This window comes from Megalops cyprinoides, chromosome 15 (genome assembly GCF_013368585.1).
Source record: "Megalops cyprinoides isolate fMegCyp1 chromosome 15, fMegCyp1.pri, whole genome shotgun sequence".
NCBI lineage: Eukaryota > Metazoa > Chordata > Actinopteri > Elopiformes > Megalopidae > Megalops > Megalops cyprinoides.
This window is the reverse complement of record NC_050597.1, coordinates 19,994,687-20,097,842: the sequence shown is the minus strand read 5'-3', so window position 1 is coordinate 20,097,842 and position 103,156 is coordinate 19,994,687. Positions and strand designations below refer to the sequence as shown.

Sequence of the window (103,156 nt, the reverse complement as noted above, 5' to 3'; positions counted from 1 at the left end):
TCTTCACAGCTTTTTTTTCCTCATTGAAAGAGGGGAGCTGGAGCCTCTTTAAAAAAACAGACCCATTGACTGTGAATGGGGAGTCTAATAAGCCTATTTATAAAGCTAGGGGTGTGCTATGAATGGGGTTCTCTCGCTCATTCTCTCATTCTCTCAGTCTCTCTCTCTATATATATATATATATATATATATATATATATATAGTGTGCTTACATATATATATATACATCAGAGTAAAAGGTGACAGTGTGAGAGAGAAAGAGTGGGGGGGTGGGGATAACGGTAGGTTTTTTTCTGTGCAAATAAAAGAGACAAGGCAGCCTTTCACAGCCCCTCCACCCCCAACCCCCCAACCCCCAGCCGAGTTCTATTTACCTCTCCAGCACTGCAAACCCTCTCCTCCTTTCAGCTCCGCATAGGGGTTTCTGAGAAAAGAGAGAGGTCACACTCACTGCTGCTGCTTTATCTGCTCATCCCTCTCTCTCATATCCCTCCCTCTCCTCATTCCCTTTCTTCTAATATACTCTCCTCTCTCTCCATCCCCCATCTTCGAATTCCCTGTCCTCTCTCCCCTCATCCCTCTCCTCTCATCCTTTCTCTTTCCATGCTCTGTCCTCTTGCTCTCTCTGATCCCCCGTTTCTTCCCATTCCTCTCTCTCCATCGCTCTCTCCCATCTCTCTCTTTTCCCATACCCTCTCCCATTTTTTCCCCATATGTTTCTCTCCCCCCATCCCTCTTTTTCTCTTCTTTATGTCCTTCCCCTTGTTTCCTTTATCAGTACCCAAACAGCAGGCAATGAAATGAAAGAACTGTGCTCTAACCATGAGCTAAAAATGAACCTGTCAAAGATGGCCCAGAGCTGAAAAGCAGGTGCAGATTAAATAAATGCAAGTCAGGATTCAACAAGTAGTTAAGCGGCATTTTTATACTTCTGATGAACTTGGCTGTCACAGTGTGGGCAGAGTGAGCCTGATCACAATCGGAGAAACTCTTCTGTTGTTGTTGTGTTAATGTGCTGTGAGCCAATTAACACCAGGGCGTTAGCTTTCTTTCCACAGGGATGACCTAATTGATTCATATGAGTTGCTCTCCATTTGCTCTCTTTGTCATGGCAACAGCAAAGTTGCATTTCACTTCCAGGGTGCTACCTTTACATTACATTTGCATGCAATACTTTATGTAGCTAAGAGGTATTGTATTACATTTTTCATACAAATACCTCGGTTATGTCTAATTGAGCATTTCTTATAGTAAACTAGTAGTAGAATTATTAGCGGAACCAGTATTGTGCATAGTAATAAATTCATAGTAATAACTGTAGGGGCACTAGTACTGGTGGTGCTGTAATAGTAATAGCAGCAAACGTAATCACATTTGAGTTGAATTAACATAATTAAGGCAACAAGTAGAATGTGAACCAGAGGTTCTGAGAACAAGGGCCCACTCACAACCCTCTCACCGTAATGGACACTGTCAGTAGCCTACATTCAAGACTGGCGCTGGACAGGGCGCATGTGTGCAGGAACATCAAAAAGAATACAAACCTATCTGATTACTCAAGCAAATTTCTCTCTGTCTGCTGCTGCATCCCCAGCCCCCCAATGAGCCCCCTGCCCCCCATGTTTGGCAGAGCTCCTTCACTTCCGCTGTCAATCTTAATAAAAACACGCACGGTGTAGGATGTGGGGAAGTAGCGTGTGCATTAGTACCTGAGACCCGGGAGGTAGAATTACCTCAGCCTGTTCGGCTGCCATGCTGAAGGGGGCATCGCGTGACACCCATCACCCCACACACACAGGCACACACACACACACCCAAACGTCTGCACACACACACACAGAGTTCAAGGTTTTTTTTTACAGGCATGTGTATGAAAAACAGGCAAGCCACCATCTTTGAAAGAAACAAGGAGAAAGGAAATAAAACATAATATCGGGATGCTGGGGGGGGGGGGGGGGGGTGTATACTAGACGGCTGGATCTATTGCACCCTCTCCATCTTCCGGAGGAATTGTTTTCCAAGATATTTTTGTCATGTTACAACTAAAACATCAGATGTCAGTGACTCATTTCCTGCATTAAATATGAAACAAATGCAGGGGTTGGGGTGGAGGGGGTGATGGGGGGGTAGGCGGGGGTGGAGGGGGTGGAGGTGGGGAGGGTTGAGGGAGTAATATATGCCCTGGAGGATAATGGAAACCATATAGCTGCTTTTTCCCACTCAGAGCTAAGCTGCTATGGAGGGCTTGTGTAGAACGGAGGTGTGGTAGAGTCTGGGGGTAAAGACAGGTGGGAGGCTGGAGTTTAGGTGTATCGGATGCAAATATCAGCACAAATTTAAACTACGGAACATCAAAGATGATAGGCTCTGCACCAGATAGCTTCCTCAAAGTATTTTGACTTTTAACTTTCCTTCTCTTAAAAGATATGGAACCGGGTGAGAGGTTTGCACCCCAATGCTGACTTACAACACAAATTTCCATTGTGTTGGGGCTGTCTCCCACCTGCAGTAATAAGTGCCTGCAGTGTAAGGTATTGGTTGGAGAGCCTCTGCAGCACCTTATGCGGCTCCTGCATGACCTCTCCCACCGCCGCGAGGTCCACAGGTGATTGGCAGAGCAGTGTGTTCCTGCCGAGAGATAAACCTTTCAGATTCCTGGAATTTCTACAGCAGCATGCCTGCAAGAGCCTCAGAGAACTGAAATTTAATTTTCATTTGGCCAAGAAAAAGAAACACCAATCTCTATTTCTATTCCAGTAAGAGACCTGGTTATGAGAGGCGTTGCCGCCGTAGGGTGGCGACAGACAGAATGAGTGAAAGAACAAACCGATTCCTCTTAGTGTGACCACAGGTGAAGGTGACTTTCTGAGGCACAGCCAAAGAGCTGTATGTCTCCATTGTAATAAACGCATTATAGAGGGCATAAGATTGTGCATTGGCCTCAATCAGAGCTTTTGCATAAAAAACATTTTACCCGAAGCCAAAGATGTCCAGCTATGACCTCCTGACCAGTGACATCATCACTCATGCTAATCCCTCGGTTTCTGTTCTTTAGCTAAAGAAAAGGAAAATCTCCTTGTCTCCATTTGAAGAAGGGACTGAAAGGGCCTTTTCTCCTGGTGCGTTCTCAGCAGCTGCAGCAGCGGACCACTCTCAGAAAATGAGGCCGTTTTTTTTTCTCTTTACCCTTTTTGTTTCTTTCACAAGGTGCTAATAACTGCCACTGATTGCAAATGGCACCTCCTCTCTCTCTTTCTCTCTCTCTCTGTCTGTCTCTGTCTTTCTCCCCCCTCTCTCGGTGTCTGTCAAACTGCCCCCACGAAATCTTTTAGTGATGGTTCAATTCTCAATAAAGGACACTTTCTGCTCCCTCCCTCTCACTTTGTCAGACTGGAGGAGTCTTTAATTCTTCAGAAGCCATCTCTCTATTTCCCTTTCCCTCTCTCTCATTTTTTCCCCAAAGCTTAAGAACTAATTAGATTTTTTTTTTTGTCTCAAAAATTTTAAAAACGAACTAATTCTTTGCAGCCTTTCAAAACTTTCCATTGCGCCAGTCACAGAAGTTTCACAGATTTTAGCCTTTCACAGTTTTTTTAAACAAACAAAAATACTTAAATAGATACTGTACCTTTTATCAGTATAAATGCACCTCCAAAATTGAACCCCTCAATGGTATCCCGCTCCCTCTCACTCACACATGCGCACACACACGCACACACATGCGTACACACACATACACACAAACGCTCACACACACACACACACACACACACACACACACACACACACACACACGTACACACATGCATACACACACATACACACAAATGCTCACACACACACACACACGTACACACACACACGCACACACACATACACACACATACACATACACAGAGGCCTTGTTCCCCTCATTAGCACACTTCATCTTAATGGCTATAATAAGTAGCTGCTCCTATGTCCACTCTGGTGGAGGGAGTTAGGCATTAACGCTGACATTGCTCTTGTGGACACCCATTCTGTCTGGGTAAGCAGGAACCAGAGTTAAACATTACAATCCAGAGTTCTGCAACTACTTGGAACAAAGCAAACAGTAATCATTAGTTTGGCTAACAGAGTAACAGCAAGCATGGAGGTCATGGACACTGAGCTGTCAACCACAGGGTCTCTGGTTTTAGTCCCGGGTAGGGTACTGTCGCGATGGAGTGTCATGCAGCGCCAGTTTCCTTGTCTCTCTGCAGCACTGGATAGGCTCACAGTACACTGCCTCCATTGTGTTTCAAGTGTGGATAGAAACTCCAAATAAATCACCCGTCGGTAAATGTGCTGCCTGACCTTCGACCTCCTGGCCAAGCAGAGACTTTACCCTATGCCCTGATATCATCATTGTCTCATTAACATTCTCTTCAGTGCCTCTGCCTCTGTCTAAAGCCCGCCCACTTCAAAACCTATAAATCTTTACTCAGAAGTTCCTTTTGTTTCCATCGAGCCTTACCCCACCCACCTTCAAGGCTGTCCTCAAATCTTTCCTTTCACCTTCCTCAGCTTTTAAGCATGCAGAACCTCTACACCTCACACTCAAATGGTAAATGGCAATCTTGAACACATCTGTATGTACATAGCTACATTGCAAAACAGCGTTGTCACACGCAGGGTCCACATCAGCAATCCTCAGGTTCTCTGGCTTCTCACTGCTGTCCACGCTGTTATCAATGTAACTATGCTGTCTCACCAAAGGCTAATAGAGAGTGTTTAAAAATTCTGCAGAAACACCCTTAGCTCTTTGCTAGTTAAGTCTGAATTACGAAAACAGAACATTATAAACCAAAAGACTGCCTCCAGCCGTGAGAAAGAATCTGTTTCACTGAAGATGCACTTCACACAGTTCATTATGTAAGACAGGATTCTTCAGAGGGTTTGTGGTTTGCTGCTTTTATATTTGCCACTAACTTTATTTCTCATTAACTACCTGCAGGCACTGAGGTTAAATGACCAGGGTTATTTAGGCAAGGTGAAAAGATAAGTAACATACCACTTCTCCAAACACATAATTTGACAGGCAAATAAAGGTAATTATTGCAGTAAGGGTTTCCATCAGGTGATCATTGTGCATGCACAAATGTGTGTGTGTGTGTGAGTGAGCTTTGATTTATTCTTCTGTGTGCTTTTGTGTGAGTTTCTGTATACATTTGTCTGCTTTGATATATTAGCAAGCATGTGTGTGTGTGTGTGTGTGTGTGTGTGCGTGTGTGTGTGTGTGCCCATCTGTGCTAAATGGCATGAGCATTGAGGAAAAACACGTGTTTTCTTAAAAGTTTTAAAGGTGAGGAGGGGTTAAATGCTTTGACCGCGGCTGAGAATTGAAAGCCTAATTTGTGCGGAGCTGACGGCTGAGGCGTAACCCTATCCCCCTGGCCCTGAACCCTGCCTCCTATACCTGCCTCTGCATTGCATCTCCCAGCCCTGACACAGGAAGGGGGGGGGGGGGGGGGTGAGGGGACGAAGGGCAAAAACAGAGGAGGAAGGAGGAGATAGAGGAGGTGAGAAGTAGCTACACGTTTCTGCCTCCATGTCACCAAGCAAATTCAAACTTAGGGTAAAGGCCATTAACACTGAATCCATCCGTCAGTCCATCAGATCATGGTCAAGTCAACCTGCCTGTCAGTCATAGAGCAGATACAGCAGGTAGGCAGCAGCCAAAGGCCTATACAGCAGTGGCAAGAGATAGGTTCATGTATGTGCTAAGAGAATTGAACATCAGGGAAAGCTCATATCCTGCATAGTGGCAGCGGGGCTGGCTTATTATTAACAGTGTAAATGTCTCAAGGTCAACTGTGTAACTCACCTTGTCGTTAGATGTTGCTGCTTTCCCCCGACCACCACCATCACCCCCGCCCCCGTACAGAGCAAAAAAAAAATTCAAATCAAAAAAGATGAATTCAACACTGTGAAGCTTGTACAAAAGATCAGAACAATTGCATTGCCCTCATTCCCTGCATAAGGAAGGGAGAGAGGAGAGGGAGAGAAAAAGAGAGGGGGTGAGACAGACAGAGAGTGGGCTTCAGAGAAATGAGACAGAGAGGATTCAGAAGGGAGGACAGAGATGGAGAGCAAGAGACAGTTACAGATAAAAGCTGTGAGAGGAGCCAGAGGTCGAGTCTATGTAGCGCATGTGTGTCTTCAAGTCTTCATTTGGGTGTGAGTGTATGTCTGTATTCATCGGTGCATGCATGTGTGTGTGTATGTGTGTGTGGTTGTTAATGGGTGTAGGTGTTTGTTCATGTGTGTCTGTGTTTGTGGGTGCATGTATTTGTGTGTGGCTTGTATATATCTTGATCCAACCCTGAGACGCCTGTGGGCAGGATGTTGGAGATGTGGAGCTCTGCTTCACGTCAGAACTTGCACACCTCTGCAAGGAAAAACTTTGCTACATTGTTTTCTGTCCTTCCCTGCACTCATTCATTGCTAAATGACTTGATTATGCAATAAGGGCTTTGAAAAGCCATCTCTCAGCACCTCCTGAGCTTCTGTCAACCTGGCCAAAGGATATATTCCATGAAGGACCGCTTTGACTGGAAAAAGTTAGGAGCTAAAGTCCCAACATGCAATGCGGTGCAGATTTAGACATTCTCATCAGCAGTCTTAGAAGATACTTGTGTTGGAGAACAATAAGGAGGAAAATGGAATATAATAATGATATTCAATTACTCCCTGGAGAAGAGAAACCTGAAACCACCCAGAGCAAAATATTTCTGCTCTTTTTTCTCCTCCATGTGAACCACTATATAAAGCAAACATGGTGATTTAGGTATATTAATCATATCTCCTTTCAAAACGGCTCTGTACAAACAAATTAATCACTTTAAGTACTGCAAGCCTCCATTTTCATCAGAGAGGAGCGAAGCTGTCTGGAAAGAATATTCCATCAATCAATGCCTTGTTGCTATGGAGACACACCACATGGCCTACACAGGGAGGCCTCCTGGAAAAATAATACTTCCAGACAATGCCACTTTGGTGAATTCTCTGCTCATTTGAAATCACCATTCATTTACTCCTCATCTGTCTCTGTGGAATGATTGGACGTGAATCTAACACAACTGTCAGCTTGTATTTAAATGTATGCGTTGGATTAGGCGTTGGACGTTGCAGGAGAGATGGAAACCAAGGCAGAGTTCTTAATCAAAGCCAATTAAAGTGTTCTGGAACTTAGCAGGTTTTGAAGGATGGGACGTGATATATCTAGGAGACGTGGAAACGCTGGCTTACACTCATTTAATAGACACTTAAGGTTTTGTTTTCAGGTGTTTCTGGATTCTCTGCACCCCTACTCCCCATCCTGCGTGGGATTTTCTGTCTGATCCAGAAATCCCCTCCATTGTTCATTCTTCCTCTCTCCATTGTTCGTGATCCCGTCTTTCACTCTAACGACTAATAACCAGCCAAATTATTAATGTGCCTACATTCATTCAAGGCATCTTGAATTCACTGCATTTAGAGAACCTCCATCTTGTAAACGGAATGTACAGGGAAATAACTGCCGTGACCTGCTAACATCTAACTTTCAGTTTCTCAGGTAATCATGTGAACATGGTCATGTGACCCATTATTTGGTTTCATTCTGATAGACAGTTTTCGTATTTGATGCCCACATTCCTCACATCTCTCCTGCATGTGCTCAGTTATTTCCTCGAACGCATACACAGACATGCATTGTTAGTTCACTTTCTCACTCACAGGCATATTAAGATAAAAACAGGTGTTTACAGCATGCTCAGATGGGGCTCTGGCCTCAAACTCAGCTGCATTCAAACTGGATCTAAAACAGTTTTCCATATTTGTTCTCTTAAGAATGTCACTTTCCTTGCTCTTTTCCGTACATGATCCATGTACTGAAACCCTGTTTGACACTGTTGCACTTCTTCGTTTGCAAGTCCATGCAGGGAAGAAACCACAGCTGATGTGCACAACAGAGGCAGACAGAGAAAATCTTCGCGCGGACATGTCGTCATGTTCCAAAAATCAAAAGCCTCTTCAATGATTACACAGAATCAGATTCATTTGAACCCGACGTTTTTATGAATTGGATTGATCAATCTGGTAACTGAGTGTTGCATTCTTTACGCCCGGATACAGATTGAAAACCAACAAATGCAGCATCAATTTTTGTGTTTCTGACTCTCCCCACATGATAGGGGGGGATTGGATCGTCCTGCACTACTTTCAGGTTTGGCAGCATTGTATCCTGGGAGTGAGACACTCAAAACACGTTGTAAGCAGTCACAATACCCCCAGATTTGGAACCTCAACATACAAATGTGCATGATACTTCTGTGTGTGTGTGTCTGGGAAGAGGGGAGGTCATAGTCATCCTTACACATTAAAACATCCTCCCACTTGAGAGCAATGGCAGGCCACACGCCACAAACCTCACAGCTGACCACACGCCTTCCTCATGCCCGGGGCAGAGAGCAGCAAGAGAGAGAGGGAGAGGGAGAGGGAGAGCGAGAGAGAGAGAGAGAGAGAGAGAGAGAGAGAGAGAGAGAGAGAGAGAGAGGGAGAGAGGGAGAGAGGGAGAGGGAGAGGGAGAGAGAGAGAGAGAGAGAGAGAGAGAGAGAGAGAGAGAGGGAGAGAGGGAGAGAGGGAGAGGGAGAGGGAGAGAGAGAGAGAGAGAGAGAGAGAGAGAGCAACGTGAAACATCTGTGCATGGTGGACACGCTCGCTCACGCCCTCCCTCTCCACTCTCCCAGTTCCACTCCGGCCCATAGGGGCCCTGCTGGTCTACAACACATGCTGCCTATTAAACCTCTTTCTTTATGTATAGCCTGAACAGCCTATAAGCCTATATGTTACTTTTTTATCATTATTACCATTGAGTTACTTGGCAGTTGCGGTTGTCCAGGACGATTTACAGTACATGGCTTCTTTTTTTTGCATATTGTTTTTGCATATTATCCATTGTCCAGTTAGATATTCCATGTGGAACCCAGCAGAAACCTCTTTATTTACCAATATACTACATTGCTTCTTTTATGACCTGTCACTCTATTGCAGTGTCAGGCTGTACACACAAGAAATAAGAGAAAACTTACCATTAAACTGACATTATCCTCAACCCGTTCTTCACTTTTTAAAAAAAAATTGATAGGTTTATCCAGTTGTAGTATGGACTGTTTGTTCTTTTTTACTTTTTAAACACCAAAGATTCATAAGAAAATTAATTTGACATATTTTGGTTAGAAACGCAATTGCATTAACAAAAAAAAAAATCCACGACCTTTCACGTGCACAATACATACAGGACCTGCTTGGTATCCTTAACAAGGACCCATATAAGGAATTATTTATGTTTAAACACATGTTATTTCTATTATGCTTTTTAAATACAAAATCACAGGATACTTCCATTCCAAAAGAAATATTTGCAATGCCATGTTAAAGCGTAACAAATATTCTTGCCAGATATGTTTTGTTTTTTTTAGTCCATAGTACCAATGGACATGCAGAAGAATAACATAAGTGATATGCCTTTTGGAGACTGTGCAATCTCACATCATGCAAATACTACTAAATACTAATAGTAATAATACTACTACAACTAACTACTAACACTAAGTTTGATTCAGAGAAAACTGAAAGGACACACAAAGGAAATTCAATCACCTCATCTGATCACCACAGGAAAAATAGAGGCGAGGGAGACCAAACTACCCCCCCCCCCCCTTACTCCCTATGGAGGGAGAGCTCGGGTCGGGATGAGAGAGTAACCCCCCCACCCCCCCCCCCCCCAAACCATCCCACCCAGCATGCCCTGTCACTCCCCCAATACGGCAGCGTAATCTACTGTGACAACAAACAACTGGCACAGAGGAGGGGGGTGACCGTGACTCTTCACACCAAACCGAGAGAGACAGGGAGGGTAGGGGGCAGAGAGGAACAGAGGGGGGACAGAGAGGAACAGAGAGGGACAGAGAGGGACAGAGAGGGACAGAGGGGGACAGAGGGGGACGGAGGGGGGACAGCGCAGTAGAGTTTTCTCTCCATTTCAAGTACAAAAAAATGCAAACAAAATGCTAAGACCCAAGCTTCCCCATCAACAAAAGAATATTAAGGTTTAGGATTGGCCTTTTTAAAAATGTATTTCATTTTGAATATGGACCAGCTACATTGTCTTCATCAGTGTATCAGTGAGAGGCCAGGGAAGTATTTCAATGATAAAATGCTCAAGACACTTTCAAAAAATGCCCTGGCCTTCCACATTTTTAAAAAACAGAATATTGGTTGACATGGATGGGAAAAACAGAAGTGCAAATACATACAGCAAAAAATCATTAACTTTAACAACAGTGCAATACATTGCAAAAATGTTACTGTTGTATGTCTCTCTGTGTCTCTCTACTGCCTACATTCTTCCCAGATCATGGCTCTTTTATGTCCCTTTTGGTCCATGCCAAGCAATACACTGTTCAACCAAACCATCAGTCAACGAAACCCAGCAAAACTAAACAGAAAGCACTTTATTTGTCACTGTTAATTATGATTAAGGTGGCCGAGAAATGGTGGCCACTTAGTTATCTAAAGATATTTCAAGGAGTAATCGCCTGTTGGTGGTAGTGCCGAGCAGCGTGCCAAGTGTGACATGCAAGCACCTCTGCATGGGGCTCCGAGCCTCAAAGCTTTAAACAACACAGTGAAAAACATTTTAAGCGCTTTGTGTTGTTATGGTAACCCCTGCTGAGGACGGACTCGAAATGAGACCCTCGGCAGCAATGCCTCAGTTCACAGACGGCACATGTCAGAAACCTTACAGCATGAAAATGAACTGCCTATATTGCACACAGGAGATACATAAGATATGCGACCATTGTTTTCTGTACTTTTTAAAAAAAGGAATAAAAAAAGACAAAAAACAAACTGTTTTTAAAAGTTTTGAGGGTAGGCTGTGTTTAACTCAGTTATGCCAGAAACCCGCCTCTGAAAGAGAGAAGGGAGAATCAAATTCTATGCATATGCCCTGTGTCTGTCTCTTAGATCAATAAATTGCTTGCATTCATATTTCATTGAATTTCGTTTACTGTTCCCAGTGGCACTGCTCTTTTGGCAAGGGTCTGTCTTGTAAATTCTTCTGCAAAACTGGTGTAACCTCTCTTCCCAGTTAAGTATATGTTATTAAATATTTCAACCAAATGTGAAGCCGACTGAAAGCGAGAACTGGAGGTTATCTGGACCTGCAGCCTGACCAATTTGGAGATTATGTGGATTGTGAGACTGATTGAATTTGAAGCTTTTTTTTATTGTGAGGCTTATTGAATTTGATGCTTTTAAACTTTTTGGTCAATTTTAAGGATTTATTGGAGTTAAACAAAAAGAGAAGAACAAAAATGCAAATTGAAATAAAACAAGGAACACAATAAAACAGCAAAACAACATAAAGCTGAGTTAAAAATGAAAGGCATAATTTTCTGTGCCCGTAATATACAGTATATATGTGTAGAAAGACAGAAAGACAGAAAACAGCCTGGGGCTTACGATACTATTGGCCGGGGAGGGTGGGTGGAGGGGCTGTGGTTCCTGCTATCCATTTTAGAGTTGTCAAATATATAATATTTGTTATTGACGGAAATTTTTTTGAAACCATTCGTGGCCTTGGCAGCGTTGTATTTTTTGTGATCATGCCAACACAGCACACTTGTAGAAACCAAGCACATTGAAAAAGAATGAACAAGAGTGAAAGTGAAGGAACCAGAGAGAAGAAAGCGATGAGAACATGCAGCCGGTGAAAGGAGTTGATCAAAGGGTGTGAAAACATGTCGCCCTGCGTGCCGCTTCACTCCACCGTTTCTCTTTGAAATGAAAAGGAGCAAATTGTACACCCAGGGGTCTAAGAGAGAGGGAGGGAGGGAGAGAGAGATGGCAGCCATTTGATATGCAAACACCGCTGCTGTGTTTATTTTTTTCACATTCAACAGTGATAAATCCATTAAGAGGGTAAATAGTGACCAAATCTTTTCACCCCCCAGAAAAAAAAATAAATAAAAAATAAAGGACCTCTGACAACTTTTTCCACAGACGGCCAGAGAGTGTTTTTTTCTACGAGGCGGTGCACGGGAACAGTTTCCCAGTACGGACTTCAGTCATGTGATGAGTTCTTTTTACCCTCTGGTCCTTTAGAATTCCAGGCTTTCAGAAAGTCCTGAGCTCACTAGACCTGCCAAATGAAATATGTATCTGTCCAAATCGCATGACTCGCATTCATCTCGTCGCCGCGCTCTCGGCTGGCGTGCAGTAACGCTCGTCTGGGTCTGACAAAACAGCATTCGCGTAGCGCCGCGTTCAGCCCTCGGTTTGAAAGAGGCCGAGCTTTGCGGGGTGCTGGAACAGGGAGAGAACGGTGGAGCAATGGCTGGCTCTAGCACCGGCACTCTGGGGCCTGCAGGTTGTGGAGTTCGAACGCTGGCTTCTCCCCTGGCCTGGAAAAAAGGCGTGTGCTAAACAAAAGAGGATTTGGATCGATATTTGTGCAATGGGTCCAGCCCCCCGAACCCTCTCTCCCTGTTAAGGGTGTGTGGTTCGCGGCATGTAGTATTTACTGTGCAGAATGCTCTCTCCACAGGGCCTGCACCGTCTGGGTGCCAGGGTTACCAGGTTGGCTGGCCGGTGGGTGAGCTGTTCCTGCCGTGTCCCAGGCTGTCAAGGGATGTGAGGCCATGTGTCCCCACCGAGGGGGAGTCGGGGGGCCCTGATGGGCCCTGTAGCCCGTGACCGGGCAGACTGTCCCCCATCCCATCTCCCCAGACTTCCCCCACCCCCCTCCCACTCCCTTCCTCTCCTCTCATTAAAACATGACAACTATACCATTTTTATACCATTTATACAAATGGTATAAAAATATACCATTTGTACCAACTATACCATTTATCAGATTGCTGTTATATTGTTGATTTAACCAGTGGCATTAGTAGAAGGAATGGTAACAAAGGAGGGAATAGAGTGCATTTAAATATCCAGCTTTTTAGATTTATTTTATCTTGGAGTAGGACTATTGTTGCAGTTTTCTAAAATCTTTATCAATCTGTTTACAGTGGCAACACAAGACTATGTGCAAAACAATCCTATTACAGCAAGAGCCTCTGTTCCCAGAAACCCTGCCTACAGGTCTCTGGAGCAAAGTGTGTATTTGTTCATCATTTCAGACGCACAATGTTTAGGATACCTCGGTGCTCAAATAACAATAAACAAGCATCATTCGCCACCCTACCCCAACTCACAAGCTAATTAAATTCACAGCAAACTCTCTCAACATTTCCTCTGAGGGTTTAGAACTTGAAATCTGGGATGTCTGAATTTGTGAGGAGTTAAGACCTTACAGATTAGCATCGGGAGGGTGTTGGAGAGGGGAACAATGAACGGTGACCCGGTCAGCTCAGCGGTCTCTCAGGAGAGCTCCAGGAATCTGACGATAAGCCCCCCTACCACCACCACCCCTCCCCAGCCTCCAGAAATACACACACACACATACACCACTGCCAAACTTCAAACAGCATGGCCTTAATCGCTCCCTCATTGTAGGGAGGGGGAACACCCTCATACACACCCTACACCCAGCATCAACAGGGGCCTCTGCAGGGTGCACCCCCAATCTTAGACAGTAAGTCTGTACCAGTCCCTCAGAGACGGGCCACAGAGAAAGTTCCCCCCACACTTCGCCTGCACCCCCCCCCCATATGTAGACTCAACAGGAGGGACACAGGGGGACTCACAGGATGGTGTATATCACACTGTGTATGGCCACTTCCTCACTAATGTTTACTCAGAGGTATGAACATCTATCATCAGCAGAGGGTCCAGTAGAAGAGCACTGAATGTACAATGATCTCCATAAGTAGAGCCAAGAAACAAACAGTACTCCATAAGTCTGGGACCATCACATTTGAAATGTTGTTTTCCATAATTAACAATGTCTATGTGGATGTTCAAAAAGGTCAGTTTTGGCAACTTTTATCAGTGAGCATGTGCTTTCAACAACACAAACAACCTCATCCAATTATCAAAAGACATCCATACATTTCCACACCCATAGCGTCGTAAATGCTGACATGGCAAAAGCAGGTACACTTTGCCTGTAAGATACCTTGTGTTTTGGACGCACTGGATTTTGTCCTGATAGCAAAGGTGGCCTGCACCAGCACTGGATGAACGGTACGACTCTGCACCGCGGCCCGATGGGGCCTCTGTCTCCCTGCCTAATCTGTTAATGTATTCCCGGGGTCAGAGTGCTTCCCCCCGAATCAATGGAGGGATTTACTCAGCTCTCCCCGGAATGCGCCCCATCCGCACTCCTCTTGGGGAAAAACATCCACCTCTGTTTTGCCACGCCGTTCAATTTTCCGCAGGATGTAACCGCAAAAAAACAGGAGTTGGGGGGGGGGGGGGCGAGAGGTGCACAGTTCCCGCTCTTTAATGCTCGTGGTGCCCCAGCAGCCCATAAAGAATCCTTTTCCATCTCTCCCTCTCTCTCCCTCTCTTTCTCTCTCATTTTTGGTTGTTGTTGCCAGAGGTCCCTCCTCGTGAAGCAACACTTCCAGACACGGATTCAGCCTGACCGTGTTTGGAGACAAAACTCAGAAATCACTCCAAATCTACAGCGCAATTTGGGCTGTGAAGACTGCTGGCTCAGAGAGGGAGAGTAAATAAAGAATATGGATGGCGGCAGAGAGTTCTACATTGGGTCTCGGGGGCCTACTTTCTGGTGGTGCTGAATAAACACCCCGCCAGAGCCCAAAGCAAAGGGAGACTCCTGCCTGGACAGGAGAAGTCTGTAAGCACTAGTGGCGCAGAGGATGTCAACACGGCGCACAAATGTGTGCATACATGAAAACATGCATGCAAACACGCATACACGCATACACGCATACACACATACACGCATACACACATACACACATACACACATGCACACATACACACATACGAACATCACAAAAGAAGTTCCAGTAGTGCATTGAGCTGTGAAAATATTTATGAGCTTTTGTGAACAAATTCAAACTGTAATTTTTGATCGCCAGTTATGTGTTTGCCTCAGACATTTGCTGACATAAGCAAACAACCCAGAAATTCTAATAGGAAAACTGGAGTGGCCAGCAGACAGATAGTGTGTGTGGCCAAGAAAAGGATGAGGGGAGTGAAATAGCTAGCCATGTGTGTAAGGGGAGAGGCACACAATGTCAGTGTTATGTTTCAGCACATTTTGGTCATTGAAGCTGGCCAGACTCATCCTGCCACGCTTTTTTCCACTGTAAATAATTGTCAATAGAGACTGTTGGTAAAGATTTATTTGATCTACAAAATTCTCATTGACTTACCTTTCAAACACACAGAGAAGAATGTCAGAAATAAAACATGAACACAGTGTGAATAAAAGTTTTACAGAACTGGGAGCCATAAGGCCACGACAGCGCAGGTGAGGTTATCCTGTAAATAGAACATACAGAGCAAGTAAAGGGTGGCGGTTAGAGTTCGTAACGACGGAAAAATGACTCACAGCCCTCTCTCGTTCTGGATTTCAATATGAAATAAAGTTTTTTTCTGTTAAATAAAATCTTTCCATCTCAGCGTTATCAGTGGTGGGGAGGAATGCTCAGACTGATCTCTCTCTCGCTCTCACTTTCTCTCTCTCTCTCTCTCTCTCTCTCTCTCTGTATCAGACACATGTGGAGGATTTACGGGCCTGATACCCTGGTCCTCCGCCACCTTCGTCTGCGGCGAGTCCCTTCAAGGGGGTGGGGGTGGGGGTGCAGCCCGGCACTTCTCGTAAATAACAGCCTGATACAGGAGGACGGCATGACCCAGACACTCAGGCAGCTACACTGTCCTCCACCCAGAGACTCGCAGGATACAAGACTCGTTACCAAGACCCTCCACACATTGTGCAGTCTGGGCTTCACGTGACTGCTGCTGTCCAGCCAGCTCGGGCACGAGACTGCCCCACCCCAAAGACTCCTCCTCCACAGAAACTGCAGTCTTTTCCATCATGGCGGCTGCTCTCTATCCGACGCAACCCCAGACCAACAAAAGGAAGATCACCTCATTAATACTAATACTACACTCCTCCCACTCACACTCTGCATAATAATAAGCCCCTCCCCCTCAAACTGTCCCTCATTCCTGAGACCCCTCCCTTATGGGGATTGGGGTTCCCCCCACCACACAGGCTATTTACATACTACAGAGACAAGTCCATGCATATTGTCATATATTCACACAGTTGTATTAGTTTCTGCAGATTTTTATACTCAATTACCGTTTCCATTTCGATGAGACAGATAACCATACAGATCTTAAAATCTTAAAATCCCTTTACCCGACACACACCCACACACACACACACAAAGTATTACAAAAGCACAGACACATACATCCACACACTCAAACACCATAAACGAATGGACAGACTTTTTGCTGCACTCCGATTCTGTCAAGGGTGAGGGAACGTTCATTAAAACACAGCTGTGCTGGAGGTTCATTCTCATTTATCAACAAAAACAATGATTCATTCCATAGGATAAATATTGTCCATTGTCTGTTGTCTAACTCGTCTTGTTTATTAATGTGTCGAATCCTGGCTCATGCCATAGCGGGGGGCTGGGGGGGGGGGTCAAGTCTGGAGTTATATAAACTGTTGACAGCCAATTTGTTGTGTACTTGAAGTTCACGTACCCCTGTGGAAGATAGGAATTTCAGTTTTGACATTATCTTTTGACATTACTACATGCTCCCATTTCATCTACATGGACATTACTTCTGTATACTGTACAGTTTCTGAGCTTCTCTTGAGCATTTCTTTTTCTCTGTGCTTTTCTCCAGTCCCTCCACTCTCATTCTTTCTCTCCTATCTTTCTCTGTCTGTTCTTTTCCATCATCAGCCCTTTGCCATCTCTCTCTCTCTCTCTCTCTCCGTTTCTTACTAAAACTCGTATCTGTCTCTGTGGGTGTGTATCTATGATGCACCAGCCTAATCTGGTTATCAATGAGGAGATGGTGTTGGGGGTGGGGGCAGGGTTAGGGGACACGGTTGGGGTGGGAGTTCGGGGGGTGGCGAGACAGACTTCACAAAGACTTGATCTCTGCATTCAGCTGCCAGCCTGCTTCCTGTCTGTGGGGCTGACGAGGTCAGCAGTTTGATAAACACATAAAGCTCTGAAATTACAGCATGAAGCCCCCTCACTGCTCCTCTGTGCCCCTGGTCTGCTGGTTCCCACACCCTGCCTGCCTGTCACTCCCAATCCACCCCCCCACCATCCCCCCTCCCGTGTGCAGATGACGGGCCATCAGCATCGGAGACAGGATGGCATCGGGCCCGACAGAGCCCTCCCTCATCCCTGCCTCTGTCTGCCACACACACAAAATCACATCCCTCTCTCCTTCTGCCCAAACGCGGTGAGAAAAATCCTCTCTGAGGATAGACACCAGTCTGGGTGTGTGGTCCACTAGACCACAGCTCCGGGCTGCTGGTTAAGGAGGTGGCCTCCCCAGCTTAAGCCCACAACACAACCGAGGCAGATGCCTGTGTTTATGTCATGCTTACTTACAACTTTGTTCACCTGTAATAAATAACTTACTACAAATATACTACCATGTGTTGTTCAAAGAAGGGTACTTCCCCACAATCACCAAGGGGTATAAATCTCAGCCATGTTCTTCAGCTAGGCTACGGACAGTTACAGACTTTGAGTAGTGTATCTTGTAATGCGCCTGGCCTGTACAGTGTGCATTGGCAAGGCGCACTGTATCTGCCTTGGAGGGGAAGACATCATAGACATCCAGTCAGGTCAGTCCTACACACACAGACATCTCTTTCCATCCCTCCCTCCTCTCTTTTACCAAACCACTCTCTCAGCAGTGAAGCCAAGGGGCATGTCAGAGGTGGGGTTTGGGGGAAAATAAGGAGGAAGAGTACGGGTGGGGTGGGGGGGGGGGTATGAGAGGGGATCAGCCTTGCGTGTCATTCCTCAAAGGGACCCCCTCTGACTGGTGAGGGCTGGGGTCTCTGAGGGGACTAAAGATGTCAGTCACGCAGTCCACTGGCCCTTGTAACACAGATGGAGGAAGCCTCTTAGGATTGGCTGGGACAGGCCTGGGGGGAGCGGGGTCTATGAAATCTTCAAATGCCATAAGAGGTCATTTGGAGTCACTGTGATATCACTTTGGGTCCTGAGAATTGAAGGGAAATATCAAGGCAGATCATATAGCAAGCAGCCATCCTGGGGCTCAGGGCAGAAAACTCAGAGGTGAGAGAATGGCTCTGAAAGAGGTTGAAGCTGTGACACGGCCATAACCATCAAAGTGCCCTTCCTGAAGAGTTGTGAGATTCATGTGAGAGAAAATAAGATCTCAGAGGGACCTGTCCATAGCACAGACTTGGGCCATCCAGGCAAACAAAACTGGCAACGTGACACATTTTCTACCTTAGAAATTCCGGCAGAGACATACAGCATGGGCATTCAGGCATTGAGCTGGGATCTGAGGAGGAACTTGCGCATACACTCTCAATTCATTTAGCAGTTTTTGAATTCCTTCCATACTGGGTTTCCTCCAAGGCCTCCTCATCTGTTGGCATTCACCATGCTGTTAAAATGAGGGTCTCTGCCCACCGGGTGCCCATGGTCACACAGACCACATTTGTTCCCCGAAGAAAACCCCAGAGCAAAATAATACCATCAGAACCAGAACCGTTTCCTTCAGGAAAGAACGCTGCGGATAACGTTCGTTACACCGCTCCTCGTTTCCAGCCCTGGAATGCTCGCCCTCCTCGTAAACGTTAACCAAACATTAAAAGAACATTTGCTCTTCATTTAAGTGGTGCACTTAAACTCTGAGGGTCCAAACCTCACACCACCAGCTCACAAATCCCCAAACTTCCCCCTTCTCTCCGCCGCGGTTCTTTTAGGGCTTGTAAGTGAATTAAAATTGCCTTTAAATTAGCCCAGCACTGGATATGAGGGGAAGAGTATGGCGTTGAGGCCTGGGCTCCACAGTAATTGTTGGGCTTTAACTGTTCTGAGCGCCTGTCCGCCAAACGAAACAAGTGGCCCTGCCAACCCCTCCATGTTTATTTCTCTCAATTTTTCTCTTTTTTCTTCTGGTGACATGAAAAAAGTCATATATACAGAATCTGCATTTAATTTAGTGGGCAGCCCACGAAGGCCTCTTTCTCTGTTTCCCCCTTCTCTATTTTTGCGTGCTCAGCAAGTACTCAGGCCAACACAGGGATTTGTGGCTGGTGTTACTCTATACAGAGAATCAGGAAAATTTCTGATTCTCCTGCCAACAAAATTCTCCATGGCAGAAACCACACACAAACCTGCTCAAATCACTGTTAAACACACAGATTTAGGACTACTAGAATCTTTATTTGATTTATGTAAAACTATCCGATCCACTGTTGCCCCCTGAAAGAACATGCACACAGGGCAGCGCTACCCGAATTACTGGAATCATCGCAATCTCTGTCTTTAAAGAAATACGCATGAACTTGAATTGGACTTTTCCAAAACAACTCCCCCCTCATATTCTTTCCCGGTATACCCTCTTGCACTCTACTTAGAGGCACTCACAGGATAACAGGTACAGGTACTCAAAATGACAGGTAGTCACGGTCATCTCCTTTGTTGATGGCCCACAGCAGTCTTTCTGCACTTTTCTCAAACTGTATGACCTGTGCCACACAGGCTTTACCCTCCCCAAATCTAAGACAAGACCAAAAGCCAGGTAACCCTCCATGAAGATGCTGACAACAGGTCATAACTCTCTCTCCCCGCTGAAGACAAATCGTAACTCCTTTAAAATACATGAGTCACAGAGGAGCACACGACCAAAACAAGGGCAGAATTTTGGGCCCTAGTCTGAGGCCTCCGTTTGGGGATTTGTCAGTGAGTCAGAGGCTTTGATTCAGAGCAACGGTGGAGCTGCGTGACTCACACGCACGTCTTATTTCACAGCCTTTTCGCCACACCAAGACGTGCCATTTGACTCTGGAGAAGCCCGGTTTCTCCTTTCAAAGCCACCGTTCAGCCCTCGGTCCAAGCCCGGCCGCTCCAATTGAGCACTGCAAAGTCCAGGACCAACGGTGTGGGGGGAGTCTGGGTTCTTTGAACAGCTCTGTATGTTTTTAATGTGGTTTGGAAGCAGGACTCTGGGAGAGAAGACAGTTTCTGACACATCCAGTGCTTATGCTCGGTTTGATTTATGGGCCCTGCGGTCAGAGCTCAGACTGGTCCCATCATCCCGGGATCTGAGACTCACAGCAACATGTCATCCATCTCCAGAGCAGCTAGTGATTAGCCAGCTGAACCTAAGACTTTTTATGATCCATTTACCTAAAATATGCCTTTATCCCAAGTGAACATACATAACTTAGATATTCCCTCATTTATTTGTACAGCTAAAAATTTCTGGCAAGTACCTTCTTCAAGGTTGCATTAGCACTTTCAATTCTAGGATTTGAGGCAACGATATTCTGTGTCCAATGCAGCAGATGCATTGTAGCATCACATGCTTCTTGCAAGTTATATGATGTGGACTTTAGCCACGGTGCCAATCAAAAACCTTCTGGCTTCATGTACAAAACATGAAAAGTAACCGAAATTATTTACAACCAAATCCATATGTGCCTCCACCTCTATATTCCGAATGTTTCATACATCAATGCCTGTAGCCTGCTATCAATAGCTTACTATTTCTCAATGTAGTCCCCAACCTGTAAGTACTTTAGATGCCCTGGGGCTCATTGCTAGGTTCTGCAGGAGAGACCACAAGCCTTTCCGGTGCAGGCCCACTGCTGCACCACATGTTGGCTCTGTCCAGTAAAACCTATTTGAGGCCAGGGCCCTGCAGCTTTTCCCGCACTCTTTAAATGACTAACGGTCCCAGAACTCACAAGCGTGGTCAAATTGTCTTGGTCATGGAACAGACCCTAAAAAATATTTGTTGAGTCAGGTGTGGTAGGATCTGCATTGCTATCCATCAGCGTGTAACTCTGGTTCTTCTCACCATCCACAATTTCCCATTAATAAATACGTGAGGTAATGTGAGGGTGGGGGTACACTGTAATGGGCTAGGAGTCTTACCATTTTCCCGGGCTGCAATTGTTTTCAGAACTGGTCAGACTATGGGAGTCACAATTGAATGCAAAGGTTACTTGTTCCTCTTTATCTGCAAGACAGATAAAGACAGATGTTGATTGAATCCGCCCGTTAGACTCTTGTGCCTTGCTTCATAGTGGGGAATGTGAAAGAGAACCCCGATTCACACAATCTATGAGGAAGTTAATGAAAATAAGCCGCGTAAATTACAGTCTGGACTGTATGCAGCCTTTCACAAGTGCTCCAGCCAAGAGGAAGAGGCCCTCTCTGACGTGTCTGTGTTTCATGGTGGTGGCTTGTCTCCGCCAAACTGAGGAGGTAGGGAGGGTGCTGGATGGGGTTGAATGTTTTGGCGGGAGATTTAGCACAGCAGCTTACACCCCCCCCCCCCCCCCCCCAAACCCTAACCCTAAAACTCTAAAACCCTAAAACCTTAACCCTAAAATCCTTACCCTAACCCTAAAACCCTAACCCTAACCCTTACCCTAAACCCCTAAAACCTTAACCCTAAAACCCTAAACCTAACCCTAAACCCCAAATCTTAAATGGCCCCCTCGGCACCCTCTTGTGCAGCTGTGAGCGACATGCTCGATAGCTGCCAGTGAGGAAAAATATTTGTCTTTCTAAGCATTTCTGCAAATCAGCGGCTGCAGGGTGGTAATCAGTGGATGTCTGACTACAGCCCAGGGATTGGCACAGTGCGGAAAACACATAAACCCATGCACTCTAGCACATATGCACCTACACGCATGCTCCCCGCACACTTCCAAACACGCACAAAGCCCATTCGCAGTAGGACATCCACACGCGCATGCACATGCCCCCACACGCATTTACACACATGCACAAACTAAACTCTCCCCCTAAAAGCCTGAGCCTCTGATCCCCCAGTTTTATCAGCCCAATAAATTTCGGGCTTAAGACGTTCTGATGCAGTGCGGAGCTTGAGACATTTTTGACATTTCTGAAATGCATCGCTAATCAGGAATGGTAGTTAAAGTCAGCGAGCGTGTATAAGTGTAAGTGAGACGAGAGGGAGAGAGACAGAGGGAGGGAGAGAGAGAGAAAGACATTCAGTCAGTGTGTGACTCACATTGTACAGAGGTCTGTATTTGATTTAAGAAATTTGGGAAATTTATTCTGACAGAGTTATTAAATAAATCTAAAGGATATGCTTTTTCATTTTCAAAAAATGAATTGCAAGTTATTTAACTATATTGTAATAATACAAAAAATACAGATAATTCATGTAAGGGGTGAGTTAAAGATACCAAGTTATAATGAATACAGTGATGTCATGCTCCAAAAATTTTTAACACTATAATATACACAATCAAAATTATGATTTAGTCATTCTGATCATTTCTTTTTCTTGGGTGGCTTACAGTGCAGGGAACATTAATTACCATGAGAATATACTGAAAAGATAGATTTAAAAAACTGAAATATTACATTTATTGAATTATAGCTACATTAAGAAATATAAATCTGTTCCAGTTAAAAACAATAAAATTAATACATTTATGGGGGGTGTGAATACCATAAAACTCAGAGAGGGAGATTTTAGGTCAATACTTGCATAGACAATACACGTCAAATGGAAAGAACACTGTTCTAATGATGTGGTTTTTCCAATAGTTGAAGTATATATAGTAAAATTTTGACACTTCTTTACTATGCTTTAAAATTCAGAAAAAAAATCAAATGAATGCAAAACAAATAAATAGAAGAAGCACATTAAATCAATCAGAAATGAAAACAGCGTTTGAATCGCTCAGTGTGTTGCAAAATTTAACTAGCCCCTCTGGAACTGTGTAGCTAGAACCGGTCGTAAATGTCAGTGTTTTCATAATTCTAATTATACAGATATTTTCTGCCCTTATTCTGTAAACTGGAGGCCAAGTCCCCCCCCCAAACCCAGCAGGTTGCCGTGGCGATGCCAAGCACTCCCTGAAGAACAACAGAAGCATTCACTGGAGCAGAGTGGAAGAGACTGAACGAGACGGGGGGGGGAGGAGGAGGGATGAATTCACCTCCACCTGAAACCTCAAACTCAACAAGGTTTGGCCTGGGACCACTTTTGGAGCAGGTCCTTCTGAGAGAGAAGAACACACTCTTTTAAGTCTATGTCATTGTTCCATTCAGCACAGTCCTCATTAATATTCTAATTCTGGTGACAGTTTGTGTCGGTGGAGGAGGGAGGCAGAGAGACAGTGAAGAAGACATAGGAAAGAGTGAGCGTGGAAGGGAGACAGAGAGAGGGATGAAAGGTGAGGGAAAGCAGTGGTAGTACTGTTATTAGCGTTAATATTGTTATTCACTTATGTTTCTGATTGGTGTTGTTTGTTGATTTATTTCATGAATGTTTCTCAAGTGCAACGTGCACTCTACACGTCATGCCAATGAAGCATTTTGAATTGAGCTGATCTGACAAGGGAGAAAAAGGGGGTGAGGAAGAGGGATGGATAGAGTAAAGGAACAGCAGAGGGAGAGGGTAAAGAGCCCTGAGGAGAGAGGGATGGAGAGAATGGGTGAAGGAGATGGGAAATGGGAAGGAAAAGCCTTGTGCTGACCATTCTGCAGCCAGGCATTACCATGAGAGCACATGACAAAAGAAAAAAAATCCACTCTTACTCCTCTTACTGTATCTACTCTGGTCATCAAAACTCAGACACGAGCCTGAATCTGTGTTCACTTATCCTGTTAATATCTTGGACAAATCCCTCAGGGACTACAGAAAGCTCCACAGTGATGTCATTTCATTCATTTCAGAGTTGGTGGATATCTTGCTCACTTTAAGCAAAGCAAAACTTCTTTTTTTCCCCATTTTAAAGCAACTTCTACTTTCAGTCACCCATAGCAAGGTGACACATTTCCACAGGAGAGAGGGAGGGAAGAATAAGAGGGAGGGGAGGATGGGAGGGGGAGAGAAAAGCATGGCGGCAGTGAGATGAATCTCTCTGACAGCACGCTCTGATCCCGGGCGCCCTCTCATCCCTGCGCTAATCCCCAGGAGAAAGGCTTGCGTTTCGGGTGCGACGTGCCTAATCCGCGGGCCTCCGCTCACAAAGGGATCCGTGCGCTTCCTGTGGTCTGTGGTCCGGAAGTTTCCATGGGTCCCGGGGGCTTGTGTGAATGCCAGCGCGAGCATGCAGCGGGTACACAACGTACACAACGGCCGAGGAAACACATACACATAAACAACCAGGGGAACACGCGCACCTACACAACAGCCTGGGAAACATGCAAGGGGAATACACACAAAACTGAGGAAAACACACACACACAACTAAGGGAAACACACACACAAAACTGAGGAAAACACACACACACAACTAAGGGAAACTCACACATACAACTGAGGAAAACACACACACACAACTGAGGAAAACACACACACACAACTAAGGGAAACACACACACAAAACTGAGGAAAACACACACATACAACTGAGGAAAACACACAAAGACGCATACACACCTACACTGCCTGAGTCAGCCTCATCAGCGTTTTTATCTGAAAGCTGCTACTGACACACAATGGAAAGTAGAAGAGGTTCAACATACTGACAATGTTTACAAACAGGAAACTGAAGAGAAAGGACAGCCGTTCAAGGAAACCCCTGTTATTTTAGTTGCCTCAGTCTTCTGAGGTTTGTTTAGGTAGGTGCTTGTGGTCCTACAGTAACACTTTGAACCATGCCTTTTGTAGTTGAGTCAGAAATGTAGACGAGGCACTCACACAAACCACAATTGCTGAGTAACAAGTTTCTGGAGGGTTTTCACTGCTGCACACTTGTAGCCCAGCTCACACCAACCATGCTAGCCTATCACAGCCTTCTCACTGCTTCTGAATGCCATGGTGATTTTGCCTACATGGTGTCCAGGGAAAGCTGTATCTGGTATAGAGCAAGAGATGCAGAGCTACAATGGATGGCTGCAATAGCCACAGGTATACAACACTGTGTTTAAAATGTAAGTATGGATGCTGTTAAGATTTCAGACAGGGTGAACTACAGGAAGATGTGTTTGGGAGGAAATAACACCTTCATAACCATAATGTGTGAATGGGTTACTTTCCTCTCTGGGCTTCATCCCTGGACTGTAACAGCGCCTCACCCTTCTGCTTATACAAACAGCATCAGGATGTGCAGGGGCCTGTCTGAGCTGTGGCTTTAAGCTGCAAATATTGTCTTTAAGCCTGCTAAAATACATCAAATTAAAGTTTTACCAAAGTCTAACAAAAGGCCTGTGAGTACACCACACCCTCCCCTCTGAACACCTGGGGGTCTGCCCCCTCCCAAATGGTCCCCCTTCCCCCTCAAACTCCACTCCCAGTCAGCCCACATCTACACACTGACCTTGAAGTCTTTTTTTTGAAATGTTTTCTTTTACTCTATTTAAAAACCTAATAGTACTTAAAAGCATCTATAGATTTTACAGTGTTTCAACAATTAAACAACTGAAACATTAAGCTGAATAAGAACCACACAGGGTGTGGCCTGCTGAGTAACTCATACGTGTTCTGTAATTGATTAATTTGTCTGTGTTTTTGTGTTTGGACTCAGCACTGTCTACAGGCAGACATGACATTCTAGGGGTTTATTACAGCGTGAAGCTGCAGGTAACAGAGAATGATCCTATACATGCACCCGCAGTGAAATATCACACCCTTGGCCATCTTTCCTTCTTGTTTTCATGTCTTTGCATTCTTTCGTTTCCTTTTTGGACCCTTGAAGGTAACCAGCTGGCCCCACCGTATCCGAGCGGGAACGCGGCCGTAAATCTGCGCGGATACGAGCGGCGGAGCAGGCGAGGGGACGGTGTGCAAACACGAGGCACATCCTCTCTGCTCTTGGCTCGGCGCTCGCTCCCCTCTGCCTGGGGAGCGCGAGGCAGCCTCCCTCAGCATTTTACCAGCTGGAGGCGCAGCCCCCCGCACACTCCTCCGATCTCTGACCTTCCGAGAGACAGCCGCGCTGCAGACGGCCGCTCGCTCCCCCTCTCCTCTCGTTCAACATGCCCCCAGGAAGAGATGCGTCTTCCTTTTCCCGGGTCCAATTCTTTGCTTACCCTTAAAATGTAAAATCAGCTGGACTTCCTTTTTAGGGGTAGCGCAGCGCAGAACCCTGCGCATCTCAACCTTCCAGTTCCAGGAAAAGGCCATCTGAAACATGATATTGGATTGTAGTCATTATCCTGCTAAATCTAATGATCTATTAGATCTACTGATCTAACAGAAGGAAAAGCTGCAGAAGCTATAATATAATCAGCTGTATCTTGCCGTATGTTTATTTAATCTGTCAAGTAGTGTTCTGAAGGTGTCAGCTGAAAAGTTAATGGGAGTTTGGAGATCGCAGTTCTGGAATGAGGTCTCTCTGAGAGGGGGGTGAGAGGCACAGCGTAACTGAGGATAAGCTGCAGTGGCAGGGGCCCGCAAGATGCTGGAGTCCGAGACGGAGCGCCGGGAAAGCGTGGCAAATGCGGGACAGACTGGGGCCAGAACTCACCGGGCCTGTGCCAGCACTCTTTTCCTGTATAATTAGCCTGTCATACTGACGCAAACCCCAAACCCCGGGGGTGGGGTGGAGGGGTGAAGGGGGGTTCAATCTCTGGAGGGGATCAGCGTTTTTGCCCCCACTCCGCATGTGGGTGGGGGTTTCTGGGGATGGCTGCTAGACAGTGTGTCCCTGATGAAAGCGGGAATTCAGGCTTTAGCCACAATGGCTGCAGTAAGAATTTCAGCTGACGAGACAGACACAGTGCAAGGGCAGACAGTGTCGCTGCGATAAAAAAGTCACCGTCGGCTGTTGCAGTGGAATCACCTCTGTGTAACGCCTTTTCATTTTTCTTTATCAGCAAACCCCTTATCTACAACAGCAACAACACAGTACATTTCAGACCTTTTCATATGCTGCTCAAAACTTGTACTTATCTCACAGGAGGTGGCCAGGGGTTGGAAGGGTCATCTACTCTGATAGGACAGGACAGATGTTTGTCATTCCATGCTCTGACACATCTGCAACCTTCATAATCATTTAGTTCAATCAGTTCAGCGGCCTCCGCCGGCCGAGCGCCGGGCCGCTGACGAAACGCCACGGCACTTTGATTATTGCCACTGGCGCGGACCTGGCCCCCTGAGGGCTGGCCCGCCTCCACCTTCACCTCCAGCTCCAGGCCCCGTCACCTCAGATCTCCGTTACCTGTTGTCTGGCTGAAATCAAAGCCCAGTCATACAGCAGCAGTGACAGACGAGCGGGCATGTGCGTGTGCGCCGTTCCCTCAGACATCCGCACTCATCCATCCCGTTCTGATAAAAGTGGTGCCGCAAACCCAGCGTAATAGTGTTGCATTGTGGGACGTGAAACACAATAAAACATTCAAGAAGTGTATATTTCATGTCTTTATTTGCATCAAAATAATATTATTAAAAGATGCACAAAAATAATAGGCATTGAAAGCTACAAAATCTCCAAGACAGACAAAAACAAAAAAGCACAATAACACCACAGGAATATAAATGTTTTTGTACATTTTATAGCAGTGAAATAAAAATTAAAAAAACAAAAAAAAACTTAAATCATGTCTAATTGACAAAGTGAACAGTCACAGCTATAGAATGTGGGGCTGCATCTCAAACCATCAACTCAAAACCATCCCTCAACTTTAACTCCTATCAGAAACGCTGATCTCAGATCAGTAAACTCACAAGGCGCTCATCCTTTCACATTACCTTCTTCATCTGAGATCAGTGTTGTTATGGAGAAAGAAGATCATGAGGGGTGGTTTGAAATGCACCCACAGGGTTCACCTTCTTCAGCTCCCTATCCAGTAGCCATTGCTTTGACTTCATGTCTGAGAGAATATACTGATGCTGGGCAGACAGTCAGTGCCCAATAATGTAGACAATTTCACTGTAGCATTATGGGATTGCTCCAGCACTCTATAGTATGGCATAAACTGCACACAGAGATCTGCTTCAGTAATCTATAATAGTGTTACAGCTGCCCGCTTATAATAAACTCACAAACCCTCCAGACCTAGTTGCTGGTTCTCAAGCCTGTCAGTTACTCCCCAGTTAGCTTCTTGCAGCTCAGAGAACCACTTCTGAATAGGAACTTTCTGGAATTATTCTCCAGTTCTTAGGTGTAAAGCCTGGATTGAGTTCCACACTGCTCCCTAGACATACCAACCCTCAGTACCACTGGCCTCTGCTCAGAACTCAACCAGAGGCTGTGGAAAAGCTCCCTGGCTGACCTCTGCCCTGAAGCCAGCGTTACCAGAGGAACTAGGGATGTGAGACTCCTAAAACCACACTCCCATCACTTAAAGGGAGATAGAGGGGTGGACAGACCCAGCAGACAGACGCTTCTCAATCGAGTGTGGGCACAACATTGAGGGTTGTGGTCTTTCTACATGAAGGTGAGATCCAAAGCATCGTTCCAAGTCAACATCCACAAAGAGGTATAGCTCTGCAAACCACAAGGCCAGCAATCAAAGTGCGTAAGAGGTCCCTTTGGAATTAGACAGCTCAGTAACTCACCTCAGCACACAGCGACAGAGGACAACTCAAGAGTCAAAAGATCAGTAACTGTGGATCACCAACATCAATGGCTATTCAAAAATGATTCAGTCAAACAAAGTCTTGTCTTGTAAGCAGGCGTGATACGTGGGTGGTGCGTCTATGCAGTCGGTGTGCGTGTGATGCTAGGGCAGCGAGGTGGGTTTATGGTGAGGCAGGAGACAGGAAAGCACTCGGAGAGACAGACAGCACATTCAGGCAGTGCAGAAAGCGGTGCAATGTGAATGGCTAGAAGGATGTGCGGACACATTTCTGTGAGGCCTGGACAGGAAGACACACACAAAGGGCCCTGCTGCGGCAACCGCTACGCCCGGTAGAGGAGGATCCTCTCCGCGCAGGCCTGTCCCACCAGCCCGGCGTACTGCTCCACCTCCCGCTCGTCGCTCGAACCCTTGCGCTTCCTGGCGTAGGCGGCATAGGGCATCACCATCCGCCGGTACAGCACCAAGGCCCGGCCCAGATCCTTCAGGCTCCGCGCGTCTTCTGGAACACAGAGGCGTGAGCACGGTTAACGTAGCCAGTCAGCCTGTCCCCGCCAGGCTGAACACAACTCCTAACCTATCAGTATCTGCCACTGTCTTTCATTACATTACTGTCATTTAGCAGATGCTCCTATCCAGAGTAACTTACATAGGTTACAGCTCTACATTTAGAGCTGTATTTACCCATTTATACATCTGGATATTTACTGAGACAACTGTGGGTTAAGTACCTTCCCTAAGGGTAGAGCAGCAGTGCCGCAGCAGGGAATCAAACTGGCAGCCCCTCGGTTACAAGCCCTGCTCCTTACCACCACACTACACTGCCACTCCAAATAGTTTTCCAAATAGTCATCAAGCAGTTAAGCACAGCAGTGATCTACGCACATGTACACGCACGCACACACGCACGCACGCACGCACACACACACACACACACACACACACACACACACACACATAGACAAACCCGCGTGTTTATTTTCACTGTAGCTCCTCCCATTTCTGGCACAGCACTCTTGGCTTTCCACTGCGAAACACCTTGACCTCAAACCTGCCCCTTTTAAACCTCACGTGCGACGGGCCATTAAGCGTACCTGGCATGACGCGGCCCTCCACTTGGCGCACATGCTCTCTTTCCACCCCCCTCCTGCGGGCTGCCAGCTATACAAGCAGGACGAAGCATCGCGTGGTGCCCCCACCTGCACCCCCCCCCCCCCCCACCGATTAGCCATCAGGGCTGGCTGGTTTTACGGTCAACAGGACCTCGTTCCTGGTTGGGCCTGAGGCATCGGGGCCCTCATTAGACTCTCGGTAACACGCCAACCCGCTTCCCCGAAGGCCCATGAAGGGAACAATACCTCAGCCCAATGCACGCTTTGTTGAAACTGCTCGCAAAACGTAATAACATACACAACAGCCCCGACCCGAGCGGCCTCCAGGAGCGGGCCAGAGATGATGCTGTACCGCGAGCCCTGCAGGGGTTCTGGGTAATACTACACCTCGTGCGAAATCACACTGAATGCTCAGTCACCCCTCTCGACCCGCAGGCAGCTCCCTGGAACTGCACCGCGAATCTACCGGTCTTACACAGTGTGTGTGCGCGTGGGCGAGAGGAGAACGAACACATTTTAAACCCAAAATAAATCACAACCCCTTTTGGAAACCGACTTCCTCCTTCAGCCGCTGCTATTGTCACCGGAGCCTGCTGGGCTGTGTCCATCTGTTGCCCAGCTGAGTGAGATTTAAGGAGTTTTGGAGTGGTGGTGGGGGGTGAGGGGTGGTAAGTATAAAAATTATTCTCCTTCATCCCTCCCGTGTGGGGGAATCGGCTCATTTTTTCGACCCATTCCTCAAATAACACCACAAAAGCCCCCGCAATCCCTTCCCCGTCATACGGCTTTAGCTGGGAGAGAAACAGAGAGAGAAGAAGAGGGACACTTCCTGTTGCCCTGCTTCTGATTGGCTGCTGGAGTTGGGGACCGCCCTCCTTCGCATTCAAGGGCAGCAGAGTACCAGTGAAGTGGAAAAAACCCAGCAATCCATCAAAGAGACATTAATGAAAAAATTATGAAAAAATGAAAAAAGGGAGAGAGGAGAAGGGGAAGGAGGGAAGGAGGGAGAGGAGGAGAGGGCATCTGAAGCATCTGGCAATGAAAAACTTGCAAGGGATGTTCCTTGTTTTTTTCCTGACTCTTTTCTTCTTCGTGCTTTTTCCAACTGCAAAACACTGTGTTGAGTAAGACTTCCACAGCTTTTGGTGAGAGGAGGTGTCGGAAAAGGTTCACAGGATTTCCCCTGCTTTTTCTCCTCTCATCTCTCTCTAGGCAAATATTTATATTTTTGTTTTTATCCAATTAGAATGTTTTCATCCTCCACTTTTTTGCCAAAAGAAACATAATTTATTCCTCAACCCATAAAATTTACTTTTTTTCTCCAAAATGCTGATTTGTGAAATTAAAGAACTAATTAAATCAGTTTCAACTTTTAAATTCAGAATCAGCAATATCTGAAACATTCGCTTGTGGGCCAGCACCTTGAGAGTATCAACACGTTACATAAGGCATCCATATTTTATAAGGAAGTGAGAACAGCTGAATGGACACTTTTCTGTAAATCTGTTTGAGGATTTGAAGGGCACACGCTCTGGACCGGGGGCATCCCAGCGAGGTGAGCGTGCGGCATTCCCCGGGACAGGCCCGTTAATTTCAGACAGTGCCGCCCCGGTCTGGACGCAAAGACGAACGGAGTGGAGTCTGGCGACTTTGTGTGAAAGAGGAAAAAAAAGGGAAAAATTAAACAACAGTAATAAACAGTGCTTATGAAAAGCTTTTAGCTGCCCAATTAACCTCGCCAATAACACTGAGCAGAGCCGTCAGAGGAGCGGACCTCTCTCTCAGGACAATCTAAACATCCGCTCTGCATATAAACACTGTCTCTCAGCAGAGCTGGGCCCGGGACGCCTGGCTCTCTCTGTCTCCCAGCTCCCGGAAGTTCACTGACACCCTGAGCGCGGGCCCTTTCTCCCGGGTCAGAGGTCACGGGGGACAACGCTCTCCCAGGGAGGTCTGGGGGGGTCGGGGGGTCAGGCAGGAGCGGCGGTTTTGACACCCTGCCACGCTTCTCCGGCAGCAGGGAGACAGGGCCGAGAGCAGACCCTGAAGCCGCAGCGTGAAGTTCGCTCGTTAGCCGCTTCCCTTGGACACTCCATTAAAAGACACTGATCAGATTTACACAGCCCTAGGTCTTACACATCCTTTTAGAAAAGACTTTTTAAAAACTGTGGCAAGACTCTGGGCTCATGAAAGAGTCAAAACGCAAAGAGGATGTTCCAAAAAATCGTGTGTCCCACCTACAATGTGTGATAGAAACTTTCAAAAGTCCCTGTCAAAGGCTTGGTGATAAGGTCACTGAACCCTCCACATGACTCTCTAAGAGACGCCAGGGCCTGGAGGGGTAACAACGGAAGGTCAAACTTTTAAGGGACAGTTCCGACCTCATCGTGAGCTGAACAGACACTGTATATGAGCAACTCGAGCATAAATTTAAAGTTAATATCAGTCCAAAAATAAATAAAAGAAAATGTCTGACCCATGTCTGTACTTGTGTGTCCTCCCCCTTCACTGTAAACCCCCCCCCCCCCCCCCCCAATCTCTCCATCTCCCTATCTCCCTGTTATTTTCCCTTTGTTGTACAGTTGAGGTTTCACATTTTTTGAATGGTACTGTTTAAAACAAACAAATAAACGGTTGGATAGAGGGTGATGCGGTAGAAAAGGATGAGGACAGACCTCTGGCACTGGGACACAGGGAGAGGAGCGGAGCTGGCACTCCGAAAAGGACGAGCGGAGAAAGGGGGCGGGAGAAGGAGAGAGGAGGCTTTGAGCAGGAGCTCGTATATCTTGCGGGAATCTCTCTGTGCTGTCAGAGCGCGATTGTAAAGAGCGCGCGGAACCGCTCTTCCTCCACGCGGCGCGGCTTGGCACCGAGTCGCCCGCGTTTTATGAGCCGCACATACGCTTTCAATAAACAAGCCCCGTTAAAACAGATCAGCCACAGTCGCACTTCTGTGAGACTGTGTGTGTGTGTGCCTGTGCGCGCGTGTGCGCGTGTGTGTGTGTGTGCTTCAGACAGCAGTCATGGCGCCTCACCAGTTTAACGCTCACAGGGTGAGCGGTGTCATTTCTTTACGAGTGTTTACTGGGGGGCGCTTGTGTCTGGGCGCGCGAGACAGCTTTCGAGCCCAGCCGTTTGTTTGGTCGTCTGACGGGGGAAAGCTGTCAGCTTATCGTTTAAACAGACCTCGGGTCCGAGTGAGAGGTCCTGCGCCGCCGCCTCAGGCACGTTACCCATCTGAGCTGAGTTTAGACAAGCGTACGTAAACTTTGGATCGCCGCTCCGCAGACACCTCGTTAAAACCACCCCTCTCCCCGTCTCCGGCCCCCCCTCCCCCCTGCACTGGATTATCCACTCTGGCCGAAACAGACATCACACGGGCCTGTGGTGTGGAGCACCGGACAGGGCGCTGGGCCTCTGACCAGAGAGGATCATGGGTAAGAATCAAAGCAAGGAAAAGCAGAGCAATCTGACGTATTACTCTAGTAAAAAAAAAAAAAAACCCAGATGTAAAAGGTAAGCAAGTCAAAACTTCATACCCTGGATGAAGAGTTGACTCATGTCATGTGATGTAATCAACTGAAAAAGAACCCAAATGTACCAAACATTTGCTTAGCAGACGCCCTCATGGATGGTGACTTAAAGAGTACAAACTGTTTTACACCTTCCGTATTCGCTGTGAGCAGTTTAAACAGCTGGCTTTTAAAGAGGAAATATGGCAGTGGATCTGCTAAAGGGTACAACAACAGAGCTCAAAAAAGCTACACTGCAGCTCTGCTCCGCAGGGCCAGCTCTCCTGAGCTCTCATGACTGAGGTCTGCTGAGTGTACGCAGAGTACAGACAGCCCAGAGCAGCACAGGCAGGCAGAGGCTCACAGACGCATACAGACGGCCCAGAGAAAGCCAGGACAGGGCCCCCAGAGACACACAGAGAATATCTGGTTTACGCCCACAGAGACACACAGAGACACACTAAGAAAGCCGGGACAGGGCCCCCAGAGACACACAGAGAGAGCCAGAATAAGGCCCACAGAGACACACAGAGAATATCTGGTTTACGCCCACAGAGACACACAGAGACACACAGAGAAAGCCGGGACAGGGCCCCCAGAGACACACAGAGAGAGCCAGAATAAGGCCCCCAGAGACACACAGAGAATATCTGGCTTATGCTCACAGAGACACACAGAGACACACAGAGAAAGCCGGGACAGGGCCCCCAGAGACACACAGAGAGAGCCAGAATAAGGCCCACAGAGACACACAGAGAATATCTGGCTTACGCTCACAGAGACACACAGAGACACACAGAGAAAGCCGGGATAGGGCCCCCAGAGACACACAGAGAATATCTGGTTTACGCCCACAGAGACACACAGAGAAAGCCGGGACAGGGCCCCCAGAGACGCAGAGAGAGAGCCGTGATAGGGCCCACAGAGACACACAGAGACACACAGAGAAAGCCTGGATAAGGGCCGGACACATTCAGACTTCAACCTGCTTCCCCATCGCGGGCTCAGGCATGTGAGCTGAAAACAATGAGAACTGATAAGAACAGATTCCTGCTCATTCTAAGTCAGCACAGGGGCGAGTGTTCAACTCCATTCTGCAGCAGTCCAGCCCCACAAATCAAACACGATGCTCCGAAAACAAATACAGTATAGAGACAGTGCGGGAAAGAGAGCGCCAGGGCTGGAACCCAGAGGGGAACATCGGGGAGACAGAGGAGAGAGGAGGTCCTGAAAGGAGGAGAGGAGAGGAGCGGGAGAGAAGAGGCAGGGCGGCGGAGCGGCAGAACCGGCCCGCGCGCGGTCAGTTTTTCCGTTCCCCGTGCTGTCTGGAGGCCGCCGTGCTCCTCTCTGGAGTTTACCTCCCGGCAGGGCACAGGCTCCAAGTATGACCTCAGCGTGTTGACAGAGTAACAGTACAGCATCCCTCTCCGGGTCCTCTTCCCTTCAGCGCCGAGCCTCCACCCTCACCCCTTGCCGTCATACACCCCCCCACCCTTCCCTGGCGTTTTGTTCAAAGCCATTGATCCGGATTAAAGGGGAATGTAAACAGGGAAAGGTGCGGGAGAGAAGGGCTGTATAAACCACTCACTGCGACGGACGTCACTCTCTCTATCTCCCTCTGCCAAGACAAACACGCTCGAGACAGACCAAGGCTTCACACGCGCTTGCCTTCGAGACGTGTCGACTTCACCCCTTCACACCTTCTTGCTCTTTAATACGGCGTAATCTACCCTCACTACTGTATCAGACCTGGGTTAAATTACTGCAGCTAGAAACAAGTACCGAAGTCCCCTGCCAACACCGCTCAGGCCTGGATTCAATCAACATTCATCCTTGACTTCAACTCCCAATTAAAGGCGAGGGTTGCTTTATTCTCCACAAACAGTTCTTGCGAGTTCAGCAATCGCAAAAAAAAAAAAATGAATAAGAAAATTATGTTTGTGCTGAGACAAATAACGGCCGAGTTTAACAGTGAGTCAGAGGTGAGGAGTTGAGTGTTCCCTGAAGCGATGCAGGTACAGCAGTCACCCCCACAAGCACCGCCACAGGCACCCCGGTCACCCCAGGCCCCCCGAAATGTGAACTCACAGCCATTGAAAACACGCCTCATTGCTCCGCGCTCCCCGCAACGAAGAAAACCCAGATTAAAACTATAAAAGTCAATAAAGCTGCAAGTACAAATAGAGAGGAACAGGGACAGTTAAACCTTGTCTGGATTTTTTTTTTTAAACTTTAATAAACCTCCCATAAAGGACAACCAACTCCCTTCCTGGCAGTGCCTTCGTTTTAAGATGAGCATTAGCACTGACGGCAGGCTATTTTTCGCCTGGGTGAGGCGCACGGACGGAGTGGCTTGCGGTGCAGGCTATCTGGGCGAGAGGCGAGTTGAAACCTGCTCGTCGCGGAGATGGAAAATAAGCGTGGAGAGCAAGGAGAAGGCCTCAGGGCAAGACTGAGGAGGAGAGGAGGGGAGAGGAAGGGAGAGGAGAGGCAGTCACTTTTAATTGGCTCAGAGAAGATTACTTTCAGCAGCATTGCAGGTTTATGGGTGGGTTAGTGATGTGGAGGCAGACAGCTGAGGGGAGATGGCTTTATCGGCAGACTCTGACAGCTCGGGCAACCGTGCCCTAAGTGCTGCAGAGTCAGCAGCTTAGAGAGGGACTTATAGAGAAACGAAACAGAGGGTAAGAGAGAATGAGAGAGAGAGAGTGGGAGAATGCGAGAATGGGAGACAGGAGGGGAGGGAGAGAGAGAGGGATGGAAAGAGACAGAGGGAGGTCAGAGAGGGGGAACGAGGGAGGGCAGCAAAGAGAGATAGAAAGAGGGAGGGACGGTGCGAGAGACAAAAGACACAGCAGAAAGTGAGAGAGGGAGATCGAGGGAAGCGGAGAGGGAGAAAGGGAGAGGCTTAAACGCAGCAGGTTCCCTGTCTCTCTGGATCCCTAGGGAGGCGTTTCAGTGGACTGAGAAGGCCCCCTCTCCCCATCTATCTCTCCACAGAGCGAGAAGGAAAGGTGGAGAGGCAGGACTGACAATGCCAGTGCATACCAGAGCTGTGAAGGCATAGCGCTCTGTCCCCCTCCTCCCTCCCTCCCTCCCTCTTTCCCATCCAGACTTCTCTCTGCAGTGGCGCCTCTGCACTGCAAGTATCATTATTATTATTATTTTCATCCTTATTATTATTTCAGCTCTAACCGCAGCGCTGACCCTTGGTATTTCGAGAGAAAGAAGGACAGAGGGAGAGAGAGAATGTAAGGGAGGCTTACTGGGCAAGCAGTACTATTGCTATCACTAGAGTCACTCTCACATAAACTAAATATAAATATAACAATCAAATACACACTGCAAGCAAATATGAGTCATGTCAGGACTAGACGCAGAACAAAACAATAAGTGTCCCAACAAGAGACTGACAACAGCGATGGACTACAACATTAGGACTGATGATGTAAGGATCGGTTGTGTCCTGCCCACAGGCCTGAACTCGGGTCAGAGCCCAGAGAGCTGTGCTGCACCCAGTTTGGACGTGACCGTGCCTTTCAGCAAATTTCAAGGCCAAGTTCAAGCAATGCCCTGGCAATGGGACTCTGACAAACCTCTGACTCATTATTAATAAAACTGCTTCTCATGTAACAACATGCTACTCCAGCACGCCTCTCTGAACCGCCTGCCTGAGGGTTTTAATCAGGCCGTGCGCTTCTGTGGAACTTCACATTTTCTACAGCAGCTTTGGTGCACAGCAGCGTTTCAACAGCTTGGACTGAGAGGTTCCGGTAGGTAGAACCTGCAGTGTTTGGGCTGAGAGGTTCTGGTGGATAGAACCTGCAGTGTTTGTGAAGAGTGGTTCTGGTGGGAAGTACCCGCAGTGTTTGGACTGAAAGGTTCTGGTGGGTAGAACCTGTAATGTTTGTGAGCAGTGTTTCTAGTGGGAGTTGCCTACAGTGTTTGGGCTAGGCATTTCTGGTGGTTTGTACTTGCAGTGATTGGGTTGAGTGGTTCTGGTGGATGGTATTTGCAGTATTTGGGCTAAGCAGTTCTGGTGGGTGGTAGTTGCAGTATTTAGGCTGAGCGGTTCTGGTAGGTGGTACTTTCAGTGTTTACGGCTGAGTAGTTCTGGCGGGCAGTGCCTGCAGTGTTTGGGCTGTGTGGCTCTGGTGGGTGGTACCTGCAGTGTTTACAGCTGAACGGTTCTGACGGGCAGTACCTGCATCAGGGTCCTGGTTGAAACGGGCGTAGGCGGCGCTCTCCAGGCGGGGAAGGCATCGCTCGATTGATACCCAGGTGTACGTCTCCGGACAAAGGAGGTCTGAAGGCCGGTACTGACCCTAATCGAGGAGAAACAAGAGAGAGAAAACTGAAATTCCCCCAAATAATTACTTTACAAAGGGAAACACCAGTACACACAGTGATAACTAGGAGGGCTGCAGTGGCTGCTTGGGAAAATTAAATCATTCAGAATACATTTTGCACAAAAAACACACTTGATCTGAATTTGAGATGCACAGAGCAAAAGAGAGAGAGAGAGAGAGAGAGAAAATAAAGCACAAAACAAATGAATGAGAAAGAGAAAAAGACGTGCGGATTTGAACGACGGAGAGAGAGCAAAGGGGAGAGAGTGAGAGTGAGAGAGAGCGAGAGAGAGAAAGTGAGAGACAGCCTGGCAGATGGCATCCTTGGCCCGCCAGTCAGAAGCCTGGACTCAATCACAGGTCAAACAAACGCACGCTGGAGAGATTACGCGGTAAACAACGAGACGCCTCCACGGCCCTCCTGCATCATCTCAACACCCTCCCGCGCCCTGCCCCGCCGCGCCCTGCCCTGCCGCGCCCCCCGTCTCGAGGACCTCAAATTAGGGGGGAATACGAGACTTCTGCTAAGTGCTTAGTGCTGAGGAGTGTTTGTGTGTGCGGTGTGACCTCAAGTGCAGACTGCCACATAGTAACCCAAGCTAACTGACCTGGAGCATAAGAGCACTACAGAGACGATAAAAATAATAACCAGGAACTATGAATAAATGATAAATTCCTGCCTCAAATATCCAACCATCTGACCAAATTTCCACAACCAATGTTTTACAGGAAGTTTATTGAGGTTTACTGTGGTCCGCAGACAGTCCTACTTCAGGGGCCCCGGAAAGACCAGACCAACCAATCACGCTCCTCCAAATACTCCCGCCTTGGGGGGTTTGTGGGGGCAGAGGTAGGAGGGTTAGGGGGTGCGTTATGCGGGGCAGGAAGGCTTCTCTCAGCGAGAGCGGAGTCCTTTGGTAGGGGTAGCGTTGAGAAAACGTGTTTTCTCACTGAAAGGGCATTAGGACCGCTCCTCGTCTGTCAGTGCCCATTGCTGGAAACTATGCGGCGTGTTTTCACAAGCACGCATGTCACACTGTGAGAATCGGGAGTCTCTGTCGACTGGGCCGGGGGTGCAACATGGGTACGGTCCACACACTCAGAGGGACATGTTCCCCACATTCCGCTGGCAAGCTCTGACCTCAGGTCATCAATATCAGTCCATCAACCACGGGGAATGAGGCGAAACACAGGGATGAAGAATGACTTATTTACTCTTTCATAACGCAGCAGAGAGGTGGAGTCTGTACAGGAAAAGAGGGAGACGGACAGAGTGATGTGCGCAGTGAGAGACAGGTCTGACAGAGAGAGAAACAGGAGTCTGCGCAGTAGGTCTGTGTGATCTGCACAGTTAGAGAGGGATTTGCACTGTGAGAGACAGGAATCTGCACAGTGACAGAGGGATCTGCGCAGCAAAAAGGGGGTATGCACAGAGGCCAATGCAGATAGGTGTGTCCACGAGGAAAGGGAGGGTATGAGCAGGATACAGAGAGATAATGGTGTAGGCAGAGAGAGAGAGGGACTGAGAGTCCAGTTAGATCTATAGGTAAAAAAAAAAAAAAAAAAAAGGAAGAAAGAAAATGAGACTTTCAGAGACCAGCATCCTGCCCGTGTACCGAGTCACACAATGAAATGATCTAATTCAAACACTTTCCAGCCCAGGAGACGTTATAAAACCCAAGGCGAGGGAGAAGCAGTCTGCACCCTGTGTGCGAGAGTGTGTGTGTGTGTGTGTGTTTGTGTGTGTGTGTGTGAGATGAGCCCTCTCAGACACTGTTCAAAGAGAGGGAGAAGGGGCCAGAGAATGAGGGGACGTGGTTATTAGTGGTCTCCCTGGTCATTATCTTCCTGTCTGCACTCCTTCCAGCCCCGCACTCCTGGACTACCGCTCACCACCGCCGGCGCCACCTCCTGACCCCTGTCCTTAAGCACTGCTACAGGAGCCCACATCCACACCACTTCAACAGTTTTACCGACAAGCCGAAATATGGAATTCTTTTAACCTTTGACTCATTTCCAAATGTGCAAACACTACTTATTGTTTATTAATTCCACTGGTGCCCTCATTCGGGGTGATACGCTGGATTTAAAGTCAGTATATGACAGTCAGGTCATAATATTACTCAAATTACCCAAGCTGCAATGCACAATGACAGACTAAATACAGCACGCCATTATCAGACATCATAATCACAGGCTCACCACTACCAAGAAAGACAGTTTGAAAAGCTGGCTAATGTCAAATTGTCTTAATCCAGTAATCTGAGAAATAGGGGTAAAAAATAAAAAAAGAAGATGGGGGAGTGGTTATTTCGCAACACCTCGAAAGCTTCCCCCGGCCCGATGGCGAAAGATTTTTTTTCTCAGGGCCCATTCAGTGCAGACTGATCACACTACAGCAAGAGAAACAAACAAAAATATAAAAAACACAGATTTGAGTGCTTTTTTACATCTTATTTCTTCCACCCCCCCCCCCCCCCCACCCCCCCCCTTCGCTCTCTCCCTCCTCACGTCTCCTCCCCCTTGCCGATGCGGAGGTGACGCTGACAGACCGGCTGCCGCTGCAAGCCTCATTAACTTCGGCGTGGAGAAGAAAGAGAGAAGGGGAAGGGGAAAAAAAAAAGAAAAAAATAGAGGAGGTGGACGAGCGGTATTTCAGATGTGGAGTCTTCCAGCTCTCGGGAGGGAAGGGAGGGAGGGATGGGGGTGAAAATTAGATGCAGATCAGCGGGAGGACGGTATTTAACATCCCATCCGCAGAAAAGAAAACACCAGCCGCATGCCTGATGGAGCTGATAGAGCCAGCATGGGAGAGTCGCTAACACAGAGAGAGGGAGAGGGGAGGAGAGGGACAGAAAGGGAGAGTGAGAGAGGGGATGAGAGGGAGAGAGAGAGAAAGGGGGAGAGAAAGGGAGAAGATAGGCTGAAAGGAATGAGTGAGAGAGAGACTGTCTGACTGAAAAAGGGAGATTGAGAAGTGAAACTGACAACAGGACTCCTGCCTGATACTGAGTCAGACTCAATCGCCCTCTCAGTATTCAGCTCTTGCTGTCTAGGTCCCTCCATGCATCTCTCTCAGTCTGTGTCTCTGACAGGCATGCATTCACGCACGCACGCACAGAAGCAGTCCATCCAGAGTTAGACAAACACAAATGCTTTTACTATGCCACTTCATTGCACACGCATACTCACTTACGTATGCACATGTGCGCTCTCACGCACACACACACACACACAAACTCAACAGCCCTACCCTTACCCAGCCCCCAGGACAGCAGTGACCCCTCCAGTCCTTACCTGTGATTTATCTTAAAGGTAATTAATCAGACACATAAACTGTGAGGCTGGCTGCAGGCCTGGAATTCTCGTGAAAACCTATACCCTCATTTGCTTTTCTCCCTTTCTCCATTCTGTCAGAGGCTACGTGTGCACGCGTTCTGAAACAGAGGTCTCTTCCAGAGAGAGGAGAACACACACATGCACACACACACACGATCGGTATGCAGAATTTTCCATCATTAAACCTGTGCTTTACGACGTGGAAAACATCTCGATACCCAAGAGCGTCTCAATGCAAAAGAAAATTCAGTAGCTTGTGGCGCATCAGCACCAGAGTTCAAAACCCTGAACAGGACCAAGTCCCTGGACGGACAGGATGAGCTTCAGAACCACTGCTCTCAGGATCAAAGCATCAGGGCCGAGAAGTAATCACTGTTCCCTTTGCCCTACTGCTATGCTTCACGAGCTGTGAGTTTGCCTCCTCCAGGCTCAGGGAGACATCTGTGAGTTATTCCCTGCAGATCGCTCGCAGGGACACTGCCCGCACACACCACCCTCAAAGCACGACACGCACAGATCTGCTGGGTCACTTACAGAGCAGAGCGCGCTCACACTCTCCACGGAGCACAGCTTCCAATGGCTGCACATAATCTAGTACCCCTATATCTATGGTAACCATACCCAGGCCAGCTTCTACCCCTGGGTAGCACTGATTGACGTGAGTTTGGACATGGGGTTATCCGGGGTCGGTGGAGAGGGGGGTCAAAATTGGGTAAATATCGACCTTCTCAACAGTTATGTCCAGCTGGTCTGATATTTGCCTTACCCTGCTCAACAAATACTGACCTTGTAAGGACAAGTTAAATTTTTTTACATTTTACTGACAAATCAAGGCCTACACAGACCCCTACACAGAACACACATGAACACACACACACGCATGCACACATGCACACTCAAGAAGCAAACATGGGCGCTCTATCATGGCATTCATCTCCTCTTGAGTAAACACTGGGGGCTGAGATCTGACAGGTCTTTCTGAGCTGTGGAGGCACATAGGGAGGCCTTTGTCCTGGACGCAGTGCGTCTCAGGGACGTCCCACAGGAGACCGGGAGCCCAGTCTGGGGCCACTTCTACACCGTTTAAGCCAAAGAGCAATAAACACATCCACCCTCCCAGAATCCTCTCTGTTTACCGTGCCCCACCCCCAAGAACAAAGGAGCTCACAGTGCCCGGCTTCAGGGTGGATACTGAGCAGGGAGGCGACAAGGGATCTGTAGACTGGAAAGACCACCAAAAGACACACACCCACAAAAAACATACACCTCAGAGAAGAGATGTGTAGACTTGAGAGAGCACCAAAAGACACGCCCACACACACACGCACACACTCTCTCAGCCCGGTCTGGTCAGGGCAACATCCCTGAGCGTGTGTGAGGCGTGTTCGGAGGTTTACACAAACAGGCGGTGTTGAAACAGAGACGGGCCGCAAGGCCTTTTCACCTGACAACAGCCCGGCAGTCTTCAAATAAATACAGTGGAGAGAGGGCAGTGAGATTGGTACGCCCCTGCCCTGCCCCCCCCCTCCCTCCACACTCCCTGCACCCCCCCAGTCCCTACTCCCCAGGGTGAGCTCAGCGCTAGGGGCCGCACGGATGACAGGTTAATGATGGGAAAATATTTTTACAGGATCGCCTTTCAGCAGCCTCAACCAAGGCCACCGTTTATAGGCATCAACCCACGAGACAATTTTATCTATTTATCTATCTGGGTATTTATTGGTAGACTGTTACAGAGGTGGGTGGTTATTACAGTTATAGCCATAGCTATCGAACTGCATTCCAACTGGTCTCTGTCCCCATCTCATAATGTGCCTTTGTGTTTCGATGCAAGCGGAGGTGTTACAAAGCCTTGCGTCAGAGCGTCCTGAGACACAAGCATAAATAAACTGTCCTCAGTGACAAAACAAGCACCTTAGCTGGTAGCCAGTTTGTTCTGGTTCTATCTTTCCAACCCCCTCCCCACCATGCCCCAACCTTCACACCTTGACCGTGCACGTTCGCACGCCGACCCCACCCTCTGACCTGACCCCCAAACCCTCACCCCCTGACCCTGTCAATGTCACGTACAGGCATCTGGCTTTGACCGGCCTTGCCCAGCTAATGGCGGGTAATGGTTCTTTCATGAAAGATGGCGAAAATAAATAAATAACTCCAACCGCCGCTCCTGCAGAAAGAGCCGCTGTAGGTGGTCTCCGTCAAAGAGAAATCAAACACGACCATTTGTGTCGAGAAATCTCCAGACTCGCGGTAAAAGCAGTCCGAGTTTTGGGGGGCGCGGGGGGCGGTCTAACTTATAAATTTCAACAGAAATAGTGAAAATATGCTGGTTCGTCTTTTTTTGAGGCGTCTGGAATCGGTGAGGGGGTAGGCCGCTGGTGCCAGCACACTGCGAACCGTAACAATCACTCGTTAGTGCTTACTGGAAACGATTAAGCCGCCACTGCCGCTGCCGAGGAGAGAGAAAGAGAGAGGGAAAGGGAGAGAGACAGACAGAAAGGAAAGGGAAACAGCGTACAGTGAGAGAGGGAAAAGCCCGCCGGCGTGGCTCACAGTGTGCTCCTGTCTCTACACGCACCGCCGCCAGCGAGCCAATCAGATGCCGCAGACGAGCGAACCCATACGCACATGAGCGGACAAGAGAGGGAGGGAAGAAATGAAAGAGAGGAGGGGAGAGAGAAAGAGAGAAGGAGAGAGGGAGATAGGGGGGATGTAAATCAACTGAAGAAAGAAAAATACAACCCAAAGTATTTCATTCAAAAAAAAAAAAGTTATGTTCTGTTCGATCTAGACAGTAGACAGGGGGACATAAATTCAGCCAGGAAAGCATACAGAGTAACTGTTTATCTTGTTAAGTCACTCCTTTGTTCGATACCTTCCCCCTCCCGCTCGCTTTCATCTGTTCCTCGTGGTGCTTTCTTTGCAGAGGAGAATGGGGAGGGTAAAGAATGGCTTCTTTCTGAGTCTGAAACTGTTTACGTGACTCAGAATATGCTGGAAGCACAGAGGCTGGTTACTGTGATGACATATTGTACAAGGCAGTGCAGTGGTCTACAACAGGCTGCCCCATGGCCCAATCACCAAAAACAGCCCAGCATGTGCAGCAGTAACACTCTACCGCGGCACACAAACCAATATTAGTGCTGCCTGCTTTCTGCACAGCTTTAGCGCGTTTAGCATCCCTGCCTTGTTTTCTGCACAACGTCACCGCATTCAGCATTGCTGTCTGGTTTCTGTAACGCATCAGCAGTGTTACCATTACTGTCTGGTCCCTGTAGAGCTTCCAACACTGTTCTGCTATCTGGTTTCTGTAGTGATACAAGGAAACTATTACAGGACTTTATACAGATCTGCCTTCTCCAGGTAAAATTCTGGATTTAAAAAAAAAAAAAAACGGGTGTACTTCATTAGCAAATAGATAACAGCGCCTTGTACACTGTCCCTACTATCACTACACTACTTTTTCTGTGCTGTATGATCACCCAGCTTGGTGCTATTTCTGTCTTGTTACTTGCTGATGCCTGTCCTATAATGCACAGACATTTCCAAAACAAACATGTGCAATGCAATTCTGAAATAGACACATTCGGCGACAATCTGTGTTCCCTATGGTTTGGGAGGGGTGTCATACCCTACCGCAGTCAATACTGTACTGGGGTGAATAAAAGTGACTCACAAAGTGACTGTGCAGGTCGGGCAGGTGACGCAGGTTCCCGTAGACCCAACGCTATTCTCACAAGTGTGCCCCGCACCACTGCACGGCCTGCCGCACGGTATGGATACCATGGCCAACAAGGACCCTCCCCCGGTCACGTGACTCCCGGCTCCCGCTCACACTCAGACGCACACTCTCCTTCCCACACGTACACACGCTCAACCCGCGAGACCGCGGCGTGCCAGGTCCTGACGACAGCGCCACTGCACGTCCCTACCTGTTGCTGCATACCTGGAGGTTTACACAAGCCTCGCAGTGAGACACACCGCAGGAATAACAAGGATAGCGCGAGAGAGAGAGGGGAGAGTGACACTGATGGACAGAGCGCTGTGTGTGTCTACAGTACATATCACAATATAGTGCACATCTATATGCGCACAACGGTACTCCACTGTACAAATACATGCAATAAAGCCCTATGCACTGCCTGTATGGGAACATGCAAGTGGAAGATTAGCCTGGTAATGAGTTAATACAGAGCGAGCTCAAGCTGGTACATGGAGAGAAAGGAAGAGGGCGATTAAAAAAGGAAGGGAAAGAAAGAGGGAGATTAAATAAAGGAAGAGAAGAGGAGAGAGGGAGAGGTGGCAGTGTGCGCTGGGAGCCCGGTCTCTCACAATGAGGGTCTTTACCGCGGCGCCTCCCAGGCGTAAATCACACCATTATGAGTCTGTCAGACTGAGAAAACAAACCGCTGGATCGCGCCTCGCGTCCCAGCATCCCCCCCCCAAAACACCCCCCCCTCCAAAAAAAAACCCCCACCCGCCTGAAATCTGCCTGCTCTGCTGCTGAAGTGATAGATGGGGTGTGGACTGCACTAGCATCGCCACAGACTGAGGGAGGGAGAGAGAGGGGTGAGAGAAAGAGGGAGAGAGAGAGATTATTGCATTAATTAAGTCTGATTCCACCGCGCTAGGCTGCAGGAATGCATCCCCCACCAAAGCGCTCAGCCCCACGGAGATACCAAGAAAAACACTGGAACCCTTCCATCTCCATTCTGTTGAATCGCCTGGAATATCAAAATGACCTGCAGCCCTGACTAGCCTTAGGCGCCAATGCACACACACACACACACACATACACACACACACACACACACACACACACAATGAGAGAGATAGCAGGAAGGTACAAAGGGAGTTACACACAACAGTGCACCCCACCCTCTCCCTCCAACAACCACTTTTCCCTCCTGGATGGAACCCTACACCCAGATGGACACCCCTAAAGAAAGGGGTCAAGTGTGAGCTTATCGCAACTGCCCAACTTAAAAAAGAGATACAATAAAACTTTACAGCTCCTTTCAGGCGGGGAAAGGGTCAATTCAGCCATGTTTCCCCCTCCCATTATCTCCACTAGCCACTGAGACACAGACACAGACAGACACACACACACACACACACACACACGCACACACACACACACGTACACGCACACACGCACACGCACACACACACGCACACACACACGCACACACTAACACACACTAACACACACACACTCACATACACTCACACACGCATAAACACATCTAGAGTTACATTTGGGCTAAGCTCTGGATTCTGAGCAGAGTAGACAGCTAACATGGTTTGGTCCTGCAGATGCTGGTGAGCAGATCGGGGTAAAGCTACACAATAGCTGGAGGAGCCACCTCATTCTCTCCCCCACTCGGTCACTCTCTCTGTCCCTCGCTCTCTCTCTCTCCCTCTCTCTCTCACTACCTCGCTGTGGAAACTTTAATGGTTTCCGGGGCTCAGCTCAAGACATTCTTTCACAGGGGGAACAATAACACCAAGACTGAGAAAACGGTTTATATAACCCTCTAACCGGTTCGACGCTTGGCAGGGTGCGTGTGTGTGTGGTGTGTGTATGTGTATGTGTGTGTGTGTGCGCGTGTGTGTGTGTCACAAAGTAAGCATAAAAGTATAAATAAATGCATGATGAATAGCGGGACTCTAAAATATGGAGGGAAAACAAATCTGTCTCCACAAAGCTGTGCAGAGGAGTCAGCCTCCCACATCCAGTGCCGTTAGCACACCCAAAAAATCACAGCGAGGGAGCGAGAGAGAGCGACCGACCGCTCTCCGCATTCCACCGTCCCCTCCGTCTGTCCGCAGCTAATTACCCTCAACCTCTACCTCTGCGCGTCTTCACAACCTCAGATGTGTGTGTGTGTGTGTGTGTGTTTCTACGTGACTTTCCTTAAAAGTGGCCCCTTCCCAGCCCTGTACGCTGCCAAGCGTATTGTTTTATTAAGACGCATATTCTGTTTTTCGCCCCATCAGTCTTGCACACCAATTCAAGTCGAGTCAAAAATAACTTTAACACCTCCAAAAAAATAAAATAAAATGCAACATAACGAGTCACAAAAACATTGTAGCCCTGTCTGTGCCATAAAACTGAGGATAATAAAATCACAGCGACCAGCGAAAACAAAGACCATGTTGTGCAGTGTGTAAAAGTCTGTGGCCAGAAACAGAGAGAGGGAGGGAGGGAGAGAGGGAGAGAGTCAGAGAGATGCAATGAGCAACATTAGACAGTGAGCTTCTTTGGTGTTGCAGCAGGAAGCCTATATCCTGGTCCAGTTCCAGTGTAGAGCAGTTCCCAATGGGACAGTGCTGGTGTATAGTGTAGCATAGTGTAGCACAGTGGTTATGGAGCAGGAATTGTGACCAAAAGGTACCCAGCTGGGGCACTGCTGTTGTACCCTTGGGCAAGGTACTTAATCCAAATTGTCTCAGTAAATATCCAGTTGTATAAATGGATAACACTGTAACTGATGTAAGTCGCTCTGGGTAAGAGCGTCTGCTAAATGCCAATAATATAACGTAATGTAATGGTGGCACAAGGCTGGCACTGAGGCCTGGGTCTGTACTCATGGAGACAGGGCCTTTGGGCAGCCAGGGTCTATTCTGAAAGCATGAGGGGGGCGTTGTGTGGAAGGATTTCAGGAGAGGGGGGCTCTTCGGTCAGCCCGAGCGCGATGATGCAGCTGTGGCGCGGTTAAGAAACGGAGGCCGAAGGACCGGTCCCCCTCATAGCCGAGGCGGCGCGCCAGTGCCGGGCAGCGGTGACACCGCGGTCGGCATGGAAACCGCAGAGACTGTGGGGATTCCCGCGCGATGACCGCGCAGCTGTCCCCTTGGCTCTCTCTGGCGGGACAACCTCCCCGACACGCTTACAGTGGCGCGATAGCGCTCGCCGTCTCCTAATCACCGCTGACGTGTTTGCGTGTGCTGCCAACAAGCACGGAATTTTTAAACGCACTGCCTGCAACGCGATACCTTTTAAACTACTGATGCAAAATGAATGCGATTTTTATGACTTTTACTGGATTTTATTGATAATGATGGCCGCTGGTTCTAATTTAAAGCACCAGCTGTTATTGTTTTATCACTCCGGCACTGAGCACTTTTCCAGGGACTTCTGAGGCATCAGTGACTGTAGAAGTTTAAGGGGTCTGTTTGCTGGTATTTGTGTGGATACGCGTTGCTTGTGCTGTTCAGAAGTCATCGCATCCCGCGGCGGCGTCCCGCTCCATTCCAGCAGACAGCTGCGCGATGTTAAACCAACTGACAGGGAATGATGATGAAACCTGCGCGGATCCATCCCAGAGACTGAAATATGCGGCACTGCAGCTGCAGAAGAGCCCAGAATTACACTGATGCAGTTCTGCGTCAGACCACAAGAGGTCGAGTTCCAAAGGGCCGGCAGCACCTGCGATAAACATTGTCTTCTACGACAGTGAACTCCCTATGTGTTTATGTTAAGTAAGCCATTACGCAGCATCTACGTTTATAGACAGAAGCGCACACATCGTTTTAAAGAACAGTCTGTTGATTACTGGTTTTCAGCAGCAGGTTTAGCTGTATTTCTTCTTCGTCCGTCTTCTCAGTGCCTTCAGATTTACGCAGAGCTCCAGGCTCACAGCTGTGATTCTTCCCCTGCTGTGCGAGTATTTTGTGAGGGCCGGTAAGAGATAGAGCTGCATCTGCAGGTTTTTATTTACGAGTGTGAACTCAGGAGCTCTGTAATCACCAGAGATGCAGTCACAGGGCACAGGGCGACCCTGCCGTCTCGACGTCCTTGTGAACGTTAAGTAAACGCAGAGTTAACGTTGTTTTAACTCTTCTCCCACAAGAGCTCTGCGTTGATGTCAACCTCCAGTGCAGTTAATTGCGGACGATTTACTGATTCGTGAGACCCACTGGCCCTGGGTCAGCCTGCGCCCCTTGCACCTGGCCCACTGAGAGCTGGGACGGGAGCCCTAAATAAACTGGTACAGCTTATTTGGCATCAGTCCCCACTGGTACTGGGCTCCTCCAAATCTCTGTGGAATGGCAGCTCGTCATATAAATACCCCCCCTGGACAGCACACAAGCCTTTCGTAGGGCACAGAGACAACATACAATTTCTCTAGTATTCCATATGGGTTGGTGTAACACGGTGTTATTCAGCAGTGATGTCATCTATGCATCAGACCAACAAACACAAAGGCTGCTCAGAATGAGGACAAGTGTTCTAGAATTGCAAAGGTTACATTGGAACATCACAAAAGCTATAGATATGCTCTAGAATTTTAGAGGTTTATGGAGGGTTACAGACTTCAAATAAAGATTTACAGGAATGATCTGGAAATCCCAAAGGTTACAGAAGAACCTTCTAAAGTAGCAGAAGGTTAGAGTTCTAGGCTGTGTACTGCGTCCCTGGAAAGGCACAAGAGATGGGCTCAGTGAGCTCCTGTACTTTGTCCTGTAATGACAAAATCGTCCATGCAAACATCGTGAATGGAATGAAAAAGCCACGCACGTATGAACATTAATTAGGTAATTGGTAAAACATCCAAGGATCCAGCCATGGGACACTGAGTGTGTGTATCTGTGTGTGTGGGTGGGAACCGGGTGACCTTCTCACCCCCCTACAAACTCCCTTGGGGCAGGAGGAGGGGGTAAATTCCAGGTACTGAATCGCACCCCTCCGCCTTGCCTCCACCCCGCTGAGGCAGAGGGAGGGGGGCAAATACCAGCTACTGAGAGGCGCGGCGCTCTGGTAACCAGGGCCGATATGAAACAACGGAGCACTCAATATTCCAGTCGCACAGCGCTGCAGACACCCAAACACACAGCGCACAGATGGAGAAATTTCACACACTCCCTGTCTCACATGCACAAAGATGGAGAGGATATCAGAGGTACTTAGGGGGAAGAGACAAAGGGAGAGGGAGGCTGATTAAGTGTATGAAGGAATGAATGACTGGGACACTTTTGGCTGATGCTGCTGAGGAGGGGGAGGGAGGGGGGGCACTGTAAAAGTCCCCAAAATCACCCCCCCACGTTGAGTTCCCCAGAAATTCTCAGACAATTCTGTCAGTTCTCCACTAACTAATTCTGGCTCGGTGATAGTGAGGGGTGTGAGTGTGCGTTGTGAGTGTGCGTGTGCGTGTGCGTGTGCTTGCGTTTCTGAGTGGTACAGTAGCTGTCTCAGCACTGACCTTTCTCTCAACTGCTAATGATTTCTGCAGCTCCTTGATTCACTCTCTCCCTCATTCCCCTGTTGCACGTTGGGCCGGCCCGTCAGCAATATTTACATTCCTCTCCCTCTCTCTGGTTTTATTGTATATGAATCAGCTGTTCAGTCCATTGAAAACTTCCCTGTCCCTCTGAAGAGAGTCCCAGAACAGTCCATAATGCTGGCCTTCCACACCTGCTTTCTGTTTGTTTAATTTTAATATTCATGTGTCAGAGTGCTTCTCCACAGGCCACCTGGGAGTGCTGTGAGTATGGTGTAAGAGCCATGTGAGAGTGGTGTAAGAGCAGGATCAGTGTAGAGTAAGACTGCTGTGAGTATAGCGTAAGAGTGGTGTAAGAGTAGTGTGAATGTGATGTGCAAAGTAAGAGATGTGTGGGGGGGTTGTGTAAATGCTGTGTAAGAGCAGTGTAAGAGTGGTGTATGAGAGGTGTGGGAGTTGTGTAAGAGTGGCGCGAGCATGGAGTAAGAGTGGTGTGAATGTGGTGCAGTGATGGAGTACAGAGTAAGAGATGTGTCAGGGCGGTGTAAGAGCAGTGTAAGTGTGGTGTAAAAATGGTCCAAGCATGGTGTAACAGTGGCGTAAGTGTGGTGTAACAGTGGCGTGAGAGTGGCATGAGAGTAGTGTGAATGTGGTGTTATGGTGACATATCGAGTAAAGGAAGTGTGAGGGCCGTGGAAACGCCCTGCAGTGTGAGGGTGGTGTAAGAGCAGTGTATTGTACAGCGCAGCACACGCAGCTCTGGACTCTGGTCCCCGACCGTAACCTCTGGAACAGAGAGGGCCCACCACAGCTTTCAAACCCGGAAACATACAGGAGTGAGGCGCTCCCATCCCTCCGAGGTGACCCGGAATGAGAGAAACAGACCACCACCGCACCCGGACGGAGAGGTGAGAGCCAGGAGAGGGGGAATAAACACCTTTCGCAGGTGTCAGCGCCCCCCCACACACACACACACAGACTTTTCAACATGGACAGAAAGTTGCTAAATTATCTGCAGGCTATAAAACACGGGACATTTTTTACAGACTCTGCAGGAGTATGGAAAGTGTCCGGCTCTCATCCCACATACACTCTTAAACGCGTACAGGATGTGAAATTCATCGCGGAGATTGATTAAAACAGATGGACATTTGGCTACATGCAGTGAGGTGGAGTACCACATCACCACAGTCCTCTGATCTCTGCCCTCTGTGGCTGATACCTGCTTAAAACGACGCGGCACTTTTAAGCATTTAGGAGCATCAACATACAGCAGAAAAGTGGGGCGGCAGACTGAAGCGCCACAGTTAAAAAAACAAACCACAAAAACAACCGCGATGCACAAGCGGACAAAAAGCATAAAAAAACATTCAGCCCATTAAACAGAATTCTCTTCCAGAAAGTAACAGAGCTGAAATTGCCATCATTTGCTACACACTCCAAGCCGTACGCATCCGCCCCGCCATCAATATAAACCTTTTGTTTAAAGAATAACAGCCCTGCCAAGTGCTGCTGGTGCCACCGTCAGGAACGCTGAATGCTTTCACAGTGAGCTTGCGGCAAAAAATGCAGATTTTCAAGAGCAGAACAGTTACAAATAGGACAAATTTACCTAGACAACATATAGCCATTTCTTCTATATATTCTATATTTTTTCTAAACATAATATATTCAATTCATTTCATATGAAAATTATATTTCTGTACTTGTAATGTACAGAATGTACAAGCATCAAAAATCATGAACAGATAATTGTTTCAGTTGTATTTTTAAATATTAAAGGGAGATTCACTTGCTGTAATTTTCTGGTAGTTTTGGGGTGTTTTGCTTCTTCAGGATTTTTGGAGTTTTTCTGTTTGAGAAGGGTTTTAGGAACTGCTTTAGGAATATTTAGAAAATTTCTGGAAACTTTCCATCATCTATAGTTCTTTGCCATTTTAGCAAATTATGCCATTTCAGCAGCTGGCATTTTAAATTTCATAAGTAAAGCCATATGAAACATGAAATTTTACTAGTGAAACCACGTCAAACACAACAGTGTCCATCCCTGCTCAGCACTGAATCAGATGATGTGGAGTAGGGGAAAACAACATCTCTGGCTATTACTAGAGCTGCCATGTCAGAGAGAAAGAGAGAGAGAGAGAGAGAGAGAAAGAGAGAGGGGGGGGGGGCTTTCCTACAAAAGAGATGTTTCTGTTCCTCATGGTTGGCCACTCATTTTACCAATCTTCCTGACAATTACAATACCCACACATGTATACCTTTATTTTTGTCAAGTTGGTGCAGGAAAGCAATGAACAAATGAACATACCCACACCTTTTTTTAGATATCATGTATGCTCCTCCACAGTGCAATACAGTGGCAGCTCTTTCAGCATTAGTGCATCCATGAAGGACAGTGCTGGTTCAGGGGCCTGGCGATTGTGTGGCTGGTGCGTGTCATTGGTGGGTTAGAGCTTGGACTGTGTCCAGCACTGACGGCCCATGGAGAGGTATCTGCACTAGGGCACTGTGTTAATTAGGTGCGCGGATAGCAGAGTGACACCAGGGCATTGAAGTAATTCACAAGGGAGCGTGGAAAATGTGCCCCAAGCAGGCCTTCACTGGGCGTGAGTATGTGTGTGTGTGTGTGTGTGTGCACGCGGGAGAGGCATGTCTACCTTGTAGCGCATCTTGGGACAGGAGTGAATGTAGAAGCCCAGGTAGTAGTAGCAGAGTTTGGGAGACTGTTTCTGTAACTGCCGCGTGAAGGCAATCTCCCTGGAGAGAGGGGGGGGGGGGGGAGAGAACACACAGAGGAAATTACATCACCCCACTGCGCACGAACACAGAGGCTGCTATCGGGCCCTAAAAAGAACATATACAATAGTGACTGCGTCTGACCACAGACACTGATAAAAACCACGAAACGAAGACCAGAACAAAGTTCAGTATAAGTGTGCATAGCCTGCCCATTGAGAGCAACCACCACAGGCAGAGCTGGCAGAAGCTGTGCACAGAAAGAGAGGCTGAGACAGGCAGAGCTGGAAAAGCTGGGCACAGAGAGAGGCTGGCATTGGCACAACCAACAACCCACTGAGCCGGAATAGGTGGTGTTTCTCCATTACATTCATGTAAGGCACACCATTTCCCTCAAATCAAGCTTTGCAGATGTAACCAACAGTAGTAAGAGGATGCCTGTTCTCCTTGGGGAGCGAGGCTATGCAGCACTTGCAGCTAAATAACCCGACAGACAAAGCCAGCAGTGATACACACCCCCGACAAACCAAATAACTCCACAACAGACAAAAAGGGGAACAGAAATGTAACTCTAGTCCTGATTCTTATGATGCTGCCTACAAAGACTTAATCCCGTAATTTATTTGATGTTGTTTGTTTTGAACATTGGTTTTTGCTTGACATTTTAAAAGTTTGTGAGTTTTGGTAGCACACATAGTAATGCAAATTGTGCAGGTAAGACAATGTGAAAATGAATTTGAGAAAGAGCGTGAGAGGGAAGGGGGTGGAGAATTAAACAAAGTGGCCAAACCCCTTCTCAGCCCCAGTCCCTTTGTTCTTTCCATTTTTCACTTAATTGCCGTGTCTTTTGTTGACTTTTCTCCACAGCCGAATTTTCCTTCGCATTTTCACGTTCTTTCCCCCATTGGTTTCTTTTTTAGCTCTCCTCTCATTTGCATCCAGAGGGTTTCCTTTTCCCTCAGCTTTCAGACACAAAAAAACAAAACCGGCCGCACCGCGAGGGGAAGAAGAAAAAGGAGGAAAGAGAAAGAGAAGGAAACGACAAGAGCAGAAAAGACAGGGATGAAAAATGGAACAGAGGAAAGAGGATGGAACAGAGAGGAATAAAGGAGAGGAGAGAGAGAGGGAGAGGGAGGAGAGGAGGAGCAGCCGCTGAGTGCTGATCTGGGGTCATATGGTCTTGCCAGGTTCCTGGGTTCCCATCCCCTGGTGACAAAGCCCAGGCCGGGTATGAATGAACAGGGATCAGGAGAGGTGAGGGGCCCATTCACAAAACCCCTGCGCCCCTTCTTCTCCCCCCCCATCCCCTCACTGTCCCCCCCCCACCACCACCAGCAGCTCCAGGGCTTATTATCCCCGCTTCAGCGATCTGACACTCCAATGCAGGCCAATTACCCCCTCATCCACCCTGCAGTGCTCTGCTTAATATTTATGTGTGCAACCCCCTCCGCCATGACCGCAACCATCGCCAGGCCCCTCTCTGTCTCACACACACATGCTTGCATGTACATTCTCTTCTCTCTCTCTCACACACGTGCACTTTAATCACACATACAAGCGCACACACTCATTATGTCCCACACCTGACAACAGCTGCTCTTAGGACAAGAGAGTTGCAGTGACCCCCCCCCCCCCCCCCCCCCCCCCCCCCCCCCCCGTCCAACTAGCCCAGAGAGAGAATGAAAGAACTTTGCTTCCTGCTTCATTCAGATGGAAATCCAGCCACCAAAAAAGAGGACTCAGGCTAGCACTGCCAACAGCACCCCCTACTGTCAATGTACTGTATTGCACTTACAGGCATAATCATTCTCCCCTCACACCATACAGCAAACACACAGAACCCAGCATACTGATGAAAGAGGGAGCTCTCTGCTTATTTCTGAATGAGAACCCACATTAGCGGTCTCCCCGACCGGGTCATCGTGACCTGTCCCTGTGTCCCGCTCTGTTTCAACCTCCCCTCCGCTGTTGTGTCACTGTGACAGAGCATGCATCAGCACTGAGAGCAGACCGCGCTGCCTGGCCTTTTGTACACTCTGCACATATGCGGGTATGGTGGGGGGAACGGGGGGGGTGGCATCGGGCCGTGGGAGTTCAGAAACAGCATAAATCACAATTCTTACACGCAGAACTCTGACACCATCAAAGAGTCAGGATTTGCAGTCTCAAAACAATCACTGACTATTTCCCCTCCACTCCCAGCTTTTAACAGGGCCCTAAATATCTGCCTTGTGAACACAGTGAGATTTGTTGCTCTTGGAGTCAGACTCTTAAAATAATAATATAAAAATGTGTGGTTCTGATGACGGGGGAGTCCATAGGAACAGCTCTCTATTTACTCAGACTGTACTCATCACACACACACTCACACACACACACACACACACACACACCTTCTTAAAGACCCACATACACTTGCATAGCCACACATCCTTCTCTACACACGTCTCTCACAATATCTACTGAATAATCCACCAATCACAGCTCAGAGACTCAGCTGCCTCAGCAAATTACATGGTATAAATGATGCATTTATTGGCAAAAATATCAAATCGGAACACCTGAAACACCATGAAGTAACTGCCAGCACTGAAAACATACAACAACAGAAAGAACAGAACCGTTTCAAAAGACTGAACAAGGAGTCATGCTTGCTATAGGTTAAGGAGCATATCAAAGGCAGGAATGACAAGCAGAAACAGTTGACACTGCAGCCCCCACCCAGGCTGACCCGGAATGTTGACACTACCCTGAGCCTGGGGTGAATGCCACTGATGGCATGGCAAAGCTAAGGAGGTTTTAAGACAGAAGAACAGTAGAAGGTTTTGAAGAGAAGTATGGGAGAGAAAGGACAGTGAAACAGGGCAGACAGAGGGACGGAGCGAGACAGAGTGGAGGGAGGGATGAAGAGACAGAAAGGAGGGAGCGACAGAGAGATACACAATGGAGGGAGGGACAGAGAGATAGAGTGGAGGTAGGGATGCACTCACCTGAGAGCAGAGTAGGAGCCCAGGGACAGGCTGGCGAAGTCGGGATGGTAGTACAGGTACACCGAGGATACACAGGTAGGCAAGATGTCAATCACTCCCACGGCAACGATGCGCCCATCCAGCCAATACTGCTGATGGAAGGAGCCGTAACCTGAGTCTGGCCCGTCCGGGGCCGTCTCCGCCTGCGAGGGATGGAAAAACGACAGCTGAGCCCTCTGCTGTCCTCCCCTGGGGTGATACCTTTCCCCCGTGTGTTTTCTGCATGGTGCACAAGGTTTAATTCCAGATTAGGATTGGACAACTGAACCTCAAAACACACCATTACACAATAAAGCTGACATGTGGACGGAAGAACAAGCTGTGCATGTGGGGCGCACCATACCTGAGCCATGCAAGCCGTGTGTGTGTGTGTGTGTGTGTGTGTGTGTGTGTGTGTGTGTGTGTGTGTGTGTGTGGGTGTGTGTGTGTGTGTGTGTGTGTGTGTGTGTGTGTGTGGGGTGGGGGGTACTGCATACTGGAGGACAGAGGTCATATCCATTGATTAGGTCAGAGTATAGTATGAGCCGAGGGTGTAAGAATGAGGTTTGCTCATTTGATGTTGCAGAAGAGGAGCATGTTTAGCACAGAGGTGGATGTAAACTGGTGTGAATGAGTAACGTGTCCAGCGAGAGCCACACAGCCCTCCCCACACGGGCGCCTGCAATAACAGCGCTTTTTTTCCCCCCTTCTGTAAGCGAAACCGCTCTCACTTCGATGTGTCTTTGAGCTCGACGCACGTGGGACGTCCCGAGCCCTGACTGGGGTGTACAGTAGCCCCGTGCAGAGCCTGCTAATGGGTCCCAAATGTTGAGCGTGATCAGGAGGGGCCCCCCGCGCCCTCCCTGCCGACACTCAGGAGAGCAGCTTTTTAATAAAACTCTCTGCATGGTCCGAGTGAATCCCCGCACAGCCCCACGGCTTTCACTGGTGCCAATACAGGATTTGTGTGTGTGTGTGTGTGTGTGTGTGTGTGTGTGTATGCTCCTTAAGAATGTGTGAGTGGATCCAGTTTGAATATTTGCTGAGGCTTGTGGTTCTAAAGATCTGTACATTTTTAGTATCCTAAGGGGAGGAAACTGTCAACCTTACTTCAAACATGGACTGCAAACAGAGTTACCAGAAAAAAGAGAGAGAGGGAGAGACAGAAAAAGGGACAGGGAGAGAGGGACAGGGAGAGGGAAGGAGAGAAACTAAGAGAGAAGGAGAGAGCAGGAAAGAGGGAGAGTCGGAGAACGAGGAAGAGAAATGAGAGAAGGGAAATAGGGAGGGAAAGAAAGTGAGAGAGGGGACGAGGGAAAGAAAGAAAGTGAGAGGGAGAGATACAAAGCGAGAGAGAGTGCGAGCGGGAGGAAACAGGATCCGTCTCTTCTGGCCTCTTCATCTGGGCCCGGTTACCCCGCTGCGGCCGCAGCTTGTTATCACAACACTGGGGGAATATTTCAGTAATCCGGGGTGTGAAAGTGAGAACTCTGCTCCCTGCAACTGGCAGCCACCTTGTCTAAATTAAAACCCCAGCAAACGAAAAAAAAAAAAAAAAAACCCCACCAGGCGGTCCAGAGGACGGGAGCCCAGTTCCCGCTCTCCCAAAAAAAAAATAAATTAAGATAAATAAAACGGCTGCATCGACTCCTGACCTTCGAGCCTCCTGTCTGCGCCACGCAGGCTAACCGCGCACATTAAAGCGGAATTCCTACGCTGCCTTTAGGCTGCCAGGGTTTCAACCGCTTCCTCCTTCTCCTGCTATACATCACTTCAAGGAGAATGCTCAGAGGAGGGTGGCGCGCTTCAGACCTGAGTGAGTGAGTGAACGGAGAAAAGCATGCAGTACAACATCATTAGTGAAGATGTACGACTTGACTGAACCACAGTGACTTTTCGTCACAGTGCCTGTATATACTTCAGGAGACTTTCCTTCATAAAAAATATGCAGACATGCACAGGCGCATATATATATACACACATACAGAGTACAGTGGAGGAGTTCGTACGAATGCACAGGTGGGCGAGCGTGGACGTGTGTCCGCTCATGTGAGGGAGCAAGTGAAAACAGCACTTGTGTGTGAATTATTTCACGTGAAAGACTGTGTATGAGGGTGTGTGTTTGCGTGTGTGTGTGTGGTTGTGTGTGTGTGTGTGTGTGTGTGTGCGTGCGCGCAGGTGACTCTGGGAATGCTTAACAGAGGCAGGAAACCCTTGAGATGTACCTCTTCATTTCTCTGACACTCTTTCTCTGCCTTCCATCCCTGTCTAAAGTCTTCCTTTTCTCTCTCTGTCCTGCCTACTGTCTGCACTGTGAAGTGCTGCAGTGAGTGGGGGCAGAGAGGTCACAGAGAGTGGGAAGGGGGGCGTTAAGGGTGGGAGCTGAGACCGTTTATTCTGTCAAATTCCTACTATGGGAGCTCATTACATCCCGCATCTCAGAGTACAACAAAGAAAGATCAACACACATGGTACGATTTACCCATGGGTGAGACGTTTTACACACACGCACGCACAGGCAGAGACACACATAGGCTCCTCCCTTTGACTACTCCTTCATAAACTTCGCTTCATACACTTCACAATGTGAGGGACAGGTCAGCCTGCCTATGCACTCTACCATTCATCACTCTCTCATAGTGTGGTTCAGGCCATGTAATAATCACATGCATACAAGCAAAAAATATGTACGCACAAAGACACACACGCACGCACGCATGCACGCACGCACACACACACACACACACACACATGCGCGCGCGCAAACACATAAGCGCGCGCGCGCACACACACACACACACACGCACACACATGCACACACACACGCCTACAGACAGGCACACCCACAATGCTGGCATTTCTGCTGAAACCAAGACACCGCTGCTACTCACGGTGACTCCCCTACCCTCTCCAGTCTTTTCCTCCCTCTTCTCCTTTCTGTACCTACCTCGTTCCCTCACTCTCCTCTCCTCTCTCACCCCTTTCGTTCCCTCTCTCTCTCCCTCTCTCTCCCTCTGAGCGCAGTGTTCAGTTTCACTGGCATGAGGATCTGTCCACCATATTCCAGAGGCATGCAGGGAATTAATTTCAAACAGATGCAAATGAAAGGAGAGAGAGGGAGGGGGGCGAGAGGGACAGAGGTGGAAAGAGATCGGGGTGGGGGGCCTCGGGCACGGGCCGTCCCTCGCAGGGAGGGGTGCCACGCGGGCCCAACCTCTGCCGCGCTCTCACGAACGCACGTGCACGCGCACACACAGACCTACGGCCGCCGCGTGCTTAAAACGCTCAGTAACACCTCATTAACCCCGACGTGGAAACAACAGCTAATTACTCCATCTGTCTTCGGCATAAATCGACGGCGTCACGTGCCATGCTCCGGCCAACTAGGAGCTGGATACCTCAACGCTGCTCAAGAACCGTTAGAGAGCCCTGCGAGGAACCGTGATAGAGGCCTTACTCGACCGAGTAAGGGGCCGAGCACCAGGACTGTGCAGGCGTGTTAGACCGTGCAGTGCAGCGCGGTCCTGCTCCTCCTGCTGACTCAGAGCTGTGACGTCACCCGCAGCTTCCAGAGGGGGGGCGCAGGGGGGGGGGGGGTGCAGGCGAGGCCTGGGGTCCATAAAAGATTGACTACTAATTACACAACAGCCCTGTTAACAAGCCTTTGGCCTGCAGACAGACACTTCAAGGAGCAGTAAAAAATGTGAAAAACAAGGAGCGAACCCAAAACAACACACAGGCCTGCTCCTGGACGGGGGCTGCAGGAGGAGCGCAGCCTCAACCTTTACTTTAGACTGAGACACAGAGAGTGTGCTCTGCAACGGCGAGCGTCTCATCTCAGCTCTTCAACACATACACACACACATACACAAACACCTGCATGCATGTAAACACACACAGCATGATCAATAACACATTTTTCACAATCTGAACTCATCTTAGGACCCTACACTGTCCTCCTCCACGCACGGACATAAGCGCAAGCACACACACTCAGGCAGGCACAGGTGCGGCAAGAGTGCAGAGAGACACACGGACAGTGGCATGTCCTCACACAGAGGCCGGTCCCCTCTGGCGGGACGGCACACGGAGGCCGGTCCCCTCTGGCGGGACGGCACACGGAGGCCGGTCCCCTCTGCTGTGCGGATCCTACCACCATTTACCAGAAGTGAAGGCTTGACCTGTTCCAAACTGCTGGGTCATAAACACGCATGCATGCACACACGCGCACACACACGGAAAGCCACTCAGGAGCAGATGCTAATTATTTTCCACTGCTTTAAGCACAAAGGCCCTTCGGCTGGAAGAAGATAAGCACAAACACAAACATACAAAACGACTTCAAGAGATCTGCTCCTGCTGGTGCCTGTGTGTGTGTGTGTGTGTGTGTGTGTGTCTGTCTGTTGTGTGCATATGTGTATAATATCGCACTTTAATTGAACACAGATGGAGGCAATCACAGCAATGGGCAGAGTCACCCCAAAGTCCTCAGAAACCGAGAGGAGGATTAGAAAGCAGTGGACCAGGACCTACAGTGTGACTGAGTACGTGTGCTTCTGTACTCTTCTGCAAATGCTCACTGTAGTATGTGTGTGTGTGTGTGTGTGTGTGTGTGTGCGTGCGAGCATGTGTGTGCCTGCATGCATCTGAAGTGCATACTTCCATTGCATAATGGAAAAGGAGTGATGGGGTACAAAGGTGGAACTGCAGGCGGTCATGGTCTGTGTGTGTGTGTGTGTGTGTGTGTGTGTGTGTGTGTACATTCGCACACGTTTGCATGTGTGTGCATGTGTGTCCAGTCTTGATGAGGTGATAAAAGCCGTTTTCCTATAAACGCTAACGATCTTCATTAGAGCCAGGGTGTTTAAGCCCTCAGGGGCAGCCAGGGGACCCCGAGCGTGCCTGTCGCCCCGGCCCCCTCCCCACATACGCACCTAATTGTGGGTGTAATTGCTGTGACCTGGTAACTTCATTACAGGCCCTGGCTGCCCCAAACGCTCACTCGCTCGCACGCTCTCTCCCGCTCGCTCCAGAAACAACCAATCTTCACCCCCCTGAACTTCCTGCTGCTGCTGATCATGGCTAATAAGACTCTACTTCATTTATTCAGCGTCTTCATGGACCACAGTGGAAACTCTCCACGCTTCAGTCTTGGATTCTTCCACAGCAAACACACAGCGTATCCATATCTCTACCCATCAGCCCACAGGTATTCACATATGACATTTATTTGACAAATGAGACTTACACTGAGACATGCTGTGGAACAGCGCTGAAACTTACCTCCAGAGGAGAATCACAGAGAAACCTTCGGAACTGCAACAAAAAGAGGAAGAGAGGGAAGTTAGCATGAGGAACACGGCCAAACACGCGACCATCAACACTACATCATCCAGCTGTCTTTACCTTAGAACTCCCGATATGTTTAATCCCAATCACAAAATAAAAACCGAGGTCCGGGGCAGGACGATCAAACTGAGATTACACCCAGGATTTCTGCATGAGAAAGCAGCCTCAGGGGACCGTAAAAAGGCCCCATGGGTTTTCTATGAGAGTATAATTCCTGGGGAATGTGTTTGGTTGGAAGTGCCAGGCAATTATAAACCAGACTTGTTAGGGTCACTGATGTTGTATGTGCTTGGCACATCCAGCTAAACACTTCTCCAGACTTTTTCCAGAAAACTTCCAACTAATTTTCCAATTTCAAATGCATGTTAAATGGTGATTGTAAACTAATGGAGAGTGCTCGCGCGCACACACCACACACACGAACACACACCCACGTACACGCTCACATTCCCACGTATACGCACACACACACACACACAAATGCACAGGTTGGTTTTCCCAGAAGTGTTCTGTGCCATGGTGTCGTTTATAATGAGCTCTGTTTTTATTATGTCTGCCTCCACATCAGAGTTTCACCTTTAGCAAAGCATCCATTCTACACCCATCTTCCTGTGAAGCTTTTCGCTGTCAGACTCTAAAATCAGCAGAAAAACCCTGCTGCTCCACACAAGGCAGGGGGCACATGGAGGAGATTTCATTGTTTTAGTTTTTTTTTTTTACTCATGAAGCATCAGCAACAATCGCTCTGAACAACAACTGGAGAGCCTCTGCCTTTATTTGCCTCTGATTCGGTCATGCAAAGAGAGCGCGTGTGGATTTCCCAGCTGGCACGCCGCTGCAACGTTCCAGACGCGTTGTGAGAACGTTCGCTGCGTAACAGAGTGACAGCGCAGAAGCCAGCACTAGGAGTGCAGGTGCACTGTTTGACACACTGCAGAAGGGAACAGGGGGGGAACGGTGTCCATTAGAGCGTTTCGTGTGGAGGCTTAAGACCCCTCATCCTCACCTACTTTACTCTCCATTTCCTGTCTGCCATTGCAGATCAGGTCTATTTACTCACATTAAACCTCGAATACTTGTGGATAAATGTAGCATGCTTCCATGTTTACATAAAAAACTGGAGGGTAATGAGAAACAGCGGATCTGGACTGGACAGGAGATGCACACTAGCTCGTTTGCACATGCATACAGGCACAAAGGCATAAGCGTGCCCTCACGCACAGAGGCACAACCACTGGCATAGGTAGATATGCATATGTGTGCACACGGGCGAAGGCTGCCAGCAGTTCCAGAGATAGCTATACTTTCACAACCGCATATAACATTTCGACATTCTCATCCATTTCTGAGAAGGCCCTATAAGTTCAGACCCCCAGCGCAAGGCTCGGCTCTCTCTCCCAGGGGGAACAATATAAAAGAACGAAATAAAAACAATAAAAACACAGGAGACACCGACTCCAGACAGACCGCAAAAACACGCAGGAGAATGGGGGAGGGGGGTCGGGGTGGAGGGGAGGAGGAGGGGCGGTAGGAGGATATAAAATAACGTAATTCCATAAAACAGGAAGCATTTATGTCTGCTGTTCAGTAAAGGGTTATTACCTAAAGGTTGCGGTCATTAGCGGGTCTCTCTCCCCAGCCTTTATTCCATAAACAAACGCAGGAGGAATTGGTTCCAGCCTGGCTGCGGAACAGCGGCTTCCTGGCCACCTTTCCGCCCCGGTCCCCCGTTTTGGCTCTTTCTACGCCGGTCACGGGAGGGAGGGCCGGGGGCGAGCGAGGGGTTAGGGCCACTGCGAGGAGAGCAGGGGCGGCCACGTGGCTGATATGGGGGGGGGGGGGGGGGGGGGGGAGATGGGTTCGATACCTTGGCGTGACACCGTTTTTGTACCCTCTGGCAGGGATCAACACCTCAGCCGCTGCAGGTGGGCTGCCCCCAAATCCTGCTCCACAGCACGAGTAAGGGGAACCACAAAGGTACTGCAAACCAGCAGTAAAAAGCAGGGATACTGTCCAAATGATTTTCCCCTCCCTGTCTCTCCGCTCGCTCCAGTCCTGCTTCTCTCCCTGGCCCCTATCTCTGCAAGGTCTTCCAGGCGCCAGTGGGCTTGGAGTGTGTCATTACTCCCCTCGTCACGGCGCCCCACGGGGGGCTGAGGGGGAACTGCAGAGGGCGGGGGGGGTTGTATTATTGGCCGCAGCCTCCTCCCGTGGGTGGGGGAAGCGGGCCAGCTTTCTCGCCGCTGCCCTCTACAGGAGGGAGCCGCGGCGCGCACCTCATCAGGACGGGACCCAGCCCGCGCACCGGATTAGAGCGCTGAGGAGGACGGACGCCTGGTCTCCGCGCAGAGCGCATTGCACTCCATAAAACTGACAAGGAGAAGGAAAACACGGCGCTGCCAAGGACGAGAAACAGCGGAACAGCCTGGCTCGGAGCGGCACATCGGCGCGCATTACATCACAAGAATAACCTGACCTCTGTAATGGTCAAGCGGCACTCCGTCATCGTTTACATTGGCCTGCGTTCTCTGGGAGAGGGGAAAGCCTGCATGTGTGCTGTGAAAAGCAGACAGCGTGGCATCTGCACAGTGAACCAAGTGTGTGCCTGTGTGTGTGTGTGTGTGTGTGTGAACGTGATTGCATGCATGTTTGCACTGTGTGATGCCGTCTCTGAGTGCACTGCAGCGAGAACTCTGGCTGTGCATGTAGTGTGTGTGTGTGTTCTGAATGTTTATGCATTACAACATCTGCATCTGGGTGTGAGAGCGAACACGTGTCACTCACACCCCTCTCCCTGCCAGCCTGTCAGAGTCCATCCGTTGATCGATGACACTAATTGTCTGTGCTCCGCTCAGGAGCGGACCTCTGTGGTTGGCAGGGGCGAGCGACGCACCGTCGCATGTAATTTCGGCAGAATAACCGACTGTGAAAAGGAACCGGCGCGCCCCGAGTCAGAATCAATAAACTCCGACTGCGAGGCTAGCAGACCTCTCCTGTGTTATATGAGTGTGAAGCCTGACGCGCGGAGAATAACACACACAAATACACACACTAACACTCACGTCAGTACACCTGCTCAGACACACCCACTCACACAAGCAGAAGCGCACACATACTCTCACAAGCACACACATGCTTACATTAGCACAAACTCACTGAAGCACACAAACTCATATCAGCACAAATACGCTTAAGCACATACACTCACATATACACAAATACACTTAACCACACAAACTGATGTTAGCACAAACACACTTAAGCACACACACTCACATAAGCACAAACACACTTAAGCACACACACTCACACAAGCACAAACACATACATATACACAAGGCCAACACAAGCACAAGGCTCAGGCTCTGTTTTTAATAACATAAAAAAAAAAAAAAGTTGCGAACAAAATCCCCGCAGCGCTAAATACTACAACAACAACACGTTACTTTTCCAAACTTCATCAAGCGGGAGTCTGGAGAGAATTAGTCAGACGGCAGCAAACATGACGGCCGCGAATCTCCCTTCCAAGACCCGAAACGCCGCGCTGAATCGCTGCCTGGGCGACACTGTCGGCACCCACGCCCTGCAGGCCTCGCTCGCGCCAGGACACCCACCCGCGCGCGCGGACGGTCGCGGTCGCCCGAGCGGACCGCGCCGGCGGCTGCTGCACTTTCACACACACTCTGGCCCGAGCGCGCAGGGTCAACGCCCTCGCCTGCTTTACTACGGGGGCCTGGCAATGTTTCATCAGGAGGTGATTTACAGTGCAGAGTCAGCAGTAAAGCGGGGGCGTAAATCTTTCATTTTTTGCAACATTATTCAAGGAATAGGAAAGAACAAAAACTGGGACAGCGTGCTCAGGCTGTCTGTAAACAGCCTACTGATCGGCTACAGGGGCGCAGTCGGGAACGGCTGCGTGACAACAGTTATTTGTTAAAATGACGATCTTACAAGTTGAGCAATTGAGGGTCAGTGCCTGGTTACAGCATCCCAGCTGGGGACCGGGGACCCACAACCTTATGAGGATGTGTGTGTCAGTGTGTCAGTTTCTGATTGAATATGTGCTTTTGTTTGTGTGTGTGTGTGTGTGTGTGTGTGTGTGTGTGTGTGTGTGTGTGCGCGCGCACGCGCGCGCGCATGCGAGCATGGGTGTGTACATATAATGCCAGTTTGCATCAGTGGGTGGAGGACAGCAGGTCAAGGGCAAGGTTAAAGGTCAAACCCACACTAGAGGCTGGGTTTGGACCTGGCACAGAGCTCTCTGCAAGCCTCTCATCAGGGAGAATGCTGGGTAATCTGTTCCAGCGGGTGAAGCAGCACTGCACTTCCCTGCAAACACTCAGCTCATTCACTGCGTCTCCTGGAGTCTGGCAACACTGAGCCAGTCCAGTCATCCCCTGTGTGAACACATACACTTCAGAGCACTGTGTTAAAGATACACACACACACACTTCAGAGCACTGTGTTAAAGACACACATACACACACACAATGGTGTGTTAGATACACACACTTCACTGTGTTAAAAATATTCACACCTTAACACAGAACACTGACTTTCTTGAACACACATGTACTAATCATCATTTTGTGTGATTCGCACATCTGTGCGATTAGGGAATTGAGCAGTCGTCTCAGTCATACACACACACACACACGCACACGCGCGCACACACACACACACACACAGACACAATCACACACAAACCCTGATGAAAGCTAATGGCTGCTAAGCTTTCTGCCCCTCATTAGCAGTCTCATTCAATCAGAGCCTGTTGGCCTCGTCATCCTTCAACACAGCTCCTGCCACATTCCTTGTCCCAAAAGAAGGGCATTAGTACCTCTCCACTTTCTCCTTCTCTTTCTTCTCTCCTGTCTGAAGCACATTTCTACAGGCTACATGATCCTGCCATTCGAAAGAGTAAATACAATTTTAACAAGATTTGTTTTGTTGCAAATCGAAGCCACATGTGCAGGAACTCTCAGTCACGGCTCGGTACAAAGCATAAGAGTGTGTCTGTGTGTGTGTGTCTGTGTGTATGGGTGTGTGTGTGTGTGTGTTTGAGTGTGTGAGAGAGAGAGAAGGAAAGGGACAGAATGAGAAATCATAAGTGTTGATTCATTCATATAGCTAGGCACACATTTCACAAGCACCCATGCACACACACACACACATGCACACACAAACACATAAACACACACAAGAACTAACACACACGTACGCAAGAACACACACACACACACACACACACACACACACACACACAGAGCCATGCAGATGTGTACACAGAGCTCCTGCCTACAGACCCTGGCTTGGAAAACAGGCTGGCTGCAACGTAGAAAGACTTTGTCCCTAGGTTATAACTAAATGAATTAATAAATACCTTAATGAATAAAATGACCCAACTTCCTAACCTACACTGCCCTGGCAGGTCACCAGACCATAACAAGCCATCACCGTCAGTTTTCATGATGCAGTCTCTGTTTAATTTGGATGCAGAGGGGGCACGGGTGTTGGTGGGGCGGGGCGCTGTGCCAGGAAACAGGGCAGGCTCATAAAGAGAACTCGGAGGGGCGAGATGAGAGTGAGGGATTGTGGGACTGGAAGAGGGGCGGAGTGAGAAGGCAGGGGGGCGGAGTAAGAGCATGAGAAGGGGGTGGGGTGAGAGCAGTAGATGGGCGGGGCTAGAACAGAGGAGAACTAGGGTGAGAGAGGCACAGAGTCAAGCAGCGACATGCTTACTATGGCCATAGGAAGCTGGGCTCGGCAAACTCTGCTACTGCCGAGCTCCAGAGTAACAGGGGTGGAGGTGGGGGGGGTCAGGAACAGTCAGTAATAACGGCCCAGGTACAGACAGCATAAACGTACAACTATAAATAGTGGTTTATTATGGCATCAGGAAAGAATCTGGCACTGCGACTGCCGACTGTGACGGTTTTATTATTTATTAATTCCCTCATTTTACGACCAGGAGAATTTATTAATTTACTGAATGCCGTTGGCAGCCGGGAACGGTTTTCCAGCCCTCGGGGACAAAAGGCTTTCAGAGGTTACTGAGAATGTCCAGGAACCCCAGCCCGCACCACAGTCGGCTCTCTCTCCGCACTCCCTCCGTCTCTCCCGGCTCCCGCTCCCGTGCAGTCTCTTCATAACAGCCTGAACTTACACGCCACGAGCGCGAAACACCGCGTTTTTACTGCGCGCTGCCGCTGTGGGCCGCTTTTACAGCGGGGCAGTAAACGCGGCCTGACGTGGACCAACACAGAGAAGGCTGTCCTTTGTCTTTCATCCAAAAAGGGCAAAATGAGAGAAGGAGCAGCAATACACACACACACTCTCTCTCTCTCTGTCAGTGAGTCAGTCAGCCACATATACAAAAATAGGATTACACTGTCTTTACACTGTCAATGGTTACTTAAATATCTGTCTGTATAAATGGATCAAGTGTAAAACATAAGCCACGTCAAATCAAATTAAAATCAACTCAAAATATTTTTACTTTTCCGACAAATTTGTACGAATTTTTCCAACTGATTTCTACTGTACTGACACTGACATCAAACAGAGGATACACTCCTAATACATAAAATGTGTGATAAAGGCCTTTACAGTAAGAGCAAGATATGCCAAAATTGAAGATGTGCAGCTGCCCAGCACCCTTTCCAGAGTTCATTCTGTGGCAGGCTAAAATAGACCATAAGTGGTAAGTAACACAACAGAGATAAACCCATTTATAATCGGTAAGCAGAGATGTTTCAGCTGTGCGGCCCACTTTGTTTAACAGTGGTGATAAAATGTAATTACTAGATAAGATAGGACTGAAATTAAATACACTGGTACAAGTATGCTATTAAACTAGAGTTTTCTTAGTCTGAACAGATAGAAATGGAATGCTGTGTCTTGAAATTTAAATCTAATACTCATCAAATAATGCATTTGTGGAGTCTGAAGCCATTCCTTCCCCTGTCCCTCATAGATGCCCCTCTGACTGACTTTTTCTATTCCTCTGCCTGGACAAGAGCAATTACTGAGCAACTAAATAATATTACACACTGAATGTAAAATATGAATGTAAAACTCCTACCCTTTCAGTATTCCCCTATACATTCGGTCCTCTTGTAAGCGTTCGGTCCTCTCCTGCCTACCCGGTGCTCGCCTCTGACCCAACCATTCATTTTTTTTTTTTTTTTTTACGTCACCCCACTAACCTCCACTGTCTTATCAGACATGGGGTGCTGTTGCACATCTTAGACTGTGTGGTTTGTGCTCATAACCGAGAAAATGGTGGTTTAAGAAACACCATTAAAGGAGTGGGCAGAGAGCAGAGTCACTGGCGGCCATCAGGTTCTGATTTTTGCAGCCATTCAAGCCCCATAACCACCGTCCATCTCATGGAGATTACTCATGGACTACACTACCCTGGCACACGCACAAACGTATGCACACACTCAGTAATGCACACGCATCAATGCACACAGATGCACAGAACTCTCCATTCCCTGTCCATTATTGGGTGAATGCATACTATCATTACAATAGTATTCTCTAATGTCACACACCAGGGACAGGGTGGTCTTAATTGTCCAGGTGCCGTGATCCCAGCTGAATCCTGTGGTCATGCCCTTCCGAGCAGCATGATTAAGTCCTGTTGATAGAGGTGAATATTCAATGCTCACGTGAATGATTTCCGCTACATTAAAATGAAACTTTACCAGTCCATTGTATTTGCGATATCAGCGTCACTCAACATTAATTAATAACGCTGCCCCTGAAGTCTGTAAACACAAAAGAGTGATTAATAATACTGCTTAAAATTCCAAGCTCAGTGATGACCCCAGAGCATGGGGCCATCCATACTGACAGCCTGAATATCAGAGAGACTAAAGGGTGTGGAGTCACATCCCGCTGGGCCAGATAAATTACACACACACACACACACACACACACACATATACGCGTACACTCCGAAACACACACTGACCCGTATCAACACAGCCACTCTCACATAAACATGCACAGACACAAACGTCCACACACCCAGCCCTCACCAGGCTAAGTTCCTCACCGCCCTGTCCCAGCTCACTGCTGAACTCTGGGTGACAGTAAGGGGACACCTCAGCCATGTTACTCCCCGAACACTTTCACCTCCGCCCCCTACTACTGCCCTCAACCCCTGTCACCCCACTGAGGAACGCCTGCGCTACCCTCCCCCAAAAATACACTTCTCAGCAACGCCATGACTGCTTCAGTAAACCACAACCATCAGTACAACCAATGAGCCCATATCATCAACACAGTAAACTTACTCTGAATATTCTGAATCATACCATATACTATAAAAAGTACATGCAGCTAACAACAAAAGTGCTGGTAAACGATACAAATAAAAGTGTTGGATGTGGTAGATAAAACAGGTGATAAGTGACGAACGTGACTGCATTCATAACAGTAGCATTTGTGTAATGGTGTCATTGGCTAAGAGTGGCTGGAAGTGGTGACACATGCAGCAGAGAAAAGGAGGCTTCTGGGTAGTGTAGTCATGTCATTCAAGAGGATCTGAAGTTGAAAAAAAGCCCAAGGCAAGTTTTTGATTGGACATTTAATTCTTTAATCATTCAGTCTTGTAAAGGCCAATGGCCTGGTGCTTCCTAAATCCAATCAAACACTTTCTCTGGGTTTAATGACCAGATGCTGAATTTTTTTAATAGAATTTCAAATTAACCCCAGCTTAATCATCCTGCAGCCTTAATGAGGTGGTCAGAGAAAAGGGGTGGTCCGTGGTGAGGGGTGGAGGGGTCGAAGGAAAGTGGTGAGCGGTCAAAGCGGATGCAGCGGCAGTTACTGTACCTCACTCTCCCCGCACTCTGAGGGGGCGTCGCCGTGAATGGCCATCTGGTACTGCGCATACAGCGCCGCCGACTGGTCATAGGACGCCATGAACTGAGGGTCCTCAAAGCACACGGGCACTAGCCTCACCTTCAGGGAGGGAGCGGAGAGGAGGAGCGTGGGGACGAGGAAGAGACGGGGGCGAGCGTGGGAGCAGGAGGGAGGGAAAAGAAGCAGAAAGGGTTGAAAGAGTGAAAGAAGAGGAGGGGAGGATAAGGGGGAAAGGAGGGACAAAAGTTGTGGAGGTGGAAGGTGGAAGGGGCAGAAGAGAAACAGAAAGCAGGGATGGGAGGAGGAAAGTATTGACAGACAGTGCAGAGGGGTAAGGTGGATGATGGGAAATCAACAATTTTGGAGAAATTTAGACACATAAAAGTCTTCAGACTTCCAAAGCATGAGAATCAAGACTCCCACTGTTTAAGGCATCTCAGGGGGTTCTACAGGACCTCACACCAGGCCTGTCCACTTTTTTCAACCCCAAGAGAGCAAAGGGGGGGTTCAAAAAGTCTGATTTCCAGATTTGTCTTGTTTATCTATACATCTTCTTGGCTCTCCAATGACTCTTACATTTCATCTCACATTTCTATTAATGACCCCCGTACAAAGCTGCATATTCAAGCAATGCAGGTTACGTACTTTACTCAAAAATACAACAGCAGTAGTCGTAAGCCTGGTTCCAAAACCAGGTGTGCCACACTGTAGCTCTGTCTTCGCTTATTTGGATTATCAAACAAGACGGCTTTTGACATAAGGGGTGACGGAGGTCAACTCACATCAGTGTCCTGAGAGATGACCCCCAATGTCCCCCATCAGACAGGAAGTCCGGTTTCAGACCCTTTAAAAGGAAAAGCACTGAAATGCACGGTACAGTGGGAGTCTGATGTCGGGAGCGGTCTCAATAAGTCATGGAGGACGATGGAGGGACGGGGACACCTGAAGGTGAGGCTAGTGCGCGATCCTGTACCATCTCACAGCCGCCGCCCCCCAGAGAGAGGGACCGAGGGGACCGGGGCGGGAGAGACAGAGCCGCAGCTGTGTTCAGCGCTTTCGTCCCTCCTAAGGCACATACACGCACACACATACTACCACGCGCACGGAGCAAGCCCTGGACTAGGCGTGATGTGACGATGGAGAAGAGGAGATGGCAGTGTGCGGAGCTACCCTGAGCCTGGTGGTTGAGGAGCAGGTTTCACTGGAATCACTCAAGACGGCTGTGCGCCGGACAAGACTGCAGGGCAAGCGAGACGGGAGGCGAAAGAGCGACGCGGGGGACCAAACGGCCTGGCCAGACAGAGTCTCAGATAAACCTTCCCTTCCACACTTTCAGCCACACAAGCACAACCAGTTCCATTCACACTCAGCACTGCCAGTCCTGTCCTGAGGTTCCTTGCTACCCTGGGCATACATTCAGCATACATGCAGAAACCTGGGAATACTCTGATCCATTTAGACTGCTAAAGGCTGCTATGCTAGAACGACGGGGAGCTCCGGCAGAACAGAAGCTAGCAGACCAGAGGCATATGCCAGGTCTGCATGGGGAGGGTCTGACGTGGGGGCATAGGAGAAGATGGAGAAGGATGGAGTCAAATGAATGGATGAAAAAAGTGAACATAAGCGCTATCCCCCTGAAGAACTGCATACTCACTACTTCCTCCTCCTTCATCTCTTCATCTCTCTCTCTCACTCTTCTTTTCTAATATCCCTCAGTTCTCCTGTGTTTCACTCCCTCTGATTGGACCCCCCTGTCTTCAGCTCCTCAGTCTGGTCCTATTCTATCTGCCACTGTCCCTCCATCTCAGTGATTACCTACTGGTGTTAGAATTACTTTAGAAATCCTTTACCTTGTTACTGTTCCTCTCTCCTGGCTTCTCTTATTATTGCTTTGCTCCTTTCCATTTAATCTTCTTTCAGGTCCTTCATTCTTCCCTCTTTCCTCCATCCATCCGTCTCACTCACTCCATCTTCCCCCCATTCTCCCCCCCTCCTTTAAGCAGTCTAAACTGATGATTAACGCTCCCTCACTAACACTGCTAAGGAGTTTCCGTGCCAGAAAAAAGCAAGGCTGTGTGCAATACTGGGTTGAAATCAGGGAACAATGAACGCCAGTTTTCGAGATGTTTACCCAAAGATGCTGTTCAAGAATGTTGTTGTTAGCAACATTCTTGATTTGGAAAAAAAAAAAAAAACCATTTCCATAAGGAAAGTGTTGGAGCAATGCTCGGTTTTGACCGCTTGTCAGTCTTAAAGAGATCTCCCTTCTCCCCTTGCCTCCCTCACCTCTCCTCCCTCCCTTCCCCCCTGCCCGCCCCCTGACCCCTGACCCCTGACCTGGCTCTCTGAGGGCTTGTCGGGCGGGTCCTTGTGAATGGCGATCTGGTAGAGTTTGTACACCTGGTAGGAGGCGTCGAAAGTGGCTTTGAACTGCGAGCTGGGGGGGCTGGAGCGCACTAGCCTCACCTTCGGAGCAGAGCAGTGGAAAGGGTCAACATGGAAACACAAAAAAACAACAAAAAAAAGAACAAAGAATACAAGTACGGCCCAAATCACAGGCCCGTGAGAGGGGACACGCTTTCAGACCAAAACATAAAGAAGAGCACAGAATATGACCAAAAAGAGGGAGAGAGTCACAGATGACAAAAACACTGTCCCTCGGTGTACAGTGCAGACTCAACACTGCAGTTCCACCACACTCTCTGCGTAGCTTCAAAAACTATTGCCACAGTCCAGATATGGTGGCATTAATGGTGTTACCGCTGTATCACAGATCACAAATAACCATAATGCTTCTTGACTGGTGACACAGAGTGACAGCGTGTCTATGTTAAAATAGAACCAATCATGGCAAAATATGTAGGCAGACCTGTCAGCGGTAACACCAAAGTCACGTAGTTGTTACAGATTTAGTGTGATTTCAAATGCTTTGAGAAAGCTTAGACCAGTGGCCATCAGGAGTTGCCTCTGGACTGGACCACACGACGTGGGGAAAAATGAACAAGCCTTCATCTTCTCGCCAACTGCGCATCGCCCAGAACAGGCTGAGCGCAGCAGGAAAGCGAGGGTGTGGAACAGACGTCTACTGTACAACGGGGGGCGTGTTTGTGTCTGTTTCCCTGGAGACCGGCTGAGAGACAGCTCATTTAGTTTCAATAAAAACAAGAAGGGCTTTTAAACCTACCTTGAGTCGATTCTGATAAAACAAAGTGCTGTCATCACATGCTAGCGACAGACACATACAGCATAAACTTCCATTCAATACAGCCTCTAATGCCCTCTCCAATGACAGCTGGAAAAGCCAACACCAAAGATTCCAACTATTTTATGCCTCGAATGGCAAAAATTACACGACAACACTTTGAAAGACAAGACTTTTTTCTTGGGCCTTTTTTTGTCTGAGACTTCAGCTTTCATGGTTCTTGAAAAGACAACCAAAATTTCTGGTTTTTGCTCCAGCGCTGTATTTTCAGGCTGTCATCGGATAAGGTACACATTAGAGACCATAGAAGAAGAAAGGGCCATTCAAAAGTGCACGAGAATAACTTTGGATCCTCTTCAAAATGAGAATTAGGGGGACGACTCAACGCAAGGCCTGGTTCTGGATGGATATGACAAGTTCCTTCATGTAAAACAAAGAGCCCGCTTGGCCCCATTATACATTCCTCTAGTACACCGAAAAAGAACCACAGTGCTCTTACTTACTGAATTAAAAGACCCTCTCGAGTTAATGGCCTTTCAAAATCCTTATCCTAGAACGTAAATATATCCTTTTGCACTCTAAGATAAGCTCAGCTGCTCCACTGCTGCTGTGGCACTTACACTCAGCATTCGAGCAGCACTGCAGTGACACTGTAGCTGCATTACAATATCACAGCATTGCTGTGAACATTATGTGAATGCTGTGCGTCAGCCAGAGCACAAGCACAGACAGAGCGTGTCAGGAGACCCAGCAGGAAAGGGGCATGGGATGGAGCTGGCCTCAGTTCTGTCCTGAACGGAGACTTAGTCCCAAAGTGGAAGGGGCTCTGCCCAGTTCAACAAAACTTTACAATCCCTCCCTTCTCTGTTTCTCTCTTCTCTCTCTCACACAGGTGAGAGAGGGAATGTGTGTGAGAGAGAGGGAGAGATGAAGAAAGAGAGAGAAGAGGGAGAATGTAAATGGGGAACTTAATGGGAGAGAGGCAGAGAGGACGACGGGAGAAATCGATTGAGAGCGGGACAAAGAAAAAGGCAAAGGGCTAAAAGAAAAGAGGCCTGCGAGGTGGGCCTACTCCCTTCCCCACGGCACGCCCACACTGCCCCCTGCTGGATCCCCTGCCGCACCGCAGCATAAACAGATGTTCGCTTGGCACCAGCACCTCCCAGCTCCACCGCCAGCGCCTTGCTGCTGGGTCTCTTCACACACGTTCGCTCTCTTTACAGGAGCAATATGAGTGGCCTCAGCGCTCCAAAGGCGTCTGCGGTAACACACAGCGCCCGTCACAGGACACCCCCTGTGAGGAGATTGTGTGTCTGTACAACAGGCTGGGCTGCTGCAGGACCTGGACCAGCCTCTCTCCGCACTCCAATCTCAGCATGAAAGGACCTGGAAGACTGGCTGTCCATTAAACACAAACTGTAAGAGGGGGCCAGGGTGCTGGCAGGGGGCTGAAACAGGAGCCGGGCCTGTCAATCCATCTGTATACTAATTAAGTCAAGCCGCCAATTCTACTTTACATTCGGAAGATTGACCTTTTCACTTACTTTACTTAAGTGCGTGCTTACACGTTACAGCTGATCGAACAGGCCAATAAATTTAGAAAATAAATTAGCCAATTAAGTGGAGGTCTCTATGCCTCACCTCGAGGGACTTGGATTAGGGCACTGTGGGCTTGTGACCAGAGCTGTGGTTGTATGATCTGGACCACACCAAAATCATTATTCAGATAAGATCCAGAACTAAAGAATGAGACCAGACTGAGATCTACCCCAGTCCACTAAGATCAAGTTGGTGCAAGCTAATGATTTGTTTTTCAGTTCTGGTAAAAATGACCAATTACAGATAGGGTTAAATAAGCTTTACCAGGTCTGGACACTACTGCTGCTGTATTCCCATCATGGTTTCATATCAAAAAAGCAGCACTGCCCATTTTACACAGCCACTCATATCTTCCTGCTGGACTCGCAAGGTTAACATCTGATCATATGGGGTCTGACTTCTCTTTTACCTCCACGTGATGTTTGGCATCTTCAGGCAGGGACTCAGTGATGAAGTCCTCCAGTGTTTTGGGCTGGTTGGGCTGGCTGGGCTGGCTGGGCTGGCTGGGCGGGGCGGGGGCGGGGCCTGACGCCGGGGCTCCTCCCTCCTGCTGCCTCTGCTGCTCCTTCTGCAGGCGGCGCTCCTTCCGCAGCTCCTTGGCCTTGCGACACGGAGGCCTGCTGGGGTCCGCGCCCACCCCTGGGAGGGAGGGAGGAGGGGAGGAACGGGGAGAGAAGGAGGCAGGGATAGAAAGGCGAGGGAAATGAGGAATGAGGACGATGGGGAGAGAGGGAGGCGGATGGAGAGAGGAAGAAAGAGACGATGTAAAAAGAAGCTGGAAATTACACACTGCTGGAGGAGAAGGGTATAGGATGTTGAAGGCTTTAAGGGTTATCATTATACTAGAAGCTGTCAAATGAATGTTGAAATCATTATCCTTAACAATTTCATTTTGTTCATACATTCAGACATCTTAACTACACAAATATGATATTAAAGTAGGTAGACCAAACCATTTTAAAAGCAATTTCTGAAACGGTGAATTAACTGTGGACAAAGCTATTCATCAGTTGATGAAAATTAATCTCAAAGTGGGTTTAAAAAATTGCAAATCCTCTTGTGCACAAATGGTTCCCATTACTGATGAGCACTGTTTGAAAAATTGGGGGACTGTATGTTAAATTTGTGGGCAATTGGGCAAAATTAAATATATTCACACTTTTGAATGAGCAAAGCATTACTTTCACATGAGACTCCCACTCACATAAATGCTGTCTTCCAGCAATTACCGATTAAATGTTACACTGTTTGCAACTGAAGTCAGTTGGAGTCTAAATTGTAGTGGAGAGCAGTCATTTTAATACGGGTTTATAGGAAAAATGAACGACCACAATGGCTGGTATAAAATGCTTTGCGTCTTTGACTTACCAAGCAAGTAGATACCAGGCTGATTTTGATTAGTTTGAGCCTTGAAGTCAACTCTAAATTTTTTTGTTACAATTTCTGCTAAAACTTCAAAATTAAAACCCAACAGAATCACTCTGTCCAATGTAACCACAGTTTCTATGGTCATGAAAACTGTTTCCTCATACAGGAAAATTCAAAATCTTCTGTGGTGAATTCAGTTCAAATACAGAGTTTTTTTGTGCCGTGGAGCAGAATGGAAGTCCCCCACAAATACACATCCTGTGATATCCAACAAAAGGAATCCTGGGATATCAGCTGGACTGGAGTGTGCATGGATGCACACTTGGCCAAGGTTACAGTGAAGGTTCAAGTCAAAGTTCCTCGTTCCTCATTGGGACACCCTCACCCTGGCGAACGAGCAATTTTCTACACCATTTTGAGAGGACATAATGAGAGGAAAGTGAGGAAAAATACCATTTAGAACACGGTTTAACACTGACCTCCCTCTACCAGGTGGCCTGGTTCATTGCCTGTTTCAGTAGAATGGACACCTCTTAATGACATCAAATGAGAATGCCTGTTTATAAATACGCCATTTAGAACACACAAGAGCCTTTAGCTGGAATCATTATTTCCATGTCCAAAAGCAAATAATCCCAGCAGTTGTCATCCAAATCCATCTGAAACACTGTAGCCTATTCCAATCACAGACAGTTATGCACAGGGTAGACCACATGACCTCCGACTCTCTGGTGTCCCCCTCTGTCCCTGGAACTCCAGGTTTCCCCGAGTCAGTGGCATTCTGTTTGTCCTGAAAGCTGCGGTGCTGGCCCAGTTTCCAGACTAAATGAAAGCTGTTTACTCTTTGTAATACCAAAGCAAAGCATTACATCACCGCCCCAGAAACTATAAAAATGAAGGGTTGTGTTTGTTGACTTGGGGGTTGTTTGCGTGCTTTTCCAGACGGAAAACGGCACAGTGGGAGGTACCGCCATGACGCAGGGGAATCGCCAGCTAGGAGTGGCGTGGGGTGGATGGGCGTGGGACAGGGGGGGCTCCACGACCCCAGGGTAGAATCTGCAGAGCTGGCATCTGTCACCACCTGAAGAGATGTGCTGACATCTTATCCTCCTAACGAGGCAGGAAAGTCCCCCAGCAGGCCTGAGCTATATTGATTTACAGTCTGCACCGCACAGACCTGCTCTGACAATATCCCAATAAAGTGCCTTTGCGTTACCCTCAATAAAAGTGGGATGAGAGAACAAGGGAAAGAAAGAAAGAGAAGTACACACAGTCAGAACAAGTGAGAGAGACGGAGAGAACCCATGCTGGTGGAAGTAAAGAGGAGAATAAGGAAAGTAAGGAAGGAAAGTAAAGAAGAAGAAAGAAAGAGCAGCAGGAAGAAGAGGAGAAGAATCATTTTTACACAATCCTCTCGTAAGGCTGGGCAGACAGATTGGCAGACAGACCAGCATGTTGCAGTGAAAAGCCCACAGCTGCATGTACTGACAGATACACAGACAGAACCGCGGATTAAAGCTAACAGTCCGCAAACTCCAAACAGAGCACCACACTGCCATTAACACTGCGCAGACCTGACAGAGACGGACAGACAGACGGAAGGACGGGCACAGCTCGCTGTGGCTCCGCTCCGCAGACATACTTGCTCTCCCTCCCGAGCTCTCGGGCCCAGCGCCAGCCCTGGAGTGCTCCTGGCATCCCGTGTCAACAGTTTACACGCTGACATCCTGTTTGGAGCAATAAGGAAACGAGGCCTATTTCCTGCCTGTCCCGCTGCCAGCCTCCGTTAACACTCACTCACCATCGCCATGGAGACCCGGAGAAGCGGGGGGGCGAGGGGGCACTGACAAAGAGCGCTAAAGACTAAAGGTCACAGACAGAGATGCAGTGAGAGAAAGAGTAACAGAAAGACAGACAGACAGAGACGACGGAGAATTACGTGCGTTTCTAACCCAGCTGGCGAGTTGAGCCACCCTCTCTGCCGTTATGGCTTCCCGGCACCCGGTTAATGAGTGATGGCGGCCATCACTCCCCAGGCCGGTCACTCGACTGCACCGGAGAGGCGCAGCGGAACTCCTGCATGAGGACTCACAGACTGACAGGACCTCTTTTTTCCCTCGTTTTCTCCCTTTCCTGTAATGTTTAACCTTTATTGTTACTGGAAACAGTGAAAATTTCCGGACGCTTAATATAAACACAGGTCGGCACTGACAGAACAGTGACATGGTTTTCTTCCAAATCAGCCAAGGGTTCCGGTTCCCTTGCCCTGTTTGACTATTCTCCCGATTTACTGCCCACACTCATCCCACCTTCACTCTGCATCAGTAACACACACACATACACACCCTATATCAGCCACGCTCGTGCAGGCACATAAAACAGAAACAAGCCGCATATATCCTTTTACACAAAAACAGCCTATACATCACCCACACACACACACTGCATCACTTAAACACAGAGAAAATAACTTAATTGCACATCATCTATGTACACACAAATCACAAATACACATACACAAGCCATGGTTATTACACACACAAGCACATAAAAATAACAAAGTCTATATTACAAACACACATGAACACACATAGTCCGTATTCCAAACAGACAGACAACCCGAATGCACACCGTCTCTATATTACCAACCATAAAGTTACATTAACAGTTCACACACACACAAAATCATCATACAAAGTCTATATTACAAACACACATTCGCACACATAGTCCATATCACAACCATCCACACACGGTCTCTACATAAAGAGTGCGCTCACGCGTGCGTGCACACACACACGTACCCACACACACACACAAAACCGAGGGTCAACTTCTCAATGCAGGGACACACCAAACAGGAACACATAAAAGCTGACAGATCTCTTCCTGTGGGAGACAGATTCCTTCCCTGTGGCAGTTAACATTTCTCAAACCAGCGGCCAGCGTGGCATAATCTCCCGTCTTAACAGATCCATGTTCCTCTGCTGGAGAAATATTGCTGAACTGGGATGTCCTCCAAAACATAACCAGGACACTCCACTCCAAAGACTATCAAGTGAAGACTTTCTTGGAATAGGAAAGGCATGAACCCGCCCTGAATAAATAGAACAATTTTAAAACAAAATAAAAGTATCTGTGTGTGCCTTATCTTTTCTGCAGATCAGCTCGAGCTGAACGAAAGAGTAAAGAAGGCTCACGGTTTGTGTTTACTTCTCTGGTGAGTTCAGATCTGATTCCTTGGACGAATCTTTATCAGATCAAATGTGTTTCACAACATTCCAGTAAAAGACACACGAGGCCTGAGCAAGCCTTCAGAGCAGGGGACCTTACGCTTCAACAACCTCACCTTCACACTATTAACGATACCCCCTCCGTTTTTCATTTCTCTGTCTTAGACCATCACGGAACAAGCACGCTCCTTTACAGTACGAAGCAGGAAGCGAAGAGAAGGAGGAGAAGAGGAGGAGAGTATTTTCTGCGTTTCAGCCATCTCAGCTTTGCTGTAATTTGGTGGCACGTGGCGCAAACCTTCACAGGTAAGGTATGAGCTGTGCTGCCAGGCCTGTCTCTCTCTCCCTACGCAAACACCTTCTCCCGCAGAGGAAATCACTCCTTGGGTGCTGGAACATGCCCTGGCTGCAATAAAACTACAGTAAAGCCATCTCCAGGTGTTTTCCGTTCGCTGCAGGTCAGACGGGACTTTGCCATTTCCGCTTAGAAATTGCACCAAATCCTCCATCTTTCCACAGGATGGCAGGGCAGCTCCTGAGGTAGGAACCCCAGCTCCAGATTGTACTTTTATTTATATTTACCACTTTCTGTTCAGTTTCAGTTCCAAGATCTAAAGTCTACAGTCTACACACCAAGGCCCTGCCAATACTTGGCTGTGTCTAGACACAATTGCCTTTCCTGTCTGAATTTAGAAAAAAAAAACCTACTCAGATAAAATCAGTGAAGTTTTTTATATGCTTTCTATTTTCTACTTCTGTAATTACTGCTGCTGCTTAATTAGGTTCATGGTTACAAAACCCTGATGAGCTTCTTACACTCACCCTGGAGTTCAGTACTGGCGTTTGGTCAATGAGGAACTCCCCTACTGACTCCAGCTCAATTGACGGGTGACTGCTGCCCCCTGGTGTTTGTTATGTGAAAAATAAAAAACTCACTCAAAAAAATACAAATCCACAGTAGGCCAGACCTGTAAAGAGAGATTATGTAATTGCCCTGTGTCTGTCTCTGTGACTGGCTGTCAATGAACAGGATAACTGAAAACGCTACAGAATGATTCAATAAACCCAAGTGAAATGATTCACTTAGTACCACAGACAGAAAGACCTTTTTGTATACTGAGGCAGCTACGATACTTTCTAAGGGCGGAGGATGTATCCACTTTACTAAGCGGCACTCTGGTGTATTTATGGTTTTGTGTTTGTTCTTCTGCTTCTGCCAATGCACAACAAGGTCTGTAACTGAGCGCTAATTTTGCTCTGGAGCTATAATTTCATTTGCTGCAACAGAACCACACATAAGTCAGATCTCATCAGGAAGAAGAGCCACAGACGCCGCCCTTCTTGAGTGTCTTCTTTGTCAATACCTGAGAGGTGACTGGAGCAGTGCCCGGGCCAGCTGACACATGCAGGCTCCATTCCCTGGTTATTGCAGCCCTTAGAAATACTACCCACTTGGGCTAAATGCCCTGCTGCTTGGTTCATAGGAGAGTTTACAGCAAAATATTCCAGTCTGCTGGAGATGGAAATAACTTCACTCTCTGCCAAGTCTCACCTGGTTTGGGTGCAACCCCTGCCTCCCTGCTTGCGGGGGTGGGCGTTGGCTCCTGTCGGGGGGTGTCCGACCCTGCAGGTTTGGGGGCCGCCTCTGTGCTGGGGGCCACGTCGTTAATGGGACCCTCGATATCAGGCTGGGGAACTTTGGGGGAGTCCCGTGGGCCCGCATCCTCACAGAGAGAGTCCATGGGTTCCCCTGTAGGTCGCAAGGACAGAAGCAGGCAGTATCAGCAGTGTCTCCCTCTAACACTTAGTGCTGAAGGGGACCTAATCTCATCCCTATAGCAAACACTCATCTCCCCAGCCCCTGCATCTTTCATAAAAACCAATCCATCATCATGAAAACTATCACTGAAAACCATTTGGCTGACACTACACAGTCATACCATTCAATGGTACTTGCATCTGTACACACACGCCAAAGTAACTACGCAGGACACAGGCACGCAGCCACGCAATTAGGGTGAGACACCATGCGAAGTGCTGCAGTGCACTTTCACTGAGCTGCCAACAGAAAGCCATAAACCGTGCATGTGTTGAGTTATGAAGATGCAAACTGTTGCGGGGTAAACGAAAACACATGCACGTCTACAGATCTTTCCGACCGCTGGGTAGCGAAACAGCGTCGACAACAGGAAGGAAGTGCAGCTCACCCACACACTGTTTACATGCTCCTGAGTGACTAATCACAGGACAAACAAGGTTTTCACCATGATGGAGCATGTTTGTCCTATAATAAACCCCTCTTGGGAGCATCTAAACAGTGTGTAGAGATAACATCCGTGAAACCTCTCACTGGCGGGCATACATACACATACACACACACACACACACACACACACACACACACGCACACACACACACACACGCACGCCACTAACCATCACACTGTCCTGTTGGCATCTCCCCTTTAGAGAGGAACTTGCCCATCTTCTTCAGGATCTTCTTGTGGGTTTTTGATGGCTGGAAGTTCAGTGCATGGCACCTAGAGACAGAATTCAATCATTATTGTACACACACAAACCAATAATGCTTTTTTACTTATGGTTTATAAAATTTATGGGAATACTGAATTTCTGATAAAGTTTACTTTTCAGGCTAGCTATAAAATGCACACCACTTATAAGATATACTAGCCGCTTTCACATATGAACTTTGGACAATGTCCAGAGAATCAGGTCCGCACATTGTCCAGAATTGCCCTTTCACACATGTAGCACGCAACAGGAGCTTGTCCGTGTTAGACGCATTCTCACCTACTGGAAATACTCCGGTTTGGTTTAGGCGAGGGGTGGCACCTGGGTAGATCGTGCAGGGGGCAGGACATGACGCAAAAAGTATGCTGCAGAAATCACAGCGGCTGTATTCTAAACCACCTACTGCATACTGTGTACTGCGTACTACACAAGTATATACTGTATACCGCATGCTGTTTTTCAGTGCAGTACCCAGTATGCGACCAGTAATGATTACATTTGTAGTATGTTACATTGTCGCATGAAATCATTGCGAGTTTAGAAACGTCCAGATTTCCTCGTGGTACTTTCCTGTTAGACGCCACTTGCATTGTCATGAGTGAAAAGTATTGACGAGATCACCTAAAGTATTCGCGAGTTGAAGTATTCTCAGGTTTTTTCTTTTCAATGTCTGAGGAGGAGAAGGCGAACATAGTTATTGTACTTTTGGGTAACCTATAAAAAATATCACACACAGCAATCCAAATGGTGCTACCGGTACACATAATTTATTATTAATTATACATTTATTATAACAGGGAGGTAAGTTTTTGTTGTTCGCTATGTAATGTTAGGTCACCAGTTCACCTATCTCAGTATACCTATCACTATTACATAGCTACAGCTTAGCTAGCTACTAACCAGATAATAAACTACTAACCAACATTATTAATCATCGTAAGAGACAGGTTTTGGCAGTATAGCTATAACTAACTATCTCTTTAATGATCATTGGACTCAAAATAGCATGTATTGGACGTATCTGCAATGTCAACGAAAGAGTGGAAAGCAAAATACAGGCACGCAAAAAAGAGTACGAAGCAATTGCTTGTATTCTTCCAGTTTTGCGCCAGTCGCATGATAGAAATATAGAAACGTCATCAACACGCCCACTCGCTCGCCGTGGATTCTCCGTAACATGACCTGCTCTATTCACACATGGACTCAATCCGACATTAGATGGACTTTGTACTAGGGAGCTGGCAGAGTGAAGTCGGCCATTTGCATTCTCACATACAGCTCCTCCAGGTAATGGCTAGATAAGTTCCCGCTTTCAGTGCATGTCTGAAAGGGGCTTAAGTTTTTAAAAGCACTGCTACAAAGAATCAAGCAACCTGTTTGTAAGAATCAGGTTGAGGTTTGGGTTCATTTCCAACATTTGATGCAGAAATTAAGGGATGGAATGTAACAATTGAAAAGCTGTTGTAGCTGGAATACAGTGCATCACTAACCTTCAGCTAATTACCAAAGCACCTACCACATACAATATTTTGAGAAAAAAATGTTCAGTTTAGCTAAGTGCCCATATGTCAAATGGCTGCAATAAAAAGGATGCTCTCTACACATGAAACATGCCATTGTCTTCACTCTTACAGAGATCTAAGGCCATTGAAAGAAATGTATCTTAGAGATCTAAGATTCTATCAGAAACTAAGGAGGTTTCACATAATGAACACTGACAGGCAAGGCGTCATGGCGCTAATTAATTTTAATTCAATTAATGATATTGACTGGCCAGCACTGCAGCTCAAACAGATCGAATATAGTTTAATTTTGTTTAACAAAGGAATATATAACAACCCTGAACACTTCAAATATGTTCTGTTCCTTGTTTGATGATCTCAGTGTGAGATAATTCTCAATTACTTAAGAAAAAAACTTTGTTTAAAACACTTTATCATATCAAATATTTTCATCCCTTCATTTTAGAATCTGGAAAGGTGTGGGTCTTATAACGGAGGGCAGTGTCCTTCATTCAGCTATACAAGATTGAACTACGGGTTCAATCGATCTGTCCTGTAACTCATGGCAGAGACCTTGATAGCATTTAATGGACGCCAGTGTGGGTTAATGATTATGGGGCTGGGCTTTAAAGTTTTATTTCCAGAATGGGACATTGCTGCTGCAGCCTTGAGCTTGTAGCCTTGAACGTACTTACCTAATGCAACTGATAATAATACTGGTGATAAATACTGTGCTAATAAATTGATAATTGACAACAAATACTGTGCATGTCTGGAAAAAATGCAACATATATAACTTCTAACAAGTCATTGTCCAATAAATAATGTAATGGCACAGTTACCATGTACAGGTAAACACAAACAGCATTGGTAACATTTATGACTAAACCACAATAGCTTTTTTTAACAACATATTTTCTCACAATAAATATTTTAATACTGACAGGCAAACCACAACTATGTAGTCCCTGTGCATGGCCTACTTACTGCTTCCTGTACAAACTACATCAAAGTAGGTAGCATATATAAACCACAATAGCAAGGTTAACATTTATGGGTAAACTAGATTGACATGATTAATGGATACAGAGAAAACACAGAAACATGGTTTGCAAGTAACATTTGCTTAAAGCTTAATCATGAAGCAGATGAAGACCTGGTTAAGGGACTGCAAAATAACCACACTTGTGTGGCTTGGAAATGTGTACCTTATGTGCCTAAAACGGGGATAAAGGTGAGGGCCAGATTAGCAACCCAGAGACCTTACCTGATGGTGTACTGTGGACAGCATGTCTTGTTCATAATGGGCTTATAAACGTACTTCCCGCTTCTGTGAAATACAGAGAGCATTTCATTACAGTATGGTGGTATCAGCGCATGTGTTCCATTAACGCATTCTCTACAGCTGTGTGTGCAATGGCAAGGTTTCAGGCATCCACACGTGAACAGCTGGATATCTTGTCTGACCTCACAAAAGTGCACAGCACTCACCTTTTCTGTGTTCAGTCTATACACATACACATTGTTGTGCTGTGTGTCTGTCGTGTGAAGGGAGTTAATATCAGCGTGTTCACTGAGGACACATTACCAACACGATTGCATTTTTGACATTTAGCAGAAGCTCTTATCCAGAGCGACGTCCAAGATGTGAGTGCATTTATTTTTAGATATCATAATCATCCAAATGATCATCCTCAGACTGCAAAAGGGGCCGCACCTTCTCCAGCCTCGGTCAATTAGATCCTGGTAGTCCTGCACAGTCATGGTGTGAGACCACATCCCTAAGACACAGACAGGGAAGAAGGGATGTTACAAACAAGAGTAGAGAAGGCATAACGCAACATAACATTCAACATTCAACCTGAAAAAGAGAGAGTGAGGAAGAGAGTGGGAGAAAGAAAGAGCAGGAGAGGCAGACAGAGACCAAGACAGACAGACAAACAAGACAGAAAGGGACAGAAAGGCAAAGGGAGCAACGGTGAGAGAGACTGAAAGAGAAGCAAAGACATCAAACAGGAGGCTATTTCTTTTTACTGAATGGTCAGACGAGAAACAGCAGCAAAAACACGTCATCAAACACAGCCCTGTATCTCTTTACAGAATTGTAAGGTCCGAAAATAGCTAATCTGTCCCCGTGCGGCGCGTGTCGGGTCTCTGTCCTGTGTCTCATGTTCCACAGGGCAGCGGGGCATTAGCTAGGACGCACTGACCCCCGGGACAGCAACACAGGAAGTGGACACACAGACAGGACCGCACAGCGCAACACTTAAAACCTCACGTACACGGCACATAACCAGACACACATGTCACATGAACCTCTGGTCCCTGGAGGACCAGACTGTGGGAGTTTGATTAAAAAAAAAAAACTTTAATGAAAGTCCACATGGTTGCTAGGAGACTTACACCGTGGCAGACTTCCAGAACACTGTGCTTGAGCACAGCCTGGATGACATTTTCCAGCAACTCCACACATAAACAAACCCATCATACAAAAACAAACCAGAACAATCCTCTCTAATCACGCTTTCCTCATCAATTTAGACTCAGGAATCCTAGAGGCTGTTTTCCTAGGATCTGGGCAATTCAGGGCCTCCAGACCCTCAAGGGAAATGTGTTCTCTTCTCTTCTGTTATTGTGGCTTATCCATAAATGTTACCCATGCTATTTGTGTTTACAGGTACATGGTAGCTGTGCCATTATGCTATTTATCTCTCTGGCTGATCTGAGCTGTGATGTATCCAGGGGAAACAGGAGGCTGGTGCCATGATATGACACCGCTGATAAGCACACCTTCCAGGCACTGGGCAGTTTCATACACCTTTGTTTCCTCATTAAGCTGCGTAACTGAATTACAGCAGGAAAATCAGATTTGCACTGAAATTGCCTCCTTGGGGGAAAAAGGAAGGCTTGTCTCTGAAGTGCAGATTCACCTGCAAATCCACATTATCACCATGGACACGAAGCAGAGAAGTCCTGTCACCGTAGCAGGAGCAGAACCTGTTCCACAAACACACCTGTCTGACACACACCTGCTCTCTGAAGCCGGGGGTGGGGAAGCCCCGCGCCACAGCGCAAGAGGACAATGAGAGCAGCTGATAACTGCCGCATTCAGCGCAGCACGCTGTCGCTCCACCTTTGCCTTCTACACAACTCAACCTGCCCTGGACACAGGACTCTGCTACTTCCTACCAGGCTGCATGGCTTAAATCCCACTACCCATGATGGACAGCAATGCTACCCTGACGTGTGACCTCTCCTCATGTCAAGGCATCGACTCACTTTACATGCCTAGCTAAGCAAAAGCCCCACTCCACAGAGATCTCATATGGCCACTAAAGGCCACTATAGGGGCATGCTCCAGGGCTATGAACCCAAGACCCTACGGTTGGCCAGGTCTGCAATGCCCTGAACACTCTTCCTCTCCATAGCTTGGGACAATATGATCCTCATCTGACCCGCGCATGGTCGGCGGCACGCTTTCTTAGTAATAATCCTGTGTTACATACTGTTATGTACCAGGATTACACCACCGCCATGCTAAGGCCTGGAGCATGAGACCGGAAACAGGCTCCCTATTTATAAACCTTCCCCATAGTACAACACACCGTGTTCCCAAAGTGCCCTCGCACTACAATCCTTTCCCATCTTCTTAGATGGCTATTTTTAGTAAACTCCCGTCTGCAGTGCAAATATCTTGTGTAAAGGCGTCGGTCTGTGGGTTTTATTCCACCTCAGTCCTCCATCACTTCACAGGAGCTGCCGACTGGCTGGGAGCCCGAATCGGCAGTTAAGTTTTAATCAGCTGCTGCTGGAAAGCGTTTCTCTCCAGGAAGAGCACCTGTCCGTGATCTCCTGCGGTCATGAGCACAGGACACATACACTTTGAGCCTGTACTCCTGCAGAGACCTCCACTCCCTTATTCTGTGGGACACAATCCCTTTGACCCCTGAAGTGCACTGCCCAATGCTCCCCGTCACCCACTGAAATGGAGAACACCTTTCTCCTGTGCTCAGTTTGGTGGCCAGCCTGACAAAAGCAGCTTTGTGCCAAGATGTGAGAGTTCACTTGTACTCAGCTAATATTTCTCTACAGAAGCAGCAGGTTCTCTAAAGCACTCAGGGATGCTGACAGGAGTGACACCTGAAGCTACAAAACAATCCAGTGTTTTTAGGCCATAGTCAGACAACCTGCACCTTTGGTGAGAAAAACCTCTTTGCGGAAGGAGGCCAGAGTTCAGGGTGAGGGTGACAGCAAGCTGGCACCTGATCAGAAAGCAGCTAAGGCAAAGGCTGGAGGGTGGAAATGTCACAGAGTTCTGATCTGGGATCAGTTTCAGCAGAGGGTTCTCAGAGACACATGCACCACAACACATGAGCACCTGCTATTTCCACTAAGCTGCCCATCATAACTTGTGTGTGTGTGTGTGGTGGAGGGGCATCAGTAGTATCAGGCAGAGGTGGACAACCCCGGCTTCAGAAAGTAAAAGTCCTGCCACATATTTGTTCCACCCATGCACTACACCAGCTGAATTTAATTAACACAACTCTTCAGCCAGGTAGAGGAGCTAATTAGTGAAATCACATTGTTTAGGGAATGGCTAGAACAAATACATGGTAGGATTTTTACTTTCTGAAGCCGGGGTGTCCACCTCTGGTATCAGGACAGGCTCTCAGGTTCCACTGCCCAGCTCAGTGCATGAGATGAGGCTGACCCAGCACAGCACAATGTGACATGGGACCTAGACGGGCACCACATGGTCCAGACCCAGCACAGAGCAGCATGCAATGCACTGCTATCCCGAGGGGGATGCCACTGAAATCACAGCGGGTGGTTCACAGATCACATCACACAACCCGCCTCAGAGATCTTTTGTAGCTAATTAACTACCAAAAGTAACATGAGCTCTCACGTGGATCTGACCTGCCCCCTCCCTCAAGAAACCCATCCAAACAAACAAAGGACCGTCTGCCCGTCTGTCCGATAGTCACTTAACACCTCCACACAAACAACCCCACTCACCCCGACCCCCTCACCTACCAGCTCGACACCTGAGAGCATCCAAGAGGAGCCCTGCTCACCCCGTAGACTGATAGTTCATCACCCCTTGCTAAGAAGTGTGAAGTTGAGTGAGAGGGTCAGCTGCTAAAGGCCATGTTCAGACTCCCTCATTGCAACAGTACCATGAATGTGTTACTGGAGGGCAGTTGTGGTCCCAGCCAGGAGATCACATGCTACAGGGATAAACACTTTCACTGTGGCAAATAATAACATGGAAGAGGGTCTGCAGTCCTTCTAGCACCCATGATCTAGGAATCTCTAAATACAGGAGAAGAGGGGACAAGGTGCTTTTTTCCCCTCCCCCTCTCCCAAACAGTAAACAGGTTAAAGCTAGGTAGCCGTTATGGCAAGGTAGAGCCAATTATTACATGTGTTTTTATTAGCTAAATGTATACTTTTAAGAGTCTTTTATTGTCATATGCACAGTGAAAAACGTGTTGTTACACCATACAATGAAATTCTTACTTTGCTGGTCCTCTTTTAGCACACTACCATAAAGATTTTTTTTTAATCTGTTCAGTGGAGTTGAGGTCAGGGCTCTGTGCAGGCCACTGGAGTTCTTCCACACCAAACTCATCAAACCATGTCTTCATGGACATTGTTTTGTGCACAGGGACACAGTCATGCTGGAACAGGAAAGTGCCTTCCCCAAACTGTTGCCACAAAGTTGGAAGCATACAGTTGTCTAAAATGTCTTTGTACGCTGTAGCATTAATGTTATCCTTTACTGGAACTAAAGGGCCTAGCCCAAACCCTGAAAAACAGCCCCAGACCATTATCCCTCCTCCACCAAACTTTATAGTAGGCACTGAGCATTCCGGTAGGTAGCGCTCTCCTGGCATTCGCCAAACCCAGATTCGTCCATCAGACTGCCAGATAGTGAAGCGTGATTCATCTCTCCAAAGAACATATTTCCACTGCTCCAGAGTCCAGTGGCGGCGTGCTTTGCACCACTCCAGCCATCGCTTGGCATTGCGCATAGTGATGTTGGGCTTGTGTGCAGCTGCTCGGCCATGAAAACCCATTTCATGAAGCTCCCGACACACAGTTCTTATGCTGATGTTGCAGCCAGAGACAGTTTGGTACTCTGTAGTGAGTGATTCAGCAGAGGATAAGCGGGTTGTACGTGCTACGCGCTTCAGCACTCGGCGGCCCAGCATGGTCTACCGCTTCATGGCTGAGCTGTTGTTGCTCCTAGATGCTTCCACTTGACAATAATAGCACTGACAGTTGACCAGAGATTTTGCGAACTGATTTGTGGCAAAGATGGCATCCTCTGATAGTGCCACATTTAAAGTCACTGAGCTCTCCAATATGACCCATTCTACTTCCAAGGTTTGTCTATGGAGATTGCATGGCTATGTACTTGATTTTATGCATCTGTTAACAATCGGTGTGGCTAAAACACCCGAACTCAATAATTAGAAGGGGTGTCCACATACTTTTGGCCATATAGTGTAGATTAGGCTGCTGCCTGAAATTTCATGCAAGATTGTCATTATTTAACATTATTGTACGCATCTCTGTCAATTTTCTTAATATTTTACAGGCACTGAACACTAATGTATTGGCATGTTAGAAAGACGTCCAGTTATTTATTTTAGTTCACTTTTTCATATGGGTCTGTGTAGGTGCAAAATCTTTTAACCCTGTTACAGTAGTTAATAGGCTACAGCGGTTCCACAACAGGTAACTACGTTGGCTAACTGTGTATAGAATACAGAAAGTGTTACATTAGTAGTTGGCTTGTTATCCTGTAACATCCAGAAAAGAGGTAGAAATGTCAAGAAAGTCAAACAAGATAACTGACGTTAGTTAGGTAACGCTATTTTGACAACCAAATAATTAACTAGCTAACACTGTCTAGCTGCCTGGGTAAACGTCAGTTACCCAACTAGCTGCTTAACCAGTGGTAAAATGAAACTAAGGAAATGACAGTGTTGACATACTAACTGCTTGGTTGGTTAGCTTGGTTACTTTCGGATTCATTTGAAATCCTGACATCCTGGCTAACGTTATCTAACTGGGCACCTTTCCCGGTTCGTAACCATTCAAAACTGACACGAATGACGGAAAGGAACCCAGATGGATCTAATTACAAAACTGACAAACAACACATCTTACCATGCGAAAAATTCCCGGTCTCATTTTTACAATATCCACAACGATATCCGTCCTCCCCACCAAAATACTCCACTATGGTGTACGAGCTACCAGCTGCCATCTTTCCCGAGCCTAGTTAGGATGCTAGTTGATCCACCCGGCGAAGTTTTCAGTGAACACCGCCCCTTTCCACATACCATAGAAATTCATATATTGCCATGGGTTTGTGTATGACTAAAGTATCTACTGCGCCTCCCAACACTCTTCTCCGTACATACACTTCTACGATGCAGCGAAAACAAGATGTCTAACAAGAAATTTAATGCTATAATGGAAAAAGCGTTTAAAATCCCCATTTCCCGGCACCGACACAACCATAGTAAAATATACAAGGGTGTGTGAATGTCCGAAGTTGTTTAGAAATAAAAAAAAAACAGTAGAAGTAGGTAACAACTGTAGGTGAAGCGAGATGCAATTTATTCCTTCACTCCTAGATGGAGGTAATGAGACGAAGTGTCTCGTTCTGGTATTAAATTTGCATCATTTGCATCAATTGTATATGACCTCGTGTGCTTCTTTCTGGTTTACTGTAGTGGTTGACAGCGTGTGTACCTTACATAATTTCGTAAAACAAGCGTGAAATCACCTCTGCCATCCATCACATATTCTTAATTACATATAGCAAGACAGTCGTACTGCAAACCAGCGAACCTGCCCCATTGACGCAATTTGTTGCATTTGTCATCCTTTCGGTTCTCAGGCTGCATTGTACAGTCTGCATTTGATGTAGCTCTCCACTTACCGTAAGAAACTTTACCCTGGGAGCAGCCGCAGTAGCCGCATCTATATCCGGACTTCACACCTTTGATCTCCACGATCGAGTGCATTTTTTCAGAGCAAATACAAATAATATCGCGCGTGTTTTGCCAACACCTGTAAACTCGAACCGTGTTTAGTAATATACATCAGTTTTATCTTCCGGACTTGCCATATTCTTGTGCAACACTTCTCCGATTCTTTGCCAATACCTTCTCATTCACGATACTTGCAGTAAAACATTTTATGGAGTCACGGAAAGCTTTTTTGTTGTTGTCGACAATGCTTAGTGTTGTCTTGGAAAGTCAACTCATATAACTGTGAGGGTGAAACAACCCCCCTCATATGATTGTATGTTGATGATCACATTAGTTAGCCGGCTAGCAACCTTCAGCGCCTACCTTGGGTAGTTAGCTAGACACAGTACTGAAGTTTGTCTTCACGGACGGTTTTATTGTTTTATTGGGTCATGCCGATGAAGTGTCTGGACTGATGGACTATATGCTTTGGCAGTCTACGAGAGCCGTTTTGTGCATAAACTTTATTGTTAATAATTACTACTTGGTTAAATTGGAAGGAGTAACGCTTGTGAGTGAAGTTCCGGCGGATGTTCTGGCTGTAGAGTTCCGGTGCTCCATTTTGGACGTATAGCACGCTACGACTGAGGGCGTCATGCAAATATCTGCCAGGATCATGTATCTCAGTTGCAATTCCTCTGCCTTGATCACTGTTGGTCTGGTCCAAGGGCCTGTGCGTCTGCATCCTGTGCTAGAATAACCGAGATAAGAGATAAAATAATCCTTTTATTTGTCCCACAACGGGGGAATTTGCAGTGTTACAGCAGCATAGGGGATAGCGCAACAGAACAAGATATAATAAAAATGAGTAATCAAACAACAAGATATAATAAGTATAAATAAGTAAAACAGACAGTACACAGTTTAGTAGACATTAGACAGTAGTATTGTACATGAGTGAATTATCAATTTTGATGTGTCTACTGGGAGCACAAAGTCTGACAGCAGCAGGAAGAAAGGACCTACGGTATCTCTCCTTCACACACCGCGGGTGAAGCAGCCTATCACTGAAAGAGCTGCCCAGTGCTGTCAGAATATCCTGCATGGGGTGGGACTTGTTGTCCATCAAGGAAGATAGCTTAGCCATCATTCTCCTTTCTCCCACCACCTCCACTGGGTCAAGGGGTCAAGGGGGCAAGGGAGCGGAGATGGACAAGGACCAGCCTCTCCAGGGTCTTCATCAGGTGCAATGTCAATGCCACCGGCCTGTAGCAAAAGGAAGAAGAGCCTCATGTTGCTGACCCATCACTGTTCAGAGTTTAATTGTGTGCTTTTAATAAGAAAAATATTCATTCATTCACAACCAAAATTAGTGAATTTCCTGTCTTTTAATAGAAAAGAGTACGTTGAGCCAACACAATTTCAATATGTTTACATCAGAGTATTTAACTAATTAAAAGAGTTTATAAAGGAATGTCACATCATGTGCTTTGATTCCCATCCTTGTGCAAGGTGCGTGAAAGCAGGAAGTGGAGTCCAACTGCAAAGCTGTGCAGCATATTACAGTGTGCTGCATTACCACATGTTATCATATCCATCTAAGGCCCTGCATCTGTGAATGAGGTCTATGAATTTTTAAGATGAATTGTGTTATCTGTTGCAGAGCTTTGGTGCCATGCAAAAACACAGACTATATGCCCGCTGTGATAGTGTCTCTGTAATCTTGCCTTTGAGTGCAATTCAATTTAGATGGACTGGTTATGTTACTACCTGCAACAAGGTGCTGCAACATCCTCATCCATATTGTACACAATCAATCACAATTCAACGCAGCAATTGAATAATGATTTCAATTTGCTGTTAAATCACCATCCACTGAATAATTGTCTGCCCATTAAAGGAGTGGCAGGTACATTTATTGACCTAATTTTATTCAGGCGTATTTCACCCAGTACAGCCCCTGCCTGTGTCTTAAATTATAATTTAATCGCAGCCCATTACCTTGTTTGATAATTAGCTTTATCAGTTACAGAGACAACTAGTGGGTCACAAATGAATGCACACCATTTTAACATAAAACTCCTCCTATTAATTTGTTTACAACTGAAGTCTGTGGGCCAGATACACATTTTAAGGAAAGAATACAAAAGCTTTGTTTTTCTATCTGTTGGCAAATGACACTTGATAAGCAGGTAAATGTCAATGCAATGCAGATATCCACATCTCAGTCATAAACAATATATAACTATGTTAAGTGTGCATGTATATTCTGGGTTGCAGGTTGCAGTGGAGATTATTACTCATTCTATATTAGGACACCCTAAAACCTGTTATTTCATTTGACACGTGCTTAGGGCAAGTTCAAAAGTTTGGGACACAGCCAAAGTTAAAATCGTTGATCAGGAAGAATACACATGACTATTCCTAGACGCTTCAGTCGCCATCGCTATTTACTTGGCTTCTGAATTTCACATGGCAGGGATTTAAACGTGGCATACTACGCTTGATTCAACTATTACTGCTTTTAATAGACCGAGACCAAATGTAGCTATACATATCCGATTGAAATCCCTACTGCATTCTGAGCCAGATTTTTTTCACCGACATGAATTCGTTTTTCATTAAACTGCAACCACCAACACCACCAAGCATCACCGCTTGTGGCCATGCAGCTGCAAGCGAAAGTGAAGATACTTCAATGTGAACCATCATGTAGACACCAAAATCGAAAGTGAAGGTTCAAGTATCAGTACCGGAACTACAGTATTTTAGTATAATAAAAGTAAAACGGAAACGTATTATCTGTAACAGGAAACAGAGATGAGTAGTGTATCTCTGTAAAAATGAACTATTTTTCTTTTTCCCCCATAACCTTCGAGCTACTTCCGTCCCACAGTACTGACGCTATCATTGGAAAAATATTCGCGCCACTGCTGGAGGATACTGAAGAAAACAGACCAAAGAAGATTTTAAAAGAGTACGTTTTGTGCTGATATCCAGAAAACGTAGCCAGCTAGTTAGCAGAGTTTAGAGGGGTTAACGAAATGGATCTCCAGCTCCTTAGAAGTGAGCTTTCTGTCACTGTATAGGTGGTTATCTTGCTGTCGTTAGCTAGCTGATGTTAACCGTCTGTTTTGATGCCACTTCCCAGTTTAGTCATTTTCCAGCTATTATAGAACCTGCTTATATGCTTCCTAGTAATGTCAGTTGTTCGTGTATCGTGTTCGTGTATCCAGAGTAAGAAACAAAAATCCCTCGCTACTGAGGGATGGCGTCACCTCTGAGATCCGATATTATATTCCCATTGGCTTCAGTTCTCATCTGGGACAAACTTCATAAGGCAGTATTTTCAAACACACTGGAAGATTAAATGTGAATTATTGTTATTTTTCTATTTGAATTTTTGTGTGAACTCTCCCAGGATGGACTTTCTTCACAAACCCATGCCTGCCATCCAATAGCAAGACAGAGAGGTGCGGCTGAGTCAGAGGAGAGAAGAGGAGAGTGTCAGAGAAGAAAGACTGGAAAGCAAGACCAAAGGAGATGGCGGAGTCTCACCGGAGAGCGAGCCGTGGGGGTCAGGAGAGTTCGGCCGCTCCGCAGAACGGGACGCGCGGGCGCGGCAGGTCGGAGAGGGGCGGAGACACGGCTGACGAGGACGATGTGGGGACACAGCAAGGCGCATCATCGGGGGTCCCAGAGGAGGACGACGACCCGGCCCGGAGGAGACTCATTAGACACCAGTACCGTGAACTCATAAACGTCGTGCAGCGTGAGTACGGGTTCGCATCTGCGAAAATGCACCATGAAAGCTGAAAGTTTCCAGCATATGACAGACTGCTACTGGTAAAACATTGGCTTTAATTCCAGATTAGCTCTAATTATCAAAAATGGAAACCCATCTGTTGTGTTGAACCATTTTACCAGATGTAGTTGCCTCGCACTGAAACCAATATTAAGACTGTCAACAGTAGTTAGCAGTGATCATACTTGACATAACACAGAGAAGGAGGAGAAATGTGATGTCACTACGCATTCTTATAGTTACTCCCATCACACCCAGTTCATCGCTGAAAAGCTTAGTAGTGGAAAGCAGAAGCAGCAGGTCCCTTCATTAAACTGAATGGCGATTGGGTACTAAACATACAACCCGCTAATGAGAGGATGTTTGCTGACCACAGGGTGACTAAACCAGTGTGCTGTAGCACTGTAATGCACACCTGTTTGTACTGTCCGCTTTGTGCTGTTTATAGAGAACCGAGAGGACATGCTGAGCCCCTCAAACAACAAACTGACTGAGGTCTTAGAAGAGGCCAACAAGTTGTTTGCTAACGGTAAGCTTTGCCCTCTCCCCCATTCCTTAGGCCCATTTACTGTCGTCTTCTGTCTTGCTTCATGTGTTTTTTTCCTGTGTTCTGTGCTTTGCTTTGTTCAGTCTTATGTGGCACCATACTGACTGCATTTTGTCTCTCTGTCTGTGTTATCCCATTCTGTATGTGTTCCATCCAATGTTTGTGTTTTCTCGTTTTGATTGTGCCACCAATCTGCTGGTGTTCCCTCATTGTTAGGGTTTCATCATTACATCTGTGTTCTCTTATAATCTATGAACAGCCTGGGATTAAAAATAAACTGGAATTCCAAGAAGCGCTGAATTAAGGGTGAAGATTTTCAGCCTTTTTAATGAGGGTGGGCATGGTTCGGTAATCAGTGGGCATGGTTAGAACATTTTGCCAAAGGTCCTGGATTATCAGCAGTATCTTTGTGTTCCCTTATTAAGTATGCGTCAGCGTATCATGTTGTGTCTAATTGTTCTGTCTGTGCTCCGGTATACCAGGGCTCATATCACTGCCCTCGTGTCATGTTCGTGTCGTGTTCGTGTTGTGTTCGTTGCCTTGCCGTTCTGTGGTGCTGCTTTACTGACACTGTGTGGCAGGCTCTGACCCCGCCTCCGCTGTGTTCACCTCGCTGTGCAGTCCGGCAGGCCCGGGAGGCAGCGCTGGATGCCCAGTTCCTGGTGCTGGCCACAGACCTGGGAAAGGAGAAGGCCAGCCAGCTGCACGCAGACGGCTCGGCGTTCGACCCCACAGGCTACGCCGAGCACCTGGTGAGGACCGGAACGTTGTTCACACACCGCCTGTCTACCTGAAGGCCTCCGGTACCTCTGAGTCAATTCAAACCATGGAAAGGAAGGCTGGATATGAGCCCATCTTAAATAAAACGAGGTTGAATTTTCAACAAATTATGAGTTTTCTAGTGTTTTCTGTATGCAGAGTGCCCTCCATTTTTGTTCATAGCTCTGATTAAATAGGAGCGCACAAAAATTACCTAATGTTTCATTTTTTTCAGCTTTTTATTTTACACATTAATCTTAGGAGCAATGGAGAGAGCAAATTCATAAGTGATCTTTCTTTACAATCCAACCAGAAACAAATGTACACCAACATTCTGCTTTTTGGATGTTCATTAGAAGGATAAATTATAGTGAAGTAATTCACTAGTAGCATGCATTGCCATGGTTAAGGCCAGGGAAATCTCCAGAGACTGCAGATAATAAAATGCAGATAAATAAAAATTGACCTCTACAAGTTGGGCGATGGTTATAAATGATCTCACAAAGACAGGGAATTGCCACTTCCCCGTGTACTTTCCCTTATTAATAAGTTTAAGGCTACTGGTACAGTGGCAGCCTTACCAGGAGCAGGACACATGTATCTGTCCACCGGGGCCTGGGAGACAAGTGGTTCAGGAGGCAACTGTAAATCCAAAGGCAACAGCTGGAGATCTCCAGGGCAAACTGCCATCTTCAGGATGCAATGTCAAAAGGCACCATTTGAGCTCATCTGTGGTATTTGTGGCAGGGTTGTGAGCAAGAGGCCTCAAAGAGGCACCATGAATTTGTCTGAATGGCAATTGGAAGACTTGTCTTTTGGTCAGATGAAAAATGAGGTTGAACTCATGAATGTCCAAAGAGCTAATCATTGTTATGCTTTGCTTAAAAAGGTGAAGCTCATGTTGGAAAAAAGAAAACCTGTGCCCACTGAAATGTGGGGGGGGGTCATTATGTTTTGGGGTTATTTTGGGTCCAGCAGGATGAGATGGATCAGGGCTGAATATGTGAGTAGCTAATTGTAAGAATCACTTTTTGATACTTTTAAAGTGAAAGAGATGTAATTTTTGTGACATCTTCCTCAAAAAAGTGTCAGTGCAGAATTTCTCTCACTGCTCGTTGTAACCTGTTATCCCTGTTTGCCCCCCCCCCCTTTCCTAAAATTCCTAGCTGTCTCTGATGGGACTGAACCGGCTGGAGGAGGAGGACAGCGATGAGGAGGGGGAGTCCGGGGGCTATCTGCCCCAGGACGCCTGGCAGAGACTAGGCAAAAAGGTGGAGCACTGTTTCAGAACAGCTCCCTCATTCCACTTCATGTGAGTACCACCGTCCCACAGAGGGCATGGAGGGATGTTTGCCAAGAATATTGATATTATAATTATGCCTAGGAAGAAATGGTCACGTAGACATGTTAGCCATTACATTTCATTCCAGAGGCCTCTGTTGGACATACCGAGCACCATGTCATGTGCTTGGTATGTCCAGTACTTATCTGGGTGTGAGGATCGAATGTTGATTGTCTTTAGAGCTCTCCTGGGAGCTGAATTTCGTACACAGATGAGATATGCAAGTAATTTTTCCGTCAGGCTGGGCTCTTTTGTACCAGAGCCTCCACCGCCACGGCAACGTGTGGAGAGACAGAGGAAGGCCCCTAACAAGGAAGTAAAGAGGATCATGCCCACTCAGGTGTGTCCAGTCTGACAGCATGTAGTCTGCTTGCAAAGAGGCATGCCTTAAAATGTTCTCACTCAGCTCTGTTCTGTCTAACCAGACCCTGCTGGTGTATCTGTAAGCTTGAAGGTTTATATCCATTACTGAGCAAAGTGTTTCAGCAGGCTGTAGCCATACACACTTTTGCATATACCCATGGGAGTTTACGCTGAAATGTAGCTAACGAACGCTAGTGAACGCGCTTTTTCACCAGTCCAACATGTCAAACACATTTCAAACGGTGAGCCCTCACAGAAACGTCTCCATGGTGTGACAAAATGCAGTTATACGGCACCATCTGCTTTTATTGCATTATCTTGAGACAAATGTAAGCTGTAATATCACTGTACAAGTGATGCAGTTGCTATTGTCTATGTAGTCTTTTGTGTCAGCATGTATTGTTTTTGCAGCAACAGACAGCTTTAAACCTCAGCTGTTTATTTCCAGCTACTGCTTTGTTTCTTCTGGGCGTGCATTCTAAGAACAGGCAAGGGAGGAGTGAGCTCGCACATCTTGTAACATTTATACAGCAGGATGTTCACTAGCCTTGCGGGTGCTAGGTACCTGTAGCGCTCTACTGCAGTGCCCGCTTGACGTTCCAGCCCATAACCCTCAGCTCCTGTGGTTCTGTTCACTTTCCCCCCACATGCAGAAAAATATGTTACAAAGATGTAATTGATTAATTATTTTCATTCTTCTTCTGCCTCAGTTAAAGAAAATGGACGAGTCGCACCAGGAAGCAACGGAGAAGGAGGTGGAGAGGATTCTGGGGTACCTGCGAAGTTACCATGCTGAAGACCGTGCGTGCAGACATCCTTTACATGATGGCTTATTGTTTGTTATTGGTCTTGTCACAGCTGATCATTTTTTTCTTTTCTCCATAAGTATATGTATGGCATTATATCTTGATCTTTCAATGCTTGTGTTCCATGTTCGCTAATCTGCTGTTTTTTTTTTTTGTTTTTTTTTTTAATTCCTCAGCTAATTCACCAATTTCCTATTACGAGTTTGTCATTGACCCCAACTCCTTCTCCCGAACGGTGGAGAATATCTTCCATGTGTCATTCCTCATCAGGGTGAGTGCGTGGAGAGTGACAACAGACAGACAGTAGCAGACAGATAAGCTGATAGACCAGTAAATTACCAAAGTAAATATTTTGATATATCTTATATGTGTATGTGTGTTTGTGCAATGTAATATAAAGGGTTATAGCTTCTGTTGCTTTCTGTGTTGTAAAGCAAGCTGTTAACCCATGATCCATCTCAATAATGTTGAGTACCAAGCAGAGAGTTAAGGCCTTTATGATCTTCACTGAGGATTGAACCCACAACTTTTCTGTGTCTCTGTAGCTAGAAAAACGATGTGGTTTCTAATGGGGTATTCCCTATTACTGAGATGTCACTCTTAAGGAAGAAGAACACAACTACTGCTTTTTGTTTTTGTAATAATGTCTTCAGTTTCAACACAAAAGAAAAAAATCTGTCACTGCAGGCATAAAATAGTTGGTACTAACTCTGACAGCTAACTGTGTGCTCAGAGAAACATGTTGTACATACAGCAGGTGGAGCAAGCTGTTTGACTGTCTTTATTTGTGTCTGTCAGGATGGCCTTGCCAGGATGTACCTGGATGGAGACAAGTTACCCTGCTTAGGTAAATACTACATGTTCCATGGTGCACCGGGATAGGGCCTACTGTTTAGGCTGTGATGAATATCATTGTGTGGTGTGATATGTGTTACTGTGTAAGTTGTCATGTTAAGGTTATGTTTTGCTGAAGTGTGTAATACAATGTCATTGTGTCTATTACAGCTCCAGTGGATGAAGATGAAGTGGAGGGGGGCGGAGCTGCCACTCGCCATCAGTGTGTCATCTCCATCAGCCCAGCCAGCTGGAAGGTAATGCCGGCCTAAACACCCCTCCCTGACTCACTTGTATTCTTAATTACAGACTCATCTTTAAACCCGCCGTTACTCTGACCAGTATATTCTCCTTTACGCACTCTTGTACGCCTAACTTTTGCACTCACCTTTGCAATCACTTGTTCATTCACTTGTGCTCTTAACTTACACATTAATCCCCTTTCTCAGGAACTCATCAGGGCGTTCAATATTAAGCAAGCCATGATCAGTGCCCCCAGCTCAGCTACGCCAGTGGAGTGACACTACAGGGACGGGTGAAGAGGAGACTTTTACTTTATTTATAACTAAACTTTTTAGCGGCTTTTACAAGTGCCTCCAGAAGGGTTGGAGTGAAGACCTGTGCTCAGCTGACTGAGGAGTCCAGACCTGGAACTTTGTCTGTCCAGCCTGGTCTGGTGGTGTGCCAGGAGATTAGACGCAAGTCTGACTTAAACATCTTAGGGAAAACAAACCTAAAGCCTTATTCACTCTTATTCAGTCAACCCCACTCAGACCCAGAGGTAAATTCCAACTTCCTTTTTATATCTCATTTGCCCCATGGGCTTCAGCACTGTTTCATTTCGAAAAGAGAACATTTTAAAAACATGTATTAGAACTCTGTACATAGGTGTTCTCATAAATATCTTTATTGTCTTTTTTTTGTAATGTTTAAATAAAAGGTTGAAATTGTGTGGTGTTCTTCAGTGTGTTATCACCCCTATGTTACATTCCACTACATACATGGTGGAGCTGATGCTTGAAGTCCCAGGTGATGCATTGCACTGTAAATGTGTCTGTGAACAGCATGTAATCAGACCAATCATATTTTGCACATGGCAAAGGCTGTTTTTAACTCCTGATTCCAGCTCCGTTCCCTGTGTTGAGGCTTAAATCAGTGAAGATATAGGCCTCTAAATTTTATTGAATAATAGTTCTAGTAATGTGCTTATGTGGCACTTTTCCCTGTAAAGACACAGTGAGAATATGTTTGCCCTTAGGACCACTAGTGAGCACTACACAATATTCTGATGCCTTACCTTTAACAAGATTAGTTCAAGATCATGCTTGGGCTGAATTGGTTGAATAATGTTGCAGGAAGACCAGACGTGTGTCCCAAGTAGACATCTTTAGGCCTGTACAGTAAGTCTACACCCTTTGTCCAACCCAAATAGCCCTGGTCTTCACAAAAAAAGTTAAAATGCTTTGAGCCTTTCAAAGTATCTTTGATGTGCTAATGGTGACCTTGATTTGATCTTGCACAGTTTACGTGTATTTTTGTAGGTTTTGCACAGTTAGATTTCTGTCATCTGCAACGTTAGCTCCCTTACGGCAGTGGTGTATAGTTATATTGAGTATCACAGCTATGCCTGCAGGGTCGTGTGCTTATGTGCGGCTGTAGCTGCCTTGTGTGTGTGTGTGTGTGAGGGTTTAAGCTGCTGAGCATGGCGGAGGGACCCGGAGTGGGCCGAGTGTCCATGCGCAGGCAGATCGCTAAATCCCCTGATTACGGGGCCTCTCCTTTGATCCTGCTGACATCTGATGCTCCCCGGAGGGGATTGGCACCATTTCTGCGGGACGGCTCAGAGAGCAGCGCGGCTGGCTGCTCACAGTGACCAGGAAAGTTCCAGTGACGCGGGTGCTCCAAGGACCAGGGTGCAGAGTGTCTTGAGGGGTGGGGAGGGGGGCACACTCTTCCCCCACTGGTTCTCCAGCTCCACGCTGCAGGGACGTTAGGACAGGTTTGGAGCAGGTAGGCGCAGAGTGGCGGCGGTTGGCGGACCTACGGCTTGAATGGATTACAGAGGCTGCGTGTTTGTAACTCGACTATTCAAGGTGCCAGGGAGGGCCAGAACACAGCTGTATGTGTATGCGGTTCACTTGTAGGGATGTGGGAGTGATTGTGTATGTTGGTCAGAGGTCACTGGACTAGGGAATGAGCATATATATGTGTTCTATATGTCTGTGGGCCCTCAGGCTTGCATATTTGTATGTAGCAACTGATGTCTTTTTTTTTCTTATCATTGGAGCATGCACTTATCCTTTTCAAGGGAAGATCTTGGGATATGCGATGTACATTTGCAACTTGCCCTTTGTATTGGTCCCACATTTTATGACCAGGCACTTTATTTGAGGAATTGCAAAACACTTAATGGAATCTTATTTGTATTATTATTATGAATGGCACTGTGTGTGCAGGATTACTAACAGCATGGGACCAATGAGCAGCTGGAATTTATTTCTAGCAGTTAAGGCCTCAGCCTAATCTCAAGTGATAACGCTGTATCCCTTAATGTGTCAACACTTTATTGTATCAATAGTACAGATCCTCCATGGTGCTCTGTAATTCAGTGTATTGGCATGACTCCTCTATTTTAAGAGCTATTTATTAATTTATTATTGATTGATTAGCGTGGGTTTTGAAGGAGGCCAGAGCACTCAGAAGATGGTGGCTGCCTATGAGCAGGGTGCAAGATACTAGATAGATAACCCAAAATGTTAAGATGAGCAGCCCCCACTTACCACCACCCCCCTGGAACAGGGAGAGTCTGATGTTAATTCTGCTGCCTCTCCCGCACTTCAATCTCTCAGACTCTGGCCTCTATTCCATGAATGGCTGCAACATAGAGAGAACAGTAGGAAAGGCAAACACCACGTTTCAGCACACAGAGTCTATGGGGCTGGTTTAGCTCATTGGTGTTTCCTGAGCCCCCCTCATGGCCACACATTGGAATCTCTGATGGAACCCTCTCTCTTACTCTGACTTGCTGTGTTTGTTGCTGGAGCTGCATTCAGCAAAG

General features: G+C 47.3%; 2 protein-coding genes across 3 annotated transcripts; one reads left to right on the top strand and one right to left on the bottom strand.

The window, feature by feature from the left end:
* Nucleotides 1-27,767: 27,767 nt before the first annotated feature.
* On the bottom strand, nt 27,768-92,078 carry LOC118789957 (arginyl-tRNA--protein transferase 1). Of its 2 annotated transcripts, none has more exons than XM_036546726.1 (12): nt 92,027-92,078; nt 85,366-85,429; nt 84,916-84,978; nt 82,051-82,154; nt 81,168-81,365; nt 75,424-75,653; nt 72,551-72,679; nt 61,271-61,303; nt 55,970-56,151; nt 52,901-53,000; nt 37,533-37,653; nt 27,768-29,206 (listed from the first exon to the last, which is right to left on the bottom strand). In XM_036546726.1, the coding sequence occupies exons 2-12, from the start codon at nt 85,425-85,427 to the stop codon at nt 29,028-29,030; spliced, it is 1,401 nt and encodes a 466-aa protein (XP_036402619.1). In that variant the 5' UTR covers nt 85,428-85,429; nt 92,027-92,078; the 3' UTR covers nt 27,768-29,027. The 2 variants fall into 2 exon arrangements, with proteins under 2 accessions (XP_036402619.1, XP_036402618.1); XM_036546725.1 differs by lacking the exon at nt 92,027-92,078 and adding an exon at nt 90,831-90,932.
* A 2,466-nt stretch (nt 92,079-94,544) lies between these two features.
* Nucleotides 94,545-100,911, top strand: nsmce4a (NSE4 homolog A, SMC5-SMC6 complex component). Its single transcript, XM_036547125.1, has 11 exons — nt 94,545-94,619; nt 95,064-95,414; nt 95,896-95,976; nt 96,616-96,746; nt 97,920-98,065; nt 98,336-98,435; nt 99,169-99,259; nt 99,441-99,535; nt 100,063-100,111; nt 100,270-100,355; nt 100,548-100,911. The coding sequence occupies exons 2-11, from the start codon at nt 95,186-95,188 to the stop codon at nt 100,617-100,619; spliced, it is 1,080 nt and encodes a 359-aa protein (XP_036403018.1). The 5' UTR covers nt 94,545-94,619; nt 95,064-95,185; the 3' UTR covers nt 100,620-100,911.
* The last annotated feature ends 2,245 nt before the right edge of the window (nt 100,912-103,156 follow it).

What these genes read in the sequence shown, in the direction of transcription:
- LOC118789957 (XM_036546725.1), bottom strand. Translation starts at nt 90,930, where the DNA reads ATGGCAGCTGGTAGCTCGTACACCATAGTGGAGTATTTTGGTGGGGAG. An exon ending in ATTGACCGAGGCTGGAGAAG is followed by an intron (nt 84,979 to 85,365) that starts GTGCGGCCCCTT and finishes TGTATTTCACAG; the next exon opens with AAGCGGGAAGTACGTTTATA. An exon ending in GGCTCCTACTCTGCTCTCAG is followed by an intron (nt 53,001 to 55,969) that starts GTGAGTGCATCC and finishes CCCTCTCTCCAG; the next exon opens with GGAGATTGCCTTCACGCGGC.
- nsmce4a (XM_036547125.1), top strand. Translation starts at nt 95,186, where the DNA reads ATGGCGGAGTCTCACCGGAGAGCGAGCCGTGGGGGTCAGGAGAGTTCG. An exon ending in AAGTTACCATGCTGAAGACC is followed by an intron (nt 99,260 to 99,440) that starts GTGCGTGCAGAC and finishes TTAATTCCTCAG; the next exon opens with CTAATTCACCAATTTCCTAT. An exon ending in AGACAAGTTACCCTGCTTAG is followed by an intron (nt 100,112 to 100,269) that starts GTAAATACTACA and finishes TGTCTATTACAG; the next exon opens with CTCCAGTGGATGAAGATGAA.